Source organism: Anopheles bellator, chromosome 1 (genome assembly GCF_943735745.2).
Source record: "Anopheles bellator chromosome 1, idAnoBellAS_SP24_06.2, whole genome shotgun sequence".
NCBI classification, from domain to species: domain Eukaryota; kingdom Metazoa; phylum Arthropoda; class Insecta; order Diptera; family Culicidae; genus Anopheles; species Anopheles bellator.
Window position 1 is genome coordinate 10411956 of NC_071285.1, and position 118645 is coordinate 10530600.

The 118645-nt window shown below is 51.3% G+C and overlaps 16 protein-coding genes across 17 annotated transcripts; 9 read left to right on the forward strand and 7 right to left on the reverse strand.

Annotated features, from left to right (window-relative positions):
* The first annotated feature begins 7335 nt into the window (after nucleotides 1–7335).
* LOC131207990 (protein SERAC1) lies at nucleotides 7336–11009 on the forward strand. 2 transcript variants are annotated; one of them, XM_058200632.1, is made up of 5 exons: nucleotides 7336–7747; nucleotides 7916–8238; nucleotides 8299–9000; nucleotides 9071–9343; nucleotides 9621–11009. In XM_058200632.1, the coding sequence occupies exons 1-5, from the start codon at nucleotides 7689–7691 to the stop codon at nucleotides 10748–10750; spliced, it is 2487 nt and encodes an 828-aa protein (XP_058056615.1). In that variant the 5' UTR covers nucleotides 7336–7688; the 3' UTR covers nucleotides 10751–11009. The 2 variants fall into 2 exon arrangements, with proteins under 2 accessions (XP_058056615.1, XP_058056623.1); XM_058200640.1 differs by having other exon boundaries at nucleotides 9071–9130.
* An 858-nt stretch (nucleotides 11010–11867) lies between these two features.
* Nucleotides 11868–20928, reverse strand: LOC131207371 (uncharacterized). The gene is made up of 7 exons (XM_058199986.1): nucleotides 19966–20928; nucleotides 15604–16109; nucleotides 14772–14980; nucleotides 12661–13492; nucleotides 12310–12590; nucleotides 12104–12250; nucleotides 11868–12022 (listed from the first exon to the last, which is right to left on the reverse strand). Exons 2-7 carry the CDS (start codon nucleotides 15864–15866, stop codon nucleotides 11904–11906), a joined length of 1851 nt encoding a protein of 616 aa, XP_058055969.1. The 5' UTR covers nucleotides 15867–16109; nucleotides 19966–20928; the 3' UTR covers nucleotides 11868–11903.
* Nucleotides 20929–22332: 1404 nt separating this feature from the next.
* Nucleotides 22333–23670, reverse strand: LOC131216653 (uncharacterized). The gene is made up of 2 exons (XM_058211203.1): nucleotides 23541–23670; nucleotides 22333–23480 (listed from the first exon to the last, which is right to left on the reverse strand). Exons 1-2 carry the CDS (start codon nucleotides 23668–23670, stop codon nucleotides 22333–22335), a joined length of 1278 nt encoding a protein of 425 aa, XP_058067186.1.
* A 413-nt stretch (nucleotides 23671–24083) lies between these two features.
* Nucleotides 24084–27108, forward strand: LOC131205765 (uncharacterized). Its single transcript, XM_058198016.1, has 3 exons — nucleotides 24084–24198; nucleotides 24270–25400; nucleotides 25865–27108. Exons 1-3 carry the CDS (start codon nucleotides 24084–24086, stop codon nucleotides 27106–27108), a joined length of 2490 nt encoding a protein of 829 aa, XP_058053999.1.
* Nucleotides 27109–37378: 10270 nt separating this feature from the next.
* LOC131205801 (uncharacterized) lies at nucleotides 37379–47746 on the forward strand. The gene is made up of 9 exons (XM_058198059.1): nucleotides 37379–39507; nucleotides 40931–41082; nucleotides 42448–43180; nucleotides 43252–43489; nucleotides 43581–43746; nucleotides 43808–43951; nucleotides 44041–44140; nucleotides 45794–45937; nucleotides 46262–47746. The coding sequence occupies exons 1-9, from the start codon at nucleotides 37379–37381 to the stop codon at nucleotides 47310–47312; spliced, it is 4857 nt and encodes a 1618-aa protein (XP_058054042.1). The 3' UTR covers nucleotides 47313–47746.
* A 68-nt stretch (nucleotides 47747–47814) lies between these two features.
* On the reverse strand, nucleotides 47815–49701 carry LOC131205851 (aldo-keto reductase family 1 member B1-like). Its single transcript, XM_058198125.1, has 3 exons — nucleotides 49553–49701; nucleotides 48231–49066; nucleotides 47815–47974 (listed from the first exon to the last, which is right to left on the reverse strand). The coding sequence occupies exons 1-3, from the start codon at nucleotides 49625–49627 to the stop codon at nucleotides 47929–47931; spliced, it is 957 nt and encodes a 318-aa protein (XP_058054108.1). The 5' UTR covers nucleotides 49628–49701; the 3' UTR covers nucleotides 47815–47928.
* A 1684-nt stretch (nucleotides 49702–51385) lies between these two features.
* LOC131214949 (solute carrier family 25 member 35-like) lies at nucleotides 51386–53359 on the forward strand. Its single transcript, XM_058209298.1, has 2 exons — nucleotides 51386–52959; nucleotides 53027–53359. Exons 1-2 carry the CDS (start codon nucleotides 52212–52214, stop codon nucleotides 53218–53220), a joined length of 942 nt encoding a protein of 313 aa, XP_058065281.1. The 5' UTR covers nucleotides 51386–52211; the 3' UTR covers nucleotides 53221–53359.
* A 520-nt stretch (nucleotides 53360–53879) lies between these two features.
* Nucleotides 53880–55450, forward strand: LOC131216292 (aldo-keto reductase family 1 member B1-like). The gene is made up of 3 exons (XM_058210744.1): nucleotides 53880–54089; nucleotides 54158–54300; nucleotides 54374–55450. Exons 1-3 carry the CDS (start codon nucleotides 54012–54014, stop codon nucleotides 55110–55112), a joined length of 960 nt encoding a protein of 319 aa, XP_058066727.1. The 5' UTR covers nucleotides 53880–54011; the 3' UTR covers nucleotides 55113–55450.
* A 21-nt stretch (nucleotides 55451–55471) lies between these two features.
* LOC131216293 (prostaglandin F synthase 1-like) lies at nucleotides 55472–56802 on the forward strand. Its single transcript, XM_058210745.1, has 3 exons — nucleotides 55472–55556; nucleotides 55619–55786; nucleotides 55845–56802. Exons 1-3 carry the CDS (start codon nucleotides 55482–55484, stop codon nucleotides 56547–56549), a joined length of 948 nt encoding a protein of 315 aa, XP_058066728.1. The 5' UTR covers nucleotides 55472–55481; the 3' UTR covers nucleotides 56550–56802.
* Nucleotides 56803–56975: 173 nt separating this feature from the next.
* Nucleotides 56976–58222, forward strand: LOC131206189 (1,5-anhydro-D-fructose reductase-like). Its single transcript, XM_058198637.1, has 3 exons — nucleotides 56976–57106; nucleotides 57168–57860; nucleotides 57937–58222. Exons 1-3 carry the CDS (start codon nucleotides 57032–57034, stop codon nucleotides 58123–58125), a joined length of 957 nt encoding a protein of 318 aa, XP_058054620.1. The 5' UTR covers nucleotides 56976–57031; the 3' UTR covers nucleotides 58126–58222.
* Nucleotides 58223–58224: 2 nt separating this feature from the next.
* LOC131206188 (1,5-anhydro-D-fructose reductase-like) lies at nucleotides 58225–59758 on the reverse strand. Its single transcript, XM_058198635.1, has 2 exons — nucleotides 59339–59758; nucleotides 58225–59280 (listed from the first exon to the last, which is right to left on the reverse strand). The coding sequence occupies exons 1-2, from the start codon at nucleotides 59459–59461 to the stop codon at nucleotides 58387–58389; spliced, it is 1017 nt and encodes a 338-aa protein (XP_058054618.1). The 5' UTR covers nucleotides 59462–59758; the 3' UTR covers nucleotides 58225–58386.
* A 119-nt stretch (nucleotides 59759–59877) lies between these two features.
* LOC131216520 (methylosome subunit pICln) lies at nucleotides 59878–61248 on the reverse strand. The gene is made up of 3 exons (XM_058211029.1): nucleotides 60947–61248; nucleotides 60462–60874; nucleotides 59878–60399 (listed from the first exon to the last, which is right to left on the reverse strand). Exons 1-3 carry the CDS (start codon nucleotides 61066–61068, stop codon nucleotides 60368–60370), a joined length of 567 nt encoding a protein of 188 aa, XP_058067012.1. The 5' UTR covers nucleotides 61069–61248; the 3' UTR covers nucleotides 59878–60367.
* Nucleotides 61249–61606: 358 nt separating this feature from the next.
* On the forward strand, nucleotides 61607–63464 carry LOC131205417 (rRNA 2'-O-methyltransferase fibrillarin). Its single transcript, XM_058197507.1, has 3 exons — nucleotides 61607–61777; nucleotides 61984–62384; nucleotides 62637–63464. The coding sequence occupies exons 1-3, from the start codon at nucleotides 61765–61767 to the stop codon at nucleotides 63222–63224; spliced, it is 1002 nt and encodes a 333-aa protein (XP_058053490.1). The 5' UTR covers nucleotides 61607–61764; the 3' UTR covers nucleotides 63225–63464.
* On the reverse strand, nucleotides 63370–64057 carry LOC131205427 (ribonuclease H2 subunit C). Its single transcript, XM_058197518.1, has 2 exons — nucleotides 63846–64057; nucleotides 63370–63785 (listed from the first exon to the last, which is right to left on the reverse strand). The coding sequence occupies exons 1-2, from the start codon at nucleotides 63997–63999 to the stop codon at nucleotides 63466–63468; spliced, it is 474 nt and encodes a 157-aa protein (XP_058053501.1). The 5' UTR covers nucleotides 64000–64057; the 3' UTR covers nucleotides 63370–63465.
* A 3101-nt stretch (nucleotides 64058–67158) lies between these two features.
* LOC131216503 (E3 ubiquitin-protein ligase SMURF2) lies at nucleotides 67159–87884 on the forward strand. Its single transcript, XM_058211015.1, has 12 exons — nucleotides 67159–67213; nucleotides 67890–67928; nucleotides 82129–82365; nucleotides 83339–84146; nucleotides 84208–84833; nucleotides 84909–85345; nucleotides 85414–85658; nucleotides 85733–85929; nucleotides 86004–86193; nucleotides 86268–86467; nucleotides 86528–86691; nucleotides 86759–87884. The coding sequence occupies exons 1-12, from the start codon at nucleotides 67159–67161 to the stop codon at nucleotides 87041–87043; spliced, it is 3483 nt and encodes a 1160-aa protein (XP_058066998.1). The 3' UTR covers nucleotides 87044–87884.
* Nucleotides 87885–89491: 1607 nt separating this feature from the next.
* On the reverse strand, nucleotides 89492–95923 carry LOC131205828 (serine/arginine repetitive matrix protein 2-like). Its single transcript, XM_058198094.1, has 5 exons — nucleotides 95662–95923; nucleotides 95171–95397; nucleotides 91329–94996; nucleotides 91056–91257; nucleotides 89492–90992 (listed from the first exon to the last, which is right to left on the reverse strand). Exons 1-5 carry the CDS (start codon nucleotides 95921–95923, stop codon nucleotides 90174–90176), a joined length of 5178 nt encoding a protein of 1725 aa, XP_058054077.1. The 3' UTR covers nucleotides 89492–90173.
* Nucleotides 95924–118645: the final 22722 nt, after the last annotated feature.

The window sequence follows — 118645 nt, forward strand, 5'->3', positions numbered from 1 at the left end:
GACCGGCCCAATAAATCATCACAGCTCTCGCCTCCGCCAAAAATCCTCAATTACGCCAGCCGCACGGCGTGTAACACAGATTTCGGTTCGGCAGCAAGGCCCAACCCGAAACCTCCTTCGCGACCGAACCGTGCGTAGGCCGCGATGACACACCAAGGGGCGCAACATAAAACCCTGTTCGCTTGGGGGGCACGCACACCACCCGATGGAAGACCGATTTCCGGAGCCGACACATTTCGCCTTCCCACGACACCGGACAAAGTTCAGAGTGTCACCGAACTTTTCCGTTGGTCGAACTCCGAATTTGACAGCAATTTGTCATCCGCCATCCATAATAAAAATATGCCGAATCAGCCTCCGCTCGACTGGAGAGGCACATTCGGGGAGTCGAACTAAAAGCTAATCTTCCTGCTCCGCGCCATATACGCGGAGCACTCCTCCTACACGATGGTGCTGCGATGACGTGTGACGTGGGAATCTGTATCGTCCAGGCGGCAGCGCCCTCCCCATTAAAGCCCCAACCGTGCCGTCAAAAGGCGGAGAGCGAAAAACGTAAATATTCCACAATCTCGTCGGTGAGTCAGACGCGCATCAAAGGGCCATTTCGGGCATAAAACCCATAATCGAATCACACAAACCGCCCGGTTTAACGGCCCCAGCCCCAAAACGATCCCCGTTCGGGGGGTGCAGGGGGGAACGCCGAGGATCGTTTATCATCCGGCATCCGACAAATGGTGTCACTTCCTTCGTGTTTCATCACCGCAACCGACCGGTGGCGTGCTATGGGAGCTTTTTCCGTTCGTGTTTGCAGCAAAAACGTGACCCGAATCTCGACCACCCTTTTTTTCGCTTTTTCAGCTGCGTGCCGCCCGCCCGCCGACTTCCGGTGGTGAAACCGCGCGCGCGATGACGTTATCGTCGCGCGTCGCGTCAGGAAATCGGCCTCAATTACGCTCTCGCCAATCCTGCGGCAAAAGTAAACCGAACGGACGACGAGCGGCCACTTTCTCCTGAACGTTTCGTTTTTGAAAATGAATGCAAATTACCAAATCGGAACTGGCTGTTCGACGGACAGTTGCTATCCAGAGAGGTCCCCCGAATGTTAGGGCTACGAGCCGGCTGCCACTCAGGGTGTGGCCGTCTGCGACTAAATGAAGCTATCAACGTCGTTCCGCAAATACACGCGTCGTGGTGGTCAAAAGGCGCGCGCGTGAATGATGGATGGCACCGTTGATGATTCGTTTGCGGCGGAGGCCTCGAACGTCAATCGATAGCAGCCGTGCGAAGCGCCAGACCCAGGGGTAAGGGAGATTCCGGGGTGCCGGAGGCTTGACGTAATTTCCGCTGTCGCAGCCCTCCGCCGGGCTAATGGCACCGATTGTCGCAAAATCACATGACCACCCGCCGCCAGCCAGCGGAACACACGGGAGCATAGAAAACGCTCCCGGGTTTCGGGGTCGTTACTTCCAAATCGTGGACGGGGCCGGACCACCGGAAACCGATTACATGAAAAATGGCCACACAGTCGGCCTAACGAAGGGAAGGTTAATGCGCGACCCGGCGCTGGCCGTACCTGACACTTTGCCGTTTGACTTCGACTTGACTTCCGTTCGGTGTGCGGTCGCCTCCCCTTAACCAATCGGGCCAAACGGGTCCCACAAAAGCGTGTAGGGGGGTTGGTTCATTATTTACCGCAGAAGGAAGAGCGGAAAAAAATGGCACAACCGGTTGCGAATCCGCCCCGTCGCCGCAAGGTCTCCCCTTTCGTGATTGTGTGCGGGACACCCAAAGATGATGCCTCAGAAACTGGCTGGGGCAAAAAACGAACGCCAGTTTCCTGGACACGGCCGGGCAGATCTCTCGATTGCACATCTCGGCAGGAAGTTTCCGCACCGAAAACCGCAGCTCACTTCCGTCCATTCTTCTCGCTGTTCGTGGCCTGGCCTTTGTAGTGCTTCCACCGGTTTGTTTTCTTCTTTGCTGCATAACGAATCCGATTCCCTACAGTGCCGCCCACAGTGATGGCAACACACTCCCCTCAGGGTCCCAACGGTACACACCTAAAATGTAAGGCAAACAATGAATAATGTGATCCAAAAAAGACAGGAAACGGTACCACTCTCGCATCATATAAAAGGGTTAATCTTCTGTCAGAGGCACCTTTCGGCAAATCTGGTAGCAAACCAAAACCCATATCTCGCCTCAGATGGGATGACTCACTCACCGCACGGAAGCCCTCTAAACGCAAATATTTACCACAAAGTCAACGGGTGGTTCACATTTTACATTCTGCACCGACTGAAGCCACATAAAAGCATTACGCGCCCGGTTCAGGGGTATTTCCGAGAAGCGCACTGTAAACCCTGCGCACGGGGCTCAAAACACAGCCTGTTGACTTTGGCAAATGAAACCCGATCTAAGTAGCCACCCCATAGCAGCAGCCGCGACGGAGATTCGGAATTAGCAATCAGCCACTCGCGGCAACAAAAGTGTGCATCATCCGCGAGCGGATGAATTGTGCCTGTTCGTTCGACCGGGAAAAATATCACGGAACGATCATTTCACAGTCCGCTCTATCCAGCAGTTGGAAAAATAGAAAGACCACCGGAAGTGAACACCGGGTGGAGCAACACCGTGAACTGAACTTTCTGCGCTCACTATGATTGCATTCAAAAGTTGCACTCTCTCTCTCTCTCTATCTCTTTCGATCCATTCCGTCAAACCGTTAGATTAATGAAAACGTTAGAAAGTTCATCGCCAGCTTTCGTTTCGAGGAGGAGCCAATGTGCATCATCATAAACAAGCGACGAGCGGAGTGTAAATCGCCATCTTTCAGAGCACGATTGAGCCATCGCTTTTTTACGGCAAAATAATGCACACGAAGCAAGGAAGATCCGTCGTCCGATACGCGAGAGGTACGAGCGCAACACCAGGAGACATTACGTCACCGCTGCGCCAGCGACCGGACGATAGATAGGCATCGCTCTAACGCTCGCTGGGCCGCAGGGAAGACATGGTCGCGCGGGCTGACCGTCACTCGAACCGAAGAATGAATGAATTTCGACCCACCGGGGCTCGGTATGCTGCCGCCCAGCGAGATAAGCGGGGTGATGTTTGGGGGCCAACCTCTCTTTCAAACACAACCACACACAACGAGTTTATTCATGGGGACAGAAATAGCAGGCGCGAGGCGAGAAAAAAACCGAACCTCGAAACCGAGTTTTGTGGCCGGCGGTGCATCATCTCGGTGTGTGGCATTTGCATTTGAAACAACAAAAACCCGGCCCGGCCCGGCATTCACATGGGTTGCGGGGGGAGGAAGTTGCACCGACCGCCACTGGATGCAAATGACACACAACACACCACTCCTCATTCACGGGGCGGCGGCGGCGGCCACTGAAATGTTTATGCATGTTATTGTGCATCGGCCCACCGTCGTTCGGTCCAATATTGTTTTCAGCGCCATCGTATTGCCTTGCTCCATCGGAAGTTGCAACAGTTTTAAAAATAAATTGTTTAAGCAACAAACAGAGAGAGGGAGATGGGAGGCATTGGCGCAGCAACAAACAACCCTTACGGGGGCACAACACAAAACAACGCCCAACGGCGGCCGCCCACGGGTCATGCATTTTGGATCAAAACAGTACGACCTCTCGTATGTAACTGCAAAATAAACTTTGGCCATCGTGCAGCAGTGAGAAACCAACAACCGGAGGAAAAACATTCATAACTTGGCCGATGTCTCCGCCGCGCAACCAATTCGCCGTGATTGCTTTTGAAGCGGATTTTGCTATTTTGGTTTCGACAACGCAAAAAAAGCGCTGCATTCTCTTTGCGCTTGCAAAGAGTTTGCATTCAACGTTGGCCTCGTGCCATCAAAAACCGACCTCGGTGTGCCTCGTTTTAAAAGGTGGAAAAATATTTACGCTCAACAGAATCACCTGCGACATGTTGTCCCAAACAATTTAACCTCGAACGAACGGCCCCCGAGGAATCCCATCCAAGCAAAAAAGATGTTGCATTTTTTGGCATGCCCCCCTGGGCACGGATTGGTGGATTGGAGTCCTCTGAAACTAAAGTGCGCGCTCGAACCGGTCGGGACACACAAGACGGCGGCCCCCCTAAAACGATCATATTTAATGTTTGATGCCAAACATCCGCCGGCCAACGTGTGTCCTTCAACTTACCTCCTGCGGTGTAAATGTCGCACACACGGAGAGATGCGCTCAGCCGCGCGTTCCAGCAGCGGACGACTTTTTTTCCTTTCCGTCCGAGGATTGCGGTTTATCGATTTGTTTACAGTTCTCCACACCTGTGCGCTGGTGGCAAGTTTTCTTCGTTTTCAGTTTCGGTCGCCGATTCTCTTTCGAAGACGCTTCAATGATGCGTCTGATGCTGCGATGATGCTCCCATGGCGACCACCGGAGTGAGCTGTAAATATTTTACAGCAACTTCGGCTCTTTCTCGGCTCGCAGCCGGCAGCAGGATGTAGGATGTTTTAATGTTTCCTTTTTCGTTGGCCGATTTTGTGCGAATATTTGAACGCTCACTTCACACACGAACGCGGCGCAGAAACATTTGCGCTGCGGTTGTTCTTTTGGCGCGCACGTTCTCGCCTCACACTGCACTTTGTGTTTGTTTACCTTGCGATTGCTGTGAAAGATAACGAATGAGTGGCCGTTTAGGACAGTTTAATCAACACACCCAATGCAGTTGCACGAGCCTGATGCATTGACGTGGGAAGGAAAGGAACGGATCGATTGCAAAACCTCACATAAACACCGCGCCGGAGGATGCACTACTGCTCCTGGCAAGAAGATTGCGCACGGAATGGAGAATTTAATTTCATTCATGAAACAACACCACACGGTCGGACGGTCGGTGGCGGGAAGTTGCTGAGGAGGCGATAACCTTCGACGGGGGTTTTCTTCGACTTCGGTCGGGGACTGTGGTTTTCAGAGAGGGCGAATTACGCAAAGAAGGTTCCGGAACCGTAATACGAGTGAAATCGCAGCTGGAGCGTGCCCCAAATGGCGAGCTTCCCTTTTAATTAAATGTTGATCGTAGAAAGCGGCCGTTTCTTGCTGACATCAATCGCGACTTGTTTGTCGATGTGTCACACTGCGCACTGTTGTTTTCTAAAACACGACTCCTGCGGGCGGCGGTCTCCTTTGCGCCACCAGGCTCGCCGTGCGGTTGCCCAATTGTTGGCCTTGTTGTTGCTTTGTCAGCAACTTGTGACCGTGTTTGCGATCAACATCATCATCGTCGGGCTTGGAAACATTTCATCCGATTTCGCCACGAAGGCAGCTACTACGTCGCAGCGGCGCATGTGTGTGCGTGTAGTGTGGGGTGGGGAGGGGATTGTTTGTTTGGTTGCACTGTTGACTGTTGTTGTTTTTATCATTTTCGTTTCTAATCCCACCACCAAGGCGCAATAGGAACGGAATAGGTCTCTCTCGCGCTCCACAAAGCACTCCTCCGAGCACTCTGTCTCATTCTCTCGCACGCCCATTCATGCTCTCTCACGCGCCGTTGCGTGAGAAACGACGCGACGAGCGGAGAAAAAAACAGACACTAAGCTCCTAAGCAAAATCCTCTCCGTCTCTCTCTCGCTCTCACGCGCACACGTTTGCTCTCCCGCTCACGGGGTAGTTTCTCTATGCTTCTCTCTCGCAACATACATACACACGCGAAGGGACACGCACAATTCGCACTTCTCGCTGATCGTCTGAAGCTTTTTTCTTTGGAACTCGCTTGGGAGAGAAAAAAGCGAAAAACAACATTCACTCCCCGCTCCCGCTTCCCCATCCACATCACCGCAGACGGATGGGGCGCCATGAAGATGAGGTGGAATTGAAAATCGGCCAACACGAGAAGAGGCGAAAAGTAAAAAAACAACAAACGGTACTCTTCTCACGGCGGCCCCACAAACACATACACCGCGCCACAGCCAGCAACATCCGCACTGAGGGGGAGCGGGCGGGAGGGTGGCCGAGAGCGGGGTAGCATTGCACAGCCATGAGGATGATGATGGCCAGCGAAGGCAACCGAGATCACCAAGATCGTCGCATTTTCCTTCTTCGGTCAGGTGAGAAAATTCCTCTTCAGTGGGGAATCTCGAAAAACGGAACTCAGCACACGGCCACGGGAAACTGTTTGCAGACGAAGACGTTTGTGGAGCGTTCCAATCGAGGGCATCTTGGCGCACACAGGCACACGCGCCCACTCATATCCTTCTTGGCACACACTCTCTCCTGCCGCACTCTGGCCTGTTTCTCATTCCGCCAGGGCGCGAGAAAAACAAAAATGGTTTCCTTCCCACGGCGAACTCACCATCAGACCACGGACACTTTTCGTGCACACTTTTCACCAGCTGCTGCTACTGCGATGCGATTATTCGTCACGCACTTCGGCACGTACGGCACACCACGATTCGCCTGTTTTGCTCCCGAGGCCGTGCGTGAAACTTTTATTCACACAACGAGCGGAACGCACGCGATCCTGTTCGCACGGAATTTTCGTAGGTTGGCTGCTCTCGTCTCTCTCTTCGGTCTGGCCGCCCGTCTCTGTCTATTTTCTGACCGACTGAAGGTTTGGAAACCTCTGGCGTTCCCAGTCTCCGGTTTTTGCCTTCCCGTTCTGTTTTCTCTCCGTGAAGAGCGGAGAGCAAAGTTGTTGGCGCAAAATGAGGCCGAGACAGTGCTGCCAGCGACGAACGATTGCGGAGCTGTCAAACGACACCGGGGGTAGGAAACCTTCCGCTTCAGGCCAGCAGTTGGACATTGAATGATCCGTGTTAGTTGTGTTGATTTAACGATACTAAATTGGCTCACAGAATAGAAACGAGATTACCAAACGAAAAGGGAGGCTAAAGTTTGTATAACCTCAAAAAGTTCGACAATCATGTTGCGGTTGACAGGGCTGCTTGCCTCGGCACCATGCAAGGCAACCCTGCGCACATCGCCAAGAAAACATATTTGTTTTTCTGCATTATGATACTCGAACTCGAAACTCGAACGGTCATTTGAGTTCATTTTGCTTTAGCTTTCTCTTTCTGCCTTCTCTCTTGTTGTATTCTGCTTTCTCTCTTACTGTGTTCACTCGATCGTTCGAGTTCTCGATTCGAGTTTCATAATAGGGTGGATATTTGTTTTTCTGCCTTCGTGGTGATTCGTGTTCTTTTTCTTTTTCACTGATGGCGTGATGTGTTGTGTTGTTGTCTCGGGCGATCATTGACGAAAACATCGGCGCAACCCTTTAAAAGGGCGCGCCTGATCGCCGAGGCGATTAGTCAGAAAACGCGAGATCTGACCACCAAAAGTGCAAACGTGAAGGCGCACCCAAGACGTGCCCACCCAAGAGAAAGAACTATCAAAACGCAGACTTTTCCAGTGCAGGAAGCACAGATTTATCGTGAAAGTGCAAAAGTGAGAACAAGTGAGTGAAAGTGCAAAAGTTTGTGAACGTCGCGAGTCGAAAAGTGCCTTTAATTTCTGCTAAGTAGGCGCGAGAATCTACAGGAAATCCGGATCTGCATCCGTGTTGAATCCAAATTCTTTGTGCCGTTTGTTCGTGATCCAGAAATGTCGCACTAAGCAACAATCAGCTTGCGAAGAAAGAGTTCCCCACAACAAGCGAGAGCGCGGAACACGCTAAAAAGACTTTTCGAAAGACACTTAAAAACCATGCAAATCGAGTACAAGCGGTGCGCGAAACTCTTCTCTGGTTGCGGCGTAGCTTCGCTGTAAGTAGACGCGTGAAGTAGTAAACAAGTCCACCGGACACACCCCCGAGGCGGCCTTGAGACGGCGCCAGCGGATGGTGGGGGATTCGCGAATTGCGTAGCAGCAGATAGCTTCCGCACCGATGAACTAATGGCGTGAAAACAACAACATCCCTTCGCTATTTTTAGGGTGGGCGTACTGAGCTACGAGGCATACCGGACCTATGCAGCACTAACCTCGCTTGTTGACACCCGCGCCCTGGACATCGATCGGAAGCGCCCTGATTACATCTACATCAAACACCACATTTACCGCCAATCGCTGCGCGAACGAGCGGCCCACGAAGAGAACCGGAACCGGCTGATGAGCGCCATTGTTCAGCCGTTTGAGAAATGGTGGAAAGCATTGAAACACTCGGTGGCCTGGCGGTTGCTGCGGATCGCCCAGCAGGGCAACCAGACGGAGCGCTTGAAGGCAGTGCAGCAGCTTGCCCAGATCGATCACTTGAAGGGTGAGTTCCGGGAACGGGATTAACATCCGACCTGGCACTAAAGTATGCTTCTTCCGCTAGATTGGGATTTCCAGCACTTGGCACAGCTTTGCGACTACCAGACGGCCATTTCGCTCGCTCGCTGCCACAGCGACACACGCTGGTTCCTGCCGCCGCGCCAGTACGGAGTCTTCAAGCAGATGCGTGAGGTACTGGGGGAAATGAAAGGACTGCTCGAGTTGCTCAAACCGCACAAGTGCGCCGAGTATGCGCTCGAGCAAACGTTCGGCAGCTCGGGACACATCCGCGAACCGGATGGTGATGAGGTGACGTATCAGATGTCGCCCTCGCGATTCGAGTACGATCAGCTTAAACAGGCCCTCAGCGCCCTGGTACACCTGACCGGCCTGATGGGTGCGGAAGGTGAAGAGAACTGTCGGCGAATCATCGAATCGGGTGGCCTGCTGCAGCTGATCGAGGTGGAGAAACTGTTCCAAAACGACATCGACATGAAGCTGCTGGTCAGCCGGGTGGTGGCGAACCTGTCCGCATTCGAGGGACGCGGTTATGAGTTCTTCGCCAGCGGTTGGCTTCATATTTTGGCGCGCTGGAAGCGCGATGTTGATATGCGCATTCAGGTGACGGCCGATCTAACGCTCGAGAATCTCGATCAGGACGATCCGAATGGGTTCCGCTACGCGCCGAAGGTGTATCCGCTGCACCCTCGCGGACGCCAACAAGCGAAACCTGCCGTTGATGTTGTATTTATCCATGGGCTTTTAGGTGAGCTTTGAATGACCATTGACCGTGAAGTACCGGATTTGCCAATAATTGGGTCGATTTATTCTTACAGGAGGTGTGTTTGTGACGTGGCGTCAGAAGGATCTCAAACCACAGGCCGCCAGTCTGCTAGGTAAGAAACACACGTCAGTTCACTTAGTGTCCTCCGTAAGTCCTCCACAAACGACCACTACTACTACTTCACCGACACCGACGACAAACGCAAACGCCATTGCCGCTCATCGGCCGTCGCAAAAGCCTGCCGAGGAACCCGCGTTCCGTGGAACCCGCTGGAGTTGGTCTGCAAAAAAGTCTTCCTTCGAGGAGCGAGAGGATGCTGCAGAAGGTAAGCGGAGAGCGAGACGTGCACAGGCTCTGTAACGTTACGTTCTAACGCTGCTTTCCTCCCATTCCTCGCCAAAGGACCTATCCCAGCTCCCAAAATCAGGCATTTAGCTCACCGACACCTTTTTGTTGTGGCTAGCGAGTGGTGGCATTCATTCATTCCGGTACTAGTTGTTTGACGAGGACACGTTTTTGGTTTCACAATCGATCATCCTGCTTGGGCCTCCGTTTTAACCTTAATTATTCTTACAAATTTATTTTTGTTTCATTCCTTGCAGAGGGCATAACGGCATACGAAGACGAGCTGCTTACGTTCCAAGAGTCGACCACACCGAAAACGCGCGATCCGTCGATCAGTGATACCGAAACCAAAGAGCTCATCGAAGCCCTACAGCAGGAGGAACCGCTCAGTTCCGACTGGACTGTCGTCTATCCGGACGTTCCACTTGCAGGCGAAGAACGGCCAACCGGAACCTCCTCGGAAGAAGCGTTCAGCGTTTCCGGTGAGCGCTGGTTGCAGGAACCTCTCGATGCTGGTCAGCGATCGTTCTGCTGGCCAATGGAATGGCTCCCGAAAGACTTTCCCAACATTCGTGTTCTGGGTCTCAACTACGAATCCTCGCTGTCCCAGTGGTCCGCGACGGGCTGCCCGTGCGAGAAGTACGACGGCAAGCTGCAGAAGCGTGCCTCTGAGTTTCTGGAAAAATTGGCCACCTCGAACGTTGGACAAGATCGCCCAATCATCTGGGTGGGACACTCGATGGGTGGCCTGCTGATCAAGAGCATTATGGTGCAGGCACTCGAAAGCAGTGACCCACGGATCAGACGGCTTGCGGAAAACTCCAAAGTGGTCATGTTCCTTGGCACACCGCACCGAGGAAGCAGTGTGGCCAAGCTGAAGCAACACACTTCAGCGCTAGTGTGGCCCTCGGTAGAAGTCCGTGAACTCGAGGAAAACTCGACCCAGTTGCTGCATCTTAACAAAACGTTCCTCCGAGCGATCGATCATCTGGGACCGCGGAAACCCGAAATCATCAGCCTTGGCGAGGGCAAGCCTACCCTCCTGACGTCTTTCAAGCTGTCCATCCACGTCGTACCGGAATCTTCGGCTCGCATCGATGCCGGAGACTTTTACCTCACCAGCGAGGATCACCTGAATCTCAGCAAACCGTTCTGCCGGCAATCGTTCCTCTACCAGCGGCTCCGTGGCGCAATAGAGGGAGCTATCCGAGAGCAGACGAGCAAGCATGAGCCCGCCCCAGAGGCAAAAGTACAGAGTGCCAACCATGCAGCGCAGATTTACCATGGCACGCGAAAGACCACAGCCGCCGGAGCTGCGTCAACAGCCCTTTCAATGCTCTACACTCAGCTGAAGCAGTTCGAGCAGTTGATGAATATTTTCATCTAAATCCGCGCTCGGAAGCGCAGGGATTGACCAACGTCAGGGCTGTGATGCCGACTCGTTGGCCGCCTGAACTCTATTAATAAGTGCTTGTAGCGCGTACAAACACAAACGCGATCGAGAGTGAAGCTCACCGTCTCTCGGTCTTGAATCTATTTATTTTTAAAACTGGCCGGTCCACTACCGACTGGGAGAGAACCTGTTACAAAGCATTATGACAAAGATTTTTTATACCGTGCAAGTATTTAGCAACAATAAAAGGAACTGAACCGTTGTATTTGATAAATAATAATGGCAATTGGTCTTCTTCATTTGTGACAAATGATAGCCCGTTTGACTGTATTAGCAACTTGCTAATAAATTTGAATTAAGAAAGGTGATCATCGAATGGGATATAAGAAGAATACGTTTCGCCCCAATGATCATCGTTAACAACGAAATGGCAACGATGCAGAAGCGTTCATCCTCTTAACTTTCTTTCGGAAATGAATGCAACATAACGACATTGGCAATTTTTGAATTTTGTCTTTTTTCATCATTAGCATTCTTCGTCTTTTTCGCTGATCGACAGACTGGTGGCTTTGGGAGAAGTGTGTGGGAAAGAGTGAAGGATGATCGTGAAATAGACTCTCGTGATGCTTAATCATTCCTCTTTCCCTAACGACAATAGCTAATTCTTACCGTTGCTGTAACAGTTAACCGTGTATCACAAACTAGCATCTGGCATACGTTGGCCGAAGGATCACCATCCGATCGCGATCCTTCACCGGAGCAGCTTTGCTGCTTCTCTCGAACCACACACACGCGTTACGGGCGCACCTTATTACGGTAATTATTGTTTGCTGCAGCAGCTTCTAGTGTTGACTTAGGTACTTAGGTAAGTTATGGTACAAAAAACGTAAAACACACGCATGAAACATATAACTAAAACATAACAGGTAAATCAAGCGATAACGAAACAAATAACCCCGGGTCCTTGATCGATCTCCCGGCGGCCCTTCGTGTAGCAAAACCGGTAACTGCGTTTGATCTTAGTAAAATATTTTAAAACAAATATCCGACTTGCGACTGCTTTAAACGCTCCTGAAAGGATGACACTGCCATTTCCTTTGCTGGTCTCTTTCAAACACGCCGCAACTCTCTCTCTGTTGGTTGCCCTTTAGCTTACACGGTTGATCATTTTGACCAGCTCCGTATAAAGAATGCATCCGCGGCTCCGAGGCTTACATATTTCTCGATGATCCAGATGCACACCACAGACCTCTCCGATACCGGGATCTATGGGAGAGAAAACATCCTTTCAGTCGAGACGTCCAAGGGGACACTTTAAAGATTGCGGGCGCCTAACGGACTGCTTACCAGCTGAATCGATCCCGACGATGCGCAGGTACAGTACGGACATAAGCGTGAGGGCCGTTTCGACGAAGCTAAACACGTCAATCTTCAGCTGACCACTGTGGTACAGGGCCACGAAGCGACTGTGTAGCTCCAGAATACTTGGACAATCTGAAACGATCAATGCTTAGGGTCACAGAGCTGGGGGGTCGTAGCTGTCGACGACTTACTTTTTTGTATTTCCAGCAATTCCACCGATTGCCGCAGCAGTGGCAGATTGAAGTCGGCCAGCGGAGAACCCCGGTGCGGTACGGAGTAGAAGAAGGTTCCGCGGGACATGCGCCACAGTGGTTCGGCGGCCGGTCGGCCACTCTCCCAGGCGTCCACGATGATTTGCTTGATAAAGATGCCACCCTTCGAGTGGCCAACCCACACGATCGGATGGCCCCGGCCGACACCCTTGGCTATCAGAAGATCGCTCATCTCCCGTGCACGATCCACCAGACTCGATCTGCAAAAAGGGGGAAGAACATTTAGAAAAACTGACTCGTCGTGGCCGCACACCCCACGATCCGACCTACCTGTTCCGCTTGGTGATCCACACCGGTCGCCAAAGGTACGGATCGGTGGTATAGTTCAGGGCCATCACGCGCACTCCGGGACAATCCAGTGGCAACCAATCGCCCGGCCAGCAAGCGGACCAGTTGGCGTCCTTCTTCGGTTTCGGTACCCTCCGCTTACCGCCACTGATCGGCCTGGCGTCGAAGGCCGACTCCGGAACTTCCGCGCTTCCACGCGTTCGACGATCCTGCTCCTCGAGCCGCAATCGGAAGGTCGGAAAGCTGTACTCAACGTCGTCGGCAAAGTGCACCTCGTCCGGTTCTCCGCATTCGTACGTAAACCGTTGCTGGGCGTACTCGTACGACGTGGACCGGGATTCGTTGTAGGCGCCATCGGGCGACAGGCTCTCGTCGCTCGCAAAGTCCACGCAAGGTACGCAAACGGCCGGTACGGCATCAAACTTGGGTCGCTTCGAAATGTGTGGTGGTCCGAAAAGGTTCGCCCGCGAATGGCGCTGCCGTTTCGGAGGCCTCAGCGGAGGTTTCGGTGGACGCTCGAAGTTGACCAGGCGCCCCTCACTGTTCCACAGGCCCTGTTTCCACGTGTTCACGAGCGATCCGTGCAGTCCGTGGATGAGCACAATGTCGGCCCGGATCGGTTCACCCGGTGGCGGTTCCGCTAGCACCACCAGATCGACACACTGTTCCGAGAGCGGTCGGGGTACTCGAGCTACGGCGAGCAGTTGTTGGGGGGTGGTGGCGGCGGGTTGCAGGTCCGGTGATTTGATCGCCGTCGACGTGGAGTCCTTGCGCAGTTTGATCACACGCAGCAACGGATCGATCCGGTGGGCAACTAGAACGATCAGTAGTAACCAGGTGAGACAGGACGAAAGTTGCTGACTAGCGATGGGCCACTCGATCGTGGCGAACGACGTCCGGACGTGGTCTGGGGCGACCATCACGAACGCTCAAACCCGAATGGTGGGCCCTTGGTGGCACCTTGATCACCTGAACCCTGAGCGCGGCCACCAGCCGCGGCTAATTGGATTGGAATTATTTTTATCCCAACCCGTATCGATTCCTGACGTATCAACCGGCACGAGCCGGATGATAGCTAATTTTCTACCGACACCTAGGCTGGATGGTCTGGAATGTCCACTGGCCCCTGACTGAAGGTTACTTGGGGGGTTGTTTTCGCACTTTTACATAAACGAAACCTCGACCGAGCAGCGCGGATTTGTTTGAGTTTGATAACATCGCCGTCGCTATTATGTCTGAAGTGGCTCGTTACATAAGTGAACGGACCATGAGACCGTCGTGTATGGAGTGGCCAGTTTCCGTATTTTCCCTCATCATCGGGGGACATTCTACAAACACTTGATTCAGTTCAGGGTCGATAAATAAATTCGCAATTTTAAACAATTTCAAGTTCAAGTTCAGGTTTTCACCTAACAAGTTGCTGATTGATTTTTAATTTGCGAGCCAGATCGCGTACCATCCAATTGGATCCCATTATTCAGTCGTTTTGGCGTACGGCTTTCGATTCCCGCAACCACTAATGGGCATACCCTTTGGTGATCAAAGTGCGATTTCTATCACATGCCCCCCGCCGAACAATATAAGAGACACGTGCCGCAGTGTAAAAAGGCGGCTTCACTTTGCGCAAACGAAATGAAGAGCATCGCGCGCTGCCTCGTGATTGCTGCCTTCGTGCTGATCGAACTGTGTGCCGTTATCAGCCGCGTCGAAGGAGTGGTTCCCAGTCCGCATATCGATGTGCCGGCAAGTGGCCAGAGCCGCGACCTTGAGCTGCAGGCACTGCTGCAAACAGTCAACGCCACCATCAGCCGGTACGAAGATCTGAACGCGCTGCGTAACGCGCTGCTCGCCGAGTTGCGCGAAATGCTGAAGGAACTGCAGCGCCGCTGGCAGTCCAACCCCCGGCCGGACACCGCGTGAAATAGGCCACCGAGATGACGGTGCAACGGGCCGGGTTGTTGACACCGTGGCACGAAAATATACCTCAAGTCAGCGGGTGGTACATACGGTCCTTCGGTGATTCTGTTTGTTCGTTCGCTACATTCGTTCGCCGCGTGCACCACGTGGCCCCGTCGTTCCGATCGCCCGCTTACCTTGCACCGATGAAAGGCTCATCGAAACCGTGTTGGCGGCGAAGGCAAACAGTGTCGTCAGTAGTCCTTGGCTTTCCCGTACCTTCCGGAGCAGCGCGAGCACGCTTAGGCCCCGGAGTCCTTTCCAGCCACGTGCGACACCGTGCGTCAGGGGAAGCATCAGCCGGATCAGCACTCCCAGTGCCATGCGAATGCGATTGTTCGGTGTGCTGCAGATGGAACGTGGGAAACCCTTTTAGTGGCGAAGTATTTATAAAAGTGTCAATCGCTTAGCCGCGGCGTATCGATCTGTGGGAGGCACCTGCCTGGCACACATCTCTGGCGCATATCTTCCGACTTTGTTCTGTTTGTCCGCTGTCTACTTGCCCTACTTTGCTTCGCGTCAACACTAAATCAACCCTGATGGAGTAAGATATTTGCGAACGAGTTGATAAACGCGCGTCCGCTCGTTTCCGTGTTGTTGCTAACGATAATCAACTGATAGCCGGACCGCGCGGAACAGCTGCTACCAAGCGATCGATGCTTATCGGACCCATCCGCCCCTTTAACTTCCTGCGCCTAATCCTCCCCGTACTGATTTGGCACCGGCTTTTCGGGTTGGGAGGGTGCGTTGCGATTAGGACGTGTGAAAATCCATTTTTATCTGAGAGCCTGAGAACTGAACGGAGCTGTCGATTGATCGCCGTCGGCTGCTCAGGTCGCGGTATGGAAATTTTTCTAATGAGTCAACCCTAACTGAACTATCTTTCGATAAGATAACCTGCGGGGAAACTAGAGGCGATTTCCTACGCCAAGCCAGACACGCTGATGGATGTAGCAGCATTATACTTACTCCACCGCGACGGCTCCGTCGTTCGCCTTGCCCGTCATAGACACCTCGTAACAACTGTCCGCCGCCATGTTGGCACAAACCGTCAGCGGAAGTTTGCTGTCCGCAAAGCCACACGAAGGTTCGTCGGCTTTCCACATCCTGGGTGGTTCCATCGCCAGGTTGCTTCTCGCGTTGCTATTGATCAGCGCACCGGTGGGATCGGTGGCACTAAACAATAGACAACCCACCGGGACGCTGCCGGTGCCGGAGTTTGTAGCGTTCATTAAGCTCTTATTCCGGGGGGTGAGCCACAATCGTCAAGGAAATGTTCACGGCGAAGCACCTTACTCTGTCGCGGAGTCGGGACCAATCGGGACCAATTTACGCCACTTGAGCGCGGTGCATCGTCTTCGTCGGTGTTTCTGGAGTGCCGAGTTCCCTTGTTGGACTTTTCGGTGTTTAGAGGTTAGGTTGGGGTCCCGGTTGGTAACTCCGTAACTCCGGGCACTTGATTGGAGTTGATTGATCTGAAATGCATGCAAAACGTATGGACAGGTCGTTAGTGTACGGTTGAACTCGCGGTCGGTCAATTGACTTTATGCCCGAGGGAGCACAGGGAGGAAAGGTTTTGTTTCAGGGATCGGACAGCATTCATTGACGGATGAAGAGAGAGACAGAGGGAACGTGTATTCAGTCGATTGTTTTTAGCGGACAATCACCGTGGGCAGCTCACAATCAGTGGGCAAGATCACGCGCCTCTCTGGGAGAATACTGGGGAATTAGGTTAACCTACCCAACAGGCTGTCAGGAGATTATAGGAGAGAAACGTGACTCTATCAGATGCTCGGCCACAGCTGATTAGCAGTGATCACATGCGAGACGGTGCTCATTGAGTGATCTTCCAGCTGCCACCCGACTCTCGCTTTACATAATTCAAAAAAAGGATCTGATCACTGCCTGATACAGGGAACTTGTGAAAGTTGTCAACCCACAACTGCTGCTGCTGTTGTTTGATTAATGGGCACAGAGTCAGGAAGAAAAATCAATTCCGTTACCACGGAGCGCCATGAAGAAGGGTTCGGTTCGTTTCACCTGCGCAATCCGCGACTTCAGGTCACCTTGCGCGGGCCGCCGAATGAAACGTGTGGCGGACCGACCCGCGGATCGGACAACTTCCGCTTATATCGCAGAAACCTCGCACAAAGGCTCAACATGCAGAAGCACCCCTTCCGAGCAGCCCCGGTTCGGTTCGGTTGAATAATTAGCGGTTCGGTTTGTGTTGCGGTTATTGTGGATGCGTTTCCCTTGTTGCGCTTCGGTTTCTAGTTTTCCTATGACGTCAGCGTTGCCTAACGCACCCTTCGTGAGGGTGATTTAGTTTTTGGTCTCATCGAGAACTTGCAGTCAACCTCGATTTCGTAGCTCTCCTTCGGCGACAGTGTTGACACATGTGACCTGCGAACCCTCCCCCAGCGAACACTGACCGCAATCGAACGTTCGTCGAATCAATAGTCTATTGCGCCCGGCCTGAAGGAAACGATTTTTACGCCACTTTGGCCAATTGGTGGCGCGTGCTGAGACCCCCTCCCGGGCCCCTCACACGCCGCGGTATCGCGGTTACCGGTGTGCCGTAATCGATTGCCTGAGGGTTGCTGACCAAAGCAACGATTCGTATCGTTTGTGGTGGCGGCGGCGGCGGCGTAGGCAGTTTGGTGCACTTTCTGACGTTTGGTTGCCACGATATGCAATCAAAGTCCAAGGTCGAACCCTTCGCTTCACCCCGGCGGTCTTTATCGACGTATCCTACAGCTGATTTATGGTGGATGTCCATGAACTGTTCATCGCAAGGTGAATCATTCACTAGCCCTGGAAAGAGGCTCTTCAAAACTGGCCAACTCATAAGTACGTGAAGTACACAGCAGTACAGTTAACCTACTTGTGGCCCAACCTTCTTATCTTGCCCCCGCCTCGATACATAGCCTCAACTCATAGTCCACCATCCGGTGCTACAGTTTTGATTGTTTTGAGCTTAGGCGCCTTCCAGAGATCTGCACGAACGCGGAAGCATTTGGCGGAGACCGGAATGATCACAGTGAATACCCTTGTTTGCAGCATGAAGTCACTGTTTCAATACAGACATTTACACACCTATCACAAACCCTTATCAACTTGCGGCAACCCCCGGCCCCGATAGTGCGAGGCCGCCGTGCCAGGAATTCATCTACACTACTGAGCTATGTAAGCTTCCCTTATCTTTCGCTTCTATGCTCACGACACCCCAACCAGCGGCGGCTAATAGACCCCACAACGCACGATCACATAATGCTACAGAGAGACGGGCTGGCCAACTGGATTCAAATGCCTAGGTAGTGCGGCTATTTTTCAATCGCTACGCTCTGACGTCCAAAGTCACGTTCCGGAACCTGTTCTCGCAGCGCGTAACTTGAAGCCACTCGCCTCTCGGTTTCTAATTTTTACTGTCATCTGTTTCACCGCCGGTCCCTGGATTTATTCTCGGGCGCTCAAGAAGTAGCTCTCATTTGCATAAGGGGGAATAAATTATTCACCAGATGCAGTTGTATCTGTCGCTTCGTCCAGTTCACTGACGATCGGCTCCCCATTTCGATGGCCGTTTTTGATGAGGTTTGAGATTTAATCGCCGGTTAGGCGGTGGCAGTCGCTTATCACTCCGTGGCTGTGAGATAATGAATACCCACCAGATGACAATACACGGAGGATGATTGGCGATAACGAACCACTGAACGGTGTTCCCTCTCGCCAGTGTGGTGCGGTTCCAGATTATGGCTTGTAAGGATCACGTAAAACGTGTATGGAAGAAACCAGAGCTAGGGACAATAATTACCAGCTTGGGGTACAGGTTGGGTGTAATTGGCAGGCCAGCAGACAAGCCAAGCCATCAGGGAGCCAGCCGGACTTTCACGTTATTTTTGCAAACTTTCTAAACCGATTGACAGCACACGACAGGCTGTTATCATCTCCGGCCAGTCGTCGTGTTGGTGATGCTTCATTCGAACCACTTCACACGACTTCGGTCGTTAAATCGGTTCGGTTTGTGGACAATTAAATGTGCCATTCGTGTCGCCATCCTTAATCGACGTCAATGGGAGGAAACTGATAAGCTCAGGCCGGCGGTTGCGCCGTCCGCCGTGGCAGCCACATGGTTTCAGATGAGCCGCACTTTCCGAGCGATTACTACATTGGGGCGACCCGCCGAGAACTTTACCGATGACCCACATAAGAGGTGACTGATAATGGCATAGTGAATTTCTTGGAAACCTTTTAAAATGTCAATGGATGCTCCGACAGAAGATAACGATAGTTCCGGGTGTCCAACGAAAAACAGGACCCCAAAAAGCTTAAAAGCCCCGCGGACGGAAGAAGTTCAGTGAACTCAAACCCCACTCATCTTGCAGGCAGCGCCGTCACCGCTTACGATGCACTTTCTCGGACTCGGTGGCCTTCGCGTCACGCAGGAGATTAGTGGTCGCCACCGGGGCTGCTATCGGCTATCGTAGCCCCCGCCCGGTGGCTTATCAGAAGACAGCAGCATTAAGACGTGACCAAGACGGTGCCGGCCCTGTTTAGACGCGACCGTTTCAACCTGTTTACGATCATATTTAGCACCGTCTGGGCTCTGGGGGGTGGGGGTTCAAAACTAGCCTCTCCCCGTCATCTGTAGCTTCGGTGTCTATTCCGGCCGCCAGTTGTTGGGCTAATTTTAGACCTATCTCTGTCGGCACCCCGAGGAAGTAGTGCAGTGTTTGTTTTTTTAGCCGTTGTTTTCCGTTGACCGAAGAACCATTTTCCTGCCCGGCCACCTTCCTCGGCCCCAGTTGGGGACCCCGGTTTTTTTTTTCGAAACTATTTACCACTGGCCGGAGGACGAGGATAAAAAGCCTGTTAAAACCCGGTGGACGAGGGTGCCAGTATTTGGACAGCTGTTTGTTGTGCGGATACGGAACTAATTTTATCCCACCTTTGGGGCCGGTTGTTTGCCGTCGGCTGTTGGATGTGTAACAAGAATTTTGTTGTCTCTCAGGACTCGAGCTTCTGTGACCCCCTATGCCCACTCTGCTGCTGGGGCCATTTGGTTTCCACGAATCATTAAGATCATCGCAAAAAAAAAAACACTTGGCCCGAGGGGCTGATGCGGGTTTAAAACAAAATAATAATCACCTTGAATGGTGGGTAAAAAAGGGTAACTCATCTCGCGCCTTTGAGTAATCTCGTACAGTGTTTTGAATCAACGATGATCGATGATCGCTTCGTATCGCTACCGCTGGTGCTGTATGTTCCTGTTTAAAGACCTCCCGACAAAAAAAATCTTTCCACGAAATAATCGTTTTTTCGATAATTACTCACCTTGAAACGCGCTTCTTTCTCAGCTTCCGTCTGCGACTCGGCTGTCATTCGTACGTTCAACTCCGCGCGGCAAGAGGATCACCAACAGAGACAACGGTTGATGATCGCGATCGCGGGCGGACGATCGTCGTCTTGGGCGCCAAAAAGACGCTCGCCCTCAAAACCGAAAGTGTCGCCCCCACCGAGCCGAGCTAATCCCTTCGACGACGACGACGGATTGCCAACAGGCCGAACTATTACAGGCGAGACACACGCTTTGGCTTCGGGGGAGTCATCTATTGCCTAATATGCGCACACTTATACACGCTGGCGTCAACGGCGAAAGGGAACTGCGTGCCGAAGTTACGCATATTATGCTGAACCACCAAAAAAACCGGGCGCCCCACGATGCGTTTTTTATGATTTTTATTCGGTTCCTTCGGCGGTTGCTTCTAACGGCTAGTCACACGCATAATCCGGTGCGTTGGTAGAGGTGACAGACGCAACGCAACGGGAACACACGCATACGTTCGATTACGCGCCCGTTCTAATAGCGCTTCCGCGAACTACCCAACGGCGAACGGGTTGACAATCGGAACACCATCCGAACTCGGGTTTGAGGAGCCTCCTTAAATCACACTTTAACTCACAGCTGCTCCCACCGCTTTGGCGTTACATTTTGGCACCCACCGAGAACAGGCCCACGTGTTTGCGTTGCACAATTTCGTTGGGTTTGAATTTAAACTTTTCGATTCAACGCGGCACCGTCCGTCCAAGGTCACTCACCGCTCGGTTTCACCAGGGGATAAGATAAGACAGTAAGTGACCCAAAGTGGGGGGGGTTATAGAACGAGAACGTTTCGAAGGCGAAAGTGGCACGGGGTCGAGAGCCGTGACGAACGAGATATCCCCGTGGCAAATGCGTGAGGCGGCCGCGGCACAGGTTCGCGCACGATCACAGCGCGGCGTGCGTGCGTCTCGGCGTGCGGCACTTCGACACTTGCGCTCGGGACGAAACGAAAAACTCGACTGACCACGAAAACACACTCGCGGCTCAACAATCAACCCTAGCGCGGTTCCACCACTACACGCGCGCGCACAATTGACCGCGGCTACACTGCTTGTCGTGTGAGTGGGGCGTTTGTGCAGCGTTTCATAAATTTATGACACATTTAATTGCAACAATTGTGACAATTTGCACTTTCGAGCAGCAGCTAAAGGGTACTAAACGCCGAAGCTGAATAATTCATCAACCTCACCATCACCATTTCAAAGGAATTACAAAACGCAATTATCGGTTCTTCTTTTTTACAAGAAAATATTGTTTCACTCTATTAGCAAACGGAGCGATTCCTTTTTGTGTGCGCTCCCAAAAATCGTGGTCGCCACAACGCACACAAGCACGTGCCGCATACACGTGTGTTCGTGCCACTTCGACCACCAATTTGCCTTTGTTCCGCGCTAAATGCACTTCGCGACAGAACGACGAACGGCGTATCGCGCCCCGCTTCGCGTGATTTCCTTCCGAATCGTTTCGCGCCCACACCTTGACCAGATATTTTCACTTCCCGCGGCCGCGACGGAAGAAGCACCGTTTGGGGACGGATGGTGCGACGACCAAACAATAAACGTTCTCACCGACAACGCGCTGGCTGCACGTGGTCACGCTGCCAATAATTGCGCCGCGCCATATGCGCTTGCGCCATACGCGCTCCACGTTGCTGGTGAGGCTGGTCAGGGTGCGTTGTTGCGATTAGAACGCAAAAAGAATACGCAAAACGGAAAGGGGTTGCAAATTTCCGCGCCAAAGCGCGCTTCGTGGGGTTGGCTTGGCGAGAGGGCGCCTTCAAGTATGCAATCGGCCGTGCACTCATTCGGGCTTCGGGCGTTTCGATTTAGCTTTGAATCTACGAACTTTTCTTTCAATTTGATGGTACGGAGGAAGGGTATCGGTCGAAGAGCCGACCGATTAAGACCGTCACCTCAAGTGCCTAGAGTCAGCTGTGCCTCTTGAAAACAGAAAATCCTTTCAATCCTACATTCTAATAAAGAGCACTCGAAAACCGTTACGATGACCGCATCGTGACACTTCACAATGTTATTGTCCTTTGAATTGTGCCGCGACCTTTCGAGTTAGTTTATTCTAACAATTTTCCATGAATGCTTGGGAAAGTATCTATTGCCTTTTTGTAGCACAAATAGAATTGCACAGCTCGTACACAGCATAAATTAAAGCAACCCCAAGAGTTTTATGGTCTTACTTAATTCGCGTTTTTCGAGTCTATCGCATCTAAACGTCTACCGGCCCGACACTAAATACCGGGTTTATCAGGCCACCTGAGGTGTATATCTGATAAAAGGATTCCTTATCGTCACCAATCCAATCGGTTAGATCAACAAACTAGCAACGTTCAGGTTCGGCAGATGGCCAGTCACTCGATTGAACTCATTCACCTCACAGGCGTACGAGTAGCCACGGGCAAGATTTTCCCGATCCCAGTTGATCCACCCAATCCGGGAGCTAACATCCGTGCAAAAAATGTAATCCCGCCGAATCGTGTCAATCGGTATGTGAACATTGTTGACTCCGATCAGGACGATGCCCGAGTTGGCCGCTTCATTGTGCAGAATCTTGTAGTAAACCTTCGGCGCCTGTAACCGTTGCCGCCCATTCCCATCAAAGTCGAGGAAGATCTCCCGGTGGTCTCCGTTTCCGTCGGCTTGAGTCTGAACTCCGTAGGTCCCACTGTAAACCCGAACGCGGATGTTACGCGACGCAATGAACGTCTTGCTCGAAGCTTCGATCCGTTCCCAGTTTCCGGCGTTAAAGTTTTGCCACTGCGGGGCAGCATTCAGGAACCAGAAGGTGGCGTTCTGCTGCGGAGCGTACACAAAGTCGGCACGGGCCGCGATGTGTCCGCGTGCCATGTAGATCCCGTTGTTGGTCGTCTGGACGAGCTCATCCGCCCGCTGCTGTGAGCTGAGGATGGTGGCGATCGTTTCACGTTGCATATTGACCGTGTAGAGGGTGTTTACGTTAACGCCCGTGTAGAAGCTACCCTGGGTCCATCCGGGACGGGCCACACCCGTCTGGAAACCGGCGTTGGCTGGAGTGAACTCGTACACCACGTAATGGTTGACGAACCGAACCGAATCGTGGCATATTTCCATCACCCTGGGAAACCGATCTAGGCCCAGCTCGAAACCGACCTCAAGGATCGTCGCATCGTTGTAACACCGGCGGGCAGTAGATCGAACGACGCTACGCCAATTGGCCGTACAGCCAAAGTCGATGAACGGATGCATCTTGCTGTCGTAGTTGAACTGATCGTTGATCACGCACGTCACCAGAATGGTGCTTCTCTCGGGGAACAACGCAAACCCGCTGGCACATGCCAGCTCAAGCGTTTCTCCTGCATCCAGGTCAAGGATCCCACTGTTGGTGGTCGGGTACCGGAACTGCTCTGTCCCGGGCACCAATATTAGGGGTTGAAGCTGGGGAAGATCTCCGTTGAGCCGCACGGAGCAACCAGTAGCTGGATGGATGAAACGATGGATAGTTACGACGAACCGAGGTGATTAACGTTATTACTCACCGAAACCGTCAATCTGTGGAACTTCAACCGGTAAGTCGTCACCCGGGCCATCATCTTCCCAGTGAACTACTGGAATATCTCTCGCCCACAGCCCTCCACAGAGCGAAAGTAGCACCACAAACCACCTCATTGTCGATCGGGGCGATTAAGCCGTCCGGTGGATTGTGGAATGGTTTTTATAGCCTTCATCATGATTCTCGGCCTCCGCTACCGTGGACGATAAGAGCTCCGACAGCTAAACGTAAATCAGACATTGTCCACCGAACGGACGAAAGTTCGTCCATCTCTGCGTTCACTCAACTTCGTAACTAATCAGTCCAGACGCTGGTAAAACCCTTACAATCCGGATAAATCACGTTCTTTCAATCGGGGCTCGACAATCAGCCGGTGCCCCACCGCGAATGCAGGTGTGTGGACCACACCGAAACCGCCTCCACATTGTCTTATCACCGTCGGATCGGCAGAGTTGCGCTCTCCTTATCGGCTATAAAAAGCGTCCCACCCGGACGTCGATTGACGCATTTTAACACAAGAGGTTTCACAATGCAGTGGCTGTGGTGTCTTGTGGTGGTGTGTACCGTCGGCCGGCTGGCCCATGGCCAAGACCTGCATCAGGATATTCCGGTCGAGGTACCGGAAGTCGACTATGGAAACTTTGGTAAGCTATCCGCGATTCGTTTCTCATCGGATAGTGGATTGATAGTGGTCCTGAATTCTTCCCTACGACAGCGACCGCTTGCTCGGTACGGATGACTGGCGATATGCCCCGGCCCCAACCACTGGTCCTGATCCCGGGAACGGCCCAGTTCCGCTACCCCAGCACGAGCAGCGGTGTGCTGCAGTTGAATGCCGGCGAAACACTGGAACTGGCCTGTCAGCAAGGATTCGAACTGTTTCCGGGCAAAAGCTCGATCACGATTGCGTGCGTCATAAACGATCAGTTCAACTACGACAGCCAGATGTACGCGTTCCGCAACTTTGCCTGCACGGACAACTGGTTCAGCACTGCGCGCCGGACGGCTCAGCGATGCTTCAACTCGGCCACGATGGTCGAGATTGGCTTCCAGGTTGGCACCCGGTTCCCCAAGTTTCTGGACGTGTGCCACGACGAAGTGACCCTGGACAACCATTACGTGGTGCACGAGTTTACGCCCGCCAACGCTGGCTTCCAGACCGGCGTTCCCCGGCCCGGCTGGTACCAAGGATCGTTCTACACCGGCATCAACATCAACGGACTGTACACGGTCAACACGCAACGTGCGACGCTAGCCACCATCCTGAACTCGCAAGCCCGAGCCAACGAACTCGTGCAGGGCACGGACAATGGGCTGTTTATGGCCCGCGGACATATTGCCGCCCGGGCGGACTTTATCTACGGTACCCAGCAGAACGGAACGTTCTGGTTCCTGAATGCTGCCCCGCAGTGGCAAAACTTTAACGCCGGAAACTGGGAACGGATCGAGTCGGCGGCGAAAACGTTCGTGGCCAACCGTAACATCCGGGTACGCGTTTACGGAGGGACTTACGGAGTGCAGACCATCGCCAACGGAAACGGTGATCACCGGCAGATCTTCCTCGACTTTGACGCCAACGGTCGGACGAGGGTACGCGCTCCGATGGTTTACTACAAGATCCTGCACAACGAAGCGGCCAACTCGGGTATCGTCCTGATCGGGGTTAACAACGTGCACATTTCGCTGGCCGAAATCCGACGGGATTACATTTTCTGCACGGACGTTAGCTCGCGGATCGGGTGGATCAACTGGGAGCGCGAGAACATTGCCCTCGGGTACTCGTACGCCTGTGAGGTGAACGAGTTCAACCGAGTGACTGGCCACCTGCCGAACCTGAACGTTGGCAGTTTGCTTATCTGAGAATGACAGCGCAGGACGAAAACGCTTTGTGATCACAATAAATGTACGAAACGGTGCAAACAACGGTCTACGCCATCCCGGGCGATTATCAATGAATGGGGACAACGTTCTTCAATCGATTGCATTGAGGTAGCGGTCCGATAAGCCCGATGCTTAATTGGTTTTCGATTGCCTCCGGAACGTAGTACTATGCTCGAACCGATAAGCAGATTATCTACGGCTATGGGACCCCGATATAGCTAGCTATGTCCAGTGTCCACTCGTAGGTAGTTTTAAGCAGGTCTTCCACGCAGAATGTCGTTGCTGAAAGTCTTCGCCGCCGTGTGCCTACTGGCCATCTCTTCCGGGGTTGTGGGCCGTACGGCTCCCGAGGCATCCGTGAGGCAGAACGGTACGTCCGTGGTACTGCCGGAGTGAAGTTCTTCAATAAAGTGTACCTATCTTCCTTAGCTGGTGGATGCAACATAAACTTCTCGTCTCTACCCACCGTGCAGCCACTGATCCTGATTCCGGGAACGGAAAGGTACTGGTACCCGGTGAACGAATCCCGCTGGATCGAGTTCCCGCAGGGCTCTACCGTTGAGCTGGTTTGTCAGAATGGGTTCATCTGGTTTCCGGCTCTCAACTCGATCACGATCGAGTGCCTTTCTGGGGAAGAGTTTCGCTTCCAGGGTCAGACGTACGCGTTTCCGCAGCTGTCCTGCATGTCCTACTGGCTCAGTTCGTCCCGAGTGACCCAGGAGCGATGCTTCCAGGACTCGGTGATTGTGCAGGTCGGCTTCGATTTGGGTTCCAACCGGTGGGTGAACGTGTTCGAAGTTTGTCACGATGAAAGGCTGTACCATACGCACTTTGTACGCCACAAAATGACTCGCTTCAACGGTGGCTACCAGTCGGGAAATCCGCGTCCCGGATGGTACCAGGGCAACCACTACCCGGAGGTCAACATCAACAACCTTTACACCGTAAATAAGCAGCGCGAAACGATCGGTGAGATCCTTGGCTCAACGGCACGGGCCGATGAGCTGGTCCAGAACACGGACAACGGGATCTACATGGCCCGTGGACACATCGCGGCCCGTGTGGACTTTGTGTACGGTACGGAGCAGAACGCCACCTTCTGGTTCCTGAATGCCGCGCCGCAGTGGCAAAACTTTAACGCCATCAACTGGGAGCGCGTGGAGTCGTCGGTGCGGAACTTCGTCGGACAGCGCCACATAAACCTGACCGTGTACAGTGGCACGTACGGGGTGCTCTCGTTGGCCGACGGTAACGGGGACTATCGGGAGATTATGCTCGATTTTAACCCTACGGAGGGCACGCAGCGAGTGCCGGCCCCGAAGCTGTACTACAAGATCCTGCACGATGAGGCGGCCAACGCGGGCATTGCGATCGTTGGCGTTAACAATGTGCACATCCCACTCGACGTGGTCCTGCGTGATTACGTGGTGTGTGAGGATATCGGGGATCAGGTCGATTGGATCGACTGGGAGCGCAAGAACCTCACGATCGGGTACAGTTACGCGTGTGAGGTGAACGAATTCAATGCCGCCATCGGGAAGCCGCACCCGCAGCTGAACGTGGCCAAAGTGCTGACGGGTGGGGCGATGCGGGTGGTTTCGGTGGGGATCCTGTACGCCACCCTGATGCTGCACGGTGTTCTGCTTTTCGCGCAACGGCGCGGAGCGGCGTAACACTGAGCCGAGGAGCGACACTTCCGATTGACGTCAGCGCGGGCGCAGCACACTCGGAAAAGGTCCTGCGAGCTGGTGGTCATAAGTGATAGGAGCGATTTTGTTTTTTAAGACCTACGTTAAATTTACGTAGGCTACGTCTTGGAGTGTTGTTGAAAGAACGGAAAGAAAATAAAATCGACTTAGTAAGTGTATAAGTAAAGTAAATGGCGAGTAAATAAATGTTGACCAAAAGATCACCCAAGACCACTGCTTTTGCTGTGAACCATTTTGTAGCATGTACACCTATCAACCGGTGCGAACTCGCCTCTGGTATGCTGCCAGGTTTCGGATAATTTAAGCGTAGAAAAACCCCAAACGCATTCTCGTCTTCACTGCACCCCGCGATCATGGGGCCGGCCTTTTCTTATTCTGTGTCGTGCCCCTCTCTCTCTGTTCGGTAAGCTACCCTTTCGGCGACCGGCGTTTCGCTTTTCGTTCCTTTCGCTTGCTCCTAGCAGCTAGGGACCGGTCGAAGCACAATGCGGAAAGCCCTTTTCGTGACGGGCCCCGAGCTATTTGTTTGTGTCTTGATTTATCCTTGGACACAGTCGATAACATGCACCGCCCTGTGAGCTGTGCGACTGTCGGCACCCGCAAGTCGCAAGTCGGTGCAAAAATTGCCAAAAACTCGTGAGCCGCTTCACTGTTTGCTTGCACGGAGGCCTCCTTGCTGGGCCTTCTTTCGGTTATACAAAACTCATACATAGTTTGTGTTAATCTAGTGAAGAAGCCGAAGTTTATTAAAATTCCACCGTGAGTTACTAATGGTTTCCGAGGATCAGAGTGCAAGAATTCGAGTGCGCAATCAAACGAATCATGGTGCGACCTCCAACCGCGTTCCGCGTTAGTGATTGATGGGACGCCCGAAAACAATCACGTTTATTCTCCGTCTCGATTGTCATCGTTTTCGGTGTCGTCATCGGCACCGTGTTTGTTGCATTTTATAATGTTGCGTCGTGAGCGGGCTTATCGTGAGCGGGCTTATCTCCCAGTCTAAGCCCTGTCTGTTTCGTGGGTAGCAGACGAACCGCTGGGAAATCCCACCCAGACAGGATATGTGAAAAAAGGGCGACTGGCGAGCGATGAGATATTTTGGGCCAAATTAGGCGTTCCGCAAATAAGTGTGCCGTTGTGAAAAATCGGAACCCTTTCTCAGTGCTTCAGAAAAACGAATTATAAATTGTGCCTCAAGTAAGAGTAATGTTCCGATCCAAATGCACTTAACCAGTTCCGTTGACAGAGGACCGAAATTGCGCCAAAATTTGTCAGATGTCCCGTAAAGACATGTGTGAAAATCACTGACAGGCAGAACTAAATCGAAAGATTTACGACCGGACCGGTGTCCGCATGCCAAAAGTGGTTTTAACGAACCGTCAGTTTGCTAATTTACAGAACGAATAAAGACCAGCGTATTAAGTTGTAGTCGGAAGATTAAACGATTGTCAAATAAGTTGTAAAGTGTGATTTGTCATGTCCAATGAATAGTGTAAACCGTAATGACCTCGGTCAGCAATACATTTTTCTTGCCGCATTGGCAACAGTTCAAAGAAACATTCTACCTCATAATGGTAGGAAAAGGCAACTTATTTCGAAAACTGAACCCAATCTAAACATCATCCTGATGACCCGCTTTTGGCTCAAACCTAATCATAAACACTTTCTCGTTCCGAACGTGCGTTTCATTCCCAAACACTTAATCCACGTCAGCTGTTCGCATCGAACTGCTGGTTCAGCAAACTGTTTTCTCTCACGAAACACGAACCGAAAGGCGAAAGGAGTTAGTGGTTTCCATACGGTCGGTCTCAATTTTCACACTTTTCCGTGGAAAATCGTGCCAATCGAGCGCATAAAAAAGGCCTACGGGAAATGTTTATTGTTCCAGGAGCCAATTATCCACGCAACTGACCCCGCAGGAGGCGTGTGGAACAGGCACTCAAAATTCTTTTCTTTTGTACGGCATTTTAATGGCCGTGGTGGATTTCAATGAGGAAACAGAAACTCACCACGCACAGCTCACCTCACTCCACCAGTCTGTTCTTTGACCTTTGCAAATTGAAGAGATCGCCAACCCTTGGCTTTCGTGGAGTTGACGTTTTTCGCCTGTCAACGCAATCGCCGTCGGTTGCTGAGATCATAATTCATAAATAGTAGCTACTAGAGCTGTCTTCAGGCGGCGCGTCAACAAAAGACGTTGATTTCTTAATTTTCTTCCCTCGTTCAGGCTTCTTTCACCTCACAAAGACCTTACGCATCAACCGGGACGGGATCCTCGGGAAAACTTTGTCTAAATATACGGGAAATCACGGTATCCGGGATCCGGGGAGAGAGAGTAAATGACCGTCCCGAAATCAATCGCCAGCCGGCCGCCGAAGATGACACATTTCCGGGCCTAGTCTGATGGTCTCGGCGACGAAAGCTCCTCCTAAACAGCTCTTCAAGGTTACCGACGTCCGAGCACGCGCGGGATGATCTTGATTGACAAATCGGCCCCCCGTCCGGTCCAGTTGTTGATTTTGCCCGAGTGTCGCCTTAAAAATATTCTCTATTTTTGAGCGATTCTTTTTTTGGACCCAGTTTTTCCGTCACTCTCCATTTGTTGCTATTTTCATTCCGCGAATGAAGAACATTTGACGTGAGTCCCCCACAACACACCGAACCGCACACCCGCAGGGGCCCGTCGTCTTATGTCCTGACTGAGAGCTGCGCGCACGGGGTTCGCTTAGAGTGCGCAATATCGCCGCCTTTTGGCGTTGGTTCCGCTCTCAGGGGACCAGCATTTAGGACCACTTAGTGACCGCGAAAGCACGGCTGTACCCTGTGCCGAGTGCCAGGTTCCCAAATCGGACCGGGATCATCGAGTGTCGTTAACTGAATTGGCCCCCGGGGGACGTTCTGTCTACCAACTGATCATCGATCGAAAGTGTTTCTTTTTTTGTGTGAAGATTTTGTGTGGAATTATTGAGTTGGAAGGAGTGACATCTATTTGATCAATCGATTGTAACTCGATTGTGGACAACGGAAGTATCAACATTGTGACCGAACGCAATGAACGCAGCTTTCGTCTCCTTTTGCTTATCAGCTATGAGTGTGTTCGTGTAAAGTGTAGGAAATGTTACATCACTACAACACACTGATCCACTGCGATCTCAAGCTAAGATCCATCGCCGAATAGGTGTTTTCGGACGATAGAAAGTATTGTGAATGTGTCTCTGTAAACTCCAACAAGTGACTTAACGCACTCCTGCACTTCGCACTGTGCACGTCAGAGAACGTTCCCTGAGCGGACAATCCTGTCTTCAGCCACCGAGCCCAGGATGAATTATTTCAACTCGCAAATACCGCGTTTTTTGGCACACCTGCCAGAGGACACCGACGACAACAAAAACGATGACCACGGCGACGGGGAACGGCACCCGGTGCGCCGAACCGACGACGACGACGAGGACGACGATGAGGATACCGAGGACGATAGTGGGATCGCCGACGAGCCGGCGTTGCACTTTGGCGATCTGCGCATCACCGATCCGCTGAGCGTGCAGAACAGTGCACTGAACAACTTCTTTCAATACTGGTAAGTGCGATTCTGTTCCTTTGACTAATGATTTGATTGTCTTCGTTCTTATTTACTTTTCGATGTTGTTTATGTTTTAATGCTCCACAAACCACATTCGTCTACTTCTTGCATTACCTTATTCATTTGTTAATTACATAACTAATGAGAATCAAGAACACATGAATCAGGAAATTTAGATAAATATAAAACATATTAAAATACAGCAAAATGCTATTTGGAAGTATCGTGGAAAAGAAAACCACATAAAATTATTTCGATTACCGAAAATAATATTTGTAAAATTTGTAAGCCTCATTCTCTGTTCGATTCACCCCGTCGTCAAACGATTTGTACGTCATGGCTGGCGGCCCGGCGGGTGTTTGTTGAAAGTGTGCGGACAAATCCTTTACCACGCCGCCACTTTTCTTCTACAATCCGTTCTACGTTCTTGCGCGTTTTTCCGACGCGCCATTCAGTCAGATAGTGAGGGAGAGTGAAAAAAAAGGGAACCCATCTCACTCTTACAGCTCACTTTTCCTGACAGCGTAGCGAAAAAAGGAAAACTCGGCCAGCTCTGCGCCACGCAATACGAAACATGACGGAGCACGACGGCAAACGAAAATAAATATTTCCCCGTCACTTTCGCAGATCGCAGATCGTTTAGCGAATTTTTCCCACAAAACCCGCCCGGGTTTCGGGCCGGCCGGTTTGTGGAAGATTTTTTTGTTTTGATTTAGTGAAACGCATAAGCACCTAATTCATCAACACGGTACTCAGGGATCCTGAGGCCGACATGTTGCCGAACGCAGTAGATCGAGTTGAGAGATTTTTACCAAAAATGATGAGATTTTTACCAGCGATGGTTCGCCGAAGAAAATTGTGGGTTTATAATTTATTTTTCTATCAACTGTTTTCTGTCGTAAAGTGCAAAATATATGTCATCGCCAGACGCTGCACCGAAGGAATGTGGTCATCTTCTTTTAGTTTCAAGCCTGCCCAAGAGGAGATCTCGAGCGGCGGCTATCTGGTTGGCAGCAGCGATCGGAATCTGGAAAACCACCACACCACAATTTTCCAGACGCCACTTGACCTGAGGCTGAGAATGTGTGCTTGAGAAGCATTTGCAAACCATTCGGTCCTCATTATGCGACCTTGGAAGCTAGAAGCGCCTGCCGAACAGCTGAAAGTGATCCGGCCTCACGCTCGTTATAGGATCGCTGAAATAGGGCGTCAATAAAACTCCCTCTTTGTTTTCGGGGGACCAACGGGACCAGTTCGGTAATGAATCCGGACGACGATGCTATCTGGTTGGTCCGCCCGCCAGTGTGGCCCAACTCATTAAACGACGATTTATGGGCGCTGATCGTCGATCGTCGTGCATCGAAATACAGCCGAGCCTGACCCCCGGCTCATTTCTGCCGACAGGATTTATTTTTATTATTATAATCATCCCACCCCCCGAAGCGAAGATCGAAGATCACGCGCCGCAGCTCAGGGGTTTGCTCAAGCCACCCCACCGGGGGATTACGTGAAAAGTTGCACCCATTTTGTTGGGGTGTTGGGGTGCCCCCCCCCCCCCCCCATTATTAGACGCTTCCGATGTGCTCATCTTGACGTCAATCGCTCACAGGCAGACGGCGAAAAGGACGCGCCCGTCGCTCGCGGTCCGTCCACTTGCGATGCAGGAAAACCCCAGAAACCGGAATTGCGTTCGCTGGCGTTCGCGGATTAATTTTGGTTCGCAGATCGTTCGGGAAGTTGGGGAGAGGGGAGGGTGGACATGAACTTGCAACACCTACGCTCCCTGACAAAGTGTTTTATTACATATCACCTCCCGCACCTTCGCTCGGACGATCGATAAACCCGCCAAGCCCGGTGGCCATCCTCACGTATTGGGCCACAGACATCTAGAAACCAAAGCAAACAAGCAACTCCTCCGCAAAACTTCGCCCGCAGTTCGTGTGCGAACGAGAGAGAGCATAGGGTCGTCTGGGGCTGCAAGATAGTGACCGAGGACCGCGTCACCAGTAGAGGAAGAGGATCGCGTCGGGATGTGCGTGGGGATCCTTTTTGGAGAAACCGGTCGAACCGGGCCTGCACGAAGCGAAACGCTGGCGTACGCACTTGCCGCTGTGGCCTCGGGTAGTCCGGTCGTTCACAGTTTTCTAGTGACAGTCGACCGCCGGTAGCCGGTAGTGGATCGTGTGACCGACCGTGATCTGTGCTGTGCTGTGGGTGGTGCCGTGCCACTTTTCCGTGAATCAACTTCCTGTGTGAGAAGTTCTATACCTGTGCTCGGTGCGACAAAGTGAATCGCAACGACGGTCCTTAAAATTTAGTGCCTCATTGTCTGTCTCAACACTTGTCCCTATTCAATGTCCACCGAGTATTCCGGCCGAGACCGGTTCAACCGTGCCGTTCGTTAAATTGAACCGCCAACAACCCGCTTCGCACGCTTCGAAGTGTGTCGTCGTATCCATCTCGTGTGTCCCATATTTCTTCAACGCTTCTGGCACGTGCCCAAAACATGGTGCACACCTTACGGCCGTCCGGCGCGTTTCGAATATTATTCTTTCGGCGAAGACACTCCTCGGTGGACAGACAGACACCGAAAATTTAACGATTATATAAATAAGCCCCACGCCGGGAACGGCCCCAGGATCAATTATGTTTCTGCTTACAAATGACCATGCGTCTCCACTTGTGGCAGAGTGTTCTGTTTCGAGAGACAGAGAGAGATCTGATGGTTTCAATACTTTTCGATTGCGCTTCGAGTGCAGCGCAATCTGACAGCGGAATGTCTGAGACACGATCGAGCACTTAATGAGCCGAGACTTGGTCCTGCCCAGAAGGTTAAAGTGGTTTCGCCCATCGTGCGTATGTCATATCTTTTTCGTTCGTCCTGTCGCAATCACGCTGGCCCACTTGAAGCCCCTCGAAGATGATTCATTCGACAATTGGTGATGACCGACACTGACGGACATGGGTGAGTGGGTCTCTCGAGTGGCAGGCAGTCCGTTGCAGCACCACACGTAGTGTGGTGCGCTGGTCCTGATTGAACGTCGCACGGACGGGAACGGCCTGCATAGGTGCGCTATGTTTAGACGCACTAATTTCGTAGCTGCTGCATCGGTTACACTGGCTCCGAAGTGCCGTTGACTACCGAGTGGCTCGTGGTTGGCGTGTCAGGGAACTGTGATGCTCTACCGAGGACCTGATCTATTTTGACCTGAAGTGAAACGTTCAGAGCGCTACGTTGCGTAAAGATGCGCCGGGAGATTAGGAAAAGATTAGTTTGTTTTTCGAACGGGCGTAATGAAGAGTATTTTCATGCGATGTGTCATTTTTTAAATTAAATTTTGAAACAATCGTGCATTTTCCCGTTGGTTACCTTTTAAAGCGGACTTTTAAACAGAGGGCTTTACCTGTCAATTTTGTCCTCCTCATTCAGGTTATTTGGCAAAATTTCCCTATTATTAGGCAAAGGATTACAGGTCGAAAAATAATTCATTTGGTTTGCAACCGATTTTTGGAGGGCTTTCGATTTTTGTTCCTGAAATTGGCGTTTCGCGAGGATTATTGTATTTCTGCTACCACGTGAAGAAAACTGCTTCAGAATCTCACCAAATGCTTGTCGGTTCAATAAATTTAAAAATGGCGATTTTGGCTTAACAAGGAAAGAGCGTCAGAGGACTCCAGAAAGAACTTTCTGATAGCACCAGAAAGTGTGATGCATCACAAGCTCTTGAAACCTGATGAAACCGTTAATTCAGATCGCTACTGGCAACAAATGATCAGTTTGAATCATGCATTGAACGAAAAACGGCCAAAAAGTCGTGTCTTGTATTCCGAATGGAGGCGCCAGGTACGGCTCAATGACTACTGAACCTCAGGATACTACTACTGAACCAGGTTCATGATACTATCAAATCACTTGGATGGGAGCTGTTATCCACCTCGCTGTAATCACCAGACCTGGCTCTTTCCGAATATCATTCATTTTCATCTATGGGACACGGATTAGCTGAGAGGTACATCGATTCCTACGAGAAAGTCGAAATTGGATGACTAATTAGTTTGAAGAATTCCTTCGTCTGGGAATCGACGATTTAGCAGAGAGATAAGAGATATGCACATTTAGCGATGGCACGAAAACGAAATAGAATTTTTCATTTCAAAATAACAAACGTTTGATTTCTTTGAAAAAAGTATTTTAGGGTCCGTATCTCTCGAAACGATTAAGCAAACCTTTCACAACCTTTCTTAGGTTGGTTCGCTTGACCATGAACGAACTCTGGTCGGCTTAGGATCATTAATCCACATTATGGCCACTCTCACTCTGTGGCACCAATTCACTGCTGGCCTTGGTTCGTTAGCGTTTGGCCACTGACGTACAAAATCAGAGAAAGCACCGTCAGCAGCAACATCCCCATGGTTGACTGGAGATGGCTGCGCTTTGCAAACCGCGACACACTTCGTGACCAGCACACCAGATTCTGCCTGCGCAATAAACAAATCATCATCCGGCATCGGTCAGACGTAACTGACTACCTCAGCAGCAAAGTTAATTAACAACACCGCGGAAAGTCACTGTGCGATCGTGTCGCCAAGTGGTCGGGATCAATGTTTACAAGAGGAAAGTCGACCCTAGTGCGTGGTTTCGGTTATGTTTTGCTGCCGCTTCTCGGTTCGATTGTTGATTGATTTGATTTTGGCTAGAGAGTTGCGTTACAGGAAAGGAATAGACTACCGATCGCATCGCTCAAACCGGGCCACCTTCCGGTTAGAGCAGCGATCGTACTGATGCGTGTGGCCTAAATTTAGGATCCGAAGCTAAAATTGTCTGTCAAACCTGCAGCCCCGGCGATAAACAAATCGTTTGGGGTTTCAGATTTTGGGTAGTGAGCGTGAAGCAAATGAAAAAACCCGAGCGCCATCATTTCGACTGCGATCGCCCGAAGGGCCCAGGGTTGAGGTTTTGTTTGTTTATTACACAGTTTTTTTTGCGCGCCATTCACCCGTTCAACCACTAACGGGCTGCGAACCGTCTCGGGCCCGGTTCCTTCCGAGGCAGAACGGATCCAATGAAGAAGATAAATAAACACGCTCCGATTCGCACCGATTCCATTCGACGTCGTCGTCAGTGCGCTTCGTCTTAACGAGGCGTTCCGCTCGTGCAAGCGATCTTCGCGCATCGCGTCGGAAGTTGCCGAATGTGTCCCTCGCCGGAGGTCGGATGTCCCGGGTGGAATACCCGAGGCTAATCCTTCACCTGCTTGCCCTTTGCCCCCGTTCCACCATGGAACGAAGTGTCGGGGCAGTGAGCGAAAGTGTTGAAGGCCCTTGATAGTTGAGCGCTGACGATTTAATCAACGCGTGAATCAGAGCTTAAAGTGTGTGCCCCTGCGCAAGTATCAAGGGCACGCGTGTCGGAATTAGAGAAGAGGGCGCACGGATGTTTGATAAACACCCCGTGTCGGAGTGACGACGGATAACGGCCCAAGGACAAGGCCCCCTCATTTAGATCACCCTCTAACTGCCGCTAATCTGCCGGGGGAATCTGCTCTAAATTAGTTCAAGGTTAGCCCTCGTCTAGCGAATGCATTTGAGAACGTCGTTCAGTCGTTCGTAACGTCGCCCGGTGCGTATTGCATTTCGATGGAGACGCCTGGTGCCGCTGCATAGCTGCTCACTGTGTAAGCCTCTGGGATGAAGGGGATTGACAAAGTTGCAACACACGCGCGTCCAAGGTAAACAGCTTCGATCGAGAGCACGCGGACATGGCCACAGTCGTTCTAACATTCGCTTGTGCCCGCCTGTGAGCTGTTTGTTTTAGACCCACAATCACAATCCACACACAGAAACGAATGTTTTCGTTGCATCAATGTGCTACATTGACTGTCCCGGACATGGAATGTTTTCGTTTCACTTCTTGTTACTCGTACGCTCCGACACTCCCACAACTCTCTGACCGGCTCTGAAAACCTTGGACCTTGATGATCGACTTCCCGGAGCGGAGCACTGACATGCACGCCGCTGACGGGCCACTTTTTCCCGGAACGCTCAACGGAACGCTTTGAAACGCAAAAAGAAACCGACCGCCATCACTGTCGATCATCGCCATCGGTGACCACCGTTGATGGATTTTTCCGCCCGAAAGGGAAACCCAAACCAGGGGGGTTTTCCCAACCCAAACCACTCCCCGAAGTTTGAAAGTGGCCCTTGAGTGAGTGTAGAAAAGGAGACGCCTGGTCATTCATGAATGGCAGCCGGGTAACGTAAATAAAGACGTTCGAACCATGGGGCGGATGAATCGACGTCGATCTGGTGGCGGGGTTTTCTAGCAAGCGCCACCGTGTGTTGCGTCACAGAAAAAAACCAGAAAAAAAATGCAAAAGTAACGCACAAACCGGCGGCGGAAGATTAATGAAATCAACACGAAAGGAGGTCTGAAGAGGAAAAAGACCCCAGCAAGAAAAGCGCGGAATTTCCCATCGTCACTTGTGACGCTAATCGGGGCCTGTGTTTCTCGTGGCAGGATTGTGAACCCGGCTGGCTTCCGGTGCCAGTGACAGCGACGCTTCGGTCGAGTGCAGGCCGTGGAAGTCTTCCGACAGACGGGACATACGATCAAGCGAACCGATTGGGTGGAACTCACGGCAACATAGCAGCATAATGTTCAGCTTCTTCAAACGCTCCAAATCGCAGAAGGGAAAACAGAAGCAGCAAGAAAAGTGCTCGCCGGTTCCACCAACACCGGCGAAAGCGGACCTTCGCGACGACAGACGCACCAGTGTTGGTGCTGGGCCAGTTGTGACGAAGGATGCGTACGCAGGCGCACCCTCGGTTCCGCCAAGCCACGATGGCGACGAGGAACAGGCGGCTAAAAATAGCTTCCCAGCACAACCACCGACACCGCAGCCGGTGGACGATAGGGTCGCTCGGGAAGCCAAGGTACCGGGTCGGGTAAGTGGATCGCCGGAATTACCACAACAGCGGCAGCAGCAGCTGCCTCCGAAGTGCTCGGATACGTTTCTCGGCGAAAGATCGCTCGCCGAGCAGCGATCGGCCACGTTCGCCTCCGCCATCGACGACCGCAGTTCGAGTGTTTCCACGCGGCCGAACGGTCCGTATCGAACGCGTTCCGTATCGATCAACGACGGAGACGACGACAACAACAACGAGGGCATCACCGATCGCCGTCCTTCGAGCCCGACCGATGAGCGGCTGGCCCAGGAAACGGACAGCAAACGGGATCGCGGCGACTCGCCCAGTTCGAATCGGTACGCGCCGCAGAGCGAAAGTGCGATGGCCAAAGGGAAGAGCAGACGCCGCAACTATCAGCAGCAACAGCAGAACCATCCGCCGCCACCATCGCAGCCGGTGAAGGTAAATCCGCTACAGAGCTCGGCGGCGCTCGGTGATTCCAGTGCGCAAGTGACCGTCATCGTCGATCAGACGCTCGGCGGTGGCTGTGGCGACGTCAAGGTTAAGGAGGGGCCTTGTGACGTCATCGGCCATGACGTTTCCCTGAAGGATTGCCGCGCGCCGTCGCAAGCGGCCCACGAACGATCGCCGATCGGGTGTTTAGCCGAGACACAAACCATCGGGAACGGCGCAGTCTCACCACCGAACCACCGGCAGCACGACCACGAAGGCAACGATGACGACGACATCACCAACACCGACGCAAGCCGTGCGCGGGAGGAATTATTAAATATCAAAAATATCTCGCCCACCACGGCAGGCGGCGTGCGCTTGTGTGCGTCGGTCGAGGGCGATGATCCTCCGTGGCCGCTCCCGGGCCGCTCGGGTGAGCTCGTGAGCGCCAGTAGTGCCGTGTCGTCCGCCGTGTCGCTAGCGAATGGCCCAGCGCCACCGGTGGCCACCGTCGGTAGCAGTTCCGTAGTCGTAGTCGACGAGAAAGCAGCAGTCCCGGAAATGGGCCAACAGCCAAGCCGCAGCACAGCAGCATCAGCAGCAGCCACTGAGCACGGGCCACGGTCTCGTTCGTCCTCGAAATCGGTGTCCCCGCCACCTCCTCCGCTACCCCCGCCGCGTGGCCTACGTGTGTCGCACCCGTCGACGGGTTACGCTCCTGGCGATGCTCCTGGGGACGATACTAGTGACGATCGCGATGTCTTCTACGAGGCCACGGAAACCCTGTCCCCGGGGCTCGACGGCCTGGGGAAAGCGGTGCCCTCCCCTCCATCCCTTCCGGCCTCCCCGGAACCGATCCGGGCCAGTTTGGTGCTCAAAATTGCCGAGTCCACCGTCGGCACGATCGAGCCCGCCGAGCGTCTCAACGGGCCGTCGGTCGGTGGTGATGGGCGCAAAAAGCAGGTTAGCTTCCGGTTGACGCAGAACGGTAGTGACGATGTGGAGGTGACGAGCCCGACACACGACAGTGACAGTGACGACCGGGAGTCCGGGACCGGGAGTGACAGTGACCAACGGCAGGACGACAGTGAAGCGAGTGATCGATCGTTGCCGGCCCAGAGTCCTGGGCCGAGGTACGCTGGCGATGGCCAGCGGCGGAATGCATTTAGTGATAAGCGTGACTACATCGAGTTTCAATACGACAACAGTGTGCCGTCGCCGGACCCCGCCGGAGCCGGCCACGACAAGAAGGATGCGCAGAAGGACATGTCGGAGTCGACGGTGGTGGTGCCGGGAACCGGAAGCGGGGGCACCGATCTGTGTGCCCTCATCGAGGACAGTGTCCTGCCCAGCCTGCCGGATGTGGTGCGACCGACCAGCATCGAGCCATCCTTCGGCACCGTTGAAAAGCTCAACAGTGACATGTAAATATCCTACCCACCGCGGGCCGTCTTTATCCATTCTTCAATTGTCAACTGCATCCGTAGATAGTGCGTCACGCGAGGGAATAAATCACTTCTCCATAAGCAAAATGGCCACCAGGCATTCGAACGACAGACGGCGCGAAGACAAATGCGCGCCCAAGTACATTAAACCATAACGAGCGGCGCCATTAGGGTTTGGTAGAAGTAAACAGTTTATCAGAAGGCAGCGTGACTGCGTCTTTTCGATGAACCAGATTTTCTCACCGGTCGACCATTGTTATTGCGATCGCCTCAAGGATGTTCCTTTACGGCGCAGCAGGTGATTTCCGCGGCCGTGGTTATCTGGCACATGCACCCGGGACTGACAGCGAGATGCTTTCGTCCTGCTGACAAGGATTAGCGAGCTGATCGATTTATGGCGCCCCGAAATGACAGCCATCTGGAACAGATCGTTCAACGCCGATCATTTTTGCAGCCAGAGGCCTATGATGAGCAACGCGATTGTGGTCAGACGTTTGAATGGGGTTGCCAAGGGATGTGAAGCAGATTCGGGACATGATTCACAGCTAATTGTGGCCCAACCGATTGACGTCTGCTCTAAGCCGTGGGCCGGAATTTTGGGCATTTAGTCTTTCAACGATTTGCGTTCGAAGTTGCGTGTGAATCACTTTGAGCTTATCGTGTTTTCACCTCGATCGAGCTGATCGGAAGCAGGGAAGTTAAACAGTTTACAGTGTTTCAAAATTGTTGGTGAAAATTTATTTGGCTTTTTCGTTCAACACACTGGGCTAAGACCGTTGGCTAATGCAATGTATCACAAACCGATATCCTTTTTTCCCACGAGGAAACGTTTCACTTCTTGGCCACTACGTCAGAACCTTCATGGCCGCTCTAGTGGCGGCTATAAATAGCCGTCGCTACTGACTGCAGGTTAATCAAGAGGAAGCGGCCACGCTCAGTGGAATGGCCAACGTGGCCAACAAGCTCACTTAAAATTCTTTCCGACAGCCCGCCCCACCCAGACTTCGGGGTACAGCAAGTGTCGCATCCTTGGCTGTCGGCGACCTGTCTACCGAGGACCCGATACAGAACCCTCGCAAACGGTTTCACGGTTTTGCTTTGCAATCCGTATTGATTGAAGCATCCGGCACGCCGTTCCGGCACGCTCGACACGATCATCAAACAAGCTGAAGATCGTGAATGAAAATTATTGAAATATTTCAAGCGCGTGCGCGCGCTAATGGTGAGCCAAGGCACGGGGCCAAGGTCAGGTAGTAAGGAGAGGAGGAAAGAGCCCAAGAGCGAAGGAGCTTCTCTTTCGAAATCAGGTGCAGGATCATGAGTTCAATTTTGTGGCACATTACGTTTGAGAGTGCGCGATGATCAATTAATCGACCGAACACCGATTGTTGTCCCATTTCAGGAAGGATCTGGTCAACCAGGAGTCTCGGTACAGCGCGAAGCTTAGTGAGTCCGAGAAACGGGCCAACGATGCGAACGGCAAGGTGTACGAACTGCAGCAGAAACTGGATGCAGTGGAGCGTGATGCGTCCCTCAAGGAGTACAACGTTGAGCGTAAGTTTGATCCTACTAAATTGTACTGGGGAACATCCCCAACGGTGTCCCCTGAGCCCATGAGAAAATGTTTCCGCCAAAAACGAAAAAAAAGTCTCACGAATGGCGTGGGAAGATCGGAGCGAAACGTTGAATAAACATGCAACGCAAATTGACCCAAGCAAAAAAATAAATGGCGCACGAATTTAAATTGATGAGCGAACGCGTGCGACGATGATGCTGTCACGCGTGTATATAAAGCTCGTGCCAGAGGAAATGGGTAAAAGGAAAAAAAAACTCCTCTCGCAGGCGGCCACCCCACGAAACAGATGCCATCGAAAAGTAATACAACAAGCCCAGCCCCGTCAGGCGATGATCGAGTGGGGGTAGCCTTTCAATGGGTTAGCATTAGAATGGTTCATTGATTGGTTTGCGGGTTGAAATTTAAACCTTCCCTAATGGCCCCACTGACGTCACGAGGCGCGACGTCACCGGGCCAAGATCATCCGGCACGACGCAGTTGCTACGGCAGGACCCGCCCCAGTCGTTGCAGATGCGTTATTTTTATTGCGCACCACCAAACCCGTGGAAAATCCCGGCGTGTACAGGATACACAAAGCGCACAGTCCCACACCGCAACATGGTCGTCACAGGTCTTCATGCTATTTCTGGTTGAATAAACAGTTGACAGTCGAGAGCTGCTCGAGCTCTGCTGCCGCTAGCCAATCATCCAAAAACAAAGACTTCCGGCTGACCTTGTTGCGGTGGAAGATGCTCGGTGTAAGATCATCTTGTTCTTTTGGACCGCACCCAATGCAGCACCCGAAGATGGGTTCCCCAAATAAATGGGCTATTGTTCTACAAGAACACTTGAAGGTGCTCCAACGATCGGATCGGTGTCAATGACACCATTTCTGACCATCTCCCGGTGGGACGCTCGCCGAAACATAACACTCTCCGCGAGTGAAATGTTTCACGGCGTAGTACTTCGCGTGCCAATTTCGCTATCATCCCAAGCCCTAACATACTCACTGGCAAGTTGTTAGTTGGTTTTTAATCTGGGACGGGTCTGTCAACGTTCCTAAACTTGAATCATGCTCTTACATCAAGTTAGCTATAAATAGTAAGCAGCAGCATTGAAGTTCATCCAGTAATCTAGTAACCTTTGGTGCACTTTTGACGAATTCTGCAAATACAGCTGTTGGCATCGGTACCCGACGGTTCGCGTTCGTTTGGCAATTTGTATTAACTGTTGCTTCCGGTGCAGTGAAGATGGGACAGGGAGATTCGAAAAAATTTGACGCCTATTGCAGTACGTTGAGTTTGAGAAGTTGTCCTGTGAAGGCAATGTTTAACAGTCCAAGCATCTCCATCTTGTCGTGGCAGGTTTGCGAGCAGAGCTGGAGGCCACCCTGAGGGAGTGCGAAGGCATACGGGCCCGGTTGCGTACGCAGGAAGCGGAGATGGAAGCGATAAGACTGAGGTCCTCCGAGCGGGAAGATGAGCTGAATCTCAAGTATCAAAATTTAGAAATAGAACACATAGAGTTAAACGAGAAACTGAAGGAAGTACGCCAGCTGGCTCACGATCTAAACAGCCAGCTGATCGACGCAAGGACGGAAGTGGACAACCTAAAGGAGGAGCGCCAAAAGCTGCTGGATGCCCGGGCCGAGGAGCAGAAGATTATGCGTGAGGCGCTGGAAGAATCGGTTCAGCAGCGGGCACTGGTGGAGGCCAAGTGGAAGCACGACTTTGAGCAGTTGCGAAACGTGAACAACGACCGGGAGGAGCACCTGATGCAGGACTGTGAGTTCACCATCCGGAACATGCAGAAATCGTGCAAGGAGCGGATGGAAACGGTCGAGAAGGAACGGAAGCAAGCACTGGACAAGGTTACCCGGCTCGAGGAGGTCACACGGAAGCAGATCAAGGAAGTGAAACAGCTGAAGTCGTACGAAGCCGAAGTGGAGCAGTTGCGAGGTTTAACGTACGACCAGAAGGAGGCACTCGCCACGATGACCCGTCAGGTGGAGGATCTCAAGGCGAAACTGCAAACGGCGCACGACAAACTCGAGGAGGAATTGGTGAAGGTGCAACAGATTAAGAACCGTTGCGAGTAGTAAGTACACGGCCGGCTACGATCGACCCGACAAACCGCTTTAACCGCTTTTGGTTCTACCATCTCCACAGCCAACTGTGTGAAAAGGAGCGCGAGGCTCTGAACCGAATAGAGATTGCTCGAGGTGAGATCGCAATGCAATGGGAAGACCGTCTGTTGCGCGAGATGAATCGCCTCAAGCTGGAACTGGAGCAGATGCACATGGAGGAGCGCAACTCGGCCATCGAGAAGATTCAGCGTGAAACGATGGCGGAAACGGAAGCCATGAGCCAACGGGTCAACGAGCGCGAGAAGCAGTTGAAGGAGGAGGTACTACACGGCCATTTTACGTTCGATTCAGCCCTTCGTAAATCCAGCACGCCACCATTCATTCGGTGATCGTTTTTTACCTGTTTCACAGATAAAGTCGCTTAAATCGAAAATTGAGCAGCAAAAAAATGCCATGTCCAATGCGCAGTCCGACGCGGACCAGAAGTTACTCCAATCGCGGATGTACGTGGAACGTGCCGAGCGTGAACACGAACAGAAGCTGGCCAAACAGATATCGGAGAAGGATGAAATCATCGGTAATGCAATCAGCGGTCACGGCAATACAGACGGTACTAAGTTGTTGCTCTTCTCTCGCAGAAAACCTCAAGCGTCAGTTCGAACAGGAAAAGCAAGATCTGGAGAAACACTTTGGCGCCCGGATTCAGCAGGTACAGGAAGAGTTTGCTCGAGAAATTTCCGATGCGACCGAGATTATGAAAAGCACACACAAAAAGGAGCTAGGTAAGTGCACGTCTAAGCCCGACTTAATTATGGTATCAATGGGATCCCAAGCGGTGGCTTTATTGTCCATTTCCTTCCGTTTCCGGTAGAGTCACAATGGAAAACGCTTATTGCCGAGAAGGAAGAAGCTCTGCAGCTGATGGAAAGTCGAAATCGGAACAAACTTGACGATGCTGAGAACAATATCAGGTACGTCGGGACATTTCTGAGGTACAGGGTAAATTTGGGTACATCCCTCTTTGTGTGTTCGTTTGCGTCTCGTGTTTGTGAGTGTCTGTATCACTGTCGTCTTTCGCAACACGCTTTTATCTCTGCCGCTAAGCTTTAACTGACCAATCGCACACCACGCTCGGGACTGTGGATTCGGAGAAAACAAAATTGCAGACTTACATCACCTAACCCACGATCTCTCCAGACCATATACTTTAGGCATTAGAAATGCAAGAAAAAAACAAATGACCGGTTATCGGAAATGTAGCTATCGTTGATTACCGAAAAAATCGTATCACTGTGCCAGTCCTTCCGAGAGCATTCCTTTGAGGCGGTTTCGAAGGACATGGCGTAATATTTAACCATACAAAGAGGGAAAGTAGAACTCGTTAATTCATTCTTCTTATCATCACGCACACTTCTCGGATGATGTTTTCTGATCTTCGTTCTGAAGTGGTGTTTGAAGCCTCTCTTGATCACAGCATCCGCCGGGCTCCTGTTCTTGTCGATGTGTGAAACTCAGCTAATCCTTGTTCATTCATCAGCTGTGATAATGAAATGTTTGTTCTATTTTCTCTCTTTTCTCTTTCTCTCCTTTTTCCTGTTTTCAATGTCCCACTGTTCCGTGCCTCTTAATCAATGTTGCGAATCGATGTTTTCGGTAATAAACGATATCTGCGGAATCTACGCGAATAATTATGCTCCTTGCGCGCACTTTTTGGTCGTCATCAACGAAACAGGGATGCCCCATTCGGGAGTATTGGGGCTGCAGTGCGTGAACGGAAGGATCAACACAATGCTAGCCACAACCCGGTAGTCCGGTTGGTAATGCTGGTTGGCCAGCTGATGAAGGGAGCGTATCCGCTGCTACCGTCGCTGGTACTGTACCAGCAGACACATTCCTTTCCGTTGGCGTCCGTCACACTATTTCTCACTTTTGCACTGATCGTCTACTGTCAGCTGCGAATGATGAGTCATAATTAATGTAGCTTACGGCACGGCCATTTTTGAAGCGTTCTTTGTGATCCGACCAACCTACCCAGCAGCCCGATTGGCATCAAATCTGCACTATTTGTGATGTTACAATGCCTCATGTATTGGCATTGTTACTGTGTTACTGCCCAAAACCAGCATTTACCCACAAAGTTTGCCAGAGATAAACATTTTTTATTCCTTCACGTTGAAGTTTCTCGTAAATGATTAAGGTTCGGGATAATATGTTACACACAGTTTTGTTCATGTTGACGAATAAATACGATTGTGATTCAATGTGGATTTTTGGTCAATCAATCAGTTTATAGACATTCAGTCAAGCTAAGTTCAGCAGGATCATGGACATCGGTTACACTAAGTACTCACTTTCTACACTCGACGTATTCACTGTCTCACCTTCGCAGCACACATGCTCTTCACTAATATAACGATTGTTTTGCCATTTTTCAACTATCGCAACATCCACCGAAACACCGAATTCACCTTCACGCGAATCACGCGAATGTCTAACTCGTGCCCTGTTTTGGACTTCGTTTCTTTGGCTTCGTTTATATCACCCTGTTATACCCGAACAAAAATGAAAAAATTCCTCCAACCGCTCCTACGGAATCCATGATCAAATCCCCATAATGCCCACAGAGAACTCACGACCAGCCATCAGCGGCAGCTCAAGGATCTGCACGAGGAGCACGGTTACGTCGTGCGCAGTCTGGAGTCGCGGGACACGAAGAACTCGCAAGAGATCGCAACGTTGCACAAAAAATGCCGCTGTCTAACGAATCTGTAAGTTTGCGCCGGATCTGCCATTGTTTCGCCATTGTTTGTTCCATACACTTCAAGTGTGCCAAGAAGATTTATATGTCCCTAGTCTGTACATATCGCTAGTCGTGCATTAGCTCATTATCGCATTGCTGCCATAGTGTTCCATCGAAACATTGCACGGCTCATTAGCTCAGTTCCGAGGGTACACTGCACAATAGACCTTATTGTTACACGGAACCTTTACGATGACTCTTAGACTCGCTGTTGGCAAAATAATACTATGAAACCAGCCTCTTTTCGCGTACCATTAAGGGTTGTAATCACACCTTCTCGTCTTTTGTACAGTTTCGAAGAGATGCGTCTGCGCTACGAACGACGGGACCCGCGGCCGGAAGATTTGCGACAGATTGAGGAACTGAAGAACGTAATCGAGTCCCAGGATCGTGATTTGCGCATGCTCACCGAAAGCCTCCGGGAGCTGCAGCTTCAGCAGATGGAACAGCAGCAACAGCCACCGCCTCCACCGCGTCGCTCGAAGCCGAATCGCGGGAAGCAGGGAAAACAGCAGCAAGCCGCTAATCAGGGTGGCAAACAACAAAAAAAATCTCGGCCCCAGTTCCCCGAGCCAGAGGACGTGCAGCAACAGGAGGAGCTGCCGGAAGAACCGCTTGCAGATGAGTACATGATGGTGAACGGTGAAGAATACACGCAGGACCCACAGGTGATCCTAGTGCCACCGTGCCAGATGATGCCCCCCCTGGTACGAACAACGTGCCACGTGATCTACGAAGAAAACGAAGCCGATATCCTGCGCGAAGAAGAAGAGGCGCAACTTTCACAGGAACGGCACAGACAAGCGGAAGTCGATGAAGAGGACTATGACGACGACGTTTTCGAACCGCCTACGAATAAGTTGACCGACGCAGATGGAAGTCTTTCGCAAGACGTGACGGTAGTAGATGTTCCCGAATCAGCAATCCACACCGAAGTCCGAGCAGTGCACTCAACTGCGCCCACTATCATCGAAGAAGTGGAAGACGAAACCATGCCACTGAAGTCCACGGTGGTAATTCCTGTAGTCGAGAACGTCCCTGCAACGACCAATAGTACCACATCCCGTTCACGAGAATCCTCGGCACCGCGCATCGTCGTGACGGACGAGTGTGAGCAGGTTAAAGTGGGTGAGCCGACGACGGTGGTAGAAATCACAGCGGACGACCAGTCTACGGCCGCGGTTATTGAGCTACCTGCCGTCTACGCCAAGCCCTATCCTGCTCCGGCGGATCTGCCGGTAGAGTCAGTCGGTGACACGATCCAGGCGAATCCCCCGGCACCGGAAATAACGGTTGTGCGTCTTCCGGACGGTGCGGCAGCTCATGTGAAGGGTTCTTCGTGAGCACACATTCTCTGTTGACGGAATCGAAGCCTCTACCCTGAACTGTATTACTTGTCTGATGATAGAAACTTATTTTACGTTTTGTGAGGGCCAGCACAGCGCGAGAAACACACTCCATTACCATCTCCGCCTAGCGCGCACGTTTGATGGCGTTCGTTTCGGAACGCTGGGCACACCAGTGAGCGGCGGATATCGGTATTGATATCTTCCCGCTACGCCCATCGCCACTCATGTAGGGCTCGATCCTTTAACTTTTGTCTTTGAAGATGGTGTTTCTTGCCTTCCCATACTGTAAATATATTGCTAGATTGCGTCTATTATTTTATGTGTCTCCTTTGGGACCATGGGGAGGATACTACAATCAATCGATCGATGATTATAGATTAAATAAACGAACGGTCATAAAATGGTAGCAACAAGCGTGGTACTTGCGCGGCGAGTTATATATTCACTTCGATCGATATTGTGAAAAGAAACGTTGGGGGGCGCTGAAGATATTGATAAATAAGTAAGTAAATCAATTAAAGGTTACAGTGTTTTATTGATTCCAGCGCAGTGCAGTATGCGATATAATTAGACGGTGAGCTCTTCGCGATTAAAGCCTTGCCCTTTTCCATTAAAACTCGTCATTCTCGAACGGATGGTGCGGATGGCCGGCAGCACTGGAAAGGAACAAGTAGAATAGGAAAGGTCAGCGATTATCATGCCGTCGGTTACAAACCGCCAGGGCCGGTGGGGTTATCAACCAAATTAAACCAAATTGCAAGCAAATCACACTCATTACGCGATTATTGCAGATTGAATTTTTCAATACTCCAATGTCGTCTTTTTCTTTTCAACCCTTCCCATGGATTGTAATGGAAGTAGGTTTGACTATAGGGTGGTCAATACAGCTTTCGAGCAACCGCTTGAAATTACCTTGTAATGGGTACCAGCCTTCCGTTGCAGTCGAACGAATCGATCAGCGCCATATCTTCCTTGGTCAGCTCGAAGTCGAATACATCAAAGTTGGATGCGATACGCGATTTCGTCACCGACTTCGGAATCACCACGTGGCCACGCTGGATTTGGTAACGGATCAATACTTGGGCGGCCGTTTTGTCGTATTTCTTCGCCAGCGACACAATCTTCGGATCCTCCATGAGCATCGGATCGCCAGGCTTAGCCCACGGACGGTTCGGAGAACCGAGTGGACTGTACGCGGTGATAACGAGTCCGCGTTCGTTGCAGAACGGCGATAGCTTGCTCTGCGTCAGATACGGATGGCACTCCACCTGGTTCGTAACCGGTTTGATGGTGGCCGCTGCCAACACCCGCTCCACCTGCTTCGAGTTACAGTTCGAGAGGCCGATCGACTTTACCAGCCCGAGACCGACCAGCTTCTCGAGCGCTTTGTAGGTGTCGACGTAGTCAACCTCCGAGTAGGCCGTTTTTCCGTTGTCGTCCTGCGGGAACAGCTCACCATCCTCACGGTACGCCATCGGCCAGTGGATCAGATACAGATCGAGGTACTTGACTCCGAGGTTCTTGAGGGTCGTGCGGCATGCCCCTTCAACCAAATCCGGCCGGTGGAAGGTGTTCCACAGTTTGCTGGTCAGGAACAGATCCTCACGTTTTACGACCCCTTCATCGATCTTCGCCTTAACACCTTCGCCTACTTCGTGCTCGTTCTGATAGACATGGGCGCAGTCAATGTGCCGATACCCGATTTCGATGGCGTCCTTCACGGCCTGTGCCACCTCGCCCGGCGGTGACTGTGGAACACGTTGAAACAAAATAAAAATAGAGAAAATATAATTGCTAAAATAGAAAATAAAACATCTCAAAAAACGTCTGGCAACCAAAGGGTTAACCACTTGCCGGCGTTTCGTGTTAGTGTTAGTGCGAACGCGCTACAAGCTAAATTGCCTGTGTCATGCACGCAAATGTTGATGTTTGTCCATCAGCAGGCCTTCCGCGAAGCGATAGAGGAATGGCGAATAACACAGTAAAATTGTTTGTGGGATCATTACATCTCTTCCTTCCTTGACCTGAGTGCAGTACAAACTGTCTCGCTGGGGAGCTGTTTGCATGTGCACAAAATAATTCCACACAGTTGGCCTTGATAGCGCCACACTTCACACGATAGCTTCTAGCTTCGAACGCCGCCAAGAGCGAGGCGATGATGCAATTACATAATTGACCGCGAGGGAGGCGACCAACCTGTACACACTTTCAATTAAAGCTACGACGATACTTACCCCCCAGGTGCCCAGTCCGAGGATAGGGATGCTCAGGCCATTGTTCAGTTTCACGCGCGGGACTTTGGATGCCATCGTGCTGTTCGTAGTGCTGGATAGATACTCGAACGAGCGAAGCAAGCTGGAAGCGAACGTAGCGCTCTTTTCGCGGCTCACCAAAAACTAACGCGACTGAGCAGGCGGAGCTCGCGGTTATAGCCTTCGAATGCGCGTTATCTCCTTAGCGATAGCGTCAGCACAAACACAGACGCGGCTTCGTCGAGTGTGTTTTCCGGCTAACCGGCTTTCAACCGGCGAACCGGCGCCAAATCAATATTCTTCTCGGCGGACACACACATCGAAACGTATCACATAAAAAGTATGACTTGCCCCGTGGGTGTATTTTAAAAAAGGTCTGCATTCTTTATTCAACACTTTTCCTTACTGCCTCGAGGGTCGCTATTCACATTGGCCCTAAACGAATAGCCTATGGTGCTGCTACGAACTGACCGTTTTTCCAATTCGCAATGGTGTGGATCGAATATGCTGCTACGCACTGATCTTATAACCGAAGTGGAAAAGAACTGGGATTGATGCGGGGCGGAAAAAAACTGGGGGAAGATCTGACTTGTTTATACATCCATGATCTTCATATGACGTCATGATCTTCTTCTGGCGATCCAATTGGTTGCTTCGGCTACGATTTATTGGCGATCGTGTGAATTTATGTTCTGATCCTGTTGCATTCGGAGAATGTTTATTCTGGAAATCTGTTACAATGTCGCCTCGTTCCGATGGTTCCATTGCTAATATTTGATTCTGATTTCTACGAATATTTTGATAAGCTAACAAATAAATTTAAAATACAAAACACAACGTTTATCTACGGGGAACTGTGAAAAATGATAACAAGGACACACCTAGGAAGGAAGAATAAGGATAAAGGAAAAGAATAAAATGAAATCCTTTTTTTTGGCTTGACCCCTTTAATCGGGATACGAATTTATGACGAGAAACCCAAAGCATCCCGCGTGATCGTGGTCACGATCGGTTCTGTTTTTTGTATTTCCCTAGGACCTTGTTGGTCCGGTGTCTTTTTTATTTCGCCTAGAATTTCATTCGACTTCCTTGATTCCGTGTGTCTATCATTTTCTCTGTGTCATTCCGTATTATCCTTTTCCTCTTGGGCATGCTCTTATCTCCGTTCGTTGCTTGAAAGTCTTCATCTTTCCCTTCGCATCCTTCTATATTAGATAACGCGAGTATTGTTTGTCGAACTGTAGTTTTTAGCGGATAGAATTATTGGTCCAAGCCTTGGTCTCTGCACGATAACCTGACTTCAGCCGATGGACGGGAATGTGTTCATACGTTATCTTTCTTTACCGATAAGCTACCGATGATTGGCCTTATTCAAGCGATAATGAGATGTACTTCATACTTGCAAGGCTTATTAATTTAAGCTAAAGTATTATGAAGCACTATCGTACTGCTCTATTTTTTTTGTAACGCGTTGATTTTATTTATTTTATCATTTTTAGATAAAGCTCCCACTTGTTTCCGACGGACAATCTTTCCAAAACTACATATTCAGATTGACAAAAATGTCTTCAACACAGCTTCCTTTGAACCTATCCTAATGCGAAGGGAAGTGAGGACGACCCGTCCCACGGACATCGCAACCAACACAAAGTGCCGCCACAAACTTGGCAAATTCTGTTCGGCTCGGCGTTGGGAGTGATGCCGAAGGGCCTCCGAGGGACGCAACTACCGCGCATGAGCCAACATTCGCGGCAGTCGCTGGCGTCATGTGTTTTCTGTTTTGTCCCTTCGTGACACTTCAGTTGCGGAAGAAAACCCGGGCAAAATGTAGGTCACACAGAACCCGAAAAATACGTAAAGTGTTTTTGCCAGAGCCAGCGTTTTTGGCGGATGCTGCACAAGATTCATTCGGTGCTCGAGACGTGTACCGTCAGGACATGGGATCCCCTGTGAAAGGTTGGCGATGTTCGGCGAAAGAAAATTCGTGCGTGTGACATAAGCGTGACACGATGAAAGGCGAAGGTGGAGGGCATAGGGTGGCCAGCCAGCCCCTTCTCGTGAACCGTTCTTTCAGGCGGACAGAGCATACGATAGTGTTTGGCTGAGGGTGGTGACCGGTTTTAAAGAACGAAACACGGTGCACGGTGTGCGGAAAGATTGTTTCAATTTTCGACGGTTTAAAGTCCATCCCAGTCTATTGGGAAGGTAACACCTGAGAAATTACAAGCCCCCCATTGAGTTGTTACTCTGCATCGCCGGTCAATCGAATTTACCGATCAGCTGACCTGTGTGCGTGGGTGATTTCCTGAGGAAAAATCGAAAATGTTCAAAGTTGACTCTCACACTTACAGCCGAAAAAATATCTGACGAAATCCTTACATAACGTGCACTTGTTGCACCAGCCAAGAGGCCACTTACGGTACTTACTTGCATGCTGCACCGAAAGGGCCACGGTGCACCCGTGGAACCTGTGCGCGGAAAACCGTTCGAAGTCGGTGCTAAAATTGGTGTCCAAGCGTCAGGGCAGGAAAAGAACTGACATTATAATGACTACGTCCAGCGTGCAAGTATCGTGTTGTTTGAAGGTGGAATAAAAGTTCAATATTTGTCCATTCACATCGAGTTCATCTCCAATTCGCCAATGGATTTCCTGCTCGGTGGCTGCGCGGCAACGTGCGCCGGAATCTTCAGCAATCCTTTCGACGTGATAAAAACCCGCCAACAGCTCCATGGCGAGTTAATGACCAAGGTGACGACGTCTGGTGATGTCGGCCACGGTGGCACCCCTAGTCAACCGCGCAATCCGTACCGGTCGGTGTTCAAGTCCTTTCGGACGATCCTAAAATCGGAAGGAATTCTCGGGCTTCAGAAAGGCCTCGTGTCGGCGCTCGCTTTCCAGTTCACTATGAACAGTGTCCGGCTCGGAATCTACCAGACAGCGGAGAACTACGAGTGGACGCGCGGTGACACCAAGGCTGGCACGGTGTTTTACTCGATCTTATGGGGCGGCTTCAGTGGGGTGATAGGTTCGACGATCGCCTGTCCACTGTACATGATCAAGACCCAGATCCAGGCACGATCGCACGGCAAGTACGCGGTCGGCTACCAGCATCGGCACACCAGCACCCTGGCCGCCCTCAGCGGAATCTACCGGAGCCAGGGAGTGCGTGGACTGTGGCGTGGTTACCACGGCATTGCCACCCGGACCGCCATCGGTTCGTCCGCCCAGCTGGGGACTTTCTCCACCTTCAAAGACTTCTTCGTCCAGTTCGAGTTCTTCCGTGAATCGGTGGCTTTTACGGCGTTCGCGGCCAGCATGATAAGTGGATTTTTCACGTGCGTGTTCATGTCGCCTTTCGACGTGATTGCGACGCGCCTTTTCAATCAAGGTAGGATTCCACCAGTGCTTTAATTCGTGCGCAAGGTTTTACATATTTTCGGTATCTTCTCGTACAGGGGTCGATGCAAACGGGAAAGGACTGATGTACCGGAGCGTGGTGGATTGCTTCATGAAAACGCTTCGTGCCGAAGGTCTGCACGGACTGTACAAGGGGTTCGTGCCGAACTACTGGCGCATCGCTCCGCATACGATCCTGAACCTGACATTCTGGGATCAGTTTAAAGCCTGGCGGGACCTTTACTTCGGATGAGGACTGCGGCCGACATCCGCAGTGATTTCTCTTTGGCTTTGTACAGATAATTTTCGCTCGACAAAGATTTGCATAGACACTAACCAGTGACGCCTTTCCCACGCAGGGAGCCGATTTTTAACTAGGAAAATAAACGAAAAACGCTACGAACGATTTGGTTTGGAGAACTCTGGTGATTCGTTGTTAGAGCCTTTTGAAAGAAAAATATATCACAGTGAGTAATTTAAATGTTTAGCTTAAAAATAATAATTAGATTACAAAGCATTACATTAGAGTTCGAGCTGATCGCAGTGATGATCGACGAATGGAGCATAGAATTTTCTGGTAATTTTCCTTCTTGAGAAAAATAAACTATAATTTGTGGACTTGGGCAGCATTCCAGAAAAACCGAGCTCACGCACACGTTGAATGTTTTGCAGTGTGATGAGCCTCTATCGCTTCTTTATCACCTTTTTGCACGGCAGTGCGTAGTTCAAGCAATTTCTAAACCATCCGCGATAACTTTGCGAGAGAACCGAGAGTACCCGGAGCTCTACTCTCCTGTAAAAAAAACCGGTAATCTACCGATTAGCGGGTTGTTTAGCGGCATTACACCAACACACTTTCCTTGTTTAGTCGGACTATTTATAGTCCAACGCTAGATCACTCTGAGGCCGCATCAGTCCGTTGGTTTTCGTTGTGCGATTCGGAGTGTTGGAAAATCATTCAGTTGTTCCCGAAAACAGCATCGTTCTGCTATCAGTTCGATTGGGTAGACGTTTTGCCCTCATATCTCCTCGTCTGACAACGAAATGGCCTGTGCTACGGTGCCGAAGGCAATTTTTAAGAATGGCAACAGCATCCCCATGATCGGGCTCGGTACCTGGAACGTAAGTATGTTGGTGAGGTGCCACCACAAAAGGTTTTTATAATTCTTTCTGACGCATTGGAAATGTAGTCGCCTCCGGGACAAGTCGCTCAAGCTGTGAAAGACGCCATCGACATCGGATATCGGCACATTGATTGCGCTCATGTCTATCAGAACGAGCACGAAGTAGGCGAGGGAATTGCCGCAAAGATAGCTGAAGGTGTCGTGAAGCGGTATGAGTTTCTTACGGCCTCCAAGGCTAAAGATTCCATCAAATTTAAACTCTATAACCCATTTTGTTACCAGGGAGGATCTGTTTGTGACCAGCAAACTGTGGAACACCTTCCATCGACCGGAACTGGTCGAGGGTGCTTGCCGCACGACCCTTAAGAACCTGAAGCTGGATTACGTCGATCTCTACCTGATCCACTGGCCGGTTGCGTATCGCGAGGGGCCGGAACTCTTTCCGATGGGTCCCGACGGACAGACGTTCGTGTTCTCCGATGCCGATTACGTGGACACCTGGCCAGCGATGGAAAAGCTCGTCGAAGCCGGTCTGGTGCGCAATATTGGACTTTCGAATTTTAACACCAAGCAAATTCAGCGTGTCTTGGACATTGCCAAGATCCCGCCGGCCACCAATCAAATCGAGTTGCACCCGTATTTGCACCAGGCAAAGATTACGGCTTTCTGTGCCAAGCATGGAATCGTCGTTACGGCCTACAGCCCGCTAGGATCGCCGGCCCGACCGTGGGTGAAAGCAGACGATCCGGTGCTGCTCGACGACGGAACGGTTGGCCAGTTGGCGAAAAAGTACGGCAAAAGCGCGGCTCAGATACTGATCCGTTACCAGATTCAGCTCGGACACGTCGTTATTCCGAAATCGGTGACCAAAGAGCGCATTGGTACGAATTTCGATGTTTTTAGCTTCCAGCTCGAGGATGCCGATGTCAAGGTGTTGGCGCAGCTGGAGAGAAACGGCCGCATTTGCCCGGAAACGGGCGCATTCGGTCACCCGCATCATCCATTTGAGAAGGAGGAGTAAGGGGAGTTTCATTAGAAAAATAAAGTTCCTATGAACCTGCCCTTGAAGAGTGTGATCCGAAAAGGGCTCAGCTGGGCTTCACGCCCTAACATATCTCGCTCTTTATCATTTAGCACAACAGAAACGAGTCTAATTAGCAGCTCATTCAGCAATAGGCGACATTGAGAACTGTGAAGAACGGTCTGAACTGCTTATCTCATTTACTGATTAGTATCCCTATCGGGGCCAAACCGCAAATTGGGCAGCGGATGTTTGGTTGTGGTTAGTTTGCATCGTAGTATTTAGGCATAAAAAGGCCGTCCGAGTCCCAGGGTAGGTTTAGTACGTATTAAGCGTTTTCCGAAAGTTACCAACCGTTAAGCAAACAGAATGCCTGTGACAGCGACTACCGTGACGCTCAATGATGGATACCAGATGCCCGTTCTGGGCCTTGGCACCTACTGGGTGAGTTATTTGAGAACCTTATAATTTGCATGCTGTAAAAATGAATATTCCGTGCGCCATAGCTCCGTGGAAAAAGCTGCGTCGAAGCAGTGAAGACGGCCATCGACGCTGGATACCGACACTTTGATACTGCCTTTCTCTATCATAACGAAGCAGAAGTTGGGCAGGCTATTAGGGACAAAATCTATGATGGCACAATAAAGCGAGAGGACGTTTTCGTGACCACTAAGGTAAAGTGCTGTTGTAAAGTTAATGTCCATTGAAGTGTCTGATATTTGTTCGATTTAGCTATGGCATGGATCGCACGAGCCGTCGCAAGTCCGCAAAGCGTTCGACACTTCCTTGGCCAACCTTCAGCTCGATTACGTGGACCTCTATTTGATGCATTCTCCGATAGGCGGTACCCTGGGTGCACAGGGTGAAACCATCCTGAACGAAGTGGATTATCTGGATACTTGGCGGGCGATGGAGAAACTACTTACAACAGGACGCGTCCGCAGCCTCGGTGTGTCCAACTTCAACAGCGAACAGCTTACGCGGGTCATCGAAAATGGTACTACCAAACCGGTCACCAATCAAGTCGAGTGCCATGTTCGCCTGAATCAGAAGCGGCTTATTAAGTTCTGCAAGGATCGCGACATCGTCATTACGGCTTACAGTCCCTTAGTCCGACCGGGAGCTGGCCTGGCGCCTTCCGGTGCTGACTCGCTCACTCCCAAGCACCCGTTCGATGATACTCGGGTGATAACGATCGCCAATCATTACCGCAAAACGCCGGCACAGGTGCTATTGCGCTATTTGATCGATATCGGCACGGTTCCGATTCCAAAATCCGGTAATCCCGAAAGGATTCGACAAAATTTGGATATTTTCGATTTCGCTCTCACTCCGGAAGAGGTGCTAACGCTAGATGGATTGCAAACGGGCGAACGGTTGGAGAAGTGGGATCCGGCCGCTGCCCATCCTTTTTATCCGTTTAACGCAGAGTTTTAAGGGGGCTTAAAGATGGCTCTGAAATGATACTCGTAAATTAAATGCAGAATTTGCGGAAGTAAAAATCACCTTCGTCGTCGATTGCTTTGATTGATAAGGATGGATGACTTTGCGATATGGACCATTCCAACCGTTTGGAGTACATAACTTGTCTGCTTGGGTTTTATTGCGCCCCATTGTGCAATTCACGATTGTATTTGATAAAAAGAAAAATCGTTGGTGTTGTTTTTGAAGAATAAATTTGACTTGCATAGTTCACATTTTTGAAGTCATGAGAGTTGACAAGTCTTTTTTCATTGTTAACATTATTCACATTATTTTATGATTTATGCGAAAGAAAAGGTTTCGCGTACCTAACCTCTAGGGGAACAGGACGTTACAACAAGTGGGGTTTGACCACCACCAGCATATAAACTATCGGTTCACGCAATGCTTCGTGCGAAAAGTATCAACTGCTAGTTGTTAGTAACGATTGAGCCACAATGTCAAAGCAAGTGCCTTCGGTGAGCCTTAGTAATGGCTACAAAATTCCGTCCATTGGTTACGGAACGTACTTGGTAAGCCTAATCGGATCCTAATGGCGACAGAAGCTAATGACCGTCCTTTCGACCTCAACAGGCACTAAAGGGTCAAGGTGTGGAGCTGGTGAAGAAAGCGATCGATGCCGGCTATCGTCACATCGACACAGCATTCCTGTACGAGAATGAGCACGAAATCGGCCAAGCCATAAGGGAAAAGATAGCGGAAGGTGTGATCCGCCGGGAAGATGTGTTCGTAACGACCAAACTGTGGAACACGTTCCACGATCCAGCCCATCTGGAGGAAGCATTTCGGCGTTCCTACAATTCGCTGGATATTGGATACATCGATCTCTTCCTGATCCACTCTCCGATGGGCCAACAGTTTGCTGGGTACGAGATTGAGGATATGCAACCGAAAGATGCTGCCGGAAATATGCTACTGTCGGATGTTGATTATGTGGACACATGGAAGGCGATGGAGAAGCTGGTCAGCTCCGGATGGGTTCGAAGCATCGGACTCTCGAACTTTAACAGTGAGCAGATAGAGCGGGTATTGGCCGCGGCCACGATCAAACCGGTCAACAACCAGATCGAAGTAAATCCCGGGTACGATCAGCGTCGGTTGATCGAGTTTTGCCGGGAACGTGGTATCACGGTGACAGCCTATGGTCCGATGGGACGGCCGCATCGAACGACATACGGTAATCGAAGCGCGCTTGATGATCCAAAGGTGCGCGAAATTGGCCAAAAGTATGGTAAAACAAATGGTCAGGTGATATTGCGCTATCTGGTAGGTAGTGAATGGCTAACTGAACCGATAACCGATCAGATCATGTACTCATTTCTTTCTTCATGTTCCTTCTTAGATCGACATCGGAACCATTCCGATACCATATTCCACCAACGACGAGCGAATCCGACAGAATATTGACGTGTTTGACTTCAAGCTTACCGAGAACGAAATCCAATACTTGAGCTCGTTTCATTCGGATCGCACCATTCAGTTCCTGCCCCTTAAAGGCCACAAGTACTATCCTTTCAATGTCGAATTTTGAAAGAAGTCAAGCTTTTCATCAGAATGATTCGGTTTGGCTTAGATTGAATACGTTAAAGTTTTCTTCCAAATAAAAAGAAATCCACCTTGTTTTTAAACAACGATTTTTATTGCAAGTTTTTTGTTGGATGCTGTGATTGGAAAATAAAGAAAAATGCCTGAAGTGGTGCTTGTACTCTTATCGACTTAGCAGCTTCCAATGTTGACTTGGATGCCGAGTAGATGGTTGTTTTGTCGTTAGAGTCTCTGGTTAATTCAAGCACTAGAATTCGATATTAAACGGAAAGTATTTGCTATTCACACACAGACTAAAGGGAACCGACCGCTTCCCGGTATGGAAGGTGTCCATCACGGCGATCTCCTGCTCTGTCAGCTTAAAGTCGAAGATATCGATATTTTGACGAAGGCGCGCCTCATTCGCGGACTTCGGAATCGGGATCGTGCCAAGTTCGAAGAGATACCGAAGTACAACCTGTCCCGGAGTCTTTCCATACTTCTTGGCGATCTCCGCCACCCGTGGATCATCCAGTGCCGGCTTGGGAACATTTTCTGGATCCTTCTCGTAGTAGTTCGGACGACCGAGCGGACTGTAAGCGGTGATGGTGACGTCCCGCTCCTTACAGAACGCCGTCAGTTTCCGTTGGTTCAATCCTGGGTTGCACTCGACCTGATTGGTCACGGGTTTAATTTTGCATTCCGCCAGCAGGCGAGCAATTTGTTCGCTGTTGAAGTTCGACACACCGAGTGACCGGACTTTGCCCGTCTTCAGCAGTTTTTCCATCGCTTTCCACGTTTCAACGAAGTCCACTTCGGTAAGCTCGAGTTTGCCGTCGGCATACGGCATCAAATCATCTGCAAACCATCCCTTGAACCGGTAACTCATCGGAGTGTGCATCAGGTACAGATCTATGTACTCGAGGTTCAGATTTTCGAGCGAACGCTTGAAAGCTTCCTCCACGTGAGACGGATCATGAAAGGTGTTCCATAGTTTGGTCGTGATGAACATGTCCTCTCGTTGCACCACACCCTCGGCTATCTTACTGCGTACTGCGTGGCCAACTTCCTTTTCGTTTTGGTAGAAAAACGCCGTATCAATGTGCCGGTAGCCGGCGTCGATTGCGGTCTTCAGGGCGGCCACTCCTTCGCCTTCTTTCGACTGAAAGCGAAAGATTAAAACTAATGCGCACGTAGATTTGCGTATCAATAATACTTACCATCCATGTTCCCAGCCCAAGAGCGGGCATTTCGCGACCATTGTTCAGCTTCACCATCGGCACGGTTGCTTTATTCGTTGCCATTTTGCGTAGAAAGCTCGACAAGACTGATCTAACAAGCATATGCGGCCCACAGACAGATAGTAATTGTTTCCGAGTAGCAACGTTTGCTTTGTAATCCTGACTGACACTATCTAATCTCACTGGTGATAAAATACGCTATTTAAATGGAATTTTTTTTTACCGGTAGATGACCTGCACAACCGATGGAGACGGAGAACAACTAACTTTTGAACGAAACTCAAACTCCACAGCCTACTTAAATTAATGAAATATTATTCGTTCAATTAATGCCTGGCAACTTTAACAAAACGCAGTGCAAAACTTTGAAGAAAATAGGCAAAACTTAATGGAAATTTATAAAATGCAATCCGTAACACAAAATCCAAACGGTTGTATGCAAACAAGAGTCGGTATTGGCTGTTTATTGCGCCCAGTTCAAAACTTTCAATGACGGCTACGTCAGAAAGAATGGCCATGAACCATAAGCAAATAAAAAAAAACATCTCTGGATGCTGTGAATGGCAGGAACATAAAGATTGGAATGTTCTCCGGAGGGCGATGTTGAACAATAAAAAGTACGTATGAAAAACACAAAGAAAGCTTGACCGATTGATTTATCCTTCCAACAGGGATTCCAATTTCGTTTCATTCCATTTTAATTTTCTCTTGTTATTTTAGTTCAACTTACGGCAAACACTTTAACCAAATTCGTACTCCTAATGGGCTCCAGAGCATCTCTGAGCGCAGTTAAATGCGTGTGCAGACGAGTTGTGGCGTAATTCCAAATGGCGGTGCGAAAGGCCGAATTTCGAATTACATTGGAATTTTTGGCGACCCTCTCGATCCGTTCTCCCCAATGCTTTCCCGTCGCGCGTATTCTTTTTCCCTCCTCAATTGTTCGTTCTAATCCGCTTCCGTTAACTTCTTAAGTTTACTTATAATGTACATCTCAGCTGCGCGATTCATTCACTCTTCGGCGTCCGCGAATTTATCGTCGTCTGGAAAGTAAAAGAGATTTGTTTGGTTCCACCATACCGCAAGCAAAGCATCCTATACTGACCGTCTAGCTGTAAGTTTCGCATTTCGCCAACTTCCGCCAAATCATCCACCTCGGCTTCCATGTAATCCTCGTCTTCGCTGACGTCCGAACCTGGATTCAGACTCTGGCATTCGCGCATGGCACCGTAAATTTCGTCCAAGATTTGACTACTGCTGGGCAAAAACCAAATCTCTGTCATGGCCGCCTCCGAAGCGTCCGATTCGTGGCCTTCGTCATTTTCGCCCTCCTCATCTTCCAGATGGGCATTTCCGTTGTTCTCTGGGGGGCCTTGGTAGAAGCCAGGCCATACGAGATTTATGTCCAGCATTACGTAGATTCCTTGCACCGGAGCGGATGAAATGGCTTGCACTCCCACCCTTGGCCATGGAATGGAGATGCTGCTGTTCCGCTCGGCGCAGCTCCAGATACACGAGCTGTACGGTGGAAAAGGGTTATGATATACCGGCGATAAACCACCCACCGAGAACGCCATAGTAGTTTCTTACCTTTCCGTTAGATGCAGCATACCCGGCGCTTCAATTAGGGTGCTACCGATTTTAAGCATGACATCCGACGCGGAATAGAGGATTCCATCGACCGGCGTAAATGCTTCTCCGATCGTAACCATGGTGCGTTTTGCGAGCAAGTTAAAAACCAAGTTGAAAACCCTAACCTGCTCCGTTTTATCCGGTTCCGGCGCTTCCGATCGAGCTCGTGGCGTTCAGATCCTTTCCAAGAAGCAAGAATCTTTCCAGCAAGAATGAAAATCGCTTCCCTGTGTTTCAAAATAGACTGTTCTTTTCGCACGCTAATTGGCGTTCGCAACAGGGTGACTCGGTAAACAAGCGTACAAACAAGCGATTTCTAACCTATCAAAACAACTAGTCGCGGCGAAACCGGCCAAAGTAAACGTTTTTCGGCGAACGACTCTTTTTCTAGCTTATTTGTTGCAGAGAATGTTAAAATTGACTAAGAATAAGTAAAATTTATGTTCTGATATTTTTCACATCGAACGCACGCTATATTTATTTACCAAACTCTAAGTTGTTTTGCTTAGTCATCCGCGCGACCACTGCCGTACAAACAACTGATCGATCTGACCGTTTGAGGAACAAGCTACTTTCATCGGCCAGAATTGACGTTCGGCAACATTCACAGCTTAGAATAAACGCACGTGTTAAATAAACGCTTCTACAAATTTAGGATAAAGTCGCAAACATAATAACCACTGGTGGTTTAATTAGCGTATATCTTGAACCAAAGATAGAACCAACCTTGTGTGACGTGAAAGTGAGGCCGAAAAGTTATAAACAGGTCCACAATTATGGGTAGACCAGGTAAGGAAGCTGCGTCCTCATCGGCATGCGGCGTGAAGCCGGTAGCGTGTATTATTATTTTAGTTTGTTAAATACGCGATTTTGCTCAGCAATACGAGTTCATAGTTCATTCTCGATGGAACTAGTCGATTAGCTCGCGGTTGTATTATATTCTCACAACGATGACCAGTATCCGATGTCCCTAACCTCTTCCTTTTTTGTTGCAGGATTCTCTCCACGAGGCGGTGGTGGGCGCGGAGGAGGGGGTGGCCGTGGTGGTGGCGGAGAAGGTGGATTCGGTCGCGGTGGAAGAGGAGGCCGCGGTGGCCGCGGCGGTTTCGGTGATCGCGGTGGTGGCGGTGGTGGGTTTGGTGGCCGTGGTGGTAGCCGTGGTGGATTCGGAGGTGGTCGTGGGCGTGGTGGTCCCGGAGGCCGCGGACGCGGTGGTCCCGGTGGTCGTGGAGGACGAGGAGGAAAGCCCGGCGGATTTAAGGGAGGCAAAACGGTCGTTATCGAACCGCATCGTCACGAGGGAATCTTCATCGCGCGCGGAAAGGAAGACGCACTGGTCACGCTGAACCTGGTGCCGGGATCGGAAGTATACGGCGAGAAACGGATATCTGTTGAGGTGAGTTCTAACCCGGAACCAAGATAATGTTTCAATGGATATGATGAAATATTAGCGCAGGGGTATTGAATTGGCAGGAATGTGGCCAACGGAAAGCGCGCTGACCGTAGGAAGTGGAGCCCGAGGCATACCCTTCCACGAGCGCGCTTTCTGTAGAACTTGCTATCTGATCTCTCGTCATTGTTTTCTCTTTTGCCCCTCTCAAAAGTGGACCAAATTATTAATTTAGAGACCGTTGTACTTTTCACACAGAATGAAGGCGATAAGAAGGAGTACAGAGTGTGGAATCCGTTCCGATCGAAGCTGGCAGCTGCCGTGCTGGGAGGTGTCGATAAAATTCACATGCCACCGGGCTCGAAAGTCCTGTATCTGGGGGCCGCATCGGGCACAACCGTTTCTCACGTGTCCGACGTCGTTGGGCCGGAGGGATTGGTGTATGCGGTCGAATTTTCACACCGTTCCGGGCGTGATCTGCTGAACGTGGCCAAGAAGCGGACCAACATCATCCCCATCATCGAGGACGCCCGTCACCCGCACAAGTACCGGATGCTGGTTGGACTGGTGGACACGATATTCGCCGACGTGGCACAACCGGATCAAGCCCGTATCGTAGCGCTTAATGCACACAACTTCCTCAAGAACGGAGGCCACTTTGTGATTTCAATCAAAGCGTCTTGCGTCGATTCCACAGCCGTCCCCGAGGCGGTATTTGCATCGGAGGTGAAGAAGTTGCAGTCTGAGAAACTAAAGCCCCAGGAACAGATCACCCTCGAACCGTACGAACGTGATCACGCAGTGGTCGTAGGGGTATACCGACCGCCACCAAAAAGTGCCGCGTAACGGGGTTTCCCGCATTTTGGGCACTTTATTTAGAGCATAAGATTAATTACTTCTCGTTACACTTTGTGTATCAACAAACACTTTTTTCGCACCAGATAGGTACCATCGAGATAGGAGACCATCGGATCGAGGGTTCGAATCGGTGTAATAATGAAGTTTTATTTTAAACCTTTCATACTAGATTACAGAACCTGCCGGACAAAATGGAAATAGAGCTATATTACAATTGAAATGGCCAATCCTAAACGCCTTTCTCTGGTTTTATTTCGTCGGTTACTTCCGAAGACCCTTGCTTCGGTGGGGAATCCTCTTCCTGCTCGCTGTGTAGGACTTCCGACAGCTGAAGCCAGTTAAGCGCCTTGGCCAAAGGATCGTTTCTCGACGGATTGCGGTCGTAGTTCCAGTAGGTGAAATCACGAAACGCTCCCGCGAAAGTTAAGTTTCTGTCCTCATCATCTGAAAGCGGTTTTTTCGTTTCCTGCAATATCACACCAGTGTGCCCGGCCGGAAGCGCCATCGCCTTGCCCTGCAAAGGGTACCCGCGGAGTGCATTTTGTACGGCTGAAGGAAGGATCAGAGGAGTTATTTAAATGAAGTTAAACCGAAAGAACCATTACGCACTTCCGTCCTGGCATTCGGTGGTGTAGGGTGTGAAAAACTTTTCCACATTAGCCGGCCCGTCGCCGTCAATGGTCGCCGGAAGGTAGTGTAGCTCGAGCGGTTCGGCCAGGCTCTTTTCGACATCACCATAACCCACCTTAAGGTTGATTGCCATTACGCCGGGTAAGGTTGTAAAAATGGCAAACGGTAAAAATGGTACAGGTTAAAATGTAACAAACACAACAAACGCGCGACAATTCTCAATTTTGACGTTTAAAGTGGCATTTTGACGGCGGCTGTCAGATTTCCGAAGAAAAGAGAGAAGAAATGAGAATGCGGAGAGAGTGCACGCACACTACGTAAGGCTCTATTATGAAACTCGAATCGAGAGCTCGAATGTTCAAGTGGACACGGTAAGAGAGATAGCCGAATACAGCACAAGCGAAGGCAGAAAGAGAAAGCTATAGAAAAAGGAACTCAAATGACCGTTCGTGTGCTTGACTCGAGTTTCGTAATAGGGCCCAAAATCGATAATCTGCCAAAAAAGAGCAAACTCCTCTCCACGCGGAGAGAGAAGGACTGGAGAGCTACATGAGGCGTGAAAACTAGCGTAAAATTAATTTGTCAAACGTGTTTACGTTCGTGTTTTTGGTCCGAGCAAATAGAAATAGAAGAGAAATAAATAGCTATTTATTTCTCTTCTATTTCTATTTGCTCGGATCAAAAACACGAACGTAAACACGTTGGACATTTCGTTTTTATATTTTTGCTGCCACACGAAGCGTAAACGATTTGACATTACAAATTAATTTTACGCTAGTTTTCACACCTCATGTATCTCCCCAGTGAGCATTGCTCAGTAGGTTCGTTACGCGGTATGGGCCGGACCGCGAGGTGGTGTTTGTATGTTTGTCGTTTGGCAGTAAGCATAGCATCATAAGCAGCATAAACAGAGCGATGCTCGCAATTGGTGTTAATAATTGTTAAGACAGTTGCTCTACGCAGATCAGCATGGATTACGTGCGTGTTTAGGCAAGTGCCGCCAACGTTTAACCCTTTAACGCCGCTAAACCTCCACTTCCATGTATGCGTGTCGCCAGTGTACAGTGTATTGAGTGCGACGGTCTCGATTGGTTTAGGGTTGTTGGATTGTTGGATTGTTAAGAATGTCGATAGTCGAGACAATTGTTCTACGCAAGTGATCGGTGTGGATTACGAGCGGGGAGTGCCGCGAATGTTTAACCCTTACGCCGCCCGCAAAACCCTCCCCCGGTTAGTGGTCAGTTGAAACGCCAAGAAAAGTGTCCCCGAAGATCCACCTCCATTCAGGACGAGATCATTTTTCCTGGCATTCATCATTGACGAGGTCTTCGCCGTCGTCGTCGTTCTTTTTCATCGTCACGTTGTTTTTCTTTTAATAAGAGCTCCTCGGAACGCAAGACGTGCACAAACACAGCGTCACCGAAAACCCGTACGTACGCGAGGCGTCGCCAGTGTATGTGTGTGTTTGGTCCGTTGTTTGTTCATTCTTTCAGATCCCATGTCGGTACGAGTAGCTGGCCAGCATCGATCTCCTGATCGCTGCTGGACCATCGACGAGCCACTAGAGATCGCTCCAGAAAGGGCCTTTGCTAAATGACCCACGAAAGAGATCGACCCACCGAATGTTCATATCACCAAGGGGTCCACGGAACCCCGCTAATGGTTTCTGGCCGTCCTGTCTGTGCGAACATCGTCGCCGTCGCCGCCGTCGTCACGCCTACACGTAAACACCGCATTGCTTCATTCGCGGCGACGGTTAATAGGCAATTTGTGCGAATGGAAACGATCCCAATAGACGGTGGAAGCAACAAAGTTGATCCATTGGGCGATCGCGTTCGCCAGTCCTTCAGAGGGTTCAATAAGACCCGGGACCCACTTGATGGCGCGATGAAGGAATGTGGAATGCGTTACCCCGCAATGTCCATTCGTTCCCACGCAGTGGATTGGGGCATGTCCTGCCGTTTCCGTTGTGACGTTTCAAGTGCGATCGTCCATTGCAAATGAGTTCAACGATCGTACGATCATCAATGGGTCATCGGTGCCGCATGTATTTGGTAGTAAAAATGTCCATTTTCTCGATTGTGGAGCTTCGACACATTCGTAGCAAAACAATCGACGGTGCGTCGGTGTGCGTGCGACAATGACGGCGACAGGCGAGACGGACACAAACGCGATCAACCCAGCGCGAATGTTACGGCGGGCAGCGGGCAGGATGTGCGCGGTAGGGCTGGATGGCGGATAATTGGGGTTGGACAGCGGCGAAAAGGGACAACAGAAGGAGGAGAAAACCGTTGCTCGAAAACAAGGGCAATAAGGAAACAAAGCGAGACAGAGGGAGCGAGAGAGCGGTGCGAGTGATATCAATGAATTATAGCACGGGATCGTCGTTCCATTGATGATCGTGGGGGGCTTTCCGAGGTTGTAAACCCGCGAGCAACGGAGAGGCCGAAAGAAGACGTTTAATTGTAGCTCTCGGTACCGACTAAGGCCAGTCTCGGTCGGTGCAGCAACCCACCGGCTAGTGGTAGTGGTGACGATGGCCCATAAAGTGAAGGGTTGCGAACTAGCGAAACATTCGTCGGGGACCAGTTCGGATGGGAGATGCGAGCGCAGCGCAAGGGAGTGGAAGAGCGGCGGACTGCACTTGCATCATGTGGTGTGGCGATCATTGTGTTATGATTATGTGTATTCAGTTTCAGGCAAAAAAACGGGTCTAAAAGGGGAAGTGATCTTGTCCAACGACCGATCGACCGACCGAGAGAAAAGCGTGCAACGCGCCCGAATGTAGTGGTGAACGAGGAAGCAGCCAGTAACGCGAAACAGAAATAATAGATGATTGTGCTTTGTGGCGCCCCCTCCCTGATCGTAGGTCGATTCTGGTGTTATACTCGTGTGCGCGTGTAGCGTGAAGAAACGGGCGATAGCAAGAGTGAAATATTTCCAAAGTGTGTTGTGCTGGGCACAACAGCAGAAATACTAGCCGACCCGGCTATTGTGTTCGCGCCGCCCCAGCGATGCCGTGTTGATGTTTCCTACGGTTGATGGCTTATCTGGTTGTGTTTCCTGGTCGGTTTCCGGTCACTAATGGTTCGCCGCCGACGCCGCCGATCGCCTGAGATCGTCTCCGTAGTGACGTAGCAGTAGCTGCTGCAGGGGCATCGTTTAGTTGTGAGAAACCGTCGGTGAGGGTCGATCTCGTGCCGTGGTCGAAAGACGAGCACGAGGACAGCGCAGAGCGCACGGCTTACTCCTACAGCATCCTGCCGGACGGGTGCTGCAGCAGAGCACCACGATGAACAAGCTGGAACATTCGCGTCGAAATGGCACCCAAAAGATACGACTTACAAGTAAGTATGTGGCCCCCGTTATTCTCACGGTTCTACCGAGAACCGGGTGACAGGAATTCGATGCACGGACCTAACCAGTTCGGTTAGGCATACAGGGCAACTTTGCCCCGGGTACCTGGCGCACCAGGTACCCGCCTCAGGCCAATTCTGAGTTCTTTTATCTCACAAACGACCTCCCGGTCGGCATATGCCGACAGGATCCTGATCCTGATTGGAAGGGACTGCGAAGCGACGGACGGTATGAATGGTCATCGAAGGTCAAAGAAAATGTGCCTTTGATGGCTTCCATCGTTCAGTTCCTCTTTCCACGGTGTTCGTCCAAAAGGCGATCGTTCCCGATTGCGCCTGGCGAGATAAAGGAAGAATGTTTTATTGACCGCCTGTCCTGTGGGGGCGAGTGTGGTGTTAATGTGTCGTCCGAAGTTGTATGTTTGGTGGTTTTTCCCAACATGCCCATAATGGTCCCGTGTGTGGACGAGAAAAACAAGTAAAGTAGGCAACAAATTACAGGCTATTTTTTGTTATAATTTTACGTTTCATGCTCTCGCCTGGAGTTAATGAAATAATTATGTTTCATCCGTCGGTCCATCGGTCGGTCGGCCGATCCGAGAACCCAAAATAACTTTCCACAATATTTCACAACTCAACTCATGCGCCCTATTCTTTTTACTTCCAGTTCTCTGCGCCCGCAATCTGGCCCGGAAGGATATATTCCGTAAGTTCCGAAGGGTTCCATCACGAGCGAGTCGGATCGTGCCGTTCTCGCTTCTCTCGCATATTTGGAGGCAATAAAAGCACGATTTGCTTGAATGTTATCTGCGCGCATCCCGTGTTCCGGCTCGGTACCCTCGTGCCGGACTTGAAAAACGTTAGATACTAGATTTAATGGCCCACTGAAAGCCATTCCGATAGGGCATTAAACGGCACTAACACCCACGTGGCATTTACCAAACTCGAATCGGAGGTATTCATGGGTCGTCAGTCAGGCAACTTAACAGACAATGTTTTGTGAGTAAACGCTCCTCGACATTCCTTCGAATTTTGTTACGGCGCACGTGAGAATACACCTTTCGCCCTGTTTTTTAGGACACACCGTCCATAGACCGTTCGGTTTTGCCATCAAACACCATTTAAATTAGTTGAGAAAACTTCGTTAAGTTTGCCATCTTGTGCAAGGGCATCGCTGTCGAAGCCGAAGAGATGACGGTACGACGTCTGCCGTGACAAAGAAACGCGGGGCGAACGACACAAGGTGATGGCACGTGGCGTGGACCAACTTTTGCGTTCGCTCAAATGACTCCGCTCTGAACTCGCGGCCATCGACGCGAAAAGAAAACCCACCCAACCAAAAGTCCTTGCGGCGTCCTCGGGACGATGCTGCAAAATGCATTCGACGCTGGAAGCGATACTTTTACCATAGGACGCCCGTTTTTTTCGGGGTTGCCTTCCATTTTAATATTTATTTAATTGAATTCCCCACCGCCGTAGTTGGTTGTGGTCACACTGTTGGGGCGGATCGAAAAAAAAACAACGGACCATTGGCCGAGAAACTTAGCAAAGCATGAAAAATCTTTTGCATAATTTCGTCCACCGGCCAACGGTGGTGTTCCGGGCCGCCGCTAGCCGGTGGCCGACCCATTATTCCTTTCCAATCCGCTATCCGCTTACGCTTTTCGTCGTGGTTAGCTTGTTGGGAGACCGGGCAAAACAGATCGCAAAAAACGACTAGCCCAATTTGGTATAGTTTCCGAAATGATTTTCTCCGTTTTCGCCGGGGCCCCCGCGCGTTGGTCAATGCGGGGCGCGCAACACAAAAAACCGCAACCCCCACCGAGTACTGTTTTCTTTCTCCCCGGCGAGAAATACATATATCCTTCCGCCTTTCTGTGACCCGCCGATTTCGGTTCGTTCCCGTTCCCGTGGGGCCCGGTGCGCCGTTTCGAATTATTATTCACCACCACCGCCGAGGACGGGACGAGGGTGGGTTGGGCACTGTCGGATGCACCGGGGCGGTGGCGGCTGCGTTTTGCATTTTTAATTCCGACTTTTCGCCGCTCGCGCGTTTCGTGGCGATGAATGGTAGACGGGTTTTCTCTGCTTCGTCGGTGCGTCGTCTTGCGCGCGGTTCCAAAACGGTTCATTTTTTCCACCACGTTCCCACCGCGGATTAATGGCCAAGGCCGTCGTAATTTTCGGTCCGGGCGTTCCCTCTCCCTCTTGCCGGCGCCAACCGGGGGAAAGCTTTGATCCGATGCGCTAATGCTGAATGTTTCGCCTCGGTCGATGGCCTTGGCTTTTCTTTTCTGTGCGTTATATGTGCGCCGGGGACGGTTTCGTGTTCGTGCGAAGGCTTTACGCATCGACGAAGAAAGCGAAAATAATGCAAAAAAAAAACCGTGGCAGATGGCATAAGAAAAGGTGTACTCTCGCGGTGTTGCGATTTATGCGGCACAAGCACCACTGCGCACCGCACGGTGTATGTGTCAGCCCTTTTGTCGGTCCCCGGCTTCTGGATTTGGGCAAAAATGGCACGTCAACGGAATGGTTGACGGTTTGATGTAACACACGGAATAAAGCGGCCTGATGTAACAGCCATTTTCTGTGTCGCCCATCGTTTGAGGCATTCGAGTGAATCGATCCTTTCGGAGTACAAGAAAATTCCCGGTCCCCGCGCAGGCTGATCGGTTGCCGACCGATAGGAACTCAAGTCGAAATTGTCGATCGTGACTCAACGGTTGCGGGTGATACTGAGTTTAATCCCATCCCATATTTTGAAGGCAACTGATTCATTCCTTATGTCACCCGTCGCTTTGGCGTCGCAAAAGCGAGAATGGCCCAGAAACGATGCCACCGTTCGTGTTATCGGACCGTGGCACGCCCGTATGTGTGAGGGGCTTCGATTTTTATCAGCAGCAAAACGTGGTGCTATAACGCTGTCCTCCGAACCTTGATTCGGGTTTCTTCCTGCGCTGCAACAAACATAACTATTATTATTATTAGCCAAGGTCGGCCCATAGTGCCGCTACTTTCGCTACGTGCGCCCGTTGCGCGATCGTTGACTTGATCCCATGGCACCGGCCCTGGTTGGCGCCACTTCGGGCGGTGCTAACAGTTGCAGTTTGGCACGCTCGCTTGGCTTTTTTTCGGGACTAATTTTAGCCAAAGCCCCGTCCCCGTCGGTGGTTGTTCCGCTCGCTGGCGCCAGTCGAGTCGGCTCGGCTCGAGTAGAGTTTGGAAAGAGAGACCGCGCCGCGCGTCGATTTATCGAACCTCAATTACGGACGCACAGCGCAACGCAGCCATCTGTGCGCGGATCTCAGACACCGGTGAATCCCCGGCCTTGGCGCTGGAGGCCGCATCTTATCAGGGCTCCTGTGGGTGGTTCCTGGAAATCGCCAGAGGGCTAGAGACCCCCGTGTCAGACGGGGGGGCTATTTTGTCTTGTTGGGGTGAAATTTCGCTTCAATTTCGCGCCGCTTATCGCAAGGAAATGACCTCGCGTTCGTCGGTGGTACGCAACGGGTTGGTGTGATTTGCAAAAATCGAAACCCGGGTGCGGATATATCCGCATCGCCGCACGCAAGGCTGCTACCGTATGCAAACCGTGAGCTGTTTGTTGGCGACCAAGGTTAGGTCGATCGCAAGGACCTTCAAGCAGTCCCCGAGAGTTCCAAGAATCTCATAAAATTCAACAACAGTTCCGAAAAAGACCTGACTCTCCCGGTAGTAGTCGTCGGGCGCTGTGACTCACCTCGACTGGCTCCCTGACAGAGGATTGCACCATGGCCGACTTGCGATTTGGTAGCAGTCCCTGCGTGTGCGGATCTGTCTAATTAATTAGAGTTATGGCATTCCATTCGAGGGTTGTGCCATAAATTGTTGGCGGCGGAGCAATAGAGAGAGAGAGAGAGAGAGCGAGGGCAAAAGTGGAATTCCGGTGCTTCCCGTGTTTTGCGCCGGGTGGCGAAATCGGACCCCTGCCCATAAAAAGATGCGACTGGCGTGGCGGCGCCGCCACTAACTAATTCCCCCCGAAAGCAGGCCAGACACAAGGCCGAGGGTTTTTGAAAGTCGTTTTATGTCGGGTAGGGGTCTCTCCATTCCCCCATTATTAGCTGGCGAAGCATCTTCGCCCCCCCCCTCCCGGTGGAATCAAAATTAACCCATTAAATTTGGCCGTCCTTTACGCCCCTGTTTTTCGTTCCATTTTGAAACCCTTTTTGGCGCGAATGTGTGCTGCTCGAAGGGCCCCCGCCGATGGCGGTCAATGCGTCTGCTGGTCTGGTTCCGTTTCAAAAATGGAGCAATATTTTAAGTCGAAGCCCCAGCCTGAGGAGAGGGAACCATATCATCGCTTCGGGGAGTTCAAATTGATCAGCGGGGACCAGAGGGTTGGCCACTTTCTTTCCATTGGCTAATTTGTGCGAAACATTTAAAGAATCTTTCGTGTCTAGACTTCTGGCGAGCGACGCCGGTTCGGGAGCCTCCCTGGGAAAGTTCCTGCGTAGATTGAGCGATGACCACCACAATGAGCACAATGCCTGTGTCGGATGGCCGTGTGTTATCAATGTTGTGGGGCGCCGACCCAGAAAGACATTTATGAGCAGCTTCTTGCGGTGGTGGACACACAAGGACAAATGTCGTAAAAAAAGGAAACGGTCTGCAGGCGGCGCGCCCGTCGGCTGGCGCCTAGTGGCGCGGCGAGCGGGGCCAAAGGGACCGGCAGACAGGAGACAGAAGCGCACGACAAGGTGGCGTCGGCTAAATTTAATAGAATCCAAACACTGACGTAATGAGCGAAGAAATGCTTCTTCGGTCTCACTTAATATGTGTCGGCAGAGATCGGCTACCCCCCCAGGGCGGAATCGGGAATCGGGATTGTGTGGGAACAGAGGGGTTTTCGCAACATAGAAACCTTTATTTTTCGTTTTCACTGAACTGCTGCTTCCGGCACTGTTTGAACGAGTCCCTTTTTCCGACTGACAACCGACAAAGGTTGTGGTGAGTTAAGGTGAATTTCTTCTCTGTAGCTAAAGTGTGGTGTGCTGAAAGAGCCTTAATGGTGGTGAATAGTTTAGCATGAGACGGGGAGTGACAAAGGGATTTTTGGGGCATAGTTTTCCCCCTCAAGGATTAGGCCCCGTTTTTGGTGGGCTCATCCTTCCGTCAGTTGAGTCTTTATGGACGTGGGCACAACAGCAAAAAGTGGCATACCAGATCCTAATCCAACCGTGCCACCACGAGATTGATGTGATCTTCCTTGGCGATCGTGTAAAGTGCAGTTCACGCCTTTTTTACGTGGAACAAAAACCGACGGGAGGGACGGCAAAAAAAAGGAAACCCCGGCAACGGTGGCGCCACAAGATGCAAATAGCGATCCAATCCCTCCCCACGTGCGTCGCGCCTTTGCCCAAAGTGTCATTTGCACTTTGGATTGCAGTTTCTTGGCCACAGCCGCCGCCGGTCGATGTGCGTCGTGCCCGGCCGCGTGGGGGTTGTTTTGCTTGGGAGGTGTTTCGCTTCTCTTGCCATTTTTTTTCACTTCACCACCGCAGCCAGCGGATCGGCTGCTGATCGGCTTCGAAGGCAACCCGGTTGAAACCGCCCGGTGTACGGTGTGCTATGCGGGTCCCCCCCCTCCACCCCGGGGGACACACAGTGTGTTTCCGATTGGTGGCCAGGTGCGCCTGCTGAAGGTGACGGAATGCAGTTTAGAAATCTTTTTATAGTGTTTGCATCATCCGATCAGTGACCGGAGGATGATCATAGAATTAATGAGGCAAGGGGCGTGTTGAAATTGTTAGCAGAATTTTTATGTGCCTTTATCGTTGATCAACAAATAATAGTGTTCGAGGATCATTCAAAATGTGTCTCGCTTTTTTTGTCACATTTTGTCCGCCACTGTAGCAACGCCCAGAGGGAGAAACCAAACCATGTCGTTACGATTTTTTTTTAGCATTTCTCATTCGGCGGCGTCTGTCCGCCCGTGTAGTGCTTAGTAGTAGTAGTACCTCGGCCACGCCGATGATGGTGGGCCAAGAATGGATCGCTCTGGTGGCGCTTCCTCGGCGCTCTCGGAAGTGGGTTTGATGTAAATTTCGCTAAGCGCCATCGAAGCGCCATCGAAGCGCCATCGTCGCGACGTCGCGCCGTTAGCGAGTGGCGCGCCCTTGCCAAGGTAGCCGGGGGCGGCTACCAACCCTGCAACCCTTCCCGCTCTAGTGTCACTCCGGGCACCCACCCGGTTCGGGGTGGCGCTTAGTGTTGGATGGTTTTATTTGCGCGAGACGAATGCCGCAGCATGGCGCGCTGGGGACGACACGTTTTTGGGGCCGAAAATAAAGTAACATAAAACTGAAATAAATGGCGATCATACTACGATCGGCGGCGGGCCCATCGCGAAGGTCCGCATGAAGGGATGGATGACGATGATGGCCGCTTCCGATGAGGTAATAATATTTTAACGACTCTCTTCACACCACGACGGAGCGCAGCGCAGCAACGTGGCAGTGTAGTTTGTGGTTTTGAGTTGTAAAATAGAATTGGGGCCAAAATAAACGATCGGCTGGCTGAAGCGTAGCCATCGCTTTGAGCGAGTTTGTTGTCGAAGAAATATGAATAATAAGATGGTGATTCGTATTTCATCCCCTTAAAATGGATCGATTTAAATTGAAACAAATAAGGGAATTAAGTCTGGTTAATTCTACGTCCAGAGAACGGGGACACTTCATCGTCAACTGTAATGAGTTTTGAGGTCCATGTGGCTACCTTGTCAAAGCTACCACCTTCACCATCTCTCTCCCCCGTTTCTGGCTGTCGATTTTTCCACCTGCGCCAGACCTGGGGTTTCCCCCCTTGTTTTGGCTCGTTCCCTCGCGGATGTTTGCTCTCGTGCTTCGCGTTTGTTTAGTTTTCCTTCATGCAAATCCTCCTCACGACATAAAAAAAACTCGAGGGGAAGAAAAAGAAGGCGCTTTCCGGCTGCGTCGGCATCGGAAGGTTGGGTGTGTGCTTGGCCTCCCCGGCAGCGGCCATGCATCCCCCGAAATGATGTCTGTTTTGCTTCACTTTAATTTTTGTTTTTGCCTACCCCATCGCGGCACCATTTGATGATCGTACGGGGCTGGCGGACAGGTTCGGTTCCCTCCCCAAAAAAAAACGGCGAACGTGTCTCTATTGGTTCTGCTGGGTGTGACGGTGGATTTTAGTGGCCGTCAGCTTTGAATCCGCGTTTCGTCCGTTTTTGCTCAATATTTGGAAACCAAACTGTGAACTGATACCTCCAACGGTGGTGAACGGCGTTATTTCACGAAACACACGCATTTGATTCACTCTGAGTGCATTTTTTTTAGAAAGAGCAATTTCAAGGATCATCTCCGATCGTGTCCACTGTGAGCTGCTTCAACCAACCAGCGAGCCTCAAAAGTATTGGCGTTTTACGTTTATAATAATTGACTTTTGAGTCGGCGCCAGCGTTCGACTGTGGTTAAAAATGGCAAACGGCACCACCACGGCCACACCGAAAAAAAAGAACCTCCGAAAGAAAAAGTGAAACCGTGCATTGGCTACAACAACTCGGCCGGGTATGGCCGAGAGCGAGACAGCGGCTGGCGCTAAGTAATAGATTTGTTTAACGATTGCTCTCCTCGACCCAGGGGCTGCTCGCGGTTCCTTCGATTCGCGGGACGATAAGATTACCCGCGATCTTCCGCGTCTTCTTTCGTGACGTGCATTCTTATTAGCAGCGCGCCGGTCTCGCCGGTGCCGCCCGGCATGTTGTGCTCGCGGAACTCACGGGAGAAGGAATCTCGGGCCTCATCAAGAAGCAGCCGTGGCCTTTGGGGTGGATGAAAAAAGCGAACAAAATAATACACAACGGCGGCTGCGTGAGAGATTTGCAACAGCAAGAAGCGGGGCCTTTTTTCTTACGATGATGATGACGGTGATGATGATAGTGATCGCGTAGACGATCGTGGCTGTGTGGCGTGCGTGCACGCGTGTATGTGAGAGATAGTCGAGAGAATATAAATCACTGCGCACCACCACCGCGGAACCGGGCGGGTTGCGATCCGCGATCATCACGCAAAGGAAGCGAATCGCGCGCGGAACAGAAAAAAGGGCCACCGCCGGGGGAAGGAAAGAAACGGATTCTCGATTGTATGGACGGGAACCGATCGGGAACCGAAACGTTGATGATGGCATACGGTGATTCAGATGAGCTATGATCAATCGGTTCCGCTGCTTCCCAGCCGAATATGTGTGTGCGCGCGCGGCTATGCTCCAGGTGGTTGTGTGCGCAATGAATCATGGATCCGTCGTCATCAGCAGCATCGTCACGGGTCGACGGTTCCAATGTTTATTCGATGCGTTTTTTTTTGTTTGTGCCGCCATTCGGACGACGATAAGGATCCCGATGGCGGCATGCGCGGCAAGGCACGTTGTCAAGGTTGACGGTGCATTTGCGCGATCGCGTCGATTATTATTTTTAGCCGATCGCGTCATTACGATCGGTTTGTGTAGAATGATTTCACTCTCATTCAGGAGAAAAGTTGCAAAAATGAGTTAATGATCGCTTTGCGTTGGGCGATAAAACAAACGATGAATTCCGATTCGGAGCATAGCAAATGTGCTGCCCAATTTAATTGGGCCAAAGCGCGCGCGGCGGATAAAGAGTTCCCAGTTCCCCCGCTGCGACGGAATCGAATCGCTGTCCGAAAACTAAAACGATCGACAACCAATCGCAGTGGACGATCCTGCGGCAGGAACGATCGGGGACAGAGCAGCATAGAGCAGACCGTCGCAGCGGGAGGACCGGCGGACCACACAGAGCGCGAGGCATCTGAAGGCGATTTTTTTCCCTTCGCTTCGATCGCCTACACAATCGGCGTCGTCGTCGTGTACACGATGGCGTCTCTCTTGACCGCGCGATGTGTCTTAATCATATCTTCCCCCCTTTGTTTTTCGCTGCTGCTGCCGTCGGTTTGTGCTCTTGTTCGATGCTCGTTTTTCTGCTTCATTTCGCGGCACAAGAAAACAGCATAAATAACACTCAAGTTAATCGCTTCGAAGAAGGAATAGACTACAAAGAAGAGGAACCCCGTACACACTTTTTGTCTTGTTTGGTCCGAAAAGAAAGACCCACGGCAGAATTTGTGTTCGGTTGTAAACATACAATTAGCGATTTGATTCATTTAATTTGGACGCCCGAAAGTCGGTGGCTGCTCCCAGCCTAGAGTTGGTCATTAAAATGTGCCTCGTCAGACGACAATTTGAGGCCCGCTATAGAGGTCGCTAACGGGAGGGCATTTCTTGGCACAATCCGGTGGGTTGATAATTTGTGGATCGATTCATTGACAATAGATGCCATCACCCAGTGCCCTCAGTGTGGAACCGAAATTGGGAATAAGTCGGCGGCCGCGCTAAAAGTGTTGCTAATCAATCGATAAACAATGCACGAACGTGATTCAGTCGAACGACGGACTTCACGATTACGCGACATTACATGCTTTATCCCTCGCGTTAATCGCTGCTTCTTAAGTGACTTTGCCTCTTACGGTGAAGATAACACTGAACGGCCACGGTGAAGGTGTGTCCCCGTGGCGCATTCGGTTTTGCATCGCTGAGTGCGTCGAGAACCGGAAAACGGACGTTCGTTTCGCTAATCGAAAAGAAAATGGGTTTCCTTCTTTCGATTGAGCAGAGTTGTTTATGGGACAGCAGCAGAACTCGAAGCACGGGCACACCCCGCTCGGGCTTCGTTCGTTTCACTTGCCCAGCACACCGGATGTCGCCAGCATCGATCGACGCTCGATTGGCAACGGGGGGGCCTTTCCTTTTCCCGTTCGAGATCGGGCTGCCGTCGGACAGTTTATGTCTTCCGATGCTGTGACGTTACGACTCAATCAAACGAGATCCGTTAAGTGGACGCAATGTGTTTTCGGGAAAGCCGGAAAGTGAAAGGAAACAAATTGGCCCCAAACCTGGGGTTTAGGAAAATTAATGAAGGTTTGTTAAAAAGTCCGCTGTTCCGACGATCAGTAATGGCGCCGGGTGTGGTGGTCCTCTGCGCTTATCACGTAACTGACGAAATTATAAATGTCGCCATTTTCGCCATTTCCGAGGCACGTATGGCGTATAGACATCGCAACGTCCGCGGCACCGCGGAAACAACAACTCCTACCAGGCCGGTCGTCACCCGGTCGCCGGGACGAGACCCGCCCCCCCCCGCGGCCAGTTATCGTTCGTCGTCGGTGCATTTGTCGCGCCCGGCCAGGACGGTAGCACCACGGCCACCGGTTTTTGGTGCGGAAAATGTCATCGTCGTCAAGTGCGAAATCGTCGGTCGGTCGGTCGGGCGGTGTTTTCGCTCGTCGCCGTCGCCGGTCGCCTGGCCGGCGACGGCCACTCGACTCGAAGCTAGAATCTTCCGCCACGGCGGCCCGACCCCTCCGATTGGCCCGGCGGCGCCGTGACGGTCCGTCGTGTGTCTGGCGCGATAGGAGACGGAAGTCGGCGCCGCCGGTTTCGTCGATGGCCGACTGGCTGGCTGGCTGCAGACCGAAAAATAAATAACCGGAACCCCTCCCCAGCCACCACTCTAATGGGCGGCGGAGGACTTGGAGACAATTCGGGTTCGTGTTGTTTTCGGTTCTGCTGGTGGTGGTGGCCATTGACCAATTTTCTGTCTCTCTCGTGTGCGAAATTCGTATCGCTAACCTCCAGGGCGGGGAGGTTCCGGGTGCCGGAAGTAGAGCGTCCGCCGGACGGATGATGGTCACAGCAGTAGTAACTCGATACACCTGGCAGCCGACGACAGGATCGGTGATGTGATCTTCGCATTCCAGGGTGATGAGGTGGGGGGACTTTTGATAGGATGCGGTGGCCAAGGTGACACACATCTGACGGACGTATTTGGTAATGTGAGATCCCGATTCTCTCGGACTTGCTCTAGCTTTTTGGCGTAGCTTTTCTGTTGTTTTTTTGTTGACCATTGAATGGTTAACTTTCTTTTCGGATTCGGGAGCGAAGAAATTTAAGGGTGCTTCATTTTACTATTTAACTGATTAGTTTTTTGATCCTTTGCATTAATTTTGAACATTTCTTAAAGTTTGCTGTTTGTTTTATATTTACTTAAACTTCAAATATTAAATTAAAACCAAGGCGAGGCGATTTAATACGGTTTTGTCTGGACCCTGAATCACTTACTGGAATGGCCAAGCCCTCTATTGAATGTACTTGACAGTGACAGAGGGGTGCCTCATTGGGGGCCACTTAACGCGGAGACGGTCTCTTCACTTCCCGCTAGGCGATAGGCGCACCCGAGAACGACAGTGAGAGAGAGAGTCAATAAAGTGTCAAATGTCCCACCAGACCCACCAGACAACAATGACAAAATGCTGTTACGACGAGCAGCTAAGCAGCTTGCCTGCGTTGGCCTCTAAACAACGGACTTCTCGGCGCGTTTTCTGCGCGATTTTCTTCTTCTGGGAAAGTGGAAAACAATCGTCGAAATATAACAGAAAATGATGAAGCGGAGCACCGTTTTGGGTGCCTCGGGCTTCGCCAGCACTTTTACTTTTCCCTGACCGAGGCCTGGCCCACCGTTAGGTGTGTTTCGTTTTCCCGGCTTAATAATAATCGTGCACGAGCGTTGGGGGTGCGTGCACAGCGAGCGAGCCAAGGGCCGCGAAATTGGAAATAAAATTATCATTAGCGTGTGAGGCCACCTTAGGCCACCTCGCGAAACTCGAACTCATTTGCTGTGAGGGGCTGGGTTGGGGTGGTAGTGTAGTGGCACCCCCCACAGGAAGTACGATCGAGTAGCGTGAGCCCCCCCCTGCCGATGATGATGAGGCCGTCTGTTGATCCGATTAGCCGGTCGCAGTAGAGGTGTTGATTGATAGGTTTGCGGCCCTGAAAATGTAGCAGCGTTTATGGAAATAGTTTTTAAGGCACACCGAAGGAAGATCAACCTCAAAACCCTTTCTAGCGATGAAGATCGCGATCGACGAACGATCGGTGGAAGCTGGTACCCTAATTCCCGAAGTGCCAGAAACGTTTCAATCCACCATCGAACAGGTTCCTGGTTAATCAAACCGGGCACACTCTGCATGAAGTACCAAATCGCATGCAGCGTTGGATTAGATTGTGCTTATTGTGTTCCCTCGAATTACTACATATGTTCCGGCTAAACGACCGGTACCGGTTGTTGTTGTTTTGTTGGCCTCCTAGCGGCCAGCCCTCTCGGAACCCGTTAGTTCTGATGATTGTTATGTTGATTGCTTCGACTACCCCGGGAGGGCGATCCGGGACGGGATGGCCAACTGGTGGTGGTGGTGGTGTGCCCTTCTTTTGGGGATCAATTTTGCGTATTTCGGCCCGCGGTCACACTCGGTCATTTACAAATCTTCGCAGCTCTCTCCCTCTCTGTATGGCTATATTTATTTATTTTTTCCTCGTTCAACTAAATTTGTCTTAATTAACGTCCTCACTTTTGAAGGTCGGCTAGCTGTTTAACTTTACTTACGTCGCGAAACTTAATTCAACAAGCATTTCACGGATTTGGCAAACTTTTCCCGTGTCTTGGTCGGATTGAACGTAATTTCCCAATTGCTGTTCGAAAACTCAATTAGAAACTCTTGGCTGTCTAGCCCCCCGAAAGTGTTCTCCATTTAGGTGTTCCCGCGATTCCCGAGAATCGCTATCACCATCACTGGCCCGCCTTTCCCACACTCCGCGGTTGTCTAATCCGGGTCGGGTGCAGGCAAAGTTGAGCCAGGACCATTACTGTCATCGCGCCCGACCTGCCCGCCTGGTTCCCACCGGCCACCGGCGGCAGGCTATCGAATTGCAGTCGAAAGGTCCGCAACTGCGAAATGGGGTGAAACAGAGTTGCACCCAACAGGCGAGCTAGTGGCCAGCGCGAAATATCTGAACCAGATCTCGGACCGTCCGTGGCCGGGACGGGGGGCACATACCTCACCTCAGTGTTTATGTATTTATTATTTTATGCACCTGAAATCCCACCGCTTCGACACGGTGCGGACACACAGATATACCACAGCGGGGCCCGGGTTTAGGGGTTAGCGCCAACGGAGTCTCGCCCGAACTGGGTCACCACCGCCCCCCGACACACACGCATTAAGTGCGCCAGGCGAGGGGCGAGGAGAAAACTTCGGCACTCTCTGCACTCAGCACTCAGGTTAGGGATGGCTATCTGGTTGCCTCTCCTGCTGGCCGAGCGAAACGAAGCGTTAACCACCGCCACCCGGTGGACACGGTGCTCTCCAATGCGGATCCGTGTCACACCCGGCGGCCGCCCAAAAACCGTTGTGTCTGCTCCTGTCACCCGTGACGCACTGCAGCGCCATACATAGTGCTGCTCCCCGATTCCTGTGGAAGTGTTTTACATTATGTTCATCCCATTGGACCCCCAGGGACAGTAAAAGAGACAGAGAGAGAGAGCCCGGATTCTGTGCACGGTCGGATGAAGCTGTATAGCCCCCGGGTGTCTCCTCCTCCTAGTGGTCGTCGTCACCGTCACGTTTTGTTTCCAGTAACTGGAGAACCGATCCCCGGTGCTCTAGTATCCCCCTATCTAGCGGTCCCGGGGACACTGGTGAGAGACCGTTTTCAATTTTGTACCCTCCGTTCCACCAGCCGTGGCAGCCGCGGGACACAGCATAATGGTGATTGTGGCGAATGCAATGCGGCCGCCACCGTCTTCAATGTATATCTCGGTGCATCTTTTAGGGGTTCTGGTGGCCGGTGGCGTCGTCTGGTGGTAATGGTTCTTTTTGGTGCCATTCTTTATGATTCTTTACCCGAACTTTTGGGTGACAAGTTATTTACTTCGGCATCAGACAACTATCGATTTTCACGTCCTAAATACTGTTCTCTTTGTGAATTTGGTTCCCAAATATTACTTCTTCCATTTTTCAGTCAAGTTCAGACTTTTTATTATTGGTTATTATTTAAATTATTGGTCGCTTTTGAGGCAACTGTTTCTCCTGCAAATGACCCGAGTTGGAGGGGAAATGGAACTCTCTAACGGAGGCGAACATCTGACGCCAGGTTAAAGGACTATACAAGGTGGCATCGCTAGCCCTACACGAAGTTCTGGACTTTCGCCTTGTGATTCCATCCCTTTTTGCCAGATGTTTCCGTCCAGGACACTTCCAACTCCAACTGCCAACTCCATTAAAATCTCTCCGAGCACACCAACGGGAGTTCCCCAGACCTGCTTGCTGAGTATCTAATCCCACGCTGTTATCACCGAAAGCATCGACCCGAAACGAACCCCTTTAACTGCAGCCGACTGAAGTGTGAGCTTCAATTGACTCCATTTCGTAGCCTTAATTTGGAGCCGCGTGGCGTGCGCCACATACCATCTCGTAATCTGTTCAATGCTAGCGTCCCCATCCATCCATTTAAACTCCCGGTGGTCCGGTCGGTCGTTGGTGACCCATCATCGGCCCCATCATCATCATCATCAGTGTGCCGTATCTTGTTAAACGCGCGCCCGTCCACAAATTAGCCGCCCGACGGTGGCCACGGTTGCTGTCGGCGATTGACAGGGCGTTGGCACGCACGAATCTTAGATTAGCCGCCGCCCGAGGTCACATTACGCTTTTCGCCGAGGGGAACGGTTTTTTTGGCGCGGCACGTGACACGTGACAGTTCTGCACCAAATCACGTACGGACGACGTCGGTCGTAACTCAGGTGCAGGGGCCGTTGTGTAATGTGTGGTGGGCCTTCGGTGCATCCGCTGCCCATTGCGTTACGGGTCACGAATGTTGGTGGATCGGTTTCAACCCGCATTATTGTCCCCATCGAGTTAAGCTGCGCCCATTGGTGGTGGTCTATTAATTGTGCAATATTAAATAGAAACTCTTCTCTCTCTTTCGGTTTGCAGGTCTTCCGGACCCATTCGCCAAGATCACCGTCGAGGGCACGCGCCAGGAGTACACGACGGACATCAGCAAGGCGTCGCTCGACCCGCGGTGGAACTCGTATTTCGATCTGTTTCTCGGCAAGAACGACAACATCGTGATCGCGATCTACAACCAGCGCAAGATGCACAAACGGCAAGGCTTCCTCGGCTGCGTGCGGATCGCCGCCTCCAGCATTCAGATGCTGCGGGACACGGGCTGTAAGTGTGGCGGGCGAAAGTTTGCGTGTTTTAATTGTGGCGCGGCCATTACGCGGGTCGCGAACTTGGGGCGGCCGTGGTAGAAAGTTTTTTGCCAGCCTTTGTTTTCCCCCCGCTGAGTTCCTTTAAAAGTTGGTGTGAAGGGATCACAGAGCCAGCTTGGATGTTGGGCACGACCTTGGATGACTGTTGCACATGGCGCATACCACCGCAGCTGGCGCAGTGCTGGCGGGACTAAAGTAGGACAACGAGATGCCATCTTGACTCCGCGACGACGATGCATTATTTCCCACCGCTGGCGGATAAGGGGAAAGAATGTCTTCAATCGGATGATGGGGCCACTGCACTGGAGCGAGCGAGACGAGGAGGCCCTCGTCGACGGCGATGAGTGCGCCTTCCTTTTGATGGCCTCTCGGGCGCGCGCCCTCTGTGTGAACCCTTCTCTTTTGCCTGGTGCCTGTGGCTGGGGCACAGCAATTTGCCAATGGCGAATTTTTAATTTGGGCCCGGCTCTGGCCAGAAGAGCAGCGCAGCGCCGGAGACCATCCATTGTTGCTTCGTGCGACGCGCGCGCCATAAATTAATTAATGCTGTGCTCCGCTTTTCTCCGGGCGGAGGTTGCGAATGCACGCTTATTACCAGCGACACCGGCGCCGGTTGATGATGATGGCAGCCGAGAGTCGGCATTTAGTGTTTAGTGTGATGTGAAAGTGTCCCTCCCTCGCGTGCGACCGTCTTCCACCCACGGCGCACAATGGTGTGTTTACGGCTCATTAGGGTAGTGGTGGGTCGCTCGGAGGACACCTACCGTTAATTGGCCTCTCTTACCGATTTATGTCTCGCGCCCTCTGCTGTGGCACTGCTTTTAATCGCCGTCCTCGGTGACCTCGGTTCTAACACTTTTTTAGCGGTGCTACGGTTTGGGGTGTTTGTTCCACTTCCGCTTTAACGGTTTCATCATTTCCGGTTGCAGATCAACGGTTGAATCTGGTGAAGCGAACGCAGGACGACCCGGACCAGGTGAAGGGACAGATCATCGTGTCGCTGATGTCACGGGATAGTACGACGGGTGGAACGAGGCTTGCCATCGTCGGTCCGGCCGGAGACGTCCGTGTGACGGACGATGATGATTCGGCCGATGCACTGATCGACACCGATCAGCAACCGCCGCCGCAGCAGCAGCAACAGCAACAGCAAAACCAACTGCCACAGGGCTGGGAAGAGCGTTCGACGCCGAACGGCCGCACGTACTTCGTGAACCACTACACCAAAACGACTCAATGGATGCGCCCGACGGAACCGGCCGGAAGTCCGACGGGCGCCGCGCCGGTTAATGGGAAGGCGCCATCGCACCCGATTGCCAACGGGGGAGACGGTTGCAATGCGATCGTGGTGGGCCCGCCGGGCCCATCGAAATCGGCCACCAGCAACAGCATCGCCAGCGTAAGTGTCCAATCGGCGGGCGATGCGGGCAGCCGGCGGCACTCGACCGAGATACTGCTCAGTTCGAGCAACAAGGAAAACTGCAACAACCACCAGTCACCGCCCGTGGCCAAGGACGCACGGAAGGACACGGAAGGGGGGCCGGTCATCAGCAACGGACACGGGAGCAGCGTGCGGCATCGGAACGAAGCGAAGAGCCCCATCCGGAGCCAGGAGGAATCGGGACTGATAACGCCCAGCTCGAGCACGACGAGCCCGCTGAGCGAGATCAACAGCCCGATTGCGTCGTCCAAGTCGCCGGACATCTCGTCCCGGTCGGCCAACGGTGGATCGGGAAGGTACGTCGCTCTCTCCGATCTTTCTGTCACAGTTTACTGCAGCGATTCCTTTTCCCCACAGAGAGGCACAACCGGTGACCGGGATAACGAGTGCGATCGGATCGCTTTCGATGGAATCACCTGGTGGCGCACGATCGCCGGTTAATGGAACGAATGGCGGGACGACGGCCGGGACGGCGGGAGTGCTGAACGGTAGTGGTGGCAGTCCTGCCAGTAGCTTTAGCAGCCCAAATCACACCAACAGCAATCAGCAGCAGCAGCAGCAGCAGCAGCAGCAGCGGACGGCCGGTTCCCCGGAATCGCCCCTAACGGGAGGACAATCGCATCAATCAAAACCCACTGTGCCTTCGTATCTGCCGCTTCCGGCGAGCAACAATAGTAGTAGCGTGGCGGCAGTCAACGGCACCACCAATGGCACGGCGAACGGGGTGACGAATGGCACCGGTCCGGATACGGTCGGTGGTGATGGTGGCGCACGTCACCATCATCCCGAGCCCGGTCACAGGGAATCGTCGGCTTCGCGTAATCGCACGCGTGCGGCACGCCACCCGGAGGAGTCGTCCCGTCGGCGACCGTCCCGTGATCGACCTCCGCGGCCGGCACTGGGCGCTGCGATGGCTGTGCATGTCCGCCCGGGTGCTGGCCTACCGTACGTTCGCCCGTCTGTCGATCTTCCCCACGGTTACGGTAAGAAGCGCCGCTGTTGTCGCCGTGCCTATTTCCCTGTTCTCTAACGCACTGCCGATTGCCGTCTTTCCTTAGAAATTCGAACGACACAACAGGGACAGGTGTACTTCTATCACATACCGACGAAGCAATCGACGTGGCACGATCCGCGGATACCGCGCGACTTCGACACGCAGAACCTGACGACGGATACGCTCGGTCCGCTGCCGCAAGGCTGGGAACAGCGCAAGACCGCATCGGGTCGGGTGTACTTTGTCGACCACAACAACCGCACGACCCAGTTCACGGACCCGCGGATCAACATACACATCCTGCAGCTGATCCGGCGGCAGAACAATAGCTCGACGGTGTCGGCATCATCGCCGGTCGGCAACGGCTGCTCGTCATCGGTGGTCGCCACCAGTCTGGCGTCCCTGTCCGGGGCCGGACCGCAAGTACCGAACGGAAGTGCCCTTTCGGCTGCCCGGCTCGTGATGGGTTCCCCGGAAGCCGGCAACATCATTTCGAACGGAGTACGTAACGGCCCCCCGATCGGCACCACCCCTTCCCGTTACTGATTTCCCCTTTCGTCCCCTTCCAGGACACGACAACGAATGCACTGGTGGCCACACACCTTCACTCGGCGAGGGTAGGGCCGCCCGTGAGCAACAACATTCCCGATCTGCCGCAGGGCCTGATGGATGGTGCCGATCTGCTGCCCAAGTACCGGCGGGATCTGGTGGGCAAGATACGTGCCCTCCGGCAGGAGCTGCAGCTGCTGCAGCCCCAGTCGGGCCACTGTCGGTTGGAGGTGTCTCGAAATGAAATCTTCGAAGAGAGCTATAGGTAAGTGGCGGTGGACACCTCGATCCATCGATCGATCGATGGACTCAAACCTTGCTTTGTCTTGTCCGGACCAGACTGATCATGAAGATGCGACCCAAAGATATGCGCAAACGGCTGATGGTGAAGTTCAAGGGCGAGGAAGGGCTCGATTATGGTGGTGTGGCACGCGAATGGCTGCATCTGTTGTCGCGCGAGATGCTTAACCCTCAGTACGGTCTGTTCCAGTACAGTGGCGAGGATCACTACTCGCTGCAAATAAACCCCGACTCGGGTAAGTACCGGACTCGGCGCTCGGTCACCGTTCACCGTTCACCATTTTCACCATCGATCGTACGGTTATTTTAGGCGTCAATCCGGAGCATCTGTCGTACTTTCACTTCGTTGGCCGCATACTGGGTATCGCCGTGTTTCACAATCACGTGCTCGATGGTGGCTTCACGCTGCCGTTCTACAAGCAGCTGCTCAACAAACCGATCACCCTGTCCGACATCGAGGACGTCGACCCATCGCTGCACCGTAGCTTAACGTGGATTCTGTAAGTAATCGAGCACCGGAGCGAACCGGATGGCGGGCATTCCGTTAACCTTCTCTCTGCCTGCGTAATTTCAGTGAGAACAACATTTCCGGTGTGATCGACTCAACGTTCAGCGTGGAGAACAATAGCTTCGGTGTGCTGAAGGTGCACGAGCTGAAACCGAACGGGGGCTCGATCGCGGTCACCGAGGACAACAAGCGGGAGTACGTGAAGCTGTACGTCAACTACCGGTTTATGCGGGGCATCGAGCAGCAATTTTTAGCTCTCTCGAAAGGTTAGAGTCCGATCGAAAATGGAAACCCGGATTGCTTATTAATGCTCCACTTTCCTGCAGGATTTGGGGAGTTGATCCTTAGTCATCTGTTGCGGCCGTTCGACGAGCGTGAACTAGAGCTACTGATCAGTGGCATCAGCCAGATCGATGTGACCGACTGGAAGGCAAACACACGCCTGAAACAGTGCAATGCGGACACCCAGCAAATTATGTGGTTCTGGCAGGTAGGACTGTGTCCTCTGTTTACTATTTGGCACCCCAATCTCTCACGCACTATGTTTCGCTCCTCAGATCGTTGAGTCGTACTCCCCGGAGATGCGTGCACAGTTGCTACAGTTTGTGACCGGTTCGTGCCGGGTGCCTCTGCAAGGCTTCCGCGCACTGCAGGGTTCTACCGGTGCCGTCGGGCCACGGCTCTTCACCATCCACCTGACGGCGGACGTACCGTTGCAGAACCTACCGAAGGCGCACACCTGCTTCAATCGGCTCGATCTCCCGATGTACGACACGTACCAGCTCATGTACGACAAGCTGACGCAAGCCGTAGAGGAAACGTGCGGCTTTGCGGTCGAGTAGAGCGGAGAAGCAGAGTTTGCGGGATAGCCGGACGGACACGAAGGAAGGCCGTAAGGGCGATTTGAGCGATCGAATCGACCAGAAAGTAGAAGACGCGCGGAACGAACGGACTGAATTGTTTTTCTTTCGATTGCGACGTGCGAGAGGATTCGTTGACGAAAGGGAAATTAATTCACCGTGCCCACGGCGGCCCCCAAAAACCGGCGCGATCCCCGATCGCTTACCTCCAACGGCTCCGCTGGGCCGGTGTTTCAGAAAGGAACACGTGAGGGCGCTCTGTGTTTCAGTATGGCCATATTGTTTGGTTCCGGTATCGATCGAATCCCTTGGTCACGCCCGAGTATGTTGTTGTGTTATAGAAGCTCGCTCAGCACTCAGTTTTGAGAATTGTACAGGAAGTTGTGCGGGAGGAAAGGAGAGCGCTGAGAAAACGAGCGGAACCGGAACTGAGACAAACATGATAGAGTTACGACGACGGGCCACCGGGAACAGGGGCGTGGCGTATAAAATTGTATAAAATAGTGACGGCAAAGAGGGAAGATTTGAAACGAAACATAATTATCGATGTTCGCTGGCTGAAAGTAGGATGATCGTTTTTGTTTTCTTCGGGAGACGAAAGAGCGAACCGCGAGTGATACATAGCTATATACATATGCGTACATAATAACTACACATGTTAATTGTAAAGTGAAAACGCAAAGTTCTTCTGTAAAGAGTCTGCATATTGAAAGTATAAAGGAAACCGAAGCTAAATGTATAAAGAGATCCTCTGTTGCTTTCGTTGCAGACGGGTCAGACGATGGGCGCCCATAGACTAGGCAATAAATGTGCATCCAGAGAGATGTGTGTCGGGATACCAGTGGGAACCGCGGGCAGTGGGTTCGCTGGGCACAAGTGGAAAGAAAGAGTTCGTCCAACTAAACATATCGCCATCTGGGTGGGGTTGCGGTTGCAAGCCCTTCTGCTCTGGGTCCGGAACAGACTCCAATGAATCCAATACAGAGTTCAATGGGACTCTAAACCCCGACCAGCATGATAGAGATGAAACCGAAATGGGTAACCTAACATAACCTCGTTAATTCCATCGGATACTCCGTCGGCCGACGACGGTGTAGGTCTAGAAAAATCAATTAAACAGTTCCATATTGGCCCGTAAGAAGAATAATTGTTACCAGATGACACATTTTTGAGCTCAAGTAAAATTCAATTCAGTCCACGAGAGACTTCAACACTCAAAGAATTTAACGAATCTTTAGTAGAAACAAATCGAAGCTACAAAGTTAGACACACTTATTCTCTCGTTGCAACCTAATCAAAATAATATTGGGTTGGCTAAAAAGAAATCGACGTTTTGCACGATGGATGCCTTTAGTGATTGATATTTCGTGAAGTTTCGATTGTTTCAGTTTCAAATTTATGCTCGTTTTAAAGCTGACTACGTTACACTTGAAAAGATGCTTTCTCAAAAAGAAAATTGGGTATATTGTACAGTTTTTTTTTAAAAAAAGGCGAAAATTCAAGCTAGGCCACTCAAATTTGGTTGGTGTTTATGGTGCCGATACCCTAACAGCTAGTACTGTATACTTTTGAGTTCGTTGGCCCGTTTAATGAACCATTACATTTGAAAAGACAACAAATTTTCCTACAAAACGGTGCATATTTGACGCAAATCGTACAATCGGCATCTTAAATAAATTTTTGAAGTTCACGCAAAAAACCTCGATTTCTCTTTAGCCAACCTAATGAAAAACAAACGAAAAATGTCTAATGAGGGCCCTTCGGAACGGAACCGAACCGGGTTTGGTCGGCACAGTTATCTAGCAAATCGTTCGTTAGTCACCGTCGTAGCGTCAAACAAATCGTGCAGATGTAGATAGATTGTAGTTTCAGTTTTAAAATTGCTCGGCCACGTTAATCGGTAGGGCCCTACGACCGAATGTCCTACGATTTTTACTATACAATACGAGGTAGAACATATCATTTGTGAATCCGAATGGTCGATGTGGACTGCATTAGCTAGCAAAGCTGTTACGCGTTACCCTTTATTCGGGTTTTACGCGAAGGCCGGCCCAACAGCCATAGTCATGTTGCGGATGCGAAAGTGAGCGAATGGTGGTGTATAATTTATGTAAAATGCAATTAAAGCGTATTTCGTTTTCTTCATCGGTGCAGAGTAATTTTACTGGATCATCCGAAAACTGACCACTTCAGACGTACCACGAAACCGCGGAATTTTGAATGCGGCAAATGCTCCTAAAGGTATGCAAGAAAACGATGCTCGTAGAAATTCGAATTCCCGGTGACTACCAAGGTGAAAATTAAGAATCTTTATTAACATTCGCATCGTGTACACTTTCTCCGATTTACTCAGTTCGGATGCCACAGAAGGTAAAGTCTCGACCCATTAGTGACTTGATACATTTCACCTTTACTTATTTCTGAATCCACTACACGGTTGTATGTTAAACTATGCTACACTTCCATTGCACCATCTGCGTCTGCGGGGACTACAGGGTCGTCTGACCGTCGACTGAGCTTCCCCCTCGATGATGCAGACAGACAGAAGGTAGAGGAAATATGCGAAACAGGTTCAAACCGTTGCTAACTAGCGTAAGGTTGTTAAAATAGAAAGAAAACAAATTCTCGTGACTGTGGACTTATTACACGACCCTGGGGAAACTTGAACGTCACTAGTATTCCCTCTGTTCTTTACACTCAAATGTTGTCCCCCCTTCAGTTCCTTTCCGTTTTTACACTCAGTCAACTAATGCTTGGGGGGGTTCGCTATTGGTTTACTTATTTGAAAAGGTTAGAAAATAAACTTAAATTAAATGTTATTCGCCCGAGCACTCGGTACATCCGTAAAATGCGCCCATACACACTGTGATCGATCACCACACATTCCGCCGATCGCTGAAGCTGAAGCTAAAGTTGTCCCTATTGACCTAGAAGCGCAACAGAAAAAGGAATCAAGAGGACACGATAGTCGGGACATTTTCGTTCCTCGCGTCGCCGGATCCCTAAATGCTACTACGAAACATCTCTCCGCCGGATGACTCCGGAGAGTTTTCCCGTCCAGCAGCAGCAGCAGCTAAGGCAGCTACAGCATGACGGTTCGTGCCGGATCGTCTCAAATTGACGGTGGCGCACCAGCACCGACGACGTCGTAACCAGCGGCACTATTCACGGCCACGGCTACCGGTGGGGCGCTGGAAACGATCGCTTCGATCGCGTTGATGCCATTCCCGAGGGCGACACTGCCGGTGCCTCCGGTTGCGGCTGGTGGTGATATACGCTTCTTGCCGGCATTGATCGTGATGAGAACCGACGACGATGAAGCCGATGCGGACGGCGATGCAATGACCACCGGCGGAGGTACGGAGGTTGGCGGTAGGGACTGTGGCGGAGGATAGTTGTGGTGGTTATGGTGGTGGTGGAGGTGATGGTGCGGCTGCAGCGGGCTATGGTTGACCAGATGTGGACCCGGAAGCGATGTGGGCAGTGGAGGATGGAGGTACAGGTGCGGTGGTGGTACGTGGTGAAGGCTAGCGTGAGGTGAGACCGGTCGCGGCTGTGGTCCGAGATGAGAAGGCAGCAGATGGTGGTTGGTCGGAGGCGCAAGGCCGACGTTCCGGTAACCGGTGGTGAGCGGTGAAGGAACGGGCCCCGGAACCGGGAGCTGTACGGGCGGTACTGGCAGTGGGATGGCCGACCCGGGAACACCGCCCGCGAGTGGGCCATTTGACGGTGGTCCCAACGATGCTACCGGCGGAACGGGTAGCGGAACGGCTACACCGTGGAAACCTTCACGGAAGTCGATCATTCGCACCGGCGGCGGATTGATGCAGCGCGGTTGCTGAAGCTCTGGTGGTGGCGACCCGGGTGGCGGTGGTGGTGGAGGAAGATTTTCCAACTCCGGATCAAGCTCCTCTTGCTCCTGTTCCTCGTCCTGCAAGAAACATTTGTGCGTGAGCGAACTCGGAAAGGGCTCGGGGGGCCAAAAGGGACTTACCGGAAGCTTGAGGCGATCGATGAGCCGCTTTTTGCCGGAAAGCTTGAGCGTCCGCTGGCGGCGCACCTTCTTCCGCAGCTTGGCCGCCACCAGCCGCGAGGGAGACTTTTCCTTCGTCTCATCCTCGCCGGACGTGGACGAGTTATCACCCGGCGCGACACCGTCGGCGAAGAGAACGGATTTCTTCACGCCAGAGGGGCCACTGCGTAAATCGGAGAAAAGTGGTCATTAGCAACGGTTCCCCGTTTACTCGCTAGTTCCCTGCTGCCTTACCTGTTGATGACGGCGTTGGGTTTGGCGGTTTTGAGAATACTTTTTTCGTACGATCGGCTGAGCGATGCCAGCAGATCGGCCTGTTTGATCGTTTCAAACTCCTCGTCAGACGATGCGCTACCCCCGATCGTGCTGCTTTCGCCGCCGCCGCCACTGGGGGTGCCGCCGGCCATCTTAGGGCCCAGCAGCCGCTTAATTTCGAGCTGCAACCGTTCCTTGCGCTGACGCTTCTCCTGGCGCTTCTTCTCCCGCTCGGCACGGATTTTCTTCATCAACTCGAGGCGTCGCTCGTGGCGCTGCTGTAGTTCCTCGGCGGTGTGGATTTTTGGTGTCACCAGGGCCGAGCAGGGACCGCTTCCGTTCGTCGCCTTCGTTTCGTTGCCCCCGGCGAGCGATTGATCGGCCTCCGACGTTTGTTCCATGGCTCCCTTCTCCGAGCTGGGCCCTCCTAGAGGTGGAAGTGTATTCGAAGGGACAATTTCGAGCACGTTGCCCACCTGCTTGACCTGCGACTTGCTGGCATCAGGAGTGGCCGGCGGGACACCCACTACCAAGGGGGAACGGTACAGTTCACCCGGCAGCATTGGTGTCCGCGGAGGCGGACCAATGAAGGCCATCGGGTAGCCCTGGTAAGGATGACTACGGGGCGGAGCCCACGATGGCGGAGGACCCCGGCCAAAGTAACCGGGTGTGCTAATCGCCGGTGATGAAGATGAGGTTGGCGGTACGGTCGGTATCGGACCGCGAGGACCACCGTAACCGTACGGGACGGAACCGTATTCGCTGCCCGGCCCGTACCCCATCGGATAGTGACCCGGTGGAGGGTGTCCGCGCTGGTATATGTCATGGCTCGGAGGGTAATCACTGTACGGTGCCGACGGTGGATGATGATGGTGGTGGTGCAGATGATGATGATGATGAGCTTTCGATCCCGGCTTTCCATCCGGTGCCACTGTCCCGTTAATACCGAGCACACTGTTGATACGATCGTCAAGCGAGATGCGCTTCGGAGACGATTCACCGTCACCGTCCGGACCGGGCCGATCTCCACTGGCGCCGCTCGGATCATGGAGCAACTCGCTGGCCCCGTAGTATCCACCAGCGGCTCCGTAATGCTTCGAGTAAATCCCATAAGGATGTCCGGAGGCCAGATCGATTCCCAGTTTTCGCTTTTGACTCTCCAACTCCGCGTCGCTGATCGTCGAATCGGCCAGACTCTTCTTGTAGCCCGTGACCGGCGAGTGGACATTCGGGGACGCTCCCGTGCTGGTGATGATATCGATCTGATTCTCCCCCACGCCCAAGCCGGGCGGTGGAGCATCTTTCGGTGACGGAGGACGCCGCCGATCGCCACCGTACGGAGAGCGAGAGGATCGCGAGCGTGACCACTCACGATCGACGGAGTACCGTCGCCGGGGCATCCGTGAAGTGCGCGGATCGCGATACTCGCGATCGCTTGGGCTGCCACCACGACCCCGCGGGCTCGGTGGACGGCGCTGAGAGTGTGGGGGACTGGCGCTGCGATACCGTGAGCGGGAACGTGATCGCGAACGTGACACGGAACGTCGTCGATGACGTGGGCTGCGTGTTCTTCGACCACGATCGGGGCTGCGGGAGAACCGGCGCTGACTGCGTTCCTTTCGCTCGAGCGGCGAATGGCGATCTTTACGCGAGGAACGCTTGTCACGATCGCGTGACCTGCGCCGTGGACTTTCGAGTGAGTGCCGATCACGTGATGATCGACGCGAGCGTGAGGAGGAGCGACGCTTGCTTTCATGCCGACCTGGTGACCGCTTGTCACGACCCGTCGGTGGCTCTCGCGGCAAGCTGGAGTCCTTCTCCTCCCCACGCCGTTCCACTGCTGAGGGATCTTCTGCAGGCGCTTCGGTGTCCTCATCGAGCAGACGACCTGTGAGCGGAATCATGATGCGATTCTTTGAGGGAAGCTTCAGTTTGATCGGCAGTTCCCTGTCGAGATCGAGCGGTTTGTTCGCATTTGATGGCGATTCCGTGGCGTTGCTGTCGGTGGCAAAGAAATCGTCACGAATGCTGTAGATCTTCGATGGTGTTGTATATGAAAGCACATTGCCACCGACGGTTGGAGCCGGAGATTTCGGTAGCAGATGATCTGGCAACGTGAGCACCTCCGATGGGGGTCGCTGATGTGGTGGTTCAACCGATTCTTCAAGCGCACTCTTGCCCAGCGACGGCTCTCGACGATTGCGCGACAATGCGATGTCCAGTTCATCTTCTTTGCCGGGGGACATTGTTTCTATCTCGTTCAGCGGATCCACTTCCTTCACATTTGCTCCCAGTTCCTGTTCCTCGTCGGAACTCGCTTCGGTGTCGGATGAGCTGCTAGTGGAGCTGGAAGAATCCGAAGAGCTCGACGAATCCGACGAGTCGGACGAAGAGGAACTGCTGGACGACGAGCTGCTTGAAGAGCTACTCGAACTGTCGGAACTTCTCCGCCGTTTTCTGTCCCGTGCTTCGTCCCCGATCACCGTCTGTCCGAGAGACTGCATAAAGTTAGCGTACTCGTCGGCCAGCTTCTCCGACAATTCTTCCGGTTCCTCGGCGGCCATTGAGTCACGCTCACCGTCCGACAGTTTCAACATTCCCACTTTGAGCCGTTCCGCTTTTAGCTGTTCCGCCATCTCAAGCCTTGATTTGTACGACGCCAGCTGGTGCTGCACATTCAGCAGATCGTCAAGCGGAATAATTTCCTCGTGAAAACTGCGTGGTTTAAGGTGTGCCCGTTTCTCGTCACCGATGGCCGCCGGCGAACCCGCTCCGTTGTTTTTAACAAGCAACTCGTCCCGAGGGGATGCAGTTCCGTCTTTATCGCAGTCGGTTGGCAACTCCAGCACGGGCGGTGACGATCGCTGGACGGGTGGCGGCGGCGGCGTAGCACCTTCGTCCAACGGGGGAGAACTTTTGCGTGGACTCATGCCCTCCGTTTCCCAATTGTCGGCGTAATCATCCGTATCGGGCGATTGGCTTTCGCCCCTCCGATTTCGATCAACAAGTGGTGTTATGTCAGCCCGATCTTTCGTATCGGGCGATAGTTTCGGTAGCAGCACCATATTGCCGCTCGAAAGATCATCGAGAAAGGAGCAACTGAATTTTGGCTTCACGCCTTTTAACGGTGCGAGAGGTAGGTGCATGAGTTCTTCGGCCGGTTTAGTTTGATCGATCGTGTCCTCCTCTGTTACCGGCTCGCGTTTGACGATGCTGCAATCGAAAATCAGTGGCTCACCACATGTCGATGACGCCGAATTCACTTTGTCCACCTTTATCCACTGATTGGGCTCTTCTTTCAGGCCTTTCACATCTATCACCACACTTTCACTACGCCGGCCACTGTGTTTCGCCGAATCGGTATCACTTTTCTCCGACGAGGAGCTCCCATCGCTTGCATCGTAATCCTGCAGTGCGGCAATGGCCGGTGTGATCGGGTGCACCGTCGTCGAGTCGGTTTTACCCACCGCTGACTTTTGTTCCTGTGGCTCAACAAAATTCCACTCCCGCCAGGTTATCACCGGGCTCGCCTTGGTGTGCTTGGGCTCCGAAAGGCTGCCTCCCGCCGCTCGGCGGTCAATGAACCGCTTTTGGCGAAACGGAAACGGTCCCCGTTGCTGAAACTGTCCACCGAACCGTCGGTTGGGCTGAAAGTGCCAACGGTTGAAGGTGTACGGGGGATCGCGGGATCGTTCCCGCGAATAACCTCGCCGTCCGGGGGCGAAAGAGTCACGTGCCGTGCTGCGGCTGCGTCGGTGATCCCTTCTCGTGCTACCACTTCGACTACGCGATGATCGCGACCGATCGCGGTACCTTCTCACTTTAGCACGTGACCTTTCCTCGGACCGATCGCGACGGTTTTCTCTGCGTTTGCTGCTGCCCCGTTCGGAGGGCGAACGTTCCTTCGAACGGGTGCCCGATTTCCGCCGCGGATGATGGTGCCGACTCCGCTGATGCCCCTTACCGTTGTCGAGCTCTTTGGAGTTCCGCTTGTCGGATTCACCGGCTTTAACATGATTCGACGTCTCCACTGCGTTATGGTTGTGCTCTGAAAGATACATCGCAGACAGGAAAGAATCCTCAGTAAGACTTTTGTCCCCACACGCGACCAATAACGTCGTCATTCAAATACATTTTTATTCACTTCCATAGGAGCTGAAAATATATCAAAAAAAATATTTCCCTTCTTCCAACGATCGAAGGTGACATGGCGCCCGAAGCACGCCTACTTGAGAAGAAAATCTTCCCGCACGTCGCGGTTTACGCTATTTTCCGTCTCTTTCATACGCCCGCCTTTCTGTTTCGTACTCACTTTCGCTCGACGAATGCTCAGACGATTGCTTCGGTACGGGACTGACGCTCTTCCGGCGCTTTCGCTCTTCCAATGCAGTCCCTTCGTCCGCCGACTGCTTCGCTGACGTCGTAATGGGTGACTCTTTCCCGGCATGCTCCGTCCCTTCGGCCATTGCTGCTGCCCCCGTTGACGGGCGGCACTTTCCCAGCTCGGCCGAAGTCAGCTCAACCGCGGGAAGTGGCGGGGTGCAGGAACCTTCGCGTTCCATCCCATCCGCCATTGGGAGGTGCCGCTTCCGGTGCGAATCCGAAACGATATGCTTTTCGGTACTGCGAAGAAGGCAATGAAAAAGTGCTCACGATGCACGTCAAATGTGTGCGCGCGGCCCTCTAGCGCTCCATGGCAAAGTGCGGTGCGATAACGTTTTCTGGTGGCCGACTGACGCGAGGCTTCCGTGCTGACGCTGGTCCTAGTCGTTGGATAAATCGTCAATCGTTGAGCCGTCCGCGGGGCAATCGCTGTTCAACCGCTGGACTCTTTTTTGATCCGCAATGGCAACGGTGGAGAATGAAAGTTTGTTCCGCTCTGTCGTCAGATTTCAAGCTTCGCCAACATGCGGTGTTCACGGGCAGCTGCCTGGTCCAAAGTGGGTGCCGTTTCTCGGGTGGCCGGGATCAGGAAGCGCTCGTCCTGTGCGACGATTCGAAGCTAAGCACGATCCCGCTTTTCAAACGTCCGCGAAACGCCCGACGAACGGAAAGGTTTAGGAACTGGCCATTGCCTTTTTTCACGCACTTTATGTTGCTAGCGAGCAGAAAACCAAAGCAGCACGCACGCACACATACTCACGCTCGGGCGAGCAACAACAGAACGTCAAAGTCGCGTCAAGAGAGCGCGCCCGGTGAAAGTTCGACACGCATTACGCGACCTTCACGCCGCTTGTTTCATCAAACTGCCACTGATGGCGCTAGCAGTGTGCAGTGGTTCAAAATCACATCTTTCGACCGTTGGAAATTATTTCCTTTGGTCAGTTGCTTTTATTCCACATGAATTGCAATTTGATTATGTGCATTTGGTGTTGTGGAACAGTTGTCTTCCTAGCTCGTCAATATTAATCAAATAAACAAACAAATTTTCCTATTTTTATACTGCTTAAACGGCAAATGTGTTACTTTCAAGTTTTCCTTATTGTTTCTTGTCTTTCGTGTGAGAATGTCTACCAAACACTACTATAATATTTCTTTAAAAAGGCATGTTCTCGGTAGAACGGAAAATCAAAAATCCTAATTAAAAAATTTAGAATGAATTTTGCAAGCGAATCGCGTACCTGCACCACGCCGATAGCAAAACAAGAGAGGCAAATTAGAGCGTCTTAGTGAGATACTACTGAGGGAACAGGGAAAAGGCAGACACTCTAATTACCTGAAATGATTAATATGGCGCTGGGACTTTCTGTGAAGTCCGGACCAAGATGGTAACATAACTTTCTGTCCCTCTGGACCTCTAAGAACGCAAAAGATGAAACCGCGCGATGCTGCGCGAAACGAGGGGAAATAAAAGTTATCAACGAACTGTCCACCGCCGGGGACGACAACCTAGGCCCGAGCCAATTAGTACGAGATTTGGACCGAACTTGAACGCCGCCGTAGAACTGTGTCAAAGTCATTTCGGATGCAAAGGGGAGGATTTCTTTTTGCACTTTTTTGGGTTTTTCCCCACCGAAGCCGGTTGCGTGATTAGCAAAAACCGAATCGAATTTTGCTCATTAGTACGGGAATCCGAACGCCAAAAAGGATCAATCATCGGCACCGGCAAATGAAGCCTTTCCTACCCCAACAAGACACTTTGCACCTGCTTCGGGTGGCGATTGGGGGGTGATGGGCGCCACGTGCACCCATCATCACGTGGGACCGTTACAATTTATTCAATTTTTCAAAATGTCCTTCGGTCGCTGCCACCGTTCGGTTGTCGATTTACGGTTAAGTGTTTTGCTTGCCATTGTTTCTCGCGCAGTCAGGTGCCGTCTCGTGTGAATCGGGGGCCCGCTAGAAGGTGTTTGGGGTATGTCGCCCACGTTTGGTCCTCGGCTCATGAATAGTGGAGGGATGGTGAAATTATGTGACTAGACTGCGGATGCGATTCCTGGGAGTCTTAGGTTCGGTTGGTCGGAAACCCTTCCGAAGGACCTGGTGCATCCGCCTCGTGCTAGTGATTGTACAGTGGTGTACGGAAAAGATCAGATGGATGTCCTGGCTCTTTTTCTTAAACATTTAATTAGAATCAACAGAATGTTTGAGTTTTGATTTTAAAAAAATAACACACGATTCGCAATTGTTTTCTGAAGTTATAATTGATTGGCATATCGATAAACTTAGGGCTGTTCAATTTCGTAACCGACTGTACCTTAGCCAACGAGCGACCTCGCATTTGTCGTGGCTTCCCGATTCACGTACCGTAAGAAGTGGGTTTTCAATTTTTCCCGCTGCTGGAGGAAAGCGAAGGCGAATTTATGAACGTCTTCCGTCTCCGGCCGACCGAACAACCAACGATGGGCGATGGGTTTAAAATCTTAAAAACACCCAACCGGATCCGGAATGTCTCTCGTGGAACGGCACGGAGCTGCATCGGAAAATGGGTGACCGTTTTTCGCTTTATGCTCGGCACTCGGCAGCCCATTTTCCAACGTCGATCGGTTGGCCTTTAACTACATCTTGCCGTACGTGCAAAATAGCGAACGATGCATCATATAGGGAAACGAACTTTGCTTTTTACAATAACAGACGTGTAAGTTAGGTAGCTTTTTAAAATAGTTTAGGCGAGAGCTTGGCGGGATTAAAAAAAATTTATACGAAGAGAAACAAATAACCTCGTTATTAAATAACATATTGAACTGTTATCGTTTGTTGGTGGTAAGGCTTCTTGTCCACAATCTGGGACCAGTAAAACTCAGCTAGACACCGTTATCAACGGAAGCTGAAACTAATATGCCGACATCCGCTTCGCCCGAACGTCCGTCCGGTGTGGACCAGCAATTACGGGAAGCAATACGAAAACCCGATCGAACGTTAACAGCTCATTGATTCGAAGTCCATCTACTCGCAACACATAGGACAGGGGACCAACGGGGCGCCCACCAGAGAAAATGACCAGGCGCCTCCACGGAGTTCCGGGAGCGCGACAAGTCCATCTGGCACGCCGTTTTCCGTTCGTTCCATTCTGGCGACGGTCAGCCTGAAAGGCAGACAACAGATTGGAAACACTAAATTCGGATACTTTATTCCCGATTGTGGTTTGATAATTGAATCGTTCTGGTCGGCCCGGCAGAACCGGGTGCCGACGTCGATGGGTTGTGGAACAAATTGGTCGGAAAATTAGGTGGGAAAAGCTGGACTCAATTTCGTGCCGCCGTCGTCGTGTAGTCCGTTTTTGGGAAGAAAGCGCCACCGGCTACGAATACGGAAGGGTTTCGTGACGGAACGGACACAAAACTAACTTCCGATTACCTTTTGGCACGTCTAATCGAATTCTCCGCTCGCTCGTGGGACAAGAAAATACGCTTTAGCTCGAAGAAACTATCAAGCTTCGGAACGATCGGAAGCGCGCCGTTGGCACTGTCCCCTGGAATCTTGGCAAGGCAAGTGCGGTTCAACACCTGGTTCGCGAGCAAAAATACCAGTTGAACCAGTGCCAAACGGTAGCGCAGCAGGTAGGTGGGAAATAAAATCTGACACCTTTGAGCACCTTTCGGAAGTGTGAACCGAATCTGCGGAGCCGTTTCCGTTTGAAATATTTCTGTGATTAAGAACTTTGTTCCGAACCGGTGATTATTGTCTAATTTATATTTATTTAAGTTTAAGTTTGCTCCAAATTTGAGTTGACAGCTGCACGATTAATGTACCATAGTGAGAAGCATCTTGGCTAAACCCCAATTTGCGTTCAACAACTTCCGGAAGTACAAATTCCACGTGACGAAATATGCAATGGACGCACGTCACGCCGGACGTCTGGGCGGAACCCGAAGCGAGTCCTTGCACCTGCTGCACTTCGGCACTTTGGGTGCCTCGCAAGATAAATTGAGGTTTCTGGTTGAAACTGAAAAATGGTTCAATGTACTTAATTCAATCGTGCCCAGCGGCCAGCAACAGCAGCAGCGCTCGACAGGCAGGACCGGCACGCATCCTTAGTTCAGCGTGACGCCCGGAACGACGCCCCGGAGAATGATTGGAATAGTTTTGGCCACCCTCCCGGACAACGGACCGAGTTGCTGAGCCCCGGGGGCGATTGATCTCCTTGTCATGGGAACAGTTTGTAAACTGTTTCCTTTTTTCCCTTCGGTTGCGTCCAGTTTGTAGTACGATGAAATTGCATAACTTTGTTGAAATATTTACGTCAACGCTGGAAATTATTTAGTCAATTGATTGGTAGAACAAATTGGAAAATAATCAAAGTTTTAAGCTTCCAGAAGAGGTTTGGCTATGGTAAAATGGTGGGCAACTTTAGAGCTGGGCTTACCGATTGTGGCTTTTGACCGATAAATTGCGAACCGTTTAATGAAATCGAAAAATTTCGTTTCCGTTCGCGAAGCGTAATTGAAAAGTGGTCCAGTTCGGACGAGGGCCATTTCCCGGGGTCCCGGTTTTTAAAACGTTCTTTTCAAAGTAAACCAAACGGCCGCGTCCTTCGCAAGCGACGCAATTGAACTTCCGGAATCGCTGGATAAACGCCGCCAATGGCGGTGGCTGTCAGTCCGTATTTCGGTTCGCGGACCCACACTGCGCTGACCAAAAGTTTAAATGCCACCGAACCGGGGCCACCGGGTGGCGATAAATTGTAACTTTCACTTACGGCCATCGTCGTCGTCCGGGTGTCCTTATGGCCTGTCCCGGGGGCCCCAGGTTGAAATTTCCGCTCCGAAAGCAAGCGCAGCAGCGGCTGGAGCCGTGTTGTCCGAGCCGGTTCCGGTTCCGGTTCCAGTAAGTGGTGTTTCCGTTTTTTTTATTTTGCCGTGAAGCGGGGCAAGCCTTGCATGTTGCCATGTGTGTAGCCGGAAGGAGGTGCAAGCGAAGCGCCGGCAGAGTTCCGCAATCCGGTGTGGCAGTTCCGGCGCGCTGCCATTGCTCTCGGAGGACAAGTTTACAATAAATCTCCTGGCCGTTTGCGATAATCGTTTTATGAAGATTTTAAATTGTACTATCGAGCAGCGCCGGGGATCGCGTCCCAGCTGGCCTCGCTGGCTTGGGGAAGCAGCGCCAACGGTTTAATTGAGTTTTAATTTTTAGACCCACCATTATTCATTGGTGCGATTTACTTGGTTGGAACGTAAAACGAATGCACCAACAAATTTAAAAACCTCGTTTCTGGTTCTGGGCTAAAAAATTACCAATAATTAAGCTTTGTGTTGGAAACAAACATTGAGAAAAATCGATGCAGCGAAAGGATTCTATCTCTTCAAATTACTAAAAATTCTAAAACATGTAACGGCCCGCCGTATCTGTATTCGATACATCGATCCACGGCATCGTCCCAGCCGGAAATGGCGTAACGAGCGATAAAAAGGGCTATTTATCCTGTCGCCAGCATAACGTAATCGCTGCGGGAAGAAACTCGGCCCCTTCATGCTGATTCATTTGTATTCGTGTGGTGACCCTGCCAAGAGGCAAGTAAAAACGCCCAGGACCGCAATTATGCTACCATCAGTCGAAATGCCACTCGCACAGGCCGAGGGAAGTGAAATAAATTCTCTCTTACTTCCATCGGTTCCACGAGGTCCACCCGGAAGTGGCGTACCCGGATGTCGTACTTAAAAATTCACGCCACAAACCATTTTCAATCAAGCGGACCGGCCGGTTGGCAGGCCCCCCTTTTTTCCGGTGCCCATGACCAGGACGTCCGTTTAAATTCCTACTCATCTGTCCCCGGCACTGACGACACCCGAAGAAAAAAGGTGGCAACCAGTCCGGTCCGGTCCGAAAGCAATAAAAATCTCCGATAAACAATCGACCGAAAATCGAGTGACAATATTCGATAAAATTAAACTAACCCTTTGGATGGGGCAGGCTCAATCCATCCTGCTTGGGGGTCACCATGGGGATGGATGGTGGTCACAAGTTCGAGGCCGATGACAACCCCGCTCGTTATCGCTCTGGTGGGTGCTGGCCACTTTGATCCGCCGAAAATATATATTCCCGACACGCTGGGAGTCGTCGTATGTAGGGAGGCGGGCCCGGCAGTGTCCATAGGGTGTCCGGAGGATCTGTTATTATGTTTGAACCGCAAGCTTTACTGCCAAACGAAGTGGGATGGATCACTTCAGAGGCTTCAGCGAACAGGACGAATGATGGCACGGTGAACCGTTGGGTTGTACCAAAAGCAATGGTGATCAAGATTCGGTACAGACTATTGCTCGCTACGATCGCGTCAGGACTTTTTGTTAAATTTCTGTAATTGATTGACACTTCAGATAATTTAGATTATTAGGTAGAATAAGAACTTAACTTAATATTAATGTCATTATGGCGTCGTCACTGCTATACAACTTTATAGAGAGAATATTGAACAACCTCAGAAAGAAAGCCTTTCAACATCAATCAAGTTTTATTAAATACCGAACAGAATCTTTGACGAATTCACAAAGAACAGATTTGGAACAACCGTAAGAAGAAGCGATCGAATTAAAGAGATGACTCCAGGGCTACGGCCCTGTGTTACAGCGGCGATTTTTATAAGCTTTCGTGTGCCGGAACGGAACGAACCTGGCAACCGGGTTCCATCTATCAACCGGCTCTAACAAAGGAAAATAAAACTCTGCCCTCACGCGAAGCACGGACGTCTTGGGTCCGGGTTTCCAGGTTTCACCGAGAACTTTACTTGGTACAGCTTTTTCGGGGGGAAGATAAAACCTAACCCACCGGCACCCGGATGGCACTAAAACTGACCCCGGTACGGTGGAAGGGGCACTAGGGCCTTTCAGGACAGCCACCACCCGGAATGATGGCTCACTGTGCACCACTGGCCACTGGCGCATGTGTATGTATGTGATGAAAGAATAAACACACGAGAGCAAAGAAGCAATAGGATGCACCGATGGCGAAATAAAGGGAAAAGTATCCTTCCGATCCGGGCGGAGGTCATTCCGGTTGAGCGGAACGATTGCCCAGAAAAATCACACCAACCAAACAGGAAGAAACCCGGCAGCGTAGTTAAGTGAGGCGCTTGCAGGGCGGATACGAGGTTTCGAATGTCAAATAGCAGCGGGCCACAGGATCGGGACGACGGTAAACAGGGGCCACCCGGAACACCGGGCCGATCTCACACAGGCAGGTCCACTTCTTATTGGGCTTCAGTTTGAGGATATAACTATTTGCACGACCGTTGCGCCAACGGACGACCGATGCAACGGGAAATAAAGGCTGATTCCCGGCGTCTTATCACCGGCCACCGGTTCACCGGAAGCGACTTTGTGTTAAGGACACATGAGTGTGTGCGTGGAAAGCGATGCAGTGTCCGTTGTTTCTTTCCATTCTTCGGCCCATTGTCGGGCGATATTGGGTGTTTCCCTTTCGCCACGGTGCAGAATTAGATTGTTCTCCACTTGTCCCACTCCGCAAGGTCTATCGACAGCTGTTGACGGCGGTAAGGACACACTCCGTTTGAAGGCTCCGGAGCCGCTCGGAGCTTATTTGCTGAAGGGGGTCCGGCTACGGAATCGACTTTGGACTTCCGGTCAGTGGGCACACAAGAGCAGGATATGCACCCTATTCGGAGCATGCTTCTTCCGTGAATAAAACATATAACAGCGATCGATCAATAACAGGGCAGAACACATTTTATTGTTTTAGAAAGCTCTATTAGGGGCTCTAGAAGTTTCCGACAAAGTTTACTTGTTTGGAGGTAATAATTTGTTGGGTAACTTTTCCGGGCAATTCGATTCCCCAATTCTGGCCCCCAGCAAGGAAGCATGGGCACAGGAAATGAATCCAGTTACGGCACGCCTGGGCAAGTTTTGGGCAAATTTGATTTATTGGCGTCAGCGTTAGCGCATAATGCTCCTTGCCACCGGCTGGTATCGTATGACACCGGACCCGAGGGCACCGGGCGAAGCTGATGCGCGGGGTCTGAAGAATGCGAAATCCTTCCAGCGGATGAAGCCCTAAACCCGCCGGAGAGCCACTTCCCTCCACCGGTAAGCTCTGTGCGATGGTTGATGGATGATAGCGGCCACCGAAAATCACCACGTAAAGAGGTGAATAAAATGTTCGCCTCTTACCCACTTGGATGATGCGAAAGTTGCACTGCAATTCCGCCCTGTTTCCAGGTCACACCCGCCCCAAAATTGAATTCTTTTCTTCGGTGCCATAGCACTGCAGTTGGCCCCTCGAGCAACGGGACGGTATTCGGGCAACCATCGTACAGGCCATCGCAAAACACTTTCGATCCGTGGAACTTCTGGCGAAGTTGCAACCGTGATCTTCGGCGATGCTCTTAAAGTTTTAATGCACGCCGTGATGCTCCGTGTGCTCGAAGGACGATTGTGGAGCTGGTTGGCTACTCGGGTCCGTGGCCTTTGTCCGTGGCGTTTCTGCTACTTAACGTTTCTGTTTGATATTTGCTGATAAACTTGTTTCCTTCCTTTGCCCGGTGAGGAGGACACTTTCTAATCTCTCCATCTCTTTCTTTCGTGGCCTTTGGACTAACGGAAGGAATATCTATCCGTGGTCGTTCGGGCACTAAGGTTGCGAGCTCCATACGCTTCGATGTCGATGATATTGCACGGGGGAACGAAATTGACACCGAGAATTGCTATAATCCTTACCGTGCATGGTGACAACGGAGCGTTAGATTGATAGAACCTCTCAGCCGGTTGCGAGAAACGATGGAGAAAAGACTTTTTGTGCTGGAATTGCTTTATTTTGTAACACGATTCAATCTATTGCTAGGCAAGTGAGAACACTTTTCGTGAATTATTTGAATGCTTACAATTCTTCTGGAAACATGAGCCAGAACCAACCAACATTTTATTATGTCATGCGGGTTGAGATTCTGATTCAATGAAGCTTCTAAATTCCTACCAAAAGTCACAGAGGAATGGGTTAAACTATTGGGCAAAATCACAGAACACAAGCAAATCCACTCAGGCAAACAGCAAAACTATGCTGGTTGGCCCAGAGCGAAGCGAAAAAAGCTAGAACCAGCAGCAGCAGCAGCACACAAAAGAAGGACGCTCCAAATCAGTGACGATGCCGAAGCCCAAAACGATCCCACTCGTCGGAGGAAAAAAAGGGAAAAGAAAAGACCAGAACACGGTAAGTGAAAAATGGAGTGACTGAAAAGTTCACAAAATAAGTGCAAAGACGTTGCAAGGCAGGAGGAGCAGACCCGAACCCGTCGCCGGAAAATGGAGCTGGATCCTCTGGAGTCGCAATCCGTCGACGTGCTGTGCTCGTGATCTGTGAAAGGAAGGTGCACTGAGTGGGGGCTTTTGGTAAATTGAGTCAAGTCGTTTTTATTCCACTTTTAGCCTGTCCATCATCCGACGCGGTGCTCCATTCTTGTGGCATGCAATTTTTCACTATTTTCTCCGGCCCGACTGTTGACTTCGGCGATGCGTCTTCTTCGAATCGAGGTGGTCACAGGTGCATCACAGTAGGATGCATTGGCTGCACCGAGTGTCGAATGCAGAAAATGCACTGCCACTTGTCGTCGTCGTTTCGTCGTTTGCCAAAACAAACATATCCCAGGGGAAGCGTTTCGGGTTTTTGGGGTTTTCTCTGCCGAGAGTCGCCCTGCGGAGTGTCGCCAGCCGTGGTAATCGTAAGTAGAAAATAAGCAGCTTTTCCCTCCGGCTGACAACCCCGTTGAAGAAGCCGGTGTAATGACGGACCGATTTGCATGCGACATTAAGTATCAGGCGGTGTGTGAATATTTTCGACAAGCAGAGCTTTGGCCGCACTTTGGGGACGACGCTTATCCCCTGCGCTGGGATTATTTACGCGAATCGGCGCTAAACGAAGCTGTCCGGAAAACACATCCTTTGAGCTGTTACCTTCCATACCGGGTATTGGTAATCTAATAAATAAACATGACATGTACACATGTATTGTTAGAACTGAAGCTGCTGAACTACAGACGACCCCTACAGTCCTAGGACTAAACAAGCGAAATGCGAACAAATTTCTACAAACGTTTCGTTTTTTCGAATCGATTGGTTTTTTCCATTTCTTTCACCGTCCGAGGTACACCCTAATGGCAACAAAGGTGAATTTTGGAGAAAAAACTCGCTTTTTATTCTACTGCAGCTTGGCGGCTAATTTTAATTGGTTGCTCATTATTGAGGCTCCCTCGTAGAAAAGCTGATTACATCACGTGCTCGGGTCGAGTTTTGCATCTCATTAACACATAATTTCCTTTTAAACTTAAAGCAGCCACCGGAGCGGTTTTTCCGCTTTAATTCGTCGGTTTGTGCTCGGGGCGAGCTGGACGTAATGAATCAAATGGGAGGTCAAACATCAGCCCCGCGATGGCAAGATCAATAGCGAATGGGACAAAAGTAAACTAATAAAAAAACGGACCCCCGCGGTACGGGGACTTATCCTTCGTGCGACCGAAGGACACCCGTTCTGCCACGGAACGGAAAAGGCAAATTAAAATCGGAGCAACGACGGGTTCAACAAAAAAAGGAAAAACCCCCCTTCAGGGCGAAAGCTCACAAAAAAGAGGGAAAACATTGCATCGAGAAGAGCGAAAAGCGACAAATCGTTGCGAAGAACACGGTAAAAAATGGAACCAACATTGGCAATGACGTCGCACGTACATAGATTCACCCTCGAGTTCGTGCCTTTAATTTGCCAACAATCCTTTTGCCAGGATAAAGACTGCCCCTGGAGGCGATCTATGGATCCCGCTGTATCTTGCGGTTCAAACAGCTGGTCAGGGGGCACAAAAGGACCACAGGGAGTGCGCGCGACAGATGAACCGACGAATGCAAATCGAAGCCGGTTGCATGGGTTTTCTTTGCTGGTTCCATTTCCCTTTTCCTCTCAACCGAACTGAAAAAAGCCCGTTCTACCGTTCGCCGGCTGCGGTGAGTTTACCGTCGTCGTTTGGCCCTCCACACCCGGCGCATTGGCGCACCGAAAAGGGTGGAAAATTAAAAACTACGCGGTTTGACGCGGGTTACGAACTCGAACCTGTCGCGGTTTGGGTAAGTAAATTGGTTGAATTTTGTTCACCGCTTTTCTGCCCGTCATTGTTCGGCGGACGAAAGTACCGAACAACGGGCCGCTTTCGTTCTTAAAATGTTTTCCTGGCATCCTTCTTGTTCCGATCCAGCAACGGAAAGAGGTTGGAAAACTGTCCGCCCTGCTCCAAAGGGCGTTGATGAGTTGCGGTTTGACCGCCCGGAACGTCTGGAAAGTTTTGCGCTGCGTCAAAACAGCATTTTCACGCGGAGTTTTCCACGGCATCCCCGGGGCCCGGGACACCACCGTCTCCGTCGTCCGTAATTGGACGAAATTTTCACAATCACATCGGTATTTTACTAATTGCGTGCCGTCATTTCAATTAAAGCTTACGATTTTGCGCCCGCTCGATGCCGGCCGGGCAACGACCGGCAACGTGCTCCACCGGAAGGACCGCCACGTGCTTTGCTCTGTGGGAGACCGGGCCAAGATGTAAGCCGGCTCCGTCGTCGGCTACGCCCGGCAACATTCGGAAAATGAGGAATAGAATGTCAATTTAGCGAGCCGCCGGCGGGCCGGCGGCGATGTAAGAAGCCCGGCCGCTCCGAAGCTCGTGGAGTGTGGAAAGATTTCACACTTCATCGAACGGTCTAATCACCTAATGCCGGGTCCGCCGGTGCCGGTGGAAATTAATTTGCTCGTCCATCGGCTGTGCGGCTGCCTCGGGTTTATCGGCAGGCTGCCAGCCAGAGTCCTGCTGCTGTCGTTACCTGAGCGCCGCCCGATTGCTGCCTGCCGTGGCATGAATCGTGGCACCGGCCAGCCAGTCCGTATCGATGAGCCTCGGTTGATCGTAGTCGGCGGTGGGTTCGGTCCGCTGCAGCATCATCATGCGAGCGCGTTGCAGATGTGTTTGGCGATCCCGTTCAGGGCGAAGACTTCCGGAGAATCCGACGATTCCGGTGGAGCAGAACGCCGGAACGCCGTTGCTGCGTTGCGGAAGATATCGTTTTGCTGAGTGAGGGATTTGGGTTTGCCGAGGATTCCACTGGCGCAGTCTGTAACGCTGTAGCAGTGCAGGAGTTTGTTGCCGATCTGCTCTAATCCTGTTGATTGAGTTTGTTCTACTATTTCGAGGATAACACTCTCATTACGAATGTTCCTTTTTGGGGCTTTGGGTTAAGTGCATGGTTTCTTACTTTGCCCAGCAAACTACTAAGGCTTTAGTAACGTTTGATAAGCTAAGTAAATTTTATAAATTAAGCATTGCTGGAAAACAATAATTTCTTCCGTTATAAGCGATAGTTGCGGTTGAATAAACAACGTATAAAAATAGTTAAATTAAAGCGGTGATAAGAATGCAAAAAATTAAGAAATAAAATTGTACAGAACAACATCAACTAATTAACAATGTGATAATGAAATCAATCAGAATGATGCGTTATGCGTTACACGCGTTACCTAGTCGAAGAGGAACATTTAATCAAACTTCAAGCCCGGAGCTAAGCGAAATTTTGGGGCAATTTAAATTCAACCGTGCCCCACTAATCCACAAAGTACCACGCCCCGCACGGACGGATGGGTGGCAAGCGCCGTCATCCATTCATCAAAAAAACTGGGTGGCATAATTTATGGTGCAGTTCCGCCCAAGGAGCGTCGAGAGCGAAAAACCTCTTCTCTCTCTCTGCTTTAAGGTCGTCAGCAAACATAATTATGTCCGCCACATGGCCGCGGCCGATCGATCGCCGCGCGGCAAGGAGCATAGCTTCGGCCGGCCCGTGGCCCGCGGTCCACCAAAAACCCGGCCGCGGCCATAGGTTTTGTGATAAGATTTTAATTTATGGTCCACTGGCCTGCGCGCTGTCCGGCCTGGGGCTCGTCAGTCGACGATACGTTGACGTTGGCTCCTGTTGAATCTTTTGCTTTCATCAAGGGAAACAATGGAAGCCCGGGGCCTCCCAGGGGCCGGCCCGCCACAGGGACGAGATTCCTTGACCCTTCCGGGTCGGGTCGGGGATCCGGAAACGCCCGGAAGCGGAAGAGATTTAGCACATTTGTCAAAAGGATGCAACGAATCGGACTGATGCAGTCTTAGGTGGGATGGGGTGCGCCGAGGCCCCGCCCGGGGGTGGGGGCTATTGTGGGTGGGTGTGTGGTTGATAAATTACTGCAGACCAAGTGAGGCCGCAATTAATTATAACCGAGCGAGCGTCAGGTTTCCCGGACCGAACTGGACCAAGCCGGGCCCGGACCAAGGGCCCGCGCGTGTCCGAAGGATTTGCGGTGGCGATGTTTCTCCGTCGCCGGGAGCGGAATGGCTGTTGAAAGGATGGCCGGCGTGCCGGCGTGCGCTAAAGATCCGTCCGGAAACGGCCCACCAGCGGCCGGGCCGGGCCATGTGTCGAGCATTATTCATCCACAGGGGGGGCGCTAAACGATGACAATGTTCGAGGAAGGCGAGAAGCAAGTGGCTTCCGGGCAGTGGCCGCGCCGTTGACGCGCAGACGGCCACGCAGAGGGCCACGCAGACGCCTTTTATGCGCTCACAATAATCCCTCCACGCTCTGGCCTGCGACGTCCGACAAATTTGTTGATTTTGCATATGTGCCGTGCCGTGGCGGTGCTTCGAAGTCCCCGGAAGCTGGCATTGGTTGGGTGGTATTTAATAATTTGAAAACAGTTTGGCGTTCGACACGTCGGATGTGCGCAGCGGAGTGCGAACGGTTACATCCTGAGAACATGCTGGCGTTACGGACAAATAATAGAGGGTCACAAGGTTGCCAAGTGAAGAAGCAATTGAATTGTTAGGTGAAAATATATATTCTTTGTGATTGAAAAATCGATTATTTTTAAACTAATGGTTCCTCTCAAAAATCGGTTCCTTTGTGGCCTAAAACGGTTTAACTTCACTTTAACCATCAACACTACAGGCGAAACCGCAGGCCGCGTGTTTATTATGTTAAGCTGAAGCTACCCTTTCACACACTTACCTCGGTCCAATATTTGCCAATAAGGGTGCCGATTGATGAAAAGCCTTCAGCCTATTAGCTTGTTGCGGTCGGAAATGTTTTATGCCAAGCGATTTGAACTCACCGAACAAGCCCTTCTTATCGAACTCAGCCCAGGGTTTGGGAGAGAATATGGTTTTTGCTGTACCACAACCGGAGTGCGAAGGACCCCAAACAAATATTACTACTCCGAGAGCGACCCGATGCTGCAGCGCCGGGGAACAGCCCAACCGAGGGTGCCCATCAACCTTGCGCCACCCGGCGAAATACCGTAACCATAAATCTGATTATGTCAAACTTATTAAACGTTCCGCCAATTTGTTTGCAGCCGTCAAATAAAACGTAAAATTTCATTATTTAGTGAACCGAACCCGGGCCGGAAAATTAGTTGGCTTTCTCGCACACGCTCGGGTCGGTCGGGGTAGTTTTCGATTTTCTTTCCGGAAAGGCTCCCCGACCGAACCTCCCGGAGGCAGGCAGGATGGTCGATATTTCCGCATCGGCATCGGCCTTCGCAACATGTGTGACCTGTCGCCGGAGCAGTCTATCGACCGGTGACTCTGTGGTGAGTTTTTCGGTCAACGGCGATTGGGTTTCGTCCTTCGTGCCTCGGTCCCTGGTGGGCTGGGTGGGTGTGTTTTCGCCTACATGTTGCTTAATGTTTTTACCGCATCAAAGTGACTCCATTAGCAAACTTTCTAGCCCGTCGCCATCGACGTCGCGTAGCCACCGGTGGCAAGGGTTCATCAGGCGACCGTCAGGATCTTGCACACCTCTGCGCACGAGAGAGAGAGAGAGAGAGAGTGCTGCCTACGATGCGATCTATTTTTCCAGTTGGGAAACTTTCACGCCCACTCCGGAGCGATGATGGGCAGATACAGAGGCCACCCACCGGGGCTCAACTTTCACTGACGACGGTGACACTCGTCGAACCTCCAACTAACGGTGAAGGTGTAGTTTCGATTTTTTGTATACATGCTGGCCCGGGAATCGATACAGATTCACACTTTTCGTCGCAGCATCTCCGGGCGCCCGGTGTCGTGTTGGGGAAAGTTTTTTCAACCGGCGGGAAAATCAATGAATTCCAAACAGCACCCCCCCGTGGGGGGGCTGGTGGCCAGCAGGGCAGATGGAAGGGAAGGAACTGAACGTTGATCAATATTAAATTTACCGAACAGATGTTGGTCGCAGCGCGTTTCTTCTTCATCCAGGTGCGGTGAAATGGAAACGAATTTTGGAAACTAATTTGCACGAAACAGAATGGTGAAAAGATAAGTGATATGTTCAATCGTGTAAATGATGAAATGATGAACACGAAGATGGACAGTTTAGTTGATAGTGGAAAAGCAAAAAAAGGAAATCAGAAAAGGTGGAATAAAAAGGAACATATTATAATAAACCTAAAAAGAAAGCATTAGAAGAACGGTGAGAAAAAACGATATAATCACACCATAAAAGTAAGAGCATAGCATTTCAATGATCATTTCATTTCACTGAATGATTCATATTAAAATGGAAAAATTAAATCGAATTGTATAAAATGTGCAGCTTGATCTCTATATTGAAGTACATTTCGTTTCAATTTAAAGCTTTTTATCAGATGTCTGCTATTGTTGTGATTATTGTTGTCCTTTCTCTATTTTCAAGTTTGTGTCTCGACATTTTCCCCCTTTTTTGACCGATAATGCGTGAAATAAGTGTTTGTGTCATAAAACAAACACCCAAATTGGGTATTATGCTAATTCCTCGCAGCACAATAGTTGGATGCCTAAACTAAGCACAACTGGAAGAGGCCATTGTGACCAAAAACATCTGCATAAACAACACAACGCTGGTCCTGTGTTAGAGTTCTTCCCGAGCTGCAAATTGCCGTGTGCGCCATGGACCTGGCGAAGGGACTGATAAGTGATTTCAATTACTGCGCCATGATGAGTGATGCTGTGCTCTGCTCCAACTCGGGCACCGCTATTGGTTCCCGCTTCGAAATCGCTCCAACCCGGTGACCGGGGATCATGAATAGTAAACTGAGTACCAAATGTGGACCGCCACCGCTCGGCCTCAGCCCACCAGGTTTTTATTTGGCATCCTTCCCTGGCTGGGGCTGGAAATGTTCGCATAGTCCGCGTTGTGCTGCGAAGCGCGGCAGTGCAGCGGGTTTATGTTTCGTTGCGTCAGCTGTAACATGCACTGCAGACATCTGCTCCGGACAACGCATACGTTGGCCAGAGTCCCTGCTACCTACGGGGACGCCGAGTGCGGAGTGAAATCATCGCCAACAAATGTACCTCGAAGCGGAGAGTCGTCAGTGCCGCGACGCGGGGATACAAAAATATTATAGTTCGTGTTCATGTTGGATAATTTAATATATTAGGGGCCAGCGAGCGATGGAGCGATGGCGGTTTTTTTATAATTTGTTTTTACATCTTTGAGAGTAATGTTACGACATTGTACGAGCACGCATAAAGCCGTGCGGCGTTGTTAAACCGTTCTCTGCCAGCTTCCTCTTCCTGGGTTGATGTTACCGGTGTCCGGAGCAAAGTATGGCAAATATCGATTTCTCTGGTGGCCGTAGTGCAAAGCTGGTCATTCGAAACAGAGCACATGTGTTGCTGAAAAAGGACATGATAACATGAAGCGAAATATGTTCATATAATATTACCCACGACGATGATCCATTTGATGAAGTAATGCAACATTTACAAACCATTTAAACGTGCGAATGTATTAATTCGGGCCTAACTAAGTAACTAAATCTTAAGCCCAGACGGTCCCGCATCACCGAGCGGCTCAGCAAAGAACCCTGCCCTGGCCGAGTGCCGTGTAATCAGCTAAATAATTTATTTTGTTTCAAACGAACCTTTTCATTTGGGAACCCGGAACCGGGAACCGAAAGGAGCCAGTAAATTAAACTGCACACATTTCATCGGCCCCTGCCTCGCCCCAGCTGCGGAGATGTGGAACGAATCCCTACGGCTCTACAGCCGCTCTTTGGCCGAAAGAGTTCTTTCTCCCGAGGCCCGTGTGTGCGATTGGAATCGAAGCAAATCGGATTAAATTCCTGTCGTGTCCGCAGCGCATTCTGCTACAGCACTTCTCGAGGGGGTGATAACAGGAAGCATATGGCAGTCGGCAGCCGAAGCGAGCGCGACCCATACCGGCAATGGTCCGGAGTCGATTAAGGGTTTTTCGGAAAATAATAGAAGTCCTAAGGAGAGAAAATTATCTTTCCTCTAAGACTACGGCCCGGACACCCGAGGCCGTTACAGTCCATAAGGGGGATAAGGGTCCACTAGCATCCTCGGCACCTCGCAGGACTGCGGACTGCTGGCTGCGATGAGCGATTTACAAAGCCTCGTGGGCCTCCCGTTCTGCGCTGCAGTGGGAGGATTGGCTTAGAGGGCCGTAACAACCCCCAGGGTTCGGAATTAAATCCTTTCGCTTCCTAAGCGCGACCACCACTTGACCCCCCCGGGGGGTTCTTATGGTCGAGATACACTACATCAGTAGTCAAGCACCGAAAATGGGCAAAACCGGAAATCCTTAATGAAAGCGGCAGCTTCCGAGCGTCGCCTTGCCGACGGTGGTGGTGGCCTCGGGCGTCTTAAGCCATACGTAAGCCGTCGCCCCCACCCCCCAAGGGAAGGTGTTGGCAGCGAGTGAAGCAATCATTTAATTTTCAGAAAACCGCAAGAATTGGATTCTTGTTGCTTGGCCTCGGGCCGGCCTTATGGCGTTGCGGGTGCATCATCAAACGTACTGATCCTACCTCACTGAGTAAGGAACGGTAAGCCGTGTTGGCAAACATACGGCGACAGTCCTTGTGTGGCCGCATAATGGTTTAGCGAATGAATGGAAAAGAATGTTTGTTCAATAATCTGTCGGCTTAGCTCCGGGTTTGGTGGCATGATCAAAGGGATACCCACAACTCCGGAGCTTCGGAGAGCTAAAGCTTGTAATTAAAGCAGAAACAGCTTGTTTATAGTTGCCAGTCAACTTATGGCCGGGTACCGGGTCGTTTTGAGTTAAAATATAAAGTTGCGGGTTTAAGATGTATCGCCTGCCTTGTTTCTCTGAAACAATAAATACGCTGTAATGAGTCATATGGAACGGATAATCTTACTTCCTACGTCGAAGGCTGTTGAGAACTCTCACGAGAATGTCCCTTCCTGTTTCTCAAGAAAGCGGTCCCACATCGGGAGTCGAGCGTTCTTTCTTCAACATCGGAGATTATGCAGCAGCATCTCTTAACTCTCGGGGTTCAACAGACCCTTGGGACACGGACCCGGACCGATTGCACGGTATCGATAAGTGTGTTGACAAGTGTCAGCGCCGGAGCCGGATTGTAGCAAGCATTTTGTGCAGCAGCCGTGGCTGAGATTATGGGAACGGGTGCTGCCCACGCTCGTAGCATTATTGGGCCGGTGCCCGACCGGCTAACCGGTTCTTGATTCGACGAGCCTGGGAGCATGTCCCCTCATGGCGCGGTCCCAGTGTGTTGCCTGTCACTGTTATGTTTCGTCACCCACTCTCAATCTGTTCGCCATCGTGTTGTGCAGCCTCGGCGCATACTGCACCCAGAACCGTTCCCTTTTCTGAAGGTTCCGTGGGCGACAGGGTCTCTCCGTCGGATGTTGCAGTCGCTGCTTTTTGCCACTGACAAGTGAACTGATCCATCCTCCGCTCCGGCGGTATCAATCCCATCTTTTTGCCCAACGCAAGTCAGATAACGCAAGCCAAGTGACTCTGAGGCTGAGGCTCTGGGGAAGCGATGCGTTTTATTTCTTCAGCACCGTTCGACAAATCGGCAGAACGTGGGATTAGCAGCAGCAGGACGGACGGTTGCTGTTCTGCCCGGCAAAACTTGCCACTCCGTAAAGCTGTCCGTGGAGAATGGCGACGGTTATGCTCGCACAATGCACGTACTTACGCTAGAGGATTTTCTATTTACATTGCCTGGCCAGGATGCGCGTAAGCTTCATGTAACGAGCAGAAAAGGTTAAATAAAATAAAACGACCTTTGAGCGATTCTAAGGTAAGTCTAAGGTAATAAATCAGTCGAAACATCCATTGCCAGACATTGTGTATTCAACCCACCGTCGGTAATTAAGTGCATAAATTAAACATAACTGAGTTCTGAAAGTGATCTCGAAAGTGATCTGTTCAAGGCGGGAGTACGAAGCTTTTAACACTCAACCAGGGCCCATAAATTTAAAGAACAAAACGCCTAATTGCCATTGCATTGGAATCTGCGCCACTCCTTCCTTCAGGCCAGAGATCCTTGAAGCCCGCAAAAGTAACGTCCCAACAGCGGGGTGGCGTACTCCCGAATTCCGGCGAATAATTTCAATCAATTAAAACCGACACTCGTATCGCGACTCGCGAAAAGCGCAGATAAATCCTCATTAACGCCATGATGCAAATGATGCCCCCCCCCACGGGATTGCCGTCGCTCGGTGCACCCTTTAATGCCCTGCCTTGTCGCAAGCCCACAGTGTTCGGTGCAATAAATTTCATCACTTCATTGTAACAAGCGGATGGTGTTGGCGCTGCGGATTACACCGGTGCCGATCGGTGTAATCGGTCTGACATTTTCGCTTGTTCTTGGCCGAGTGGCCAGGGTGCCGGGATTTTCGGGTAAGTTATCCGTCTAAGCGCCGTGTGGTGTTCGCCGAAAGAAAAATTATGCGAATAAATTGCTCGCGCTCGTAAGAGATAAAATTTACGGGCCGCACTTTTTCGATCCGGGCGAAGCGAAACGGACAGTCGCAGCGTGGAAAACACGGTGTTACAGTGGCAATTCAGCTTCTTGGTCTCGAGATGATAAACGAATCGCCCGTCTTAAGTGAGGGAAGTTAAAAAGCGTAGAGCCCCGGTCTGACCCGGCCCGCTATTGGCACCGATCTCTGGAGCTGGAGTCGTTCGCCGCGTGGAGCGCTGTTCCGCGAACTTTAAAGCGATGCTAATCGGAGCAAAAGTTTTCGCCCGAAAATCCCCGGCCCCGGCACCGAGTTATCGGCCTCCGGGCCGGGCCCGGGGATGTCCTTTTTGGATGTCCGAATGGGGCGCTCGGAAAGGACGCTCGCGTTTTAATTTATCTACTTTCTTTCGAACGAGTGTAAGACACCGACGGCCCCTTGCTTCGAATGGGCCAGGATCTTGAAGCCGTTGAAATGGCCTCTCTTTTTTGGTTCATTTGGGGAAAATTTATCTACCCACTGGCTGGGTAAGCTGGGAGCTGGTAAGATAGTGTGGTGTTACAAGAGAAATTAACAGCGTTCCGCCAAGCGGTTCGGTGCCTCGCGCCCGATTTGTTCCCAAAAATGTTGACTGTAATTCGTGCTTCTTTAAGAGGGCGAAACAAGCGAACGGTGGACGGCGAAATACTTTCCATCGAATTTAGTTCAATGGCACTGGGATTATGATAATTAACTAGCGTTGAGTTAAGAAGGATTCACCAATTAAAAGCTCAACAATTTCACCGAATCTATGAGCCTCCGAGGAGTCGTTTTAAATTTATCGATTCGCTTGGGGAACAATCTGAATTCCTTACCACTACACTTTGCTTTAAATAAAATGTTTAAGTTGCTTTTCGTGTTGGCAAACAATCATAGTTTCTGACGCGTAAGTATCGCCCTGTTGGGCGAGTATCATCATTCCGCCTTCCGGAACAGCGGACACGAAGCGTCACAACGAGCGAAACGGTTACGAGCTCGTTTCGGTGTCCGTGTCATGCTGTGAAATTATGCTTCACAAGGCATAAAACGTTTTCCTTCCCATCATCCCGGACCGGCCCGGACCGGGCTGCCCATTTGAGGCAGGAAAACCAGAAAAACGCTGCTGAACACTGCGTTAAATTATGCATGTAGCGATGGTTGGCATTGTTTGGCATCCATTTTCTCCCGGGTGAGCCTTTTAAATCTAACATCCCGGGGTACAGCCTGTGTCGAATGTGCTACTCTAAGGCTCATTCGCCAAGATGATTGCTCAAATGGTTCGATTTGCTTGCTTGGCCGTGGCCCGTGGGAGCAGGTTTTTGAGGAATAATTTTTTATGTTTATTATTTAATTTGCATAGAGCTTCCTGATGGCTGCCCATCGGTTCGCGGTTCGCGCTCCTCGGTGAAGAGAAAGAGAGAGACAGCGCTCATTACTTGTCGGAAGTACGGTAAGTAGTGCGCTGAAAGATATTACGGAGAAGCGGAGCTGTTCATTTCACAGTTTGCTGCTCCGGAAGTTAGACTCCGGCCCTGCCGAGAACCTATTAGACGACGCTTCAGCTCCACAAGATGCTCGCTCGGAGGCCAGTTGGCAGCAGCGAGGCTAGCCGAGGTTCACCTCTTTTACCGGTCGTCCGGGAAATCTTCCTTGAATCATGAGTTTGGTTTCGATGGGAGCAAAAGAAACACAGAGAGCAGAGAAAACAGGCACACCGGCCGGAGCAGCAGCCATAGAAGCACCGGTGAAGCAACCTTGGCCCCTGGTTAGCCGGTTACGTCGGGGGTTGCGTTTGCATAAAATATTTACATTCCGCACGGGAAAAATAAGGAGAGCCGGGCACAGAAAAAAAACACAAATGTTGCTGCTGCTCCGGATGATGATGATGATGATGATGATAAGGATTATGCTGATGGCGGTGTTGGTGTCTTCGTTCCGACGAGGCGACGGGATTCATCTGCCGGGTTCGCTTCATAAATATGCCACACTGGAACCGAATGGCTGAGGTGGGCGAAAACATGTAAGCAGGGAATGTTAACTTACGAATTAACCCACCGGTTGTATGTCAATAGGTAAGCAACTTGTAGCCGTTCGGCTTTGATTTTTTGCATTCTTAACCACTACGGCGTTGGAAAAATGGGGACAATACTTTCTTTCAATCAGTCCGTGAATTAAGATTAATTACTGTCAATCGACGACCGATGACGGGTTTCTAAAAATGGGGAAGGGAACGCTCGGTTTGAATTGAAAGCGTTAATTAACATTCAATAAGCACCTTTAACGGCCTTTCTCCGAAAAGGGGAGTATTAGTTGAATGCTGGCCACCCTTTCGATCTCGAAAACCACGTGGCCCGAACCACGTTTTAAACAACGTCCATTCGCCAACGGAATCGGCCTTCTACGCACCCCACGCGCACTCCGAAGATAGATTAATTTCAATTTATTGTTAAATTATCCCTCCCTCTTTCGGGGGCGGTCATTAGGCGTCATGAGCATCGTCGTCGTCGTCGTCGTCGTCGTCGTCGCTGTCTTCGCTGACCGTCTTGACGACGGCATTTTTCGGGCGGCATCGATGGCCATCGGCGACGCCAGCTGGCCAGCCAGAGGGCGACTTCCGGCCTTCGGAGACCGGAGACACCTCGAGGCGAGCGAGCGAATAAATCATCAATTATTTACGATAAATTGAGTTGTTTTGTTTCTTCGGGGCCCGTGCTCCGTTCCCCGGGTTCCGGGTTCCCCGTCGGAACCCGTCTTGCGGTCATGTGCGTTGTGCGAGGAGATAATTGAATTTTCTCGTCATTTCATGATTTATGTAGTGAAGTTAAATGCTGCGACTAAATGACCTCGACTGTCGCCGCGCGGTTAGGCCGACCGTTTATCAATTGCGTGCCGTGTGGCCAGTGAGACCGTGCGTGCGGTTTCGTCGAGACACACGCTTCGTGGTGGTGTGGATTAGTCGCGGCCAGTAGTGCGCCGCTTCTTGCGCCATTGGCCGAAGACTGATTGGTGGTTAGGCGGATCGCAAGTGGGTCGCACTAGTGCAAGTACCGGCCGGCTTTAAGGCCGTAACTGGGCCAGTCCGGAACGTGCGTGCTACACAATA

What these genes read in the sequence shown, in the direction of transcription:
- LOC131207990 (XM_058200632.1), top strand. Translation starts at nt 7,689, where the DNA reads ATGCAAATCGAGTACAAGCGGTGCGCGAAACTCTTCTCTGGTTGCGGC. An exon ending in CCAGATCGATCACTTGAAGG is followed by an intron (nt 8,239 to 8,298) that starts GTGAGTTCCGGG and finishes TTCTTCCGCTAG; the next exon opens with ATTGGGATTTCCAGCACTTG. An exon ending in GCGAGAGGATGCTGCAGAAG is followed by an intron (nt 9,344 to 9,620) that starts GTAAGCGGAGAG and finishes CATTCCTTGCAG; the next exon opens with AGGGCATAACGGCATACGAA.
- LOC131207371 (XM_058199986.1), bottom strand. Translation starts at nt 15,866, where the DNA reads ATGAACGCTACAAACTCCGGCACCGGCAGCGTCCCGGTGGGTTGTCTA. An exon ending in GAGCCTTTCATCGGTGCAAG is followed by an intron (nt 13,493 to 14,771) that starts GTAAGCGGGCGA and finishes TGATCGTTCTAG; the next exon opens with TTGCCCACCGGATCGATCCG. An exon ending in CGTCGGGATCGATTCAGCTG is followed by an intron (nt 12,023 to 12,103) that starts GTAAGCAGTCCG and finishes TCTCTCCCATAG; the next exon opens with ATCCCGGTATCGGAGAGGTC.
- LOC131216653 (XM_058211203.1), bottom strand. Translation starts at nt 23,670, where the DNA reads ATGAGGTGGTTTGTGGTGCTACTTTCGCTCTGTGGAGGGCTGTGGGCG. An exon ending in TCCACAGATTGACGGTTTCG is followed by an intron (nt 23,481 to 23,540) that starts GTGAGTAATAAC and finishes TCATCCATCCAG; the next exon opens with CTACTGGTTGCTCCGTGCGG.
- LOC131205765 (XM_058198016.1), top strand. Translation starts at nt 24,084, where the DNA reads ATGCAGTGGCTGTGGTGTCTTGTGGTGGTGTGTACCGTCGGCCGGCTG. An exon ending in AGTCGACTATGGAAACTTTG is followed by an intron (nt 24,199 to 24,269) that starts GTAAGCTATCCG and finishes TCCCTACGACAG; the next exon opens with CGACCGCTTGCTCGGTACGG. An exon ending in GCCGAACCTGAACGTTGGCA is followed by an intron (nt 25,401 to 25,864) that starts GTTTGCTTATCT and finishes TATCTTCCTTAG; the next exon opens with CTGGTGGATGCAACATAAAC.
- LOC131205801 (XM_058198059.1), top strand. Translation starts at nt 37,379, where the DNA reads ATGTTCAGCTTCTTCAAACGCTCCAAATCGCAGAAGGGAAAACAGAAG. An exon ending in AGAAGCAGTTGAAGGAGGAG is followed by an intron (nt 43,490 to 43,580) that starts GTACTACACGGC and finishes CCTGTTTCACAG; the next exon opens with ATAAAGTCGCTTAAATCGAA. An exon ending in TGCCGCTGTCTAACGAATCT is followed by an intron (nt 45,938 to 46,261) that starts GTAAGTTTGCGC and finishes TCTTTTGTACAG; the next exon opens with TTTCGAAGAGATGCGTCTGC.
- LOC131205851 (XM_058198125.1), bottom strand. Translation starts at nt 49,627, where the DNA reads ATGGCATCCAAAGTCCCGCGCGTGAAACTGAACAATGGCCTGAGCATC. An exon ending in TCGGACTGGGCACCTGGGGG is followed by an intron (nt 49,067 to 49,552) that starts GTAAGTATCGTC and finishes CGTGTTCCACAG; the next exon opens with TCACCGCCGGGCGAGGTGGC. An exon ending in AGGCTGGTACCCATTACAAG is followed by an intron (nt 47,975 to 48,230) that starts GTAATTTCAAGC and finishes GTTCCTTTCCAG; the next exon opens with TGCTGCCGGCCATCCGCACC.
- LOC131214949 (XM_058209298.1), top strand. Translation starts at nt 52,212, where the DNA reads ATGGATTTCCTGCTCGGTGGCTGCGCGGCAACGTGCGCCGGAATCTTC. An exon ending in GACGCGCCTTTTCAATCAAG is followed by an intron (nt 52,960 to 53,026) that starts GTAGGATTCCAC and finishes CTTCTCGTACAG; the next exon opens with GGGTCGATGCAAACGGGAAA.
- LOC131216292 (XM_058210744.1), top strand. Translation starts at nt 54,012, where the DNA reads ATGGCCTGTGCTACGGTGCCGAAGGCAATTTTTAAGAATGGCAACAGC. An exon ending in TCGGGCTCGGTACCTGGAAC is followed by an intron (nt 54,090 to 54,157) that starts GTAAGTATGTTG and finishes TTGGAAATGTAG; the next exon opens with TCGCCTCCGGGACAAGTCGC. An exon ending in GCTGAAGGTGTCGTGAAGCG is followed by an intron (nt 54,301 to 54,373) that starts GTATGAGTTTCT and finishes TTTTGTTACCAG; the next exon opens with GGAGGATCTGTTTGTGACCA.
- LOC131216293 (XM_058210745.1), top strand. Translation starts at nt 55,482, where the DNA reads ATGCCTGTGACAGCGACTACCGTGACGCTCAATGATGGATACCAGATG. An exon ending in TGGGCCTTGGCACCTACTGG is followed by an intron (nt 55,557 to 55,618) that starts GTGAGTTATTTG and finishes CGTGCGCCATAG; the next exon opens with CTCCGTGGAAAAAGCTGCGT. An exon ending in ACGTTTTCGTGACCACTAAG is followed by an intron (nt 55,787 to 55,844) that starts GTAAAGTGCTGT and finishes TGTTCGATTTAG; the next exon opens with CTATGGCATGGATCGCACGA.
- LOC131206189 (XM_058198637.1), top strand. Translation starts at nt 57,032, where the DNA reads ATGTCAAAGCAAGTGCCTTCGGTGAGCCTTAGTAATGGCTACAAAATT. An exon ending in TTGGTTACGGAACGTACTTG is followed by an intron (nt 57,107 to 57,167) that starts GTAAGCCTAATC and finishes CGACCTCAACAG; the next exon opens with GCACTAAAGGGTCAAGGTGT. An exon ending in AGGTGATATTGCGCTATCTG is followed by an intron (nt 57,861 to 57,936) that starts GTAGGTAGTGAA and finishes GTTCCTTCTTAG; the next exon opens with ATCGACATCGGAACCATTCC.
- LOC131206188 (XM_058198635.1), bottom strand. Translation starts at nt 59,461, where the DNA reads ATGCTTGTTAGATCAGTCTTGTCGAGCTTTCTACGCAAAATGGCAACG. An exon ending in TTGGGCTGGGAACATGGATG is followed by an intron (nt 59,281 to 59,338) that starts GTAAGTATTATT and finishes TTTCGCTTTCAG; the next exon opens with TCGAAAGAAGGCGAAGGAGT.
- LOC131216520 (XM_058211029.1), bottom strand. Translation starts at nt 61,068, where the DNA reads ATGGTTACGATCGGAGAAGCATTTACGCCGGTCGATGGAATCCTCTAT. An exon ending in ATGCTGCATCTAACGGAAAG is followed by an intron (nt 60,875 to 60,946) that starts GTAAGAAACTAC and finishes TCCACCGTACAG; the next exon opens with CTCGTGTATCTGGAGCTGCG. An exon ending in GCGAAACTTACAGCTAGACG is followed by an intron (nt 60,400 to 60,461) that starts GTCAGTATAGGA and finishes TTTACTTTCCAG; the next exon opens with ACGACGATAAATTCGCGGAC.
- LOC131205417 (XM_058197507.1), top strand. An exon ending in AGAAACGGATATCTGTTGAG is followed by an intron (nt 62,385 to 62,636) that starts GTGAGTTCTAAC and finishes CTTTTCACACAG; the next exon opens with AATGAAGGCGATAAGAAGGA.
- LOC131205427 (XM_058197518.1), bottom strand. Translation starts at nt 63,999, where the DNA reads ATGGCAATCAACCTTAAGGTGGGTTATGGTGATGTCGAAAAGAGCCTG. An exon ending in CACCGAATGCCAGGACGGAA is followed by an intron (nt 63,786 to 63,845) that starts GTGCGTAATGGT and finishes TCCTTCCTTCAG; the next exon opens with CCGTACAAAATGCACTCCGC.
- LOC131216503 (XM_058211015.1), top strand. Translation starts at nt 67,159, where the DNA reads ATGAACAAGCTGGAACATTCGCGTCGAAATGGCACCCAAAAGATACGA. An exon ending in GCAAATAAACCCCGACTCGG is followed by an intron (nt 85,930 to 86,003) that starts GTAAGTACCGGA and finishes CGGTTATTTTAG; the next exon opens with GCGTCAATCCGGAGCATCTG. An exon ending in CGTAGCTTAACGTGGATTCT is followed by an intron (nt 86,194 to 86,267) that starts GTAAGTAATCGA and finishes GCGTAATTTCAG; the next exon opens with TGAGAACAACATTTCCGGTG.
- LOC131205828 (XM_058198094.1), bottom strand. Translation starts at nt 95,923, where the DNA reads ATGGCGGATGGGATGGAACGCGAAGGTTCCTGCACCCCGCCACTTCCC. An exon ending in TGAGCATTCGTCGAGCGAAA is followed by an intron (nt 95,398 to 95,661) that starts GTGAGTACGAAA and finishes TGTATCTTTCAG; the next exon opens with AGCACAACCATAACGCAGTG. An exon ending in AGGAAAGGTCACGTGCTAAA is followed by an intron (nt 94,997 to 95,170) that starts GTGAGAAGGTAC and finishes TGGCACTTTCAG; the next exon opens with CCCAACCGACGGTTCGGTGG.